Raw genomic sequence first — 102,500 nt, 5'->3', positions numbered from 1 at the left:
AGAAAGAAGAGGAAAGGCTTTTTGTCCTTTACAACAGAAATGCTTTTTACACTTCTATAATCCGCTCATATTTTTTGTGAAGAATTTTGTTTTGCAGCTGACAATTTTTTTGTACACACATCAATTTAAAAATCTTTAAAAATCTGTCGTTCTGCCCCTGAACAAGGCAGTTAACCCACTGTTCCTAGGCTGTCGTTCTGCCCCTGAACAAGGCAGTTAACCCACTGTTCCTAGGCTGTCATTCTGCCCCTGAACAAGGCAGTTAACCCACTGTTCCTAGGCTGTCGTTCTGACCCTGAACAAGGCAGTTAACCCACTGTTCCTAGGCTGTCGTTCTGACCCTGAACAAGGCAGTTAACCCACTGTTCCTAGGCTGTCGTTCTGACCCTGAACAATGCAGTTAACCCACTGTTCCTAGGCTGTCGTTCTGACCCTGAACAAGGCAGTTAACCCACTGTTCCTAGGCTGTCGTTCTGACCCTGAACAAGGCAGTTAACCCACTGTTCCTAGGCTGTCGTTCTGACCCTGAACAAGGCAGTTAACCCACTGTTCCTAGGCTGTCGTTCTGCCCCTGAACAAGGCAGTTAACCCACTGTTCCTAGGCTGTCGTTCTGCCCCTGAACAAGGCAGTTAACCCACTGTTCCTAGGCTGTCGTTCTGACCCTGAACAAGGCAGTTAACCCACTGTTCCTAGGCTGTCATTGAAAATAAGAATGTGTTCTTAACTGACTTGCCTAGTTAAATAAAGGTTAAATAAAAAATTAAAAAATGTTTTAAAAAATATTATGCTTGCTGTCTTGCCTATGTATCCTGGCTTCAACAGTAAACACACACACTGTTACACACTCAGGTTGTTCACCTGGAATGCATTTCAATTAAACGGTGTGCCTTCTTAAAAGTTAATTTGTGGAATGTCTTTCTTTCTTAATGCATTTGAACCAATCAGTTGTGTTGTGACAAGATAGGGGCGGTATACAGAGGATTAGAATCAACTAGAATCAACACTCAGATATAACACTGGTGTTAACCTCACTAGAATCAACACTCAGATATAACACTGGTGTTAACCTCACTAGAATCAACACTCAGATATAACACTGGTGTTAACCTCACTAGAATCAACTCTCAGATATAACACGGGTGTTAACCCCACTAGAATCAACACTCAGATATAAGACTGGTGTTAACCCCACTAGAATCAACACTCAGATATAACACTGGTGTTAACCCCACTAGAACCAACACTCAGATATAACACTGGTTTTAACCCCACTAGATTCAACACTCAGATATAACACTGGTTTTAACCCCACTAGAATCAACACTCAGATATAACACTGGTGTTAACCCCACTAGAATCAACACTCAGATATAACACTGGTTTTAACCCCACTAGAATCAACACTCAGATATAACACTGGTGTTAACCCCACTAGAATCAACACTCAGATATAACACTGGTTTTAACCCCACTAGAATCAACACTCAGATATAACACTGGTATTAACCCCACTAGAATCAACACTCAGATATAACACTGGTTTTAACCCCACTAGAATCAACACTCAGATATAACACTGGTTTTAACCCCACTAGAATCAACACTCAGATATAACACTGGTGTTAACCTCACTAGAATCAACTCTCAGATATAACACGGGTGTTAACCCCACTAGAATCAACACTCAGATATAAGACTGGTGTTAACCCCACTAGAATCAACACTCAGATATAACACTGGTGTTAACCCCACTAGAACCAACACTCAGATATAACACTGGTTTTAACCCCACTAGAATCAACACTCAGATATAACACTGGTTTTAACCCCACTAGAATCAACACTCAGATATAACACTGGTGTTAACCCCACTAGAATCAACACTCAGATATAACACTGGTTTTAACCCCACTAGAATCAACACTCAGATATAACACTGGTGTTAACCCCACTAGAATCAACACTCAGATATAACACTGGTTTTAACCCCACTAGAATCAACACTCAGATATAACACTGGTATTAACCCCACTAGAATCAACACTCAGATATAACACTGGTTTTAACCCCACTAGAATCAACACTCAGATATAACACTGGTGTTAACCCCACTAGAATCAACACTCAGATATAACACTGGTTTTAACCCCACTAGAATCAACACTCAGATATAACACTGGTGTTAACCCCACTAGAATCAACACTCAGATATAACACTGGTGTTAACCCCACTAGAATCAACGCTCAGATATAACACTGGTGTTAACCCCACTAGAACCAACACTCAGATATAACACTGGTGTTAACCTCACTAGAATCAACACTCAGATATAACACTGGTGTTAACCCCACTAGAATCAACACTCAGATATAACACTGGTGTTAACCCCACTAGAATCAACACTCAGATATAACACTGGTGTTAACCCCACTAGAATCAACACTCAGATATAACACTGGTGTTAACCCCACTAGAATCAACACTCAGATATAACACTGGTGTTAACCCCACTAGAATCAACGCTCAGGTATGTAGAACACTCATGACACTTTTCACCTTTACAACAAGATTTTAACACTTGCAAATTTTCTGTGTACATACGCGCATACATATTGTATGTGTGGCATATTGACGCCACACACACACACACACACACGCAGACACACACACACACACACACACACACACACACACAGACATACACACACACACACACACACAGACACAGACACACACACACAGACACACAGACACAGACACACACACACAGACACATAGACACACACACACACACATACTCTGCTGCCTCTCTGTTTATCATCTATCCTGATTGCCTAGTCACTTTCACCCCTACCTACATGTACATATTACCTCAGCTACCTTGTCCCGCTGCACATGGACATAAGCATTTCCCGGTAAAGTTGTTGTATTCGACACGTGACAAATACAATTATATTTCATTTTTATTGAACTGAAATTACAGTACAACATTTTTTGGGGAAAGAATCTGTAATATGTATAAAACATGATATTTCCTTATTGCAATGCAGTCTAAAGAAATCTTGACATTAATTTTTAACGGCCTACGGATCCTATCTTGAACCCAGGCTATCCCTTATCCTGCCACCATTAGATCCTCATGTGTTTATTGTTGTTGTAGTGCGTGTGTGATCGCTGACTGCTGTTGACTGGGAATCCCCATGTCACCACAGACCATGAGTCATAGGACTGCAAAGGAGAAACCAACCCGCTAATCTGTTGTGCACGTGCGTGTGTGAGCTAGGAGAGCTGTTCATGCATGAGGTACCCCTCCCCCTCAACTAGGCCACACTACAGTACAGTACAACACTCGTACTCGGACAGCAAACCCTCTCTGAATTTGCCCATTATCTCTGTTCTTTTGAGACAATATCCTCCCTCCTAGCAAGGACAGTGTATTTGTTCAACCTGCCTGCTATTTACACAGAGAGCACTATTGGCCAGCGGTTCCTGATGCCGTTTACACAGGAAGCTCTATTGGCCAGTGGTTCCTGATGCTGTTTACACAGGAAGCTCTGTGGACCAGTGGTTCCTGATGCCATTTAGACCCAATAAAGACTGCAGAAGTAGTGTGGTGAGGATTTACCATTGTGTAATGTTTGGAAACAATGAACATTTTGGTAACATGAACACGGTTTAAATAATATTTTCACTAGAGCGCAGGAAACGCAGGGAACACAGGAAACGCGGGGAACAAAGGGAATGCGGGAAACGCGGGAAACACAGGGAAACACGGGAAACACGGGAAACACGGGAAACACAGGGAAACACAGGGAAACACGGGACACACGGGAAACACGGGAAACACGGGAAACACGGGAAACACGAGAAACACAGGGAAACACAGGGGAACACGGGACACACGGGACACACGGGAAACACGGGAAAAACAAGGAACACAGGGAAACACAGGAAACACGGGAAACATGGGAAAAACAGGAAACACGGGAAACACAGGGAAACACAGGAAAAACAAGGAACACAGGGAAACACGGGAAACACGGGAAACACGGGAAAAACAAGGAACACAGGGAAACACAGGAAACACGGGAAACACAGGAAACACGGGAAACAATGGAAACACAGGAAACACGGAAAACATGGGCAACACGGGAAACACGGGAAACACGTAAAATACCGAATCTATGATTTAGACTTTCAGCATCAAAATATCAATAATCTTAATTAAATTCAATTAAGACCAGCAGAAGGATTAATCTGTGTGTGGGTAGTTGGTCTGATAATCTGGATTATCTAAATCAATCTATACCGTCTCCTGACGTTATCAGATATCTGGCCACACACAACTGGATCAGAACATTCAGCTGGTGTGCAGACAGTCAAATGAAACATTTACATTGATTTTGGCCTTTTCATCCTTCAAAAAGCACCAGCTGTGAGAGAAGAAGACAGGGAGAGATAGAGAGGAGAGAGGGACAAAAGAGACAGAGAGATAGGAGAGAGAGAGAGAGAGGAGAGAGGGACAAAAGAGACAGAGAGATAGGAGAGAGAGAGAGAGAGAGAGCGAGAGAGAGAGAGAGAGAGGAGAGAGAGGGACAAAAGAGACAGAGAGATAGGAGAGAGAAAGAGAGAGAGAGAAAGGGTGAGAGAGAGAGCGAGCGAGAGAGGGGGGAGAGAGAGAGAGGGGAGAGAGATAGGGAGGAGAAAGAGACAAGAGACGAGGAGAGGAGAGGAGAGGAGAGGAGAGGAGAGGAGAGGAGAGACTGTCTTAACTGGCAGGAGTCTGGATAGAGGTACAGAGTGATGAAGGTAGGAGAGGAGAGACTGTCTTAACTGGCAGGAGTCTGGATGGTACAGAGTGATGAGGGTAGGAGAGGAGAGACTGTCTTAACTGGCAGGAGTCTGGATAGAGGTACAGAGTGATGAAGGTAGGAGAGGAGGGCAGTAAATTACGTGAAATGACATGAGAGACATATAAACAGTTCATGACGGAGGATGGCAGTGGGGGATATGAAAGAGTGACAAAACGGGAAAGGTGGGGGGGGGGCTGCTAAACACAGAGGGAGCAAAGTGTGATGATAGCAATCCCCCAGCCAGCCTGGTGTACTTGTGGATGGAAACAAAGAGCTGAATTGGCAGTGATTATGTGGAGGAGGAGAGTCGTTTCATAGACAGAGAGACAAGGGTAAGGCTACAACCCTCCAGCCCCAAATGAAAACCCTGCAGGGGGTTTCCACAGATCCAGGGTGGGGGGGGGGCGGAAGCTGGAAGGAAGACAAGGATTGTGGAGGAAACCATGTAGCTCAGATTGTAATGCTAGAAGATCAAGTATAGATGGTGAAATGACACCTATAGGTGGAGGAAATTAATTTTCTCCACATTAATGTAAAACCTGAGGGTGACAGAAACAGACTACCATGTTTTGCTCCCACTCCGGCCTCTAGGTCACCAAGCTGCTAGTTAGGGCGCACACCTGTCACCGGCGTTATGCACATAATGACACTATCAGCTCCTTGATTACCTGCCCGTTCGTTATATGTCGAGCCCTTTGGTTTCTTCCCCAGTCGTCATTGTTTCTGTTTCATGTCGGTGAGGCTGTTCGTGATTCTTGTTTTGTTCATTTATTTATTAAATGTTTTGACTCCCTGAATTTAGCGTACATCGTTACACCATGACCATTCTTCTAGTTCCTCTACTTACAGTACCAGTCAAAAGTTTGGACACACCTACTCATTCAAGGGTTTTTCTTTATGTTTAACTATTTTCTAAATTGTAGAAAAATAGTGATGACATCAAAACTATGAAATAACACATATGGAATCATGCTGTAACCAAAAAAGTGTTAAACAAAAAAATATATTTGAGATTTGAGATTCTTCAAAGTAGCAATCGTCTTGATGACAGCGTTGCACACTCTCCAGCTTCATTAGGTAGTCACCTGGAATGCTTTTCCAACAGTCTTGAAGGAGTTCCCACATATGCTGAGCACTTGTTGGCTGCTTTTCCTTCACCCTGCGGTCCAAATCATCCCAAACCTTCTCAATTGGATTGAGGTTGGGTGATTGTGAAGACCAGGTCGTCTGATGCAGCACTCCATCACTCTCCTTCTTGGTCAAATAGCCCTTACACAGCCTGGAGGTGTGTTGGGTCATTGTCCTGTTGAAAAACAATTGATAGTCCCACTAAGGGCAAACCAGAATGTGATTGTGTGATGGTGTATCACTGTAGAATGCTGTGGTAGACATGCTGGTTACGTGTGCCTTGAATTCTAAATAAATCACTGACATTGTCACCAGCAAAGCACCCCCACACCATCACACCTCCTCCTTCATGCTTCACAGTGGGAACCACACATTGTAACGGAATTCCTCTTCTTCAGAGGAGGAGTAGCAAGGATCAGACCAATGTGCAGTGTGGTAAGTGTCCATAATGATATATTTAATAAATCAACAGAACACTGAACAAAATAACAAAAGTACAAACAAACAACCGAAACAGTATGGTGAAAACACTAACACAGGATACAACCACCCACAAAACACAATAGAAAACAGACTACCTAAATATGGCTCCCAATCAGAGACAACGACTGACACCTGACTCTGATTGAGAACCATACTAGGCCAAACACATAGAAATATAACAACAGAACAAAACATAGAAAAACAACATAGAATGCCCCCCCCCAAACTCACGCCCTGACCAACTAAAATAAAGACATAAAAAAGGAACTAAGGTCAGAACGTGACACACATGCCGAGATCATCTGTTCACCTTCTCTGCGTCTCACAAAGACACGGCGGTTGGAACCAAAATTCTCAAATTTGGATTCATCAGACCAAAGGAGAGATTTCCACCGGTCTCATGTTTCTTAGCCCAAGCAAGTCTCTTCTTCTTATTGGTGTCCTTTAGTAGTGGTTTCTTTGCAGCAATTCGACCATGAAGGCCTGATACACACAGTCTTCTCTGAACAGTTGATGTTAAGATGTGTCTGTTACTAGAACTTTGTTAAGCGTTTATTAGGGCTGCAATTTATGAGGCTGGTAACTCTAATGAATTGATCCTCTTCAGCAGAGATTACTCTGGGTCTTCCATTCCTGTGGCGGTCCTCATAAGAGACAGGTAACTCAAATGAATTGATCCTCTTCAGCAGAGATTACTCTGGGTCTTCCATTCCTGTGGCGGTCCTCATAAGAGACAGTTAACTCTAATGAATTGATCCTCTTCAGCAGAGATTACTCTGGGTCTTCCTTTCCTGTGGCGGTCCTCATAAGAGACAGTTTCATCATAGCGCTTGATGGTTTTTGCAACTGCACTTGAAGAAATTTTCAAAGCTCTTGACATTTTCAGAACTGACTGACCTTCATGTCTTCAAGACCTTCAAGTAATGATGGACTGTTGTTTCTCTTTGCTTATTTGAGCTGTTCTTGCCATAATATGGACTTGGTCTTTTACCAAATAGGGCTATCTTCTGTATACCACCCCTACCTTGTCACAACACAATGATTGGCTCAAATGAAGGCTAGGGTCCTTTTTTTTCAGAATTTCTGCCTGACTGTTGTGCCCAAAGTAAACTGCCTGTTACTCAGGCCCAGAAACCAGGATATGCATATCATTGGTATCATTGGATAGCAAATACTTTGGAGTTTGTGGAAATGTTAAAATAATGTATGAGACTATAACACAATTGATATGGTAGGAGAAAATCCAAAGAAAAACCAACCAGAATGGGTTTTTTTTAGATCCCATGCTCTTTCAATGGAAAGCTATGGGTCCTATGTAATTCCAGCTCCCAGATTGCAATTCCTATGGCTTCCAGTAGATGTCAACAGTCTTTGTTCAAGGTTTCAGGCTTGTTTCTTCCAAAATGAGGAAGAATGTTTAGTTTAGGCACCTGGAGTCACAGTTGGAAATCAGTCTGGTCTCGCGAGGAAGAGGAAGAGTGCGCGAGCACTTGCTAATTTTACTTTTCTATTGAACATACTTCTTTCCGTATGAAATATTATAGTTTATTTACATTTTAGGGTACTTGAGGATTAAATAGAAACATAGTTTGACTTGTTTTAACAAAGTTTAGTGGAAGCTTTTTGGATTCCTTTGTCTGCATGTTGAACGAGTGGATTACTGAAATCGATGGCGCCAACTAAACTAACGTTTGGGATATAAAGAAGGATTTTATCTAACAAAACAACCATTCATGTTGTAGCTGGGACAATTGGGACTGCAAACAGAGGAAGATTTTCAAAGAGTAAATTATTATTTAATCGCTATTTGTGATTTTATGAAGCCTCTGCTGGTTGAAAAATCTGTTGATGTGGGGCGCTGATCTCAAACAATCGCATGGTATGCTTTCGCTGTAATGCCTATTGTAAATCGGACAATTAACAATAATTTAAGCTTTTAACCGATATACGATACTTGTATGTTCATAAATGTTTAATATTACGATTATTTATTTCAATTGCGCGCCCTCCAATTTCACTGGATGTTGTTGACAGGTGTCCAGCTAGCGGGATGCTAGGAAAGAAAGAAATTCCACAAATTAACTTTCAGGCACACCTTTTAATTGAAATTAATTCCAGGTGACCACCTCATGAAGCTGGTTGAGAGAATGCCAATAGTGTGCAAATCAAGGCTACTTAAAAATATAAAAAAATTATCCCAATTCCATGGTATCCAATTTGTAGTATTGTCTCATCGCTGCAACTCCTGCACGTACGGACTCGGGAGAGGCCAAGGTTGAGAGCCATGCATCCTCACTGCTTCTTGACACAACACATCACACATCCAACCTGGAAGCCAGCCACACCAATGTGTCAGAGGAAACACCGTACACCAAGTCAGCGTGCACTGTGCCCAGCCCACCACAGGAGTCACTAGTGCACAATGAGACAAGGATATCCCTGCCGGCCAAACCTTCCCTTACACGGGCGACGCTGGGCCATTGTGTATTGCCCCATGGACCTCCCAGTCATGGCTGAGCCTGGGCTTCAACCCAGAATCTCTGGTGGCACAGCTAGCACTGCGATGCACTGCCTTAGACCACTGTGGTGCACTGCCTTAGACCACTGCGATGCACTGCCTTAGACCACTGCGATGCACTGCCTTAGACCACTGCACTGCCTTAGACCACTGCGATGCACTGCCTTAGACCACTGCGATGCACTGCCTTAGACCACTGCACTGCCTTAGACCACTGCGATGCACTGCCTTAGACCACTGCGATGCACTGCCTTAGACCACTGCGATGCACTGCCTTAGACCACTGCGCCACCCGGGAGGGCCACAAAGGGTGGATACTTTGAAGAATTTACAATATATTTTTATTTGTTTTACACTTTTTTGAGAAATCCCGCCGAAAATGGCATCGCAGGGGATGGCTGCCTTTTTGTGGGCTCTTAACCAACCGTGCTGGTTTGATTGTTTTTTTTGCATCGTTTGTAACTTATCTTGTACATAATGTTGCTGCTACCGTCTCTTATGACCAAAAATATCTTCTGGACATCAGAACAGTGATTACTCACCTTTAAAACGTCTTAAGGCCTCCCGGGTGGCGCAGTGGTTAAGGGCGCTGTACTGCAGCGCCAGCTGTGCCATCAGAGTCCCTGGGTTCGCGCCCAGGCTCTGTCGTAACCGGCCGCGACCGGGAGGTCCGTGGGGCGACGCACAATTGGCCTAGCGTCGTTAGGGAGGGCTTGGTCGGTAGGGGTGTCCTTGTCTCATCGCGCACCAGCGACTCCTGTGGCGGGCTGGGCGCAGTGTACGCTAACCAAGGTGGCCAGGTGCACGGTGTTTCCTCCGGCGCATTGGTGCGGCTGGCTTCCGGATTGGATGTGCGCTGTGTTAAAGAAGCAGCGGCTTGGTTGGTTGTGTATCGGAGGACGCATGACTTTCAACCTTCGTCTCTCCCGAGCCCGTAAGGGAGTTGTAGCGATGAGACAAGATAGTAGCTACTTCAACAATTGGATACTACGAAAAAGGGGTAAAATTCAACAACAAAAAAAAATAAATTAAAAAAAATAAAACGTCTTAAGGCTAGGGGGCAGTATTCGGAAGTTCGGATGACTGACGTGCCCAAAGTAAACTGCCTGTTACTCAGGCCCAGAAGCTGGGATATGCATATAAGTGGTAACATTGAATAAAACACACTCTGAAGTTTCTAAAAGTGTTGAAATAATGTCTGTGAGTATAACAGAACTGATATGGCAGGCGACACTCCAAGGACAATCCATCCAGAATTGTTTTTTTGAGGTCACCACCCATTGAAATGCTTGGCAATGGGATATTCAAAGGAAATCTTCCCCGATTGCAGTTCATATGGCTTCCACTAGATGGAAACAGAAAGGGTTTCAAGCTTGTTTTTTGAAAAATGAGTTAGTAATTGTAATTTTTCAAGGTGGCTCTCATTTTGGACTGTAGTCTTGTGCTTCGTGGGTGGATTACTGAATCAAACGCGACTTTTTGGGGATATAAGGACATTATCGAACAAAATGACCATTTGTTGTGTAGCTGGGACCTTTGGGATTGCAAACAGAGGAAGATCTTCAAAGGTACGCAATATATTTTATCGCTATTTCTGACTTTTGCCTCTGCTGGTTTGGAAAATGCTTTTAATGCTTTTGTATGCGGGGCGCTGTCCTCAGATAATCGCATGGTAGGCTTTCGCCGTAAAGCCTTTTTGAAATCTGACAAAGTGGCTTTTGTCAAGAAGTTAAGCTTTTAAATGATGCATGAAACTTGTATTGTCATGAATGTTTAATATTATGATTTTTGCATTTTGAATTTCGCTCTCTGCAATTTCACCAGATGTTGTCGAAATGGGGCGCTAGCGTCCCACCCAGCCCAAATAGGTTTTTAACTGAACAAATCATTTTTATTTTACGAGCCAGGGGCGAGGGATTTACTCCAGACACCCGAATAGGCCCTCATCCCGTCATTCGCAGGAGAAAGAGACAATTTCGCGGAAGGAGATCAGGGTGCCTTGTAAGGATCCGGCGATGAGTGGCTAATCTTCCTTGCCATCGGTACTATTGGCCAACGTACAATCACTCGGTAATAAAGTGGACGAACTACAAGCACATACATCTTACCAACGGGACGTTAAAAACTGTAATATCTTATGTTTCATCGAGTCGTGGCTGAACGTCGACATGAATAACATACAGTTGCCGGGTTTTACACTGTATCGGCAGGATAGAACAGCAGCTTCTGGTAAGACAAGGGGTGGCGGTCTATGTATATTTGTAAACAACAGCTGGTGCCAATATCTAAGGAAGTCTCAAGGTTTGACTCGCCTGAGGTAGAGTATCTCATGATAAGCTGTAGACCACACTATCTACCAAGAGAGTTTTCATCTATATTCTTCGTAGCTGTTTATTTACCACCACAACCTGACGCTGGCACTAAGACTGCACTCAATGAGTTGTACACGGCCATAAGCAAACAAGAAAACGATCATCCAGAGGCGGCTCACCTAGTGGCCGGGGACTTTAATGCAGGGAAACTTAAATCCGTTTTACCTAATATCTACCAGCATGATAAATGTGTAACCACAGGGGAAAAAAACTCTATACCACCTTTACTCCACACACAGAGACGCGTACAAAGTTCTCCCTAGCCCTTCATTTGGCAAATCTGACCACAATTCTATCCTCCTGATTCCTGCTCACAAACAAAAATTCATGCAGGAAGCACCAGTGACTCGGTCAATAAAAAAGTGTCTTCATTGACATTTTCAACCACTCTCTGATTGAATCTGTAATACCAACGTGTTTCAAGCTGACCACCATAGTCCCTGTACCCAAGAACACTAAGGTAACCTGCCTAAATGACTACTGACTTGTAGCACTCACGTCTGTAGGCATGGAGTGCTTTGAAAGGCTGGTCATGGCTCATCCATGATGGCGTAGTGTGTTACTAAAGGTTTTCTTTGAGACTGTGGTCCCAGCTCTCTTCAGGTCATTGACCAGGTCCTGCTGTGTAGTTCTGGGCTGATCCCTCACCTTTCTCATGATCATTGATGCCCCACGAGGTGAGATCTTGCATGGAGCCACAGACCGAGGGTGATTGACCGTCATCTTGAACTTCTTCCATTTTCTAATAATTGCACCAACAGTTGTTGCCTTCTCACCAAGCTGCTTGCCTATTGTCCGGTAGCCCATCCCAGCCTTGTGCAGGTCTACAATTTTACCCTGATGTCCTTACACAGTTCTCTGGTCTTGGCCATTGTGGAGAGGTTGGAGTCTGTTTGATTGAGTGTGTGGACAGGTGTAATTTATACAGGTAACGAGTTCAAACAGGTGCAGTTAATACAGGTAATGAGTGGTGAACAGGAGCCTTCTTAATTAAAGAAAAACTAACAGGTCTGTGAGAGACAGAATTCATACTGGTAGGTGATAAAATACTTATGTCATGCAATAAAATGCAAATTAATTACTTAAAAATCATACAATGTGATTTTCTGGATTTTCTGGATGTTTTAGATTCCATCTCTCACAGTTGAAGTGTACCTATGATAAAAAATTACAGACCTCTACATGCTTTGTAAGTAGGAAAACCTGCAAAATCGTTAGTGTATCAAATACTTGTTCTCCCCACTGTAGGTAGAGACACTAGAGGATATAGGTAGAGGCACTAGAGGATATAGGTAGAGGCACTAGAGGATATAGGTAGAGGACTAAGAGGATATAGGTAGAGTACCAAGAGAATATACAGTGCCTTGCGAAAGTATTCGGCCCCCTTGAACTTTGCGACCTTTTGCCACATTTCAGGCTTCAAACATAAAGATATAAAACTGTATTTTTTTGTGAAGAATCAACAACAAGTGGGACACAATCATGAAGTGGAACGACATTTATTGGATATTTCAAACTTTTTTAACAAATCAAAAACTGAAAAATTGGGCGTGCAAAATTATTCAGCCCCTTTACTTTCAGTGCAGCAAACTCTCTCCAGAAGTTCAGTGAGGATCTCTGAATGATCCAATGTTGACCTAAATGACTAATGATGATAAATACAATCCACCTGTGTGTAATCAAGTCTCCGTATAAATGCACCTGCACTGTGATAGTCTCAGAGGTCCGTTAAAAGCGCAGAGAGCATCATGAAGAACAAGGAACACACCAGGCAGGTGTGCCGAGATACTGTTGTGAAGAAGTTTAAAGCCGGATTTGGATACAAAAATATTTCCCGAGCTTTAAACATCCCAAGGAGCACTGTGCAAGCGATAATATTGAAATGGAAGGAGTATCAGACCACTGCAAATCTACCAAGACCTGGCCGTCCCTCTAAACTTTCAGCTCATACAAGGAGAAGACTGATCAGAGATGCAGCCAAGAGGCCCATGATCACTCTGGATGAACTGCAGAGATCTACAGCTGAGGTGGGAGACTCTGTCCATAGGACAACAATCAGTCGTATATTGCACAAATCTGGCCTTTATGGAAGAGTGGCAAGAAGAAAGCCATTTCTTAAAGATATCCATAAAAAGTGTCGTTTGCCACAAGCCACCTGGGAGACACACCAAACATGTGGAAGAAGGTGCTCTGGTCAGATGAAACCAAAATTGAACTTTTTGGCAACAATGCAAAACGTTATGTTTGGCGTAAAAGCAACACAGCTCATCACTCTGAACACACCATCCCCACTGTCAAACATGGTGGTGGCAGCATCATGGTTTGGGCCTGCTTTTCTTCAGCAGGGACAGGGAAGATGGTTAAAATTGATGGGAAGATGGATGGAGCCAAATACAGGACCATTCTGGAAGAAAACCTGATGGAGTCTGCAAAAGACCTGAGACTGGGACGGAGATTTGTCTTCCAACAAGACAATGATCCAAAACATAAAGCAAAATCTACAATGGAATGGTTCAAAAATAAACATATCCAGGTGTTAGAATGGCCAAGTCAAAGTCCAGACCTGAATCCAATCGAGAATCTGTGGAAAGAACTGAAAACTGCTGTTCACAAATGCTCTCCATCCAACCTCACTGAGCTCGAGCTGTTTTGCAAGGAGGAATGGGAAAAAATTTCAGTCTCTCGATGTGCAAAACTGATAGAGACATACCCCAAGCGACTTACAGCTGTAATCGCAGCAAAAGGTGGCGCTACAAAGTATTAACTTAAGGGGGCTGAATAATTTTGCACACCCAATTTTTCAGTTTTTGATTTGTTAAAAAAGTTTGAAATATCCAATAAATGTCGTTCCACTTCATGATTGTGTCCCACTTGCTGTTGATTCTTCACAAAAAAATACAGTTTTATATCTTTATGTTTGAAGCCTGAAATGTGGCAAAAGGTCGCAAAGTTTAAGGGGGCCGAATACTTTCGCAAGGCACTGTATATCCTCTAGGTACTCTACCTGTATCTCCCTAGTACCACTACCTATTTTGCAGGTTTTCCAACTTACAAAGCATGTAGAGGTCTGTAATTTTTTATCATAGGTACACTTCAATCTGGTTTCAGAGCTGGTCATGGGTGCACCTCAGCCACGCTCAAGGTTCTAAACGACATCATAACCGCCATCGATAAGAGACATTACTGTGCAGCCGTATTCATCGACATGGCCAAGGCTTTCGACTCTGTCAATCACAACATTCTTATTGGCAGACTCAACAGCCTTGGTTTCTCAAATGATTGCCTCGCCTGGTTTATCAACTACTTCTCTGATAGAGTTCAGTGTGTCAAATCGGAGGGCCTGTTGTCTGGACCTCTGACAGTCTCTATGGGTGTGCCACAGGGTTCTCTACAAGTCTCTGCTAGGTAAAGCCCCGCCTTATCTCAGCTCACTGGTCACCATAGCAGCACCCACTCGTAGCACGCGCTCCAGCAGGTATATTTCACTGGTCACCCCCAAAGCCATTCCTCCTTTGGTTGTCTTTCCTTCCAGTTCCCTGCTGCCCATGACTGGAACGAATTGCAAAAATCTCTGAAGCTGGAGACTCACATCTCCCTCACTAGCTTTAAGCACCAGCTGTCATAGCAGTTTACAGATCACTGCACCTGTACAAAGCCCATCTGTAAACAGCCCATCTATCTACCTACCTCATCCCCATACTGGTATTTATTTATTTTTGCTCCTTTGCACCCCAGTATGTCTACTTGCACATTCATCTTCTGCCGATCTACCATTCCAGTGTTTAATTGCTATATTGTAATTACTTCACCACCATGGCCTATTTATTTCCTTAACTTACCTCATTTGCACTCACTGTATATAGACATTTTGTTTTATTTTGTTCTACTGTATTATTGACTATGTTTTGTTATTTCCATGTGTAACTCTGTGTTGTTGTTTGTGTCGAATTGCTACGCTTTATCTTGGCCAGGTCGCAGTTGCAAATGAGAACTTGTTCTCAACTAGCCTACCTGGTTAAATAAAGGTGAAATAAATAAATAACTAAACCTATAACCTTTAGTGCCTCTACCTATATCCTTTAGAGCCTCTTCCTATATCTCCCTAGTGCCTCTAGGTCCTCAAGCTATATATTTTAGTGCCTCTACCTATATCCTCTAGTTCCTCTACCTATATCTCCCTTGTTCCTTTACCTATGTCCTCTAGGTCATCTACCTATAACCTCTATGTCCTCTACCTATATTCTCTAGTACCTCTACCTATATCCTCTAGTTCCTCTACCTATATCTCCCTTGTTCCTTTACCTATGTCATCTAGGTCCTCTACCTATAACCTCTATGTCCTCTACCTATATCCTCTAGTGCCTCTTCCTGTATCCTCTAGTGCCTCTACCTATGTCCTCTTGGTCCTCTACCTATATCCTCTAGTGCCTCTACGTATATCCTCTTGGTCCTCCCCCTTTATCCTCTAGTTTCTCTACCTATGTCATCTAGTGCCTCTTCCTGTATCCTCTAGTGCCTCTAGTTCCTCTACCTATAACCTCTTAGTCCTCTACCTATATCCTCTAGTGCCTCTACCTTTCTCCGCTAGGTCCTCTACCTAAATCCTCTAGTTCCTCTACCTATGTCCTCTTGGTCCTCTACCTATATCCTCTAGTGCCTCTACAAATATCCTCTTGGTCCTCTACCTATATCCTCTAGTGCCTCTACATATTTTCACTTGGTGCTCTACCTATATCCTCTAGGTTCTCTACTTATATCTTCCTAGTGTCTCTTCCTATATCTCCAAAGGTTCTCTACCTATATCCTCTAGGTCCTCTACCTATATCCTCTAGAGCATCTTCCTATATCTCCAAAGTTTCTCTACCTATATCCTCTAGGTCCTCTACCTATATCCTCTAGTGCCTCTACCTATATCCTCTAGTGCCTCTACCTTTCTCCGCTAGGTCCTCTACCTAAATCCTCTAGTTCCTCTACCTATATCCTCTAGTGCCTCTACAAATATCCTCTTGGTCCTCTACCTATATCCTCTAGTGCCTCTACATATTTCCTCTACTGCCTCTACCTATTTCCACTTGGTCCTCTACCTATATCCTCTAGGTCCTCTACCTATATCCTCTAGAGCATCTTCCTATATCTCCAAAGTTTCTCTACCTATATCCTCTAGTGCCTCTACCTACATCCTCTTGGTCCTCTACCTATATCCTCTAGTTCCTCCAGCTATATATTCTAGTTCCTCTACCTATATCTCCCTTGTTCCTCTACCTATATATTCTAGTTCCTCTACCTATATCCTCTAGTTCCTCTAGCTATATTTTCTAGTTCCTCTACCTATATCTTCCTAGTTTCCTCTACCTATATCCTTTCATATCCTCTAGTGCCTCTACCTATATCCTCTTGGTCCTCTACCTATATTCTCTAGTTATTCTACCTATATCCTCTAGTTCCTCTACCTATGTCCCAGGAGCCTCAGTAGAAATTATTGCACACAAACATACTGTGCATCTTTTGTTTGTTATAAATATAATTAATCAGATTTCCAAAAATACAATCCGTCCTAATATTCCTAAATTAAATGTTGCCAAAGTATAACAATGTATCTGCAGTAAATGCAATAAAGTCAATGATTTGTATAAAATGCCTACCTGCACTTCACAGCTAAATAGAAAACAGAAGAATCCACTGCAACATGCCGACCATCCCCCTCCTTCTCTCCTCACATCAGCAGCTAAACTGTATCTGCTGCTCCTTGTCCCTCTGGTGTCTCTTGGATTACCTGAACCAGTCTGAAATGCACCTTGACACTCTGGTGTCTCTTGGATTACCTGAACCAGTCTGAAATGCACCTTGACACTCTGGTGTCTCTTGGATTACCTGAGCCAGTCTGAAATGCACCTTGACACTCTGGTGTCTCTTGGATTACATGAACCAGTCCAAACTAACATTACATGTGTTAAAGGGCTCACCTTTAGCTGTGGCCTCCCATTACATGGGGCCTCCCCTCTGTACCCGGGGCTTCCCATTAGATGGGGCCTCCCCTCCGTACCCGGGAGTGGCAGACGGAGGCTGAGAAGGCCAAAGTACCAGTAGGTCAGGTCCCTGTGCCTACCTTCCTAGTTTGCAGCCCCGCAGACACACAGGCAGCTGCTGCTCGCCAGACCAGACCTGGGTTAAAATAGTAGTTGATATGTTTCAGATACTTGTTAGTGTTTGTTTTAGCATGCCTTGAGCTGCCAGATGAACAGGGTTTGTGGTTTGCACTTTTCAAACTTTTGGCAACAGGTAAACTCAATCAAGGGCAGGTAAAGTATTTGAAATGATTTCAAATAGCATTTGAACCCAAGTCTGGCTGCTAGCGGCTGCATTGCACCCTGGGGCTGTACTTGTGTTCCATTGCCCCGCCACATGAGAGACCATGCTGTTTAAACAGAACAGGAGTGAGATCAGAAAGCAATCAGTGGTGAGCTACGGTGACACAGGGAGGCCCCGGGGTGAGCAGGGAGAGATGGAGGGAGGGGGGGGCATCTGGTATTTATGAAGAAACGGTAGTAGTAGTCCTGCATTGAGGGTTTCTGTCAAATACGAATAGCTACATCATTATATTTAACCAAGCTAATTCAGGGTTTTGTTGTACGTTGTCCTCTGTAGCTCAGAGGAGAGCATGGTGCTTTCAACGGCAGGATAGTGGGTTCGATTCCCGGGACCACCCATAAGTAAAATGTATGACGCGTGATGCGCTTTGGATAAAAGCGTCTGGTAAATGACATACGTAGGCTTCATACAGTAGGATTGGTAGGCTTCATACAGTAGGATTGGTAGGCTTCGTACAGTAGGATTGGTAGGCTTCATACAGTAGGATTGGTAGGCTTCATACAGTAGGATTGGTAGGCTTCGTACAGTAGGATTGGTAGGCTTCATACAGTAGGATTGGTAGGCTTCATACAGTAGGATTTGTAGGCTTCATACATTAGGATTGCTAGGCTTCATACAGTAGGATTGGTAGGCTTCATACAGTAGGATTGGTAGGCTTCATACAGTAGGATTGGTAGGCTTCATACAGTAGGAATTTTTAGGCTTCATACAGTAGGATTGGTAGGCTTCATACAGTAGGATTGGTAGGCTTCATACAGTAGGATTGGTAGGCTTCATACAGTAGGATTGGTAGGCTTCAAACAATATGTTGTTCCTGGAGAGACAAACCAATCCTTGAATATGTGAGTGTGTGTGTGTGTGTGTGTGTGTGTGTGTGTGTGTGTGTGTGTGTGTGTGTGTGTGTCTGACACATCAGTCCAGGAATCAATAGTCGTGTCTGTTCTACTGGGGATGTGTGACTGTGGCTATTACAGTGTGTCTGGTGTCTGATGATAAGAGCTTGAGTTTTACTGAGTGTGATTGTGAAGCCCACAATAGACGTTAATGACATCCAGGAGTGGCTGTGGCTAGCTGGCTGGGGGATGGGGGACGACACACTGGCACACCGACAGAGAGAGAGACACACACTCGCACACCGACAGAGAGAGAGAGACGCACTCGCACACATATATGCTCGCTCGCTCGCACAAATACACCATACATAACACACACCATACATAACACACACACACACACACACACCATACATAACACACACACACATAGCACACACACACGCAGCACACACACACACCATACATAACACACATACACATAGCACACACACACAGCACACACACACACACCATACATAACACACACACACACACCATACATAACACACATACACACACACACACCATACATAGCACACACACCATACATAACACACACACACACAGCAAACACACACACACCATACATGACACACACACACCATACATAACACACACACACACAGCAAACACACACACACCATACATAACACACACACACACACAGCAAACACACACACACCATACATAACACACACACACACAGCAAACACACACACACCATACATGACACACACACACACAATCAAACGTTTTCAAAGTCAAACAGCGTTTTTTACTCATTCAACCTGATCGACTCTTTACTAAGGGTAGGGTAAGCTACAAGCACTCTCCAGTCCAGAGCGCCGCTAGCTTCAATTAAATCGAAGGGTTTCCTGCCTGCATCCATCCAGAGAACATCACAAAGACTGAGCACTGAACAAAAACCTTTTCAGAGTTTCTGAATGTAGTCAATTTGGAGACAAGATGGTGCATTTCAATGAATCATTCATAGTGAGGGTGTCCTAAATGGTATCTATACCCTATATAATGCAGCACTACATATGACCAGAGCCCTATGGGTCCTGGTCTAATGTAGTGCACTATATAGGGAACAGGGTGCTATTTGGAATGCAGACAGTGATGAGAGGAAGGTGAGTGTTATGCTAATAAAAACAGAGCTTATGCTAGGTAGATGCAATGCTGATGTAGCGGCTAATATTAGGCACTAAAATAAGGTATTTAATGGGGGGGGGGGGGGCACTGTTAGGCTAAAAGGTTTGAGTGAAATAATTGCTAAGTGGTTACAGACAGCAATAGCCTGCAATGGGAAACAATACATGTAACATGTACTCATCAACTTACTGCATTATTTCACGTCTGTCCTATGTCAGATTTGGACTTTGCCAGAAACGTTGAATCACGACTTGGAGCGACTTGCCTCTTCAGAATGATTACAGTCATTTTTCTATTTTTTACATGTTTTTATTCCACCTTTATTTAACCAGGTAGGCTAGTAGAGAACACCTTTATTTAACCAGGTAGGCCAGTTGAGAACACCTTTATTTAACCAGGTAGGCCAGTAGAGAACACCTTTATTTAACCAGGTAGGCTAGTTGAGAACACCTTTATTTAACCAGGTAGGCTAGTAGAGAACACCTTTATTTAACCAGGTAGGCCAGTTGAGAACACCTTTATTTAACCAGGTAGGCCAGTAGAGAACACCTTTATTTAACCAGGTAGGCTAGTAGAGAACACCTTTATTTAACCAGGTAGGCTAGTTGAGAACACCTTTATTTAACCAGGTAGGCTAGTAGAGAACACCTTTATTTAACCAGGTAGGCTAGTAGAGAACACCTTTATTTAACCAGGTAGGCTAGTAGAGAACACCTTTATTTAACCAGGTAGGCTAGTTGAGAACACCTTTATTTAACCAGGTAGGCTAGTAGAGAACACCTTTATTTAACCAGGTAGGCTAGTAGAGAACACCTTTATTTAACCAGGTAGGCTAGTAGAGAACACCTTTATTTAACCAGGTAGGCTAGTTGAGAACACCTTTATTTATCCAGGTAGGCTAGTAGAGAACACCTTTATTTAACCAGGTAGGCTAGTTGAGAACACCTTTATTTAACCAGGTAGGCTAGTAGAGAACACCTTTATTTAACCAGGTAGGCTAGTAGAGAACACCTTTATTTAACCAGGTAGGCTAGTTGAGAACACCTTTATTTAACCAGGTAGGCCAGTAGAGAACACCTTTATTTAACCAGGTAGGCTAGTAGAGAACACCTTTATTTAACCAGGTAGGCTAGTAGAGAACACCTTTATTTAACCAGGTAGGCTAGTTGAGAACACCTTTATTTAACCAGGTAGGCTAGTTGAGAACACCTTTATTTATCCAGGTAGGCTAGTAGAGAACACCTTTATTTAACCAGGTAGGCTAGTAGAGAACACCTTTATTTAACCAGGTAGGCTAGTTGAGAACACCTTTATTTAACCAGGTAGGCTAGTTGAGAACACCTTTATTTAACCAGGTAGGCAAGTTGAAAACACCTTTATTTAACCAGGTAGGCTAGTTGAGAACACCTTTATTTAACCAGGTAGGCCAGTTGAGAACACCTTTATTTAACCAGGTAGGCCAGTTGAGAACACCTTTATTTAACCAGGTAGGCAAGTTGAAAACACCTTTATTTAACCAGGTAGGCTAGTTGAAAACACCTTTATTTAACCAGGTAGGCTAGTTGAGAACACCTTTATTTAACCAGGTAGGCAAGTTGAAAACACCTTTATTTAACCAGGTAGGCTAGTTGAGAACACCTTTATTTAACCAGGTAGGCAAGTTGAGAACAAGTTCTCATTTACAACTGCGACCTGGCCAAGATAAAGCAAAGCAATTCGACACATGCAACAACACAGAGTTACACATGGAGTAAAACAAACATACAGTCAATAATACAGTAGAAAAAAAGAAAACAACAAAGTCTATATACAGTGAAATAGATTTAAATATATTGGATGTGAGCCGGCAGGCAGCTACACCTCTCCTAGTTATACACGCCGGGGTTGTGTTCAGTAGGGCTTGCCATAGCATAAATCTGTGTTCTTAGTGGTCAAGTTTCAGGATATACCTCCCTGTTTCACTCTGTTTCAAAACGTTTTCTCTCTACTGAATATGACCCAAGGCAGAAGTGCTTGGGGCCCAGGGAGAGCTGATATGGCGGCGCTTCTCACACACACATTCAAGTTTAATGAGAACAAAACGGTTGTACATGATCTACTGTGTCTGTGACTCGCTGCTGTACTCACTACAAGGAGACATTAGCCATGAGTCACACACACACACACCAGTCACACACACCAGACACACACACACCAGACACATGCCCCAGGCTCTAGAGCTCCACTGCTGGATGAAGTGATGTGTGATATCCATTGATTATTTCCCATTGCCACTAGCATGACGATCAATTGTTTCATGAACAGTTCACAGACTGACTTTTAGTTCAAGTAATCATTGGAGAAGTCCATACTTCCATGCAGATCTAACTATGTTGTGTATTTCAATCATTTGCAGGTTGATTCCTATTATTTACAATTCTAAATGCAAACGTTTCAATCCAGAATATGTCTGAGCCAAGTCAATGTGGAGGCTATATACAGGGGGTACTGGTACAGAGTCAATGTGGAGGCTATATACAGGGGGTACTGGTACAGAGTCAATGTGGAGGCTATATACAGGGGGTACCGGTACAGAGTCAATGTGGAGGCTATATACAGGGGGTACTGGTACAGAGTCAATGTGGAGGCTATATACAGGGTGTTACGGTACCGAGTCAATGTGGAGGCTATATACAGGGGGTACCGGTACCGAGTCAATGTGGAGGCTATATACAGGGGGTACCGGTACAGAGTCAATGTGGAGGCTATATACAGGGGGTACCGGTACAGAGTCAATGTGGAGGCTATATACAGGGGATACCGGTACAAAGTCAATGTAGAGGCTATATACAGGGGGTACCGGTACAGAGTCAATGTAGAGGCTATATACAGTGGGTACCGGTACCGAGTCAACGTGGAGGCTATATACAGGGGGTACCGGTACCGAGTCAACGTTGAGGCTATATACAGGGGTTACCGGAACCGAGTCCGTGTGGAGGCTATATAGGGGGGGGGGGGGGGGGGGGTACCGGTACTGAGCCAATGTGTGGGGGTGCAGGTTAGTCGAGGTAATGTCAATGTAAATAGGCCAGGTGGTCATTTGATTAGTTGTTCAGCAGTCTTATGGCTTGGGGGTAGAAGCTGTTGAGGATCATTTTGGCCCTGGGGGGGGGGGGCTAGACTTGGCATTCAGGTACTGCTCACCGTGTAGTAGAAAAGAGACCAGTCTATGACTTGGGTGACTGTTTTTTGGGCTGACATGCCTAGTATATAGGTCCTGGATGGCAGGAAGCTTGGCCACAGTGATGTACTGAGCTGTACGCACTACCCTCTGTCGCGCCTTTTAGTCAGATGCTGAACAGTTGCCGTACCAGGCGGTGAAGCAACCGGTCAGGATGCTCTCGATGGTGCAGCTGTTTAACTTTTTGAGGATCTGGGTATCCATGCCAGATCTTTTCAGTTTCCTGAGGGGGAATAGGCGTGCCCTTTTCACGACTGTCTTGGTGTGTTTGGACCATGATAGTTTGTTGGTGATGTGGACACCAAGGAACTTGAAACTCTCGCACTTCAGTCCTGTCGATGCCACTTCAGTCCTGTCGATGCCACTTCAGTCCTGTCGATGCCACTTCAGTCCTGTCGATGCCACTTCAGTCCCGTCAATGTTAATGGGAGCCTGTTCCACCTTCATTTTTGTATAGTCCACCACTGAAGGTGGTTGCCTTATGATGGTGGTCCTTTCTCGGCAGCTAGTGTGATAAATCAATGGCATAGCTCATTGTGCCAGCCCCGGGCCATAGCAGCTAGTCCCAACGGACCGGCTGAGTTTATTGTGTTCAAAGCGAGGGCTAAAAGGCAATTACAATGTTAATGTGTCACAGCGGGGAGGTGAAAACCTGGCTAGAGTGAAAAGACGAACGTCAAAGGTGATGGAGTGAGCGGAGTCACTCCAGTTTAACAACAAATGGCGCCTAGGGAGCACGCGGAACCCCGGGAACAACAAAGCCACTTAACCGGGAGGGAAAACAACTGGCACCATGAGACAAGAGACACCACCGACCACACAAGCGCTGACGATGAGAAAATACTGGATGAAAAATGAACAAATTAATAGGCCTAAAATAATATAAATTATGACAATGAAAATGCATTTACAATTATTTACATTGGATTTTCGAAAATGTTATTTGGTTAAAACCACAGTAGGCTAATTTATCCAAAACGGTTTTCTTTTATCTCACCAGAAATGTTATTCCTCGAGTGGCAAAGAGCACACCAGCCCAGCAGGGCTAATATCAACCACCTCGCCCGGTAGCCCTCTCGGGGCCTCATAATAAGCCATTAAACAGGCGCACTAAGACCATAATGAAAAGGCTCTTAGCGATTATCACCGCGCCACCTGGATGCATCTCTGGGGGAGGAGGAGGAATAAGAGGCTATGCTTGGTTTTCCTTACAGAGACACGTGGCAACGTGGAGAAAAGTACACTTTTATCCCTTATTTTTGTATTTATTCTTTATTTAACCTTTATTTAACCTTTATTTAACTAGGCAAGTCAGTTAAGAACAAATTCTTATTTTCAAACATTTGGCCTATTTTTCAATAAGTAGCCTTGTCCTTTTTTTCAGTCTGGTATTCGTTTAGTCAAGATTATATAGCTAACATGTTATATTATTGCATGGAAATCACAAAACGTTCCAGAATGGTCCGAAAATGGCAGCCATTATGTTCAGGGAGAAATCCAAGCAAATCTAATTGGAATGAATGGCAGTAGCGACATAGTGGATGCCATTCCTGCTTTTACTTATGCAGAAAACTAAAAGGCATGTGATAAATCATCATTTGTGTAGGCCTAACATAATTATTGTCAACCTAAAATATTGTCATATAATTATAAATACAGTTTATACGGGTTTTATTCAAGGGTTCTGTACAAATAGCCTCAAAACATGTAAACAGACCATAAATGTATACATTTGAGTTTTCTAGGAAAGCTGTGAATGTTATTATATGATACACTATCAGTACTTACTTTAATTTACATCTTGTCAGTTCTATCATCAATTGATTTCATCCAGTGTTTGGCTGTGGATTGACTGCATTGTTTGAATGGAATATTGGCATATTGGCAGTTAATTAAGAAATATTTATGAATGAATTCCTTTAAAACTGTCTGGCTAGCTAGCTAACACACAAAGCAGATAATCTTTAAATTGAAACAATATTTTATCCCAGTACTGCCTGACCATGGTCGACCAACTCCCTGACCAAAATAGCTGACCTTTATCCCGACATAAGAACGTTCATGTACATTCCAGTATTCTAATTCCGAATTCTATGGTTCTAGGAGGAGGTATATGCATTTAATTGAAGTTGGCAATATAATTTGGCTAAATATTGGCTAATCAGGGCGATAATGCAGTGATTGTGATGCTAATGTTAATGGATTCCGGAAAGAGAAAAGCTCTCTGGATAGGCTAATTCCCCTGCGCCGTGCGCGGTCTCTAGAGAGACGGAGTGTCTTTTCAGGTTTCCTTATTAATTGAAGTGTGTTATGTGTTATTTTCTGCCTCGCTGAGCAGTCTATGACGTGACCGCGTCAGTCAGTCAGCCAGCCAAGGGTTAAATGAAAGGGGATTGGGCTAAAGTAATGCATTATCTTTCACAGGCTCTGGTCTAGTGGACTATGTGCAACGTTTTTCTTACAGGATATGAAAATAGGCCTAGCTTTGAATTAAATACCTGGATCATATTTCTACATCATACTGTTAAACATAAATTGTGTTATTGTTATGGATGTCAGATCATACAAACGTGATGAGACAGGGGTAACCTACATATGTAACATGGGCACAGCTGACATCAAACACAGCCATAGACCTACTGTAACAGTAGCCTATGTTATTAAGTTCGTGTGATTTCTTACATCTGTCACCAATATCAAGTCCCCTGTTCCCTTTAACCAATTATTTTAGGCAAAGCATGAGCGAGCGCATGTTCCAGACTGTACTGCGCATGATCGAAAAAGTCAGAGTTTGTGTGCTATGACTTTCAGCCTCCCTCAAGCGCACAGCACAGTGCAGTGTTCTGAGTGATCTCTCCCCCCATTACCATCATCACGGCTACAGTGACAGTGAGTGTTCTCAATTCTCTCTCTCTTTAAGACTTCTCCCTACTACACTGATTAATGTACCCGCGCGCACAGACACGGGAGGTTCACTTCACACACTCGTTCTTGTATAATCTCTTTCACTCACTCTCTTTCTTTCTCTTTCTCTCTCGCTCTCTCTTTCTCACACACATACACTTGAAATATCTTATTTATGGGCATTATACGATTGCTATTTTATTTTTACTGAATGATTTGTGGCATTGATAGTCTACATAGTCTACATGTTTTGGTCTGGTTGGGTAGAATTTCAACCACATCTCAGAATATTTGACAAACATATTTTCTCTTCAGTGGCTCATATTGTGCTAATTAATCATTTTGTGGTTGGGGGAGGAGGAGGGGACATGTGCCAGCTCAGCCAAGTGTGTAATAGGGAAAATGACAGAGCAGACTGCTTCAGAGCCGGAGGTGGGAGGGGTCTAGAGGCCCACGGGTGAATTGATGTGAGGAGAGGAGTGGAGAGAAGAGACGGGTGAGTTTTCGATTGACTCCACATCATATTAAAACACACGGCCTGTGAATGAATATGTTTCCTCTGCCCCTGTAAGGCCTACCCAATACATGGGTGCCTCAAAAACAATAGAGCCACAAACCGGATTGGCTACATGCATATAAAACAAGCGTTTATTGGCTATCTTCCCTTAATCTGTATTCTCAAGGTGACAACTATTCGTTGAGAATCCTCCTGGGACCCGACATCTTGACCCCTTGTTGCCTTCAATGATAGGTGATAAAGTGAGCATTGACTAGATAAAATCACTATTACCCCCATGCAATTCAATCGCACCCAGACCATGAATTTGTTCACTATAGGCTACAACTCTGGTATTCGAATCAAACATAAAATGGTGAGCAAACCACACACAAGGACAGACACACACAGAATCACATTGACTTGCTGATTATATTTATCAAGATGAAACTAGAATGTATGTACTTGAGAGGTTGTTATAGCTGCAAAATAACTGACCAGGGCCATATCTAAAGACTGGACGGTAGTGAGGACAATCTATCTGACAGATTATATGCACAGTGGAACGAGTCGAACGACGACTCTCTCAGACTCGCTGACTCTCCATTTGAGAATTCCATCAGTTAATGTTTTTTTTTTAAAAGGTTTTGCACCTGCATACGGTCTGTCATCACACAAAACGTCAATAGCACGTTATTAATGTGTTCGTGGAACACAATATCACGCGCACTCGACAAAATATGAATCACGTATGGAAAAGGGAGGGGTGTTGATTGAAAAGACTGACAGCCAGTCAAATAAGCTATTGTTTTTGTGTATAATCAATCTTTTGTGTTTTTCTTTTAGTGCAGATGTAAACATGTGTGTAAACATTTTTTGTTTTGACCATCTAATTTATGTTCTTCATAACAAATAATTAAAACGAGTGTCTGTCTAATTAAAAGAAGTGTGCCTACCTTTAATAAGCAATTGGCTAATAAACAATGCCGATTATTATCTGTAAGCAAGTCTCGCGGTGGGAAACTACCTTAGATTCTGCACTGTAACCCCCTCCTCTGGTGTCATGGCTGTTCTTTTCATTCTACAACACATTCAATCACAGTCCTACACATCAGAGGAGGTCTGGACGAGGCTGATAACGCCGCCTGTGATTAACCCCTTCACTCTCTCTGGGGACCGCTTCTATTGTATTTCTGACTCCGTCTTCTCTCTCAGAAAATACCGTTTATGTTTGGTCGTGCAATGTGTAGGCTAAGCCCCCTTTTCTCAGTTATTTTAGGGAACATTTTCATTGTGGGAATTGAGATATATGCTAAACATTTTAATAGACTAGATATCATTGCCAATCACTGGTGGGATTTTTTTAAATGTGTTTTTCATAGGTATTTTTCCAGCTAATTCCTGGTGATGTTTGATGTTTTACTGTCCCCTAATGTTTTAGGAACCTGGCAGATACACGTGCGTGGTGACTGTAGACTAAAATGCAAATCACCTATTTGAAATGTGAACATACGTAAGCTGCTGCATGAAGCCTTCGGTGGTTGGTATTGAACGTGATATAGCCTAGTCCAACAGAACGACAGCAACAATAGGATAAAACCCATGCTTTTCTTCAGCACTCAAACAAGCCAAGCAGCGACGGCAGGTTGTTTTGTCGCTGTTCTTCTGCACGTGGTGCAGAACCTCAATCAGGAAATAAACAAAGGACCAATTAAGATGATCAATTAATCTCTAATTGATTCATGAATTCCCCATGCCCAGAATAATATGAGTTTAGAAACATCAAAATGTCAATAGTCACTCGTTGAAAATAAAACATGTCTAGTGATTAAAAAAACAGGCATATAGCCTCATCCTATGTTTCCACCGCAGAACGCCAAAAAGAGCTGTCCAAAGAGAACAATAGAATTCTCCTAAATTGTAAGACATTTTTCGAATCAAAGTGTACATTTAATTCAGCACCAAATAGGTTGAATGAAGAATAGTATTAGGCTTAGAAATATAGAACTCATCCCAGGCATTAGTGTCGCGCTCTTACATGACGTCTTTATTTTTGCCTGGCGAAACATTGGAAAGCGGCACACGCAAACAATCGCAAACAATGAGGAAGAAACAGCTGTTGGGGTGACTTGCTGTTGTAAAAAATGTAAACATCTAGCTCACTCCTATTTTCAGGCTTCTGCTGCGTCCTTTGCACACTGCATGGGTTAGCTCGGGCAGAATAATTTCTAATTTAAAAGTTTACAAATAATAATCTTCGAATAATGATTATTTATTGCACGTTGATAGCTAATTATACGTTGTTATTATTATTAAGACTAATACAAACTAGGCCTTCCTATTGGTATCTATTATAATTAAATAGTTGTGTTAGGCTATTTGAGAATTAAATTGTTTTAGTAAAACAATAAACACGTTTTGGACTCGTGCTGCATGCCAGAGTAAATATGTGTATTTAATATTTATAGTCAAAAGGAAAATCTATATCCACGCATAGCAATAAACCTTTTCTGGAGATGATCCCATATATGGGCCTGCAATCACGTCACAATCTTTTTTTTAAACTCGCAACTCATATCGATCTCCAAAAATAGTTTGCTATTAAAAGCTATAGTTCTCTCAATCAATGGTTGAATTAAAAACACATTAAGGTGAAAGCTTCATCCAAAATATTATCTTGATAAGGTTCAATAAAACGACACAATAAAACGTGCTATGTATGGCCAATGCATTTAACCTGAAAATACAGCACTTTTATCCTAATTTCGAATTGAATTATTGGCTGCGTTTTAGAAACAAAACCAAGGATATATTATTTTTCTATTTAGATATCACGTCGGGTTATTAAAAAAAGGGTGTTTTTCTAACAAATAAGATGTTCTGGTTCATAAAACGCAAGCCTTAGATATAAAGCAGCCTTTAAATCAGCAGCAATACACGTTTTTCTTTCTCTATTGGCTACATGGAATTAACGTTCACCTTACCATCGACAGCCTATTTTGATTGACGAAACAAGAAAATAAGCATTTTCTTCACGAATAAACGAAAAAAAAAACACATTTTAAATTCGATCCATTTAATTCCAGTAGGCACATCCAACTATCTTTGCCACTGAAGACACGCGCGTCCTCTTGTCGTTCAAAATGAAACTCAATGGTCCTAACAAAAGGTGGTCCTAACAAAAGGTGGTCATTTTCTAGTCTGAAAGTTACATAACTAGGTCCAACGAGTTGATGGTTTCTCCCTACAGTTCCCGCCTAGCTCCTTTTATAGGCCACACGTAAAGTTATTTAGTCGAAGCCCCCAGAATGCCATTGGATGTTAGAATTAAGTTTTGTAGAATATGGGGGTAGGGATGGGTCGGGGTACCGTAAGCACCTCCCCTAGAAATGCAGCAAATAGCTCCCGTTTTCTTCTATGGGGTGGCTGCGCCCGCTGGGGGCTGGAGACGTGTTTCACGAAGCAGAGTCCTTGCATTGGCAGGCTGATGATGACACGTGCCTCCTCTTTACCACCCCCAGGCTCAAGCGTACCGCATTGGCATCGGTAACGAACAAGGAAAACCAACTGTGGAAGCGCTGCTGCAACCGTTATTATCAATAACCCAACTAAATATTAGAAATTGCAACGCGCAATTTAGAGTAATCCTCTGCGTAATAAATTGTTTCCCTTCAGAAAAATCGTGTATCCAGATCGGACGTTTTCGTCGAGCTAAAGAAGAGAGTGCGTTAACAAGATGCAGAGACGGAGCGCCGACGTCTGAAGGTGACATGAACCTGGGGATGATCAAGAAGTGGAGATAGCAACTGAACAACCATCAGGGCTTTATCAAACCACTGTTTGTACCATAGCCTCGTTTTATTAATGTACAGAAACATATCTGCAAACTAAAGTCGTTGACTATTTATTGTATTTGAATTAGAGAAAAAACCCCGTCACCGACTAGGTAAACCAGACAGAGGAAGCAACAATGGCACATTTAATTCGAAGCAAGTTTCAAAATAAACTGTCAAATGCGGCAACTTCCGTGTCGAATAAATCCACTGCGAAGGTGAGCGGGATGATGGCCAGGATGGGCTTCCAGGCGGCCACAGACGAGGAGGGACTGGGCTTCGCCGCATGCGATGATTTGGATTACGACCACCGGCAAGGACTGCAGATGGACATCATGAAATCGGATGAAATGGGTGGTGGAGACGTTGGAGAAGGGAGTGGAGAGGGTGGCATGGCTGGAGGAGAAGACGGAATGGCGACTGGGGACAGCCACTACCAGAGAGATGGCACCGGACCCCCGCCCTCCGGTTCTAAAGCCTCAGGTCTGGGCGAAGAAGAAAAATCACCAAAAATCACCGCTTGGGAAGCGGGCTGGAACGTCACCAATGCAATCCAGGTAAACACGCATTCAGATAACCAGATGAAACTTCATGGGTTTTGCTTGTGTCCTCTTCCCCTCATTCACTCCTGCATTCATTCATTTTGTCGTGTTACCTGCCACAGCCAAAAGTGAAGAAATATACATAGCTTTTCCTTCAAACTGATTGCAACCACGAAATGAATACTTGAAAACGGCACATGGAGATGGGTTACCGCAGTCGATATAGACAACCAATTAGACTACCAATGGTTCCTTGTGAAAAATAAAGAAGAAGAACGAGCCCATCTGACAGGATATTTCGTTTTGATTTAGGATTTAGAGATGAATTGGGCTATTTGAACACATCGATCATTTATGTGATTTGGATAGGTTCATAATGAGCGGGGGAAACGGAATGACGTGCATGCTGTTAGAATAAGAAGATAACCGCTGGGCGTGAAACGTAATGTTTTGTTGTATTTCATTATATGAAGCCATACACATAGCCTATAGAATAATGATCAAATATACTGAAATAGTCTAATTCCATGGAGGAGACCCATAGACTTTCATTTTACAAAAGAAAATGACGTACTGACCCATTGATGCAGTTTTACGCACGAGCCCTGGCTCTGTCGATCCGGCGCGCATTCAAGTAGCAGCTCTACTTTTGAAAGGATCTCCCCTTCAGATCGACAGGTGACCTTCTAGATAACCATCTCATCAAGGTCATTAAGATATAGCCTAATCTATGCGTCTCTGTGCTTTTCTCGATAGCCTTTCCGATACGTTATAGCCATTTTATAACGCACTTCACCATTACATTACGCGTGTCCATCACCTACAACCATGTAATATATGGTGACCGTTTAAATGTTAACATTTCCTCGACAGTGTATTTCGTATGATGTGTTGCTTTGTTCCTGTTTGGATCCCATAAAGAGCTTACGGTTGATCCTAATAAATACTTAAATGAGGCAAAAAAAGTCCCTAAGCCAAGCTCCGTCCCATCATACGTTATTCAGGCCATAGTCATCATCATGGCAGTCACCGTTACGTCTCCTTTACGTGTCTCCTTTAGAACCCCTTAATGACTTTAACACATTTAGCTGGAATGGGCACGCTCACAGCGAAATGGAATCCCCACCAGAACATATACATTGTATCCCCCATTGAATCATGTTACACATAGGATATATTATAATGCTTATAATGCATGACGTTATGATCAACAAATAAATATATATTCTAATCTGGAATTGGCCAACCCATGTTGTGTTTATTATGTCCATACCCATACTACAAACCCCTAGCTTTAAGCTATACTTTCATGTATATATAGCATATGTTTAGGCTTTATTAAAACGCATTAGTTATTACCAAGCAAAACCCACATTTTATATAGCCTATTGTATTGAATTTCCTATATTGTGGACTGGTTATGCGTTGTTCCCATAGGCCAATCCATCTCCATGTTGTGTATTTTTGTGTTTTCAGGGGATGTTCGTTCTGGGTTTACCATACGCCATTCTCCACGGGGGCTACCTCGGACTGTTTCTCATTATTTTCGCCGCCGTGGTATGTTGCTACACGGGGAAAATCCTCATCGCCTGCCTGTACGAGGAGGACGAAGACGGTCAACTGGTGCGTGTGAGGGACACATACGTGGACATAGCCAACGCGTGTTGTCAGCCGAGGTTTCCATCTTTAGGTGGTCATATCGTGAATGTAGCCCAGATCATTGAGCTGGTAATGACGTGTATCCTGTACGTTGTTGTGAGCGGTAATCTGATGTACAACAGCTTTCCCACGCTTCCTATCTCTCAGAAGTCCTGGGCCATAGTGGCCACCGCCGCCCTGCTACCCTGCGCCTTCCTCAAGAACCTCAAGTCCGTCTCAAAATTCAGCTTGCTGTGCACTATCGCGCACTTCGTCATCAACATCCTGGTAATTGCCTACTGCCTCTCCAGAGCGCGTGACTGGGCCTGGGACAAAGTCAAATTCTACATCGATGTAAAGAAGTTTCCGATTTCTATTGGAATCATTGTGTTCAGTTACACCTCTCAGATTTTCCTTCCGTCGCTCGAGGGGAACATGCAGAAGCCCAGCGAGTTCCATTGCATGATGAACTGGACCCACATCGCCGCGTGTGTCCTCAAAGGCCTGTTCGCCCTCGTGGCCTACCTGACTTGGGCGGATGCCACCAAGGAGGTCATCACAGACAACCTGCCCTCAACCATCAGGGCTGTCGTAAACCTCTTCTTAGTGTCCAAAGCCTTACTGTCATACCCATTACCATTCTTCGCTGCAGTCGAGGTTTTGGAGAAATCCTTTTTTAATGAACAAGAACGCACGTGGTTCCCAAATTGCTACGGGGGCGATGGACGCCTGAAAGCGTGGGGCCTCACTCTCAGATGCAGCCTTGTGGTGTTCACGTTGCTCATGGCCATTTATGTACCGCATTTTGCCCTTCTCATGGGTCTAACCGGCAGCATGACGGGCGCGGGGCTGTGCTTTCTGCTCCCCAGCCTCTTCCACCTCAAGCTGCTATGGAGAAAGCTGCTATGGCACCACGTATTCTTTGATGTCGCTATATTTGTAATAGGAGGCATATGCGCTATCTCCGGTTTCATCCACTCAATGGAGGGACTCATAGAAGCTTATAAATATGGCATAGAAGATTAGCCAAGCAACAGTCTGCTGGATATAGATGTTACTGCACATCCATCTTAAAGTGAATAACTGAAATCACCACTGAGCGCAGTCAGCCCATGCTTACACAATTCATGCGAAATAAATGCGCGCACAGAATGCAGTGCACGCACACATTTTCGCGTGCTCATTACACCCTTGCATTGACACACACGCGTGCGCGCGCGGAGAGTGAGAGACACAAAAGTCACAAAACATGACACACGATATGGACAATTCAACTTGTAATGTATAGCCTAAATATGACTAAATGAATATCAATATGTTTCAGTGGAGTGAAGGTTTACAATAGTTCAATCGACCTAAACAAAATTGCTAAATGAGCAATGCGTCATTTCATCTCTCTATGGAGGTCTCGTGCCACCTGGAGAGCCATTTCATTTGACATTCAAGTTTATATTCTTAGAAAAAAAAGCTTCTGGAGAGAACCAAAAAGGGTCCTATGCTTGCTTCATGTATGGCACAACTTAAGGTTCTATATAGAACCAACGTTGGTCTAGAACCCTATCTGGAACCCAAGGGTTCTATATTGAAAAACGTTTGGTTCTGTGGAGAATAACCCCTTGAGGGTTCTGATCAAAGAACCCTGCAAAATGGTGCTATATAGAACCTTTCGGGGTGCCAAGCAATACAACCCTTGTTGGTTCTTTCCAGAAGCGTTTATTATAGGAGTGCGTGTGGTTGTGGACTTGGACAGTTCGACGGCATAATGTGACTAAACGGTACAAACGGAGCTGTACGTTTTTTTACTTCTTCTTTTCTTCTTCTACGTTATTTGCAATATTTAAAATATTGTAATGTGGACCTATCACGATGACAACTAATATAACGGCAATAAAGTATATCACCAAGACAGAATAAATACAATACTTTTGTTTTATTTCTTTAACAAGCAAGTAGGTTAAGAACAAACTATTATTTACAATGACGGCCTACACCTATACATATCATGGATTATGCCCATATAACGTGTTACTGAATACTAGGAATATCTCAAATATCTTTACAGAGAAGTAATTATTCTCTTCAAGCGCTATAATGGAAACAGTATGATTATGGTGGTCTAATTACATGCACAGCTACTTTAACTATGCATTGAATGTATGATATTGAGACAGATAAGAAAATCATTCTGGAGTTGGAAGGTGGAAAAGAAAACGGTTATAACCAGAGTAAGGAAAGACGTGTTTTGGATATTTGAATGAATAACCATTAGCCTACAACATATCGTTAGGCTTACACTTACCTGTCGCACGTGAAATTGTGAGGGGAAAAAAACGGTAAAATCCCCTTGAAGTCAAAAGCCAAATCGTTAGCGTTCGGAGAACGGCGTTTTAGGACCACAAGTTCCAAAGTTATTTGGCCCTTATTCGCCCTAGACAGAGAACAAATACTGTCGCGTCAGTAAGAACACCCAACCCACGTGGAATTCTGTCACTCTCAATTCGAAGTTATCCCCTTGTTTCACATTATGCATTTTAATTGTAAACTATTCATGCGATATTAATGTGAATAATTCGAGGTCCGGAATCAAGTGTCTGAATAACACAAATATGAAGACATCATACAAAGAAGAACATGTCCATAAAGACATTTTTCATTCTGTGCAATCCAACGGGTCACGTGGAAATGTTATAAAACCGTATGTGTAGTGTTATTGTGGTTTCAAAAAGATGGAATGTAGCCTATATCTCATAAATCGTTATCATATACCGTGAAAATGAATATTAAAGAATAAAGAAATAAGTGAAATTATATTGTATGTGGTTTTATGTGATTAAAACGAAAACCGTGAGAAACATGTATTTTTTTCTCTATAAATAGAATAAAATGTTTAAAAAATGTTGAAGAATACTTAGATTTTTTTTTGCATATATACGATTAATTATAAAAAATACATGCATGGTTTTGTTTAATGATTAACGTTTTATGAGTGCTATTCCTGTGTAATAGCCACTCTGAATTACAGGAATTATGCAATTACATTCAAGCCCAAAAAGGTCATGTTTCAGTTAATTAAACATGTGTTGTTTTTAAGCGCGCGCGCGCGAGAGAGAGGTTCAAGTGAGCACTGCCAACAGTGAATGCAGGTGCACAAGTCACGTGTCATAATTGTTACGGTTTGCTTCGATTAATGGTACATTTTAGCCAGTAATTGTCTATAATGACAGTAGCTTTTGCTATTGCTTGGAATAGCCTAGCCCTATATATCTAAAACGCTATATAGAATAAAGAAAATGGTAGCCTAAAGGTTAATAGTTTAAGGTTATGTGCAGCTTGTAGGCCTAGTCCACTTTGGTTCCTCATGCTTGTATAAATTTAGTGGAATGAAGTTATAACAGACGGTATGTTATTGGCCAGATTTTTGCTGTGGGGCACAAGCAGATAGGCCTGCCTGTTCATTGAACATGTGGATTGCGTGTTTAAAATTTTTTTTGCATCTGGGCCGCAGGCCTATTTGGGAGGACCTGCACACCGTGCACAGTCCATCTCCATAAGGTTAACAATCTGTTGATGTAAATTCATATATGGACATTGACAGAGGTTTACAGTAGCTCTTGATTACCTCAACCCAATCTGCGCACTCTACAGCTGAAAGTAGGCTACTAAAGAGGATGAGATTAGAAAAGGGAAAAGAGGCGTTGCTGTCTGACTACACTACAAAACCAAAAGTATGTGGACACCTGCTCATCGAACATCTCATTCTAATATCATGGGCATTAATATGGAGTTGGTCCCCCCTTTCCTGCTATAACAGCCTCCATTCTTCTGGGAAAGCTTTCTACTAGATGTTGGAACATTGCTGCAGGGACTTTCTTCCATTCAGCCACAAGAGCATTAGTGAGGTCGGGCCCTGATGTTGGGCGATTCGGCCTGGCTCGCAGTCGGTGTCCCAATTCATCCCAAAGGCGTTATATGGGGTTCAGGTCAGGGCTCTCTGCAGGCCGGTCAAGTTCTTCCACACCAATCTCAACTAACCATTTCTGTATGGACCTCACTTAGTGCTTGGGGACATTGGGGAAGGCCCTTTCCCTGTTTCAGCGTGCCAAACTGTTGCCACAAAGTTGGAAGCACAAAATTGTCTAGTGTCTCATTGTATGCTGTAGCCTTAAGATTTCCCTTCACTGGAACAAAGGGACCTGAACCACAGCCCTAGACCAGTATTCCTCGTCCACCAAACTTCAGTTGGCACTATGCTTTCGGGCAGGTAGCGTTCTCCTGGCATCAGTCAAACCCAGATTCGTCCACCAAACTGCCAGACGGTGAAGTGTAATGTATCACTCAGAACGTGTTTCCAGTGCTCCAGAGTCCAATGGCAGCGAGCTTTACACAACTCCAGCTGACACTTGGCAGTGTGATCTTAGGCGTGTGTGCGAATCCTCAGCCATGGAAACCCATTCTGTGAAGCTTCACTTTAACAGCACTGACCGGGGCAGCTCTAGCAGGGCAGAAATCTGACCAAATGAGTTGTTGGAAAGGTTGATAGTCACTAAGCTCTTCAGCAAGGCCATTCTAATGCCAATGTCTATGGAGATTGCAATGGGTGTGTGGCAGGTAGCCTTGTGGTTAGAGCGTTGGACTAGTAACCGAAAGGTTGCAAGATTGAATCCCCGACCTGACACGGTAAAAATGTCGTTCTGCCACTGAACAAGGCAGTTAACCCACTGTTCCTAGGCCATCATTGAAAATAACTCTTAAACGACTTGCCTAGTTAAAGGTATTAAAAAAAAAAAACACATGGTCAGCGATGGGTGTAGCTAAAAATAGCTGAAACCACTCATTTGAAGGGGTGTTACACGAATATATGAAAGTATTTGAGCTGAGAATCGAGATTCACAGAAATGACTAACGGCAATTTTGCTACATTTAACAGACTTCGGCTTAGTTGCCTTTTCAAATTCACATCAGTGGAGGTATGGTTGATCGTCACTAGGTACAATCAAAAATAAATTCTTAACGGCATAACAGGATATAGAATATTGGACAAAGGCCAAACACTAAATTCGTGACGCAAACGCTTAACCAACTGGATTGTTAAAAGCGTTGAATGATCAACCATTTTAACGACACTGACACCTGAACGTAGACGAGGCACAGGGAACGATTGAGGCTATTGCGTCACTTACCGTCGAGCTATAATTGGAATGTATAGCCAACCATGGCATAATTAGCCTGTGATTAAACACAAGGGTTGTGTTGGATAGTATATAGTTAATGTAACGTACAGCCCAAATAGTCACATGAAAATGTGACGTTGAAGCAAGTTCTTAATTTCTCCGGATCTATATGGCTGCTTCATTAGAATGAGTGGTACGCCATCTAGTGGCAATCGAGGGCGTTGCCATTACCAGTGAAAAGCGGTCTGGCTACTGTACTTGAATGATTTGAACAAACGTTAATGTACTGTAGTTGTCCATATAACCTGTGCATTACATTAGGCTACCTCAAAGTATAAAAAAAAAAAATTGCATAATTGAGAAATGCATCACTGCAAGTTTGGCATTGTAACTTCCTATCCCTCATGAACAATGCTACAACATGTCAAGCCAACATATTTATTCAAGTAATGAGTGAATTCCATAATATTCTCATAATTTTACTAACAAAACAGTCAAATATTTACAAAGATAAAATGCCATAGAAAAAGGCAGAAGTTACAGAAGGGCATCAAGATGCCAGACGACGACACAGTCAGAGAAGAAAGCCAAGTTATCCATAGCAGTGAGCAGTATAGTCAAGGCATTAAGCAAACGGCGTGTTCATTAGACAGCAAACTAAATAACAACTGAAGCAGTCCAATAACGATGACTCTTGTTATGTGACCTAAATGAACACGACCGTGGCCACAGTACTGTGTAGGTGCTGGGAATCAGCCAACCAGGATTCATGAAAACACCATGACCAACGGTCCTCATTTGTTTTGCTCTGGGCTGTGAGACATGGCGGTGGGCGTCTTGGTCGATTTCTCCACCACCCAGGGATGGGCCAAAACACCCTGGATAGGGAGCCTGTGGAGGGGGTTGTGCTTCAGCAGTTTGTCTATTAGGTCTCTGCTGCCGGCGCTAACATGGACTGGGTAAGTGAACTCCACCTGCAAGAAGCAGAGGGAGTCAGTTATGTTCTAGGTATATAACATGGTCAGTTTAATCCTAAACACATTTAGTCTGTACATGATCCATGCAGGAAATAAACACTACCTTGATGTTCCCAGTACCACGGTTTAAACTGGGTGAAAGACTCACATTTTGATAAAACTAGAATTAACAGTGTATGCATTAATGGAAGACTCCTGTCAACCAATAGCAAACAGCTAAATAAGAGACCAATTCACAGCCAGCGCTAAGCTCTTACCAACTGAGCACCAGATGAAGTCATCTACACCAGTTGTTTACAAAGCATGTGACAAAAATACAATTTGATCTAAACGTAAACCAATAAGAGCAAAGCTGAATCAACGTGTACAACTGCTGTAAAAATGTTATTTTCTACCTAATTGTAAAGCAACGCCAACAGCTCTACATAAAATAACTTTAGTCGGTTCTGACCCGTGAGATCTTGCGATAGGTGTCCTCGTTGTTCTTCGTCTCAAATGGAGGGCGACCCACCAGGAACTCATAGCAGAGCACCCCCAGGCTCCACAGATCCACCTTCTCATCATGGGTTCTGCCCTCAATCATCTCTGGAGGCAGGTAGTCCAGAGTTCCACACAAAGTTGACCTCCTGGACAGAGGGTGGAAGAAGCACATCAGGGTCTATTCAGTGAGGTGAAACATCATGAATGTAGCAGATGGAAAACTAACATCCCTATTCCACATGACAATGCTTCTGGCTGCAAAAAGCAAACTCATTTCACATCAACGTCCTTACACAATCTCAAGATTGCAACTAAACTGCCAACAAGGGAGACTGACGGATGGAGGGGTTACCTTGAGGAGGGTGTATGCACCGACCAGCCAAAGTCTGCTATCTTCAGCTCCCCGTTGGCCCCCAGCAGCAGGTTCTCAGGCTTGATGTCCCGGTGGATGACTTTCTTAGAGTGGCAGTAGTTCAGTGCATCCGCCAGCTCCATGATGTACTGGAAAAACAGAACGGCTTCGATTTAGAAGGGTGTCCAAACATCTGAGCCACACAAAGATTTAGGAACAGCAGCCTCAGCACGTGATTTTAAGACATTTCATATTTTCTCAGCTAACATGTAACACATTTTTGCTAATATAATCTGAAAATTACTTTTAGGGCATTTAGGACTACAAAGATCTGGCAAATCTAGTAAGGACTCATTTGAATTCAAATGATTGTTGGCTTTGAAGTGATTGAAAAGTGTCAAGGTAATGGAACACTCAGGAAAGCAAAGACACTCAAGTTCATCTTGATATTTAGATCGCTGCAACTCAGTCCTCCCGAGTGTCCTACAGACAAACAGAACAGCTGTGGTTGCAGACCTTAATAACGGCAGAATCATTATTGTGCAGGAAACTGCCCATGTCTAGCCTAAACCGATAAAAAGGTCATAGTTCAGTTATGGCATTACTGGTGCCATGTTCGTGGTTGCCGTTATGCCCATCGCAGGCCACATTTAAAATAATTCCATAAACTATAGTCACAGGCCATGTTAAAACTATTCTCAAAGTTTAAAAAAAATACACAAATTCCTCTTACCGTGGCACTCCTTTGTTCATCAAAGCTTCCGCATCGTTGCAGCTCACTGTACAGTTCCCCTTTAGGAGCAAACTCCAGGATGAGGTAAACACGAGCCGTGTCGTGGAAGTAACCATAAAGACGCAGGATATTGGGGTGCCTGAGAGAGAGAATAGCTGAATTAATATCACGTTTTACAATACAGCTGATGTGTTACTCATCCACACGACTAGCCTGATGGCCAGAAAATATTTGATCCTATTAGCCAACCACTCAGTGCCTTGGGTCTGTAGGACTGATTACTGTAAAGCTCAATTTGAATGTCCTTATGCCCCAACAAAAGTTGGCTAAAGCACTAAACAGACCTGGCAGTGGCAACCACCAGTCAGTCCATCTGAATGTCAGCACCCACCTGAGGTGTGACTGGATCTCCACTTCCCGCCGTAGCTGGTGCTCCACCCCGGCCTTCTCCAGCTGCTTCTTGAAGAGCACCTTGAGGGCCAGGATGAACATGGTCTGGCGCTCCCTGGCCAGGTACACGTTGCCAAACTTACCCTTCCCTAAGGGACGACCAATGTCAAAGTTCTCCAGGGCCCAGCGTTTCCTACAATAGGAAGATGAGCCAAGTCAGTCACACCATTGAAACCATTACCGTCACAGTAACGAGGCAGATGTGTATTGTACCCATTCTACAGCAGTCACATTGGAACAGAGTCATAGCATCTGGTCTGCGGAGGTCAGATTCAACGTTCAGTCAACCACCTGCACTTACTTTGAAGAAGCAGTTGAGGATTCACTCTTGGTAGGTTTATCTGAGAAAAAAAACAAAACAATTGTAAGAGTGGACCAAAGAATAGCTACCAAACCAATCTGACCGTTAGAAAACATTTGTTCTTACTTTGTGGCTTTTCCTGCTTGGAATGTTCAGTGGCTCTGGCTGGCTCAGAACTTGGAGTCGAAGCGTTGGCGTGGTTCTTTGGCTGACTCTGGGTTAGGGTCTGAACCTTTGGCTGGCTGGGGGTCTGGACAGGTTTGGGGGTCTGGGTTTGAGGTGGCCCTTTAACAGATTTGAGGCTCAGTATTTGAGACTGCGGTTTAGGCTGGGGTTGAACAGGATTCACATTCTGATAACCAGCTTGCGGTTGCGTGGTCTTGGTGTGTGGGACTGTGGTCTCCGGCTTCTGGGTCATGGATCGCTGGATACGCTGCGGCCCATTTGAAGGCCCTAGAACACGCTGGGCTGGCGTGGCGTAAGCCACAGGTTTGTGACCACTGGACGACTGGGACACGGGAACACGCTTCGGCCCATCACTGGTAAGCTAAACATATGGGGAGGGAAATCGAGTACTATTAAGGCAGGACAACAGGAAATCACACTGCTTTATGAAACAAAGTAGTTTGTTGCATGCTAGATATTGCAGTCAATGGTTTGGGTCAAGCCATGGCGCCTCCTATTTAGGAGAATGACAGTTTCCTGTTTCTTTGGTTATGGCAGTACTAATGTAGCCTGGCCAATGAGTCCCACAAGGCCATCCACAACACATGTTGCAAGTTCAACTGAGCAGTGAACTACATATTGCATTTTTATTTAACTAGGCAAGTCAGTTAAGAACAAATTCTTATTTACAATGACGGCCTAGGAACAGTGGGTTAACTGCCTGTTCAGGGGCAGAACGACAGATTTGTACCTTGTCAGCTCAGTGACTCGATCTTGCAACCTTTACTAGGCTACCTGCCTCTAACCACTAGGCTACCTGCCTCTAACCTCATTAGCGTGGTGTTATTTGAACTAACTTCAACTCTAGGTAGTGTTTATAGTAGATAGTATACTTACCCTACAGCCCCCTTCAATCATTCATGTGGTTCAATCCATAGATGTTACAGTTGTGTATATTCCTACCAGAGGCCAATGTCAAAGACATCTATATAGCAACAGCTACACTTCCCAGATATTTTCTGTACATTCTCAGACAAGTGATCATAGGTAATGTAAAATGAAGAGACGAATGTTGATATGCACATGATATACTACATATATTGCCTATTGAGGGGCAGCAGGTAACCCTAGTGGTTAGAGCTTTGGGTCAGTAACTGAGGTTGCTGGATTGAATCCCCAGAAATCTGTTCTGTCCCTGAGCAAAGCAGTTGACCCACTGTTCCCCGGGCTCCAAAGACTTGGATGTCGGTTAAGGCAGCCCCTGTTCCGTTGAAGGTATTCAGTTGTACAACTGAGACGGTTCTTCCACATTAACACAAGCCCTCTGAATCAGAGGTGCAGTCTTACGCAACATCAGCGCCCAGGGAACAGTGGGTTAACTGCCTGTTCAGGGGCAGAACGACAGAACGATTCGAACTTGCAACCTTTCGGTTACTAGTCCAACGCTCTAACCACTAGGCTACCCTGCTGTGAATCAGAGGTGCAGGGGGCTGTCTTACGCAACATCAGCGCCCAGGGAACAGTGGGTTAACTGCCTGTTCAGGGGCAGAACGACAGAACGATTCGAACTTGCAACCTTTCGGTTACTAGTCCAACGCTCTAACCACTAGGCTACCCTGCTGTGAATCAGAGGTGCAGGGGGCTGTCTTACGCAACATCAGCGCCCAGGGAACAGTGGGTTAATTGCCTTGCTCAGGGGCATACAGATGTTTTACCTTGTTGCTGGATCAAATTCCTGAGCTGACCTTTCAGTTAGTAGGCCAACACTCTAACCACGAGGCTACAAGGTACCCCCCTTTTCCCATAAGTTAAGCTCACATGTCTTAATACTAAATTGGCATATCGTAGTGTAGTGCATGTTTATAACCCAGCACATTGGTTTCCAAATATTTTGAGTAAATGTCACTTTGTACTTTTCTTCCATAAATCAATTGTTGCCCAGCATGTTCCCATTAAGCCCAGGTTTGCATTGAAACACATTGGGATCGTGTGTTGACATCCCTAACATGCAATGAACCTAAGCAGTCATGCATTTTATTTAGATTTAATTTAAGTAAGATGCTCAAGCTACAGTTATGCCCTTGAGATTACAGTTGAGGGATTGCAAGGATAGAACACCTACAAGTAGAGGACAAATTGAAATCGAGGGACAAGTTGACTATTGGACTACTCATGTGGTTAGGACAGTGTCCTTCATTCAGGTGATTCCCTTTTTTGGTCCAACTACCTTTGCAATACAACAGCAGGCTTAAAAACACATTTTTACTAATTAACAGTACTGCAAATGTGAACCCACTTTCAATATAATTTGTGCATGGTGTCTTAGCCACAGAAGGATAGTGAGGGTGCAGCCAAGGGTGAATCAACCAAGCAGTGCCACACCTGATTCAACTAATCAAGTCTACGGTTAGAAATTAGACACCCCTGTTATGAGTAACTTTACATAACGAAGTAGTAATTTAATAATTGTAGATGTTAAGCTTAGATAAGAAATGTGTCTTCAACATTTGGACATTTAAATTGATTTATGGACGTGGGCTTATTTGGAACACCCACAGGCTTCAACAATACAGTCGGTATCCTTTTAGCCCAGCCCTGAGTAGTCATTTTACCAAACATAAAAAGGTTGTAAGTAACTTCACATGAGATTAAGTTAATTATTTCAAATTCAGACTGTATAAAATTAGAAATGTCTAAACATTGATTGGATCCAATTCAGAGAGGTTGGGTTAAACGCAGAAGACCCATTTCAGTCATACAATTGACTATGTAACCCCCTTTACCTACACTACTTTGCCATATAGCAGTGTTGCTTACTGGATCTACACTACTTCAATGTAAAAATACATTTTAAAAAGTGCAGTATGCAATAATACCCTTTATATTTCATCATCAAACCTGCCTAATTCTCACTTGAAACATTTAGTTTAATAAGCCAAATTACACTTCAAATATGAGTCCAAAGAGACCTGTTCCTTCAATTTGTAGTCTGACATTTCAGATTTCATGAGATTGTTACTGTAGTTTGTTTGGATGTGAACTAGCAACTTATATTTTAGTCAACTAGGCAAGTCAGTTAAACATTCAAAGTAACTTTCGTTAGCTAAGTAACATCGATTTCTTTCAATTGTATATTTAGTGCATCTTACTTCACACTGGAATTAGTTAATTGGTACTTTCTTGGTAAATTGTAGTTGGTTATTTTCAAAGAGTGGTTTACACAACACTGACCATTATTAGTTAGTTGGAATCATGTGATACGAACAACGGGGTTAGGATTGTCTTCATAACTAAGGTCACATCCTGTAGATTTCCATGACAAAAAGAGTTGGAACAGTGTTAACTACAATGCAGAACTGACCTTGTGTTCAGACACAGGCCTTTGAAGCTTCGAGTCCTTTGCCATCTTGAGTCTAGCAGCATCCATATTCTGTAGAAATATATATTTTTAAAATGTGGTTAACACATTTAGCCAAGTTAGCCAAAAGAAAAATTAGCAAGCTAGCTAACATTGATAGCTAACGTTAGCTAGTTAACCTCAGTAACATCCATATTTCATATTTGGTTTATGGGGTCTAAACTTACCGAAATCTTAGCTACGACGGTTCAAAAAACCAGCAGTGACTTCTCTTACGTCGTGTATTGACGAATATTGGACACCGAACCCCAATCTAGCAAACCGACTCTCAGTTCTGCACACTGATGCACGGGTTAGCCAACTCGTTAACGTTAGCTAGCAAGTCAGCCAAACCAAATATTTCGATTCCAAGCGAAAGAAACCTCGTCTAGCAAACGTTAACTCTATATAGTATTTCGATATTTGCTATCAGACCACGAGTTTAGTAGCTATAGTAATAATTAATCTGGATAACTAGCGCTTTAACTAAAAATGCACATTGCACTCTAGTCAATCGCTCGCTAACTGCGTCTTGTTTAATTTCAAACATCCCTCTTTTAAATGCCTTTAAAAACTCTAAGGCCTGTGATTGGTTGACAGGCGACCCTCTTCCAAATAACCATTGGCTAACACAGGTTTGGTCATAACGTGGTACTCGAAATGCAATCTGGGAATTTCAGTGGCAAATGTAATAATGAGATGGATTTCCACTTGTTACCACTAGCGGTGCACGACTCCAGGATTTTTGAAGTCGACTCCGACTCATGTGGTTGGTGTCGTACAGAGTCGACTCTTGCTCGACTCCCAAAATACGCTGAAACGGATGTGCACCCACATACACACCACCTCATTATTGTGGAGTCCTACTCGGGAGATTACGACTGCGTTCTAGAGGACCGACATGAGTTTGATGCCTATTTATTTACTTACATTTATTTAACTAGGCAAGTCAGTTAAGAACTAATTCTTATTTACAATGACTGCCTACCAAACGCAAAAGACATCCTGTGGGGAAGGAGGCTGGGATTAAAATAAATAACATATAAATACCGGACAAAACACACATCACGACAAGAGAGACAACACAACACTACATAAAGAGAGACCTAATACAACAACATAGCATGGTAGCAACACAACGTGGTAAGCTACACAGCCTATAAAATGACTCTTTTATTGGAATATAGAAAGTGACGTTTAGGAACTATAATATTTCATTGATATTTCTGATGTGCGCAGTCTTCACGGATACCATGGGATGATGCGCCGCACTCTAAACTGATAAACCGGTTATTTGCCATGTTCCGTGGCGATTTTAGCTTGTAAATCTTGGTGGGGCAACCAAATTAAATAATATGGGATGCATGCCAGCATAGCCACTACACAACACTAAACAACACATTAATTGCACTATAACGGTGCCCACAAACTGTTAGAGCCTACATACAGATGTCCCAACAGCAGTCCCAACAGCAGTCCCAACACCTTAGCACTGCTACACCTAGCTATCAGAGGAGCCTTGTCTGGCAGCAAAACAGTTCATTCAGCCTCATTTACTGCCTTTAAAAAAATGATATGGCTGACAAATATGGTTTCTACTGACAATTGAGATGTACAAACTATGGCATAAGGGGATGACAAGCGGATAAGAGGCAATCAGTAATTTCAATTAAGACATTAATGAGCGAGCTAGGACAGATGTAGTCAATATAACTATTTGTTCAGCACTTTTGAAATGTACAGCGACAGAATTCAGAACATGGGCTGTTCTTACAGTGTTCTCCCTGTACACCAAGTCAGAACCTTAGGATAAATTAAGGGGGCATAAAAAAAAACAATGAAAGCACTTACAAAATGTGTTTTTTACATTTCTCTAAAACAGGTTACAGGCCACATGTGCACCACCAAGTCAGAACAGTAGGCGAAATTAAGAGGTGAAAATAGACCAAATTATTAGGGTGAGGCACGTGGGCTGGTAACAGCTTACTACACAACATACACTTAGTGTTACTTTGTTAGCTACAGTATAAATATCTCCCTGGCATATTACATCATTTAAGCAGCAGCATACAATACATTTTTGAACTCACCTTGTTGTGCTGTGCTCACTTGAACAGGAAGGTGGCACGGCGGTCCTTCATGGGCAAATTTTGTCATAAAACTTTCATCAAAGACTGACATTCTCTGGATTTGTGGTGCTTTCAAGACAACTGGGAACTCGGAGAAAAAAAAGCTTGAATCATGATGACGTCAGTGATCTTCAGGTCATAGTTCTAGAAAGAGGCCCGTGTTCCCAATTTACAATTCCAAGTTGGATGAAAGTTCAAAACATATTTTCCTAGTCGTAGCTCATTTTCCCCCCAAGTTCCCAGTTGTCTTGAACTCACTAAAGTCTGATTTTGCAGTTCCGAGTTAAGTTGTTTTGAGCGCGGCACAAATCATGCTTCACTGACATCATGGCCAATGTTTAATGTTTATCATTATAAACTCGGAAGAGACCCTTAATCAAAGACTTGAGACCACAAAGCCACTCCACTGAATAGCAGGCTAATGATTGTTTTGCAATGTTTGCAGTTAGCCACGGACTCCTTCCAAACCACTCGTTGAATTTGCGATTTCCAACTTGTGTTAATGTCCAATGGCCGATGAGCACCGATACATTTTATCTATAATTTATCTTCATATGACAAGGATTTAAAAGGATTTGCCAGTAGATTGTCAACTTGATTCATGAGGACTGTTAGCAAAGATTTTGAAAGTATGATGTTGACATGATCAGTCCAATCAAAGCTACTGTAGATATAACATGATTTGACGTCATTTTATCTGTGGCCATTGACCTTGAGCCTTCTTGGAAGGGCGCTTCTAGTGTAACTATGGCAACACCCAAGGGGCTTGAATTTATTCGAGCTCCACCCTTAGACTTGGCGGTTTGCAGCCTTGGAAAGGAAAAGTACATCAATTAACTCAAGGATAGGATTTGGGCGTTGGGTAATCTGATCCTAGAGCTGTGGTAGGGCATCTTCTGCCGCCATCTCAACCCATTTTCCCCCCTAAAAAAAAAAAAATGCAGGCATATTGGCTGCTCAAAATACACAGGTCCCGGAAAAGTGCAGACAGCTTTGCCATAAAACCCTATTCCACAAATCTTTGACAAAGTAGAGAATTAAAATATGTATGTAGCTACAATCATAGACATTTCAATTGCTTATCTGAGTTCAAACAAATGTAAAAGCAAACATATTTTAGAGGACTTTATTTCTTTCATGTAAACCAACATGCCTGGTCTTCATTTCTGTTTGACCATTTGGAACTTGAGTTTACAGAAGCATTCGAATCCATTATGACTTCAGCACCAACTGAGTTTTATTGTTGTGCAGGTGTAGAGTTAAGTTCTTTTATTCTAAATATGGGTAAAAAAAATAAATATATTTTTTAAAAACACCCACAAAATTCCTCCTTACATGTTAGAACGATCAACATGTCCCTTTGTTCGAACATCAGGTCAGAACAGAACATTCATTAACAAACCAGGAATATTTGACATTACCACTTTAAAGCATATTAGAACTGACTCTGGCAACATAACACAATTGTATTGAGAATGCAAACTGGCATGGTTTTTGGAATGCATACATCACACGTACTGACTGTAGCATCTTCCTTTCCTTGACGTATCGCCCTCGACAACACAAGTTGTCACCATAGAAACAAGACAAAACATTCTGGTCAGGTTTGCACAGATTACACCTAGTCCTGGATTAAAAACACAACATATCCAGTGTTAAGCTTGATCTGCGTACAGGAAACCGTCCCTTAGAGTTGGTAGCAGAGGCATTTGATCTCCTCAAGGGTTATGATCTAGAATATATACTGGACATCCCAGGCTGTAAGTACCACTGACAACAAGTGCCATTGTTTACAACCAAATTAAAAAACACATTCATCTCTCTATATACACATCAAATAAATAATATATTCTCTCCATACGTCAAACATAGCAGACATTTCCATTACATACTGGAGGCTATAGCAGTACAGAACATTTAACCAAAACACTTATTTTTTATTATTTAAATACTTAGTTTCACTCTTGGGAGAGAATGCAGAATATTACTGGAGGGCCCGGAGCACGACCCCTCTCTTCTGTACAGTATGTGCGTTAGAAAATGCATTCATTGTTGAGGTCATAACACTCTTGAGAACACAGACATTTTGTGCTGGCAGAGGGTCAGACTTCTGAGGCACCGAAGAACAATCCATTAGTAATATTCCGTGAGGAATCATACGTTCCTTATCCGTTTCTTCTTCCCAAAGTCACAGTTTACTCCCCCCCCTTGTCAGTGACTTCACGCAATAAATATATGTCACGGTCAAGTATGAAAAAACCCCAACCACGCCTTACCATTCTTAATTTAGGTGCAGCTTTACGCAGGGAAGACGGTATTAAAATGCAGCATGTTGAACCTGTTCTTGTTCTGTCTGTTATAGGTGATTGCATCCCCAGGATTTATTCAATAACCTCTGATAACGGTCTTAGCCTGGTCCCAGATCGGTTTGTGCTCTCTTGCCAACTCTGGCACCAGGCTAGCACGGTCCAACAAGATCGGTGCAGAACCAAGTTGTTACTCGCTGAACCGTCCTCTATATTTGACACGGTCCCTGAGGCTATAGTACTACTGCATGCTGATAACATGACCTGCTCTAGTCTCAAACTTGGGCACAGAGCAACTAAGAATATTTAGATTCTACTCCAACAGACACTGCATTTGAGATGCTCCTCGCCTATAAAATGTTTTAAAAATATATATATATACTAGGATTACCGTTGTTCCCTTCATTTCAGTTAGTACTTAAATAATAACAATAAATACAGTACTTGAATTGTAATCAAACTTGTAGATCTGATTCCTGTCCAGTTGATGAGAATCAGTCTAAGTCTAAAGGGAGGTGGAGTCTAAAGGGAGGTGGAGTCTAAAGGGAGGTGGAGTCTAAAGGGAGGTGGAGTCTAAAGGGAGGTGGAGTCTAAAGGGAGGTGGAGTCTGTTCTGACGCAGGAGAAGAACAATGTCCCCAGGCTGGTCGTTGGGAACTTAGAGGTATCATTTCTCTGAAGTCATAGCAGCAGCCATGGGAGGCCTTATGGTGCCGCGGGCGGCAGCTGCCAGCTCTTCGATCTCTGCATTTAGCTTCCTGATCACCCACTCCATCGCCTCACGACCCTGATGGAGGAAGAGGAGAGGAGACAAATTAGAAGTTGCATTTTTTAAATATATTTTTTATAACGATATAAATGATCTCAGATTTCAAAAGGACATAGCCTGGTCCCGGATCTGGTTGTGTTGTATAGCTCCGATGGAAGTTGTCATGCCAAACACAAGCATAGGTGTAGGCTATACAGCACGAAGAGATCGGAGACCAAGCTATCATGGACATCATGAGGTTTTTTTCAAACTACATGAAAATACAAGAGTTCCTCTAACCAGCCATCTGAGTAGGTGAGGTGAAGACAGAGATCACGTACCTTGCCTGCGTTTGCAGAGATGGTGCTAGCCATAACTCCCTCCAGGTAGCTACTCAGACTAACCCCTTTGACTGAGATGAGAGCTTCTTGAGTCAATATCGTCCTGCACAGACAAGAGTGGAGAATTTGTCTAAAAAAAAAAATATATATATATATATTCATGTAATGCATGTATCCTTTATTTAACCAGGGAAGTGACATTGGAGATTGAAATCTCCCATTTTAAGTAGCCCCTGATACACTAAGCATGGAACAGAGTTAGTAAAGCCTTCCTTGGTTTGACTGTACTTACTTCTCTGCGTCATCAGGATGTGGTCTGTATGTAAGCTTCTCATCCACTGACACCATGTTAGTGAATGTGATCTGCAGAGAGAATCATCGAGGCAGACAGCATTAAACACGTTCGGGGGTTTAATGGAATATACACATTCACTCTAAATTACTGTGAACTATACTGAACAAAAAATATAAACGCAAATTGTAAAGTGTTGGTCCCATGTTTCATGAGCTGAAATAAAATATCCCAGAAATGTTCCATACGCACAAAAACCTTATTTCTCTTATTTTTGTGCACACATTTGTTTACCTCCTTGTTAGAGAGTATTTCTCATTTGCCAAGATAATCCATCCACTTGACAGATGTGGTATATCAAGAAGCTGATTAAAAAGCATGATCATTACACAGGTGCACCTTGTGCTGGGGAGAAATAAAAGGCCACTCTAAAAAGTGCAGTTTTGTCACAACACAATGCCACAGATGTTTTGAGGGAGGGTGCAATTGTCATGCTGACTGTCAGAATGTCCACCAGAGCTGTTGCCAGAGAATTGAATGTTAATTTCTCTACCATAAACCGCCTCCAACGTTGTTTTAGAGAATTTGGCAGTACGTCCAACTGGCCTCACAACTGCAGACCACGTGTAACCTTGCCAGCCCAGGACCTCCGAATCAGTCTTCTTCACCTGCGGGATCGTCAGAACAGCATTTCTGTCTGTAATAAAGCCCTTTTGTGGGGAAAAACTCTTTCTGATTAGCTGGGCCTGGCACCCCAGTGGGTGGGTTTGGCTCCCCAGTGGGTGGGGGCCACCCCTGCCCACTCATGTGAAATCCATAGATTAGGGCCTAATGAATTTATTTCAATTGACTAATTTCCTTATATGAACTGTAACTCAGTAAAATCATAGAAATTGTTGTATGATGCGCTTATATTTTTGTTCAGTAGAGAACAAGGTAGACTCTCCATAAATATCAAACCATTTGGCTCATTACATTCAGGGTTCCTGAGTTCTCAGACACACTCATCTGCTATTGGAAATGAGACCAGGACAGCTTCCAGAGTTTCAGTTGACGACTTGTGAGGCATCTAGTTTGAGAAACAGACAGTCTAATATACTTGTCCTCTTGCTCAGTTGTGCACCCAATACTCTTTCTATTCTGGTTAGAGACAGTTTGTGCTGTTCTGTGACGGGAGTAGTACACAGCGTTGTACGAGATCTTCAGTTTCTTGCCAATTTCTCGCATGGAATAGCCTTAATTTCTCAGAACAAGAATAGACTGACGAGTTTCAGAAGAAAGTTCTTTGTTTGTTGCCATTTTGAGCCTGTAATCGAACCCACAAATGCTGATGCTCCAGATACTCAACTAGTCTAAAGAAGGCAAGTTTTATTGCTTCTTTAAATCAGATCAGTTTTAAGCTGTACTAACATAATTGCACAAGGGTTTTCTAATGATCAATTAACCTTTTAAAATGATAAACTTGGATTAGCTAACAAAATGTGCCATTGGAACACAGGAGTGTTGGTTGCTGAGTGGGCCTCTGTACGCCTAAGTAGATATTCCATTAAAAATCAGCATTTTCCAGCTACAATAGTCATTTACAACATTAACAATGTCTACACTGTATTTCTGATCAATTTGATATTTTAATGGACAAAATGTTTTGCTTTTCTTTCAAAAACAAGGACATTTCTCAGTGACCCCAAACTTTTGAACGGTAGTGCACATAGTCACTGAACATTGGTAACTTTAATAATGTTTACATACTGTTTCCCACTTTATATGTATACTGAGTGTACAAAACATTAAGAACACCTTCCTAATATTGAGTTGTGCACCCCCCCTTTGCCTTCCGAACAGCCTCAATTCATCAGGACATGGACTCTACAAGGAGTTGAAAGCGTTCCACAGGGATGCTGGCCCATGTTGACTCCAATGCTTCCCACAGTTGTGTCAAGTTGGCTGGATGTCCATTGGGTGGTGGACCATTCTTGATACAGACGGGAAACTGTTGAGCGTGAAAAACCCAGCAGCGTTGCAGTTCTTGACACAAACCGGTGCGCCTGGCACCTACTGCCATACCCTGTTCAAAGGCACTTCAATATTTTGTCTTGCCCATTCACTCGCTGAATGGCACACATACACAATCCATGTCTCAATTGTCTGAAGGCTTAAAAATCATTTTTTAACCTGTCTCCTCCCCTTCATCTACACTGATTGAAGTGGATTTAACAGGTGACATCAATAAGGGATCATAGCTTTCACCTGGATTCACCTGGTCAGTCTGTATCATAGAATAAGCAGGTGTTCTTAATGTTTTGTATACTCAGTGTGTCTCAATGTCAACAAGTATTATATACAACATTGTGCTGAAACCAGAAAAAGTTTCACAACTCACATTTGAAGATTGAAGCTCAAATGTCTTTTCAATGGGGTCCACTACAGAATGCTCCTGGATGTATGTGCACGTCTGTGTTCTGCCAATGATCTGGAATGAGAGAGAACAGAACCCACACGATCAAAGCACCGGACCCGGCCCTGTTTAGTGTCATTCAAATGTCCTGACAGAGTGTCCATCCTGCACTGATCTCAACGGCCTAGCCAGTAGTAACACATGTATCAGACGGTTTCCTTTGTGCACTAGCTAGGTATAAGGACATGTCTGTGTTCAAGTCAGTGCTGGATCTAACAGATTGGTTAATCTGCTTTCTCAGTAATCTACTGTACACTTGGCCTCCACTCAACAGTCAACTAATTTATAATATTGTTCTTTTCTAAAAGGTCGGTCATATTTACTGTCTCAGTTTATTGGCAGTCTCAGAGATTCTCCGACGATGTCAATGCCCTGTGAGTGATTTTAATATTTGCTATTAATATCATTAATATTACTGCTACCCAGACTTTTTGTGACCATGTGCCCCAATCTACACAAAGTCTGGGTAGTAGAGTTAATCTAGGATCACTTTTACTTTTCAGATCATAATAAATTAGATGTCCTGCCTGTTTGTCACTGTCTGGGGGTATCATCGGACCCCTCTTGTCTCAGCCTCCAGTATTTATGCTGCAATAGTTTATGTCAGGGGGCTAGGGTCTGTCTGTTATATCTGGAGTATTTATCCTGTCCCCTGTGTGAATTTAAGTACGCTCTCTCTAATTCTCTCTCTCGGAGGACCTGAGCACTAGGACCATGCCTCAGGACTACCTGGCCTGATGACTCCTTGCTGTCCCCAGTCCACCTGGTCGTACTGCTGCTCCAGTTTCAACTGTTCTGCCTGCGGCTATGGAACCCTGAACTGTTCACTGAACGTGCTACCTTGTTCCAGACCTGCTGTTATCAACTCTCTAGAGACAGAAGGTGCGGTAGAGATACTCAATGTTCGGCTATGAAAAGCCAACTGACATTTACTCTTGAGGTGCTGATCTGTTGCACCCTCGACAACCACTGTGATTATTATTATTTGACCCTGCTGGTCATTTATGAACATTTGAACATCTTGACCATGTTCTGTTATAATCTCCACCCGGCACAGCCAGAAGAGGACTGGCCACCCCACATAGCCTGGTTCCTCTCTAGGTTTCTTCCTAGGTTTTGGCCTTTCTAGGGAGTTTTTCCTAGCCACCGTGCTTCTACACCTGCATTGCTTGCTGTTTGGGGTTTTAGGCTGGGTTTCTGTACAGCACTTTGTGACATCAGCTGATGTAAGAAGGGCTTTATAAATACATTTGATTGATTGATGGATGTATATGGACATGGGGAATCTGATCCTAGATCAGCACTCCTACTATGAGAGGCTTTTTGAATTAAAGCCCAGGAGACAGTGTCCTGTCAATAATTTGGCCGGTGGAGGAGCAAGACTGTCAAAGGACTCTGTCGACCTTCCCTCCCAGGATCCTTCCAAAAGGCTCTCGTCACAGCACCAGTTTCTGGGGGCTAAGATTAAAGGACCAGGCAAGGGAGGAGCACAGTGATTAATGCTTCCATAGTACTTAGACTATGGGTCAGATCAGAGCTCTGGAGATGACCTAATTTCAAAGGAAAAATAATAGGAATATTTGCCCCCCAAAAAACTGAAGAATAAGATGTGTATGAACTGTCATTTTAAAACTGAAGTTAGTCTACCTGGTCAATAAATGAAGATGAAATTAATCGCCTAATCTTTTACAAATCCTTTGTAGTCATAATAGTCGTAACTGTAATCTTGTGGCAATTTGCATATGCAGCAAAGAGTAAACTAATTACGGACAGTGTTTAATAGCTACACCAGACAAGAACATGGTGATGAGACTGGAAACCATTAAAAGCAGCCCTGAGTAGGCCCCTCCTTCCACCTGTTACAGCAGGCCTGAGTAGGCCCCTCCTTCCACCTGTTACAGCAGGCCTGAGTAGGCCCCTCCTTCCACCTGTTACAGCAGGCCTGAGTAGGCCCCTCCTTCCAACTGTTACAGCAGGCCTGAGTAGGCCCCTCCTTCCACCTGTTACAGCAGGCCTGAGTAGGCCCCTCCTTCCACCTGTTACAGCAGGCCTGAGTAGGCCCCTCCTTCCACCTGTTACAGCAGGCCTGAGTAGGCCCCTCCTTCCACCTGTTACAGCAGCCCTGAGTAGGCCCCTCCTTCCACCTGTTACAGCAGGCCCCTGGCAGCATAGGGCGAGGTCTGCCTGTAGCATCACTGATAAGAGGGTTGTGTTTTATAGGGGTAGCTCTGTACTGAGCAGACAGGATTATGTTTTATAGGGGTAGCTCTGTACTGAGCAGACAGGATTATGTTTTATAGGGGTAGCTCTGTACTGAGCAGACAGGATTATGTTTTATAGGGGTAGCTCTGTACTGAGCAGACAAGATTATGTTTTATAGGGGTAGCTCTGTACTGAGCAGACAGGATTATGTTTTATAGGGGTAGCTCTGTACTGAGCAGACAGGATTATGTTTTATAGGGGTAGCGCTGTACTGAGCAGACAGGATTGTGTTTTATAGGGGTAGCGCTGTACTGCCAGGACAGGATACTAGGAACAGGAATGGTACCAGCTTGTTCAGGACAGCATGTGCCAGACATAGAGCAATGCAGTCTCGTGCCACGGCTAGCGGTGGGCAGCGAGCCTGCTACTCTTACCACCCCCCCCCCCCCCCCCCTCCGTCCAGGAATAGCACCCTACGGCTGGGAGTATTGGGGGCCAAGGTCAACTACTGCATAATGGAAGAGGCATTGCCTGGCCTGACGCAGAGTGTGTGAGAATGTGTAACTGAGATATGGCTGTGAAGCTAGGCTATGAACTCGAGTAACACTGACGCTGGGGGTACTAGGAGCAGTCTACCAGGTAGGAGTCTCAAACCATGACACCCCACATTTTTTTCCGTCACACAGCAGTTGAAAAGGTTTGAAACAGCAGGTCAAAAGTCAAAAGACACCGTCTTGCTGTACTTTCATTTTATGAAGCTTGACATATTTGCGCGATAAACATTTCATTTTCTATTTCTATTGCAGAGAAAATGCTGAACGAAAAGGCTAGTATGACACTCAGACTGCTTACTATTATGTTGCTAAAGTAGAATCTACTGTGATAGATCAGAATGAAAGACAGGATCTATCTAGAGCCTGTATACCTCTACGTGTTTGAATTTCTATAAAAATAACAACAAACACTTACCGACTTGACGATGGAAGGCAGGCCCCACTCAGCGCTCAGCAGCCTGTTGCTGTGCAGGCGTCCCCGTGTGTCCACACTACGGTCCAACACATCCACCCCAAACACACTGGGGTTCATGGGGTTGGGGTACTTCTGCATCGCAGCCTTGGTGACTGTCTCCCAAGGATGGCTGTGGAGGGGAGAAAGAGTTTGCTATCAGCATTCAATTTATATTACGCACGTTTTTACTGATATCCACATGGCAGTCAGACACTGAAATACATGGATAATAAAACACACACACACACACACACACTTTCTTTAACATTGAAGTTGAAATCACAAGTGCAATTCATAACAATATGTATATTTATTTAAACACTTGTGTGGATGAAACAGGTGCCGTTTAGCGCTATGAACATTCGTCTATTTATGTGCCACAGCCTCTACGAGTTGATTATTATTAATCGATGCAGTGAGCAGGACATGGGGTAACATGCTCTGATAACAGATATGAAAGTCTAAAACCTCACTGGTTTAATTCAACTCTGTCTACATAGCAGCTGAGTGTCATCCTTTTTTTAAAAACTGGTGCTTTGACTTGTAAAATAGTCTAAATGTATCCACGGATGGATTCTTTCTCGATGAAGAATCTAGGTTGCATTGGAGGAGGCAGAAGCCATGTGTTTGCGGTGTGACGCATCAACTACTAGGGGCAAGGTCTGGTTACGCAATTCCGCTGCAATCTGACACTGACCGCTAGAAGCTGCTGAGTTAAAATATTCAGATGCTGTTTAACTGATACAAACTGCCAGGGTCAGGATTCTCAGTCATTGAAATAACTAGCTAGTTAACTTTTGCTGACTAAAACCCAAATCCACATGGGATCCAAGTTACAAATCGTGAAGTAGAATTCTTCAGCCAGTTAATTCAAGACAAAATCGGATACTAAGCGAAACAACACGAACAAATCAATGAATAGATAGAAATCTGGCTTCTCACTTGAAAATGTGTTCCGATGTCCAGATCTTCATGGTCGGTGAGATGTGGAGTTTAGGAGTGAATCCGCCGGTGATTGCAGTCACACTGTTGGGAAAACCGCCCACGTTCAGAAAAGACCCAGCGCAAACCCACCCCCCAATAACGACGCGCAGTCATGGGACATATGTTTGTGTGGCGCACTTCCGCCGCATTCCCCTGCGTTGATTGACAGCGGTCGACAACGCACAGACGAAGTGGAAAACAAAACGCACGCGCCTACTAGACATGATGTTCTTCTGGCAGGCACAAGTTTTGGCATGTTGGCGTGTGCATGTTCTTTATATCAAACGCAAATTTGAATAACGTCCTATGAGGTCGACTTACTGTTGAATCCATTTTTATTCATTGAATAAATAAACACATATTAATAGTAATGTTTTTCAACGATGATTTGGAGGACCTAGTGTCTGCAGGTTTTTGGTTTTTCCTTTCAATTAAGACCTAGACAACCAGTGAGTGGAGTTATTTACTCATTAGTGACCTTAATTCATTGATCAAGTACAAGGGAGCAGGGAAAACGCTGCAGACACTCGGCCCACCTTGGGATGTGTTTGACACCTCCTCTAGACTATTCCACTTTCCACATAGGATCACAGTATAGTAAAAACAACTGGACAATGTTTACATTTATCCCCTTCAGTGAGGTTACATAACTAATCACTCAATGTGTGTCCAACCTTGATCCTGAGTAAACATGGTCTTGTGGTGTCCTCTGAGTATAGAGCTACTGCAGAGATGACTGAATGCTAGGTCATTATCCTCTGGTATGGATTATATCATTTCCTTCTAAGCTACATTCCTATCACATGAGGTTGGTTGGTGGCACCTTAATTGGGGAGAACGGGCTCGTGGTAATGGCTGGAGAGGAATAGTTGGAATGTTAGCAAATACATCAACACCATGGTTTCCATGGTTTTCATGGTTTCCATGGTTTTCATGTGTTTGATGCCATTCCGTTTGCTCCATTCCAGCCATTATTATGAGCTGTCCTCCCCTCAGCAGCCTCCACTGAGGCTATATGGCCTTTAGTCCATAGATTAGTCTCTGTCTTCAGCTGTCCTCCCCTCAGCAGCCTCCACTGAGGCTACATGGCCTTTAGTCCATAGATTAGTCTCTGTCTTCAGCTTTCCTCCCCTCAGCAGCCTCCACTGAGGCTACATGGCCTTTAGTCCATAGATTAGTCTCTGTCTTCAGCTTTCCTCCCCTCAGCAGCCTCCACTGAGGCTACATGGCCTTTAGTCCATAGATTAGTCTCTGTCTTCAGCTTTCCTCCCCTCAGCAGCCTCCACTGAGGCTACATGGCCTTTAGTCATGGGTCTTTCAGCCTGATCTGAGCATATTATCACTGTACAAAAAGGGGAATTCCGCTGCCTTGTCAAATGGTCTTATCAAGCTGGACAGAGACAGTCACAAGTAATCTCTCTCTGTCAGATGGGAGGAGTGGGAGGGAATTATGTGCCAACTGTCCTCACTGACTGAGTTCTAGCTACTGTATGTTGTTGTAGCGTTTTTGGGGCTTTAAAACCAGGCCTAGGACATTGTTCCTTGACAATAATGTTTGAACTTAGAAGAACCACACAAAATAAGCACACAGAGAACTGTTGTTATAATGGAGAATTTTAATAATATAATACAAATGGTTCACAATATCACACTGAATACATTGCTAAAATTGCTGAGGCACAAAATAATTAACAAATAGAACATTATACTCCCCTTTTAAATACAGCTTTTAAAAATGTGCATATGATCTCAATCAAGTTTGGGAAATCTGGTAGTCTACATTACAACATTGACAGAATTTGTTATCTATATTTGTCAGACAGATTCTTCCGTGATCTATTCAGTTTCATAAAACACATCAAATAGGCCTACATCAGTATACAAATGCAGACAATTGACACTGCATTGCCGCTCTCTATTACCACACTGAACATTTCATTAAACAGGCAATTATCCTGATATCTCCTTTGGACACTATGACTCAAATACTAGAGTAGGGCCAGAAGATTTCCTTGACCTAATGACCTGACCTGGAAAAACTCTGGGCCCTTGTTATAAACTATCAGGGAAAACTCTTGTTGAAGCTTCCAGAAACTTCCAGCCTTGCTGCTCAGAACCGAGAAGACAGTGACAATATGATTATTCCACACAACATATGATGCCACATCTACTCAGCTATAGTCTCAATGGTTTCAATAGTCTCTGTCACAGTCTCCATCGTCGTAACTTCCGTACTCTGAACTCTCGTTGCAGCCGGTGAAGCCGACTCTTCCTCAGCCACCTCCTCGGGCCCCCAACCCTCCTCGTCAGCCTTGGCATCCTGGTACTGCTGGTACTCGGACACCAGGTCATTCAGATTGTTCTCTGCCTCTGTGAACTCCATCTCGTCCATGCCCTCGCCAGTGTACCAGTGCAGGAAGGCCTTGCGCCTGAACATGAGCGAGAACTGGTCTCCTACGCGACGGAAGATCTCCTGAATGGCCGTGTTGTTGCCAATGAAGGTGGAAGCCATTGTGAGCCCCCGAGGTGGGATGTCACATACGGATACTTTACAGTTGTGAGGGATCCAGTCCACAAAGTAGTTGCTGTTCCTCTGTTGCATCATCAGCATCTGCTCGTCCACTTCCTTGGTGGACATCTTGCCACGGAACATCCCAGCCACGGTCAGATAGCGCCCTCTTCGGGGATCGCAGGCGGTCATCATATTACGGGCATCAAACATCTGCTGGGTGAGCTCGGGCACGGAGAGAGTGCGGTACTTCTGGCTGCCGCGAGCTGTGAGAGGTGCAAAGCCAGACATGAAGAAGTGGAGGCGAGGAAAGGGCACCATGTTGACAGCTAACTTCCTCAGATCGGCGTTGAGCTGGCCTGGGAACCTCAGGGAGGTCGTGACTCCGCTCATGGTCATGCACACCAGGTGGTTCAGGTCACCGTAGGTCGGGTTGGTGAGCTTCAACGTACGGAAGCAGATGTCATAGAGAGCCTCGTTGTCGATGCAGAAGGTCTCATCCGTGTTCTCTAGGAGCTGGTGGATGGACAGCGTGGCATTGTAGGGCTCCACCACAACGTCTGACACCTTGGGCGAGGGCAGGACACTGAAGCTGGTCATGATGCGATCGGGGTACTCCTCACGGATCTTGTTGATGATGAGGGTGCCCATGCCGGACCCCGTCCCGCCACCTAGGGAGTGGACGAACTGGAAGCCCTGAAGGCAGTCGCATCCCTCGCTCTCCTGACGCACCCTGTCAATCACGGTGTCCACAAGCTCTGCTCCCTCTGTGTAGTGGCCCTTGGCCCAGTTGTTCCCAGCACCAGAGTTTCCTATTCCATAGAAACCGGCAGAAAGATAATTGTGCCCATCACGTTAATGCAACTAACTTACATTGTAAATAAGGAAGTTCTCCAGCGATTTCTGAACATTTACTGCGATATCCCAAGAAAAGCGATATATCCCAAATATAAATACAGTAAAATATGCACAACTGCAACCTTCAAGGTGTAGTGCATTCAATGAGTTGGTCTGACAGGAATCTGTGATGTCATCGGCCTCCCCCCTTGAGGAACAATAAAGGGACCTATACTGACCCGGACCACCTATTGAGATGTGCCTTTTGTGAAGTTAATTATGTGTTAAATGAGTTGAAAAGGAGACTGGAGTGCCCCTTTAAATGTAAAAAAGTGAAATATCCCTTTAAGATACAGTATGCATATTACAATAGTGTCAAAAGAGTATCATTATTGAGTTTCCATCATCATCAATAACTTTGATTAGATGTACCGTTTCTGTCATCAATAACTTTGATTAGATCTACCGTTTCTGTCATCAATAACTTTGATTAGATCTACAGTTTCTGTCATCAATAACTTTGATTAGATGTACCGTTTCTGTCATCAATAACTTTGATCAGATGTACCGTTTCTGTCATCAATAACTTTGATTAGATGTACCGTTTCTGTCATCAATAACTTTGATTAGATGTACCGTTTCTGTCATCAATAACTTTGATCAGATGTACAGTTACTCTCACCATGTATAAAGTTATCTGGCCTGAAGAGAGCTCCTATGCGGCTACCCCTGACACTGTCCATGGTCCCTGGTTCTAGGTCAAGGAGCAGGCCCCGGGGAACATATTTACCACCTGAAAGAACACATAAACATGTCATAAATGATTTGCATTTGGTCCAAGATAATATATCATGATAGTCCTGTGGACTGAAGAACGCTCTTCATTTTTCAATAATGTATCCATTTCTCTTACCATTTGCCTCGTTGAAGTAGACATTGAGCCTCTCCAGCTGAAGAGGATCATCCCCCTCATACATTCCTGTAGCACTGATTCCATGCTCCTCGCTGATCACCTCCCAAAACTGTAAAGATATGATGGATAGATGTGAAGACATTGATACAAAAGTAAAGCTAAAACACAGAACCAGGGACAACTCAACAGGTCAAAAGGCCAGGAAAACCTCAGGCCCTTATGATAACTCCCCCAGACCCCAACAGATGCCCCAATACACACATTATGATAACGTGTGAGCCGTCCATAGTGGTGAACTGTAGCTAAAATCTAACACATCATACAGTTGCTCTTGCTTGTCCTCAGCAGCAGCCATGATAAAAATGTCCCACCCTTCAATGTACCAGCCTTCTTCCACTTCCTTCTTATCTCTGAGCAGAGTGCCCTTTGGGGAACTCCCTGTCACTCACACTCAACAACCGCCACAGCAGGCAACGTGCCAGCACCTAATAACTTGCTCAATATACACTATTTCAAACATGAAATATATATATATATATATTATACTAAAGAGAGTGCCAATTGGTTTATATGTATAGGTATGTTGTGCTTTACTACTCTGAATAGTATATGAAAGGCATCAACATTATCATCAAGTAACACCCTACTGTACCAGTTTCTAAGTCTCATTGCATGGAAATAAAATATATATATTGTATTTTCAGTGGAAGTATATATACTGTATTATATATATATATATATACTTCCACTGCAAATACTATATATATATATATATATATATATATATATATATTGTATTGTATTTGCAGTAGAAGTATATATATATATATATATATATTGTATTTGCAGTGGAAGTATATATATATATATATATATTGTATTTGCAGTGGAAGTATATATATATATATATATTGTATTTGCAGTAGAAGTATATCTATTTTATTTCTAGTGGAAGTATCTATACTGCATTTGCCGTTGAAGTATATATATATATATATATATATATATATATATATACATAATATATATACATACAATATGTGTATATATATATATACATATTGTTTTTGCGGTAGTATATATACTGTGATTGGAATCAAGATAAGCATAGAGCTAAAGCATTATAGTGTTTAAGAAACACATTTAATCCATCTGAATATAAAACAGTTCATTTATCAACCCTTCAGTGAGTAAAAAAAACATTTAACCCATTTGAATATACAACATTTAATTTATCAACCCTTCAATGAATAAAAACTACATTTAACACCTTCTTTGAATATTAAACTGTTAATTTATCAACCCTTCAGTGAATAAAAACACATTTAACTCATTTGAATAGTAAACAGTACATTTACCTTAGAGCCTATCTGATTTCCACACTGTCCAATCTGTAGATGTACAATTTCACGCATGATGAGCGAGCTAGAGACTGCTAACACACAAGGGCATCTGACATGACACTGCCTCCTCCCCAGGGTTTTATACTGCAGAGGGCATCTGACATGACACTGCCTCCTCCCCAGGGTTTTATACTGCAGAGGGCATCTGATGTCACTGCTGTCAGGGTGACACCCAAACCACCAGGTCACAGCATGTACCCTGTAATATCTTTTTGACTTTCATTTCATTTGCATTTAACACAGTTAGGGTAGCCTAGTGGTTAGAGTGTTGGACTAGTAACCGGAAGGTTGCAAGTTCAAACCCCCGAGCTGTCATTCTGCCCCTGAACAGGCAGTTAACCCACTGTTCCTAGGCCGTCATTGAAAATAAGAATTTGTTCTTAACTGACTTGCCTAATGAAAAATAAAAGTACGATTGAATGTTGATGTGCTGAACAAGTATAATGCTTCATCAAGTATACAGTGCCTTGCGAAAGTATTCGGCCCCCTTGAACTTTGCGACCTTTTGCCACATTTCAGGCATTTCAGATCCTCACTGAACTTCTGGAGAGAGTTTGCTGCACTGAAAGTAAAGGGGCTGAATAATTTTGCACGGACAATTTTTCAGTTTTTGATTTGTTAAAAAAGTTTGAAATATCCAATAAATGTCGTTCCACTTCATGATTGTGTCCCACTTGTTGTTGATTCTTCACAAAAAAAATACAGTTTTATATCTTTATGTTTGAAGCCTGAAATGTGGCAAAAGGTCGCAAAGTTCAAGGGGGCCGAATACTTTCGCAAGGCACTGTATACAGTGCATTTGACTCTGGGGATGCTCTCAAGCCTAAACGGTCCCCTAAATGGATGTAACTAGTTTTGTGTCTCAGAAATAAATTGGAATCATTTTTTTTTCTTTATAAAAGTTTTAAACCTCTTTCAGAGAAGTTATTGTTTGGCTGTAGATTATCCGCTCCAATAGTTTGCAAAGAAAGGAGGAATCGGATATATATATATATGGTACCCCAACCACAGTTGAGTGATCAAGGAGGGATGGGATATATATATATATATATATATATATATATATATATATATATATATATATATATATATATACACACACACACACACACTACATTGTAGAATAATAGTGAAGACATCAGAACTATGAATGACACATATGGAATCATGTAGTAACCAAAAAAGTGTTAAACAAATCCAAATATATGTTATATTTGAGATTCTTTAAATAGCCAGCCTTTGCCTTGATGACAGCTTTGCACACTCTTGGCATTCTCTCAACCAGCTTCATGAGGTAGTCACCTGGAAAGCATTTAAATTATTAGGTGTGCCGCCTTAAAATTTAATTTGTGGTATTTTTTTCTAATCAGTTGTGTTGTGACAAGGTGTGTGTGTGTGTGTGTGTGTGTGTGGGGGGGGGGGGGGGGGGTAGCCCTATTTGCTAAAAGACCAAGTCCATATTATGGCAAGAACAGTATAAGCAAAGAGAAAATAAGCAAAGAGAAACGACAGTCCATCATTACTTTAAGACATGAAGGTCAGTCAAAACGTAACATTTCAAGAACTTTGAAAGTTTCTTCAAGTGCAGTCGCAAAAACCATGAAGCGCTATGATGAAACTGGCTCTTATGAGGACCGCCACAGGAATGGAAGACCCAGAGTTACCTCTGCTGCAGAGGGTAAGTTCATTAGAGTTACCAGCCTCAGAAATTGCAGACCAAATAAATGCTTCACAGAGTTCAAGTAACAGACACATCTCAACATCAGTGGAGACTGCATGACTGCATGATCATGCCTTCATGGTCAAATTGCTGCAAAGAAACCACTACTAAAGGACACCAATAATAAGAAGAGACTTGCTTGGGCCAAGAAATACGAGCAATGGACATTAGACTGGTGGAAATCTGTCCTTTGGTCTGGAGTCCAAATTGGAGGTTAGAACACTTAACCAGCATGGCTACCACAGCATTCTGCAGCAATACGCCATCCCATCTGGTTTGGGCTTAGTGGGACCATCATTTGTTTTTCAATAGGACATTGACCCAACACACCTCCAGGCAGTGTAAGGGCTATTTGACCAAGAAAGAGAGTGATGGAGTGCTGCATCAAGATGACCTGGCCTCCACAATCACCCGACCTCAACCCAATTGAGATGGTTTGGGTTGAGTCGGACCGCCGAGTGAAGGACAAGCAGCCAACAAGTGCTCAGCATATGTGGGAACTGTCTGATTTGCTTAATACAATGAATTTGATGTATAGTATTTACTTTTACTCAAGTATGACAATTTTGTATTTTTTTTCTACCACTTGTACTTAAGTACATTTAAAACCAGATACGTTTCTCCTTTTACTCAAGTAGATTTTTATTGGGTGACTTTCTCTTTCACTTTTAGTCATTTTTCCTTATTTTTTTCCCCCCTAACCACTCCTTCCTTTAATTGGAGTAAACAAATGTCACTCGGGTCATTTTCTATTAAGGTATCTTAACTTTTACTCAAGTATGACAATTGAGGACTTTCTCCACCACTGCATAGGACCCCAACCAAACTTGAGTTATAGAGTAAAGGAATGCATACAGTGTGTTATACAGTGATTTCGGAAAGTATTCAGATCCCTTCAATTTTCCATATTTTGTTACTTTACAGCCTTATTCTAAAATTGATTAAATCGTTTTTTCCCTCATCAATCTGTACACAATACCCGATGACAAAACAGAAACAGGTTTTTTAGAAATGTTTGCAAATTTATAAAATATAAAACACATATTAAAGGACACCAATAATAAGAAGAGGCTTTATTGGGCCAAGAAACAGGCAAAGGACATTAGATCTGTGGAAATCTGTCCTTTGGTCTGATGAGTCCAAATTTGTCATTTTTTGTTCAACCGCTGTGTCTTTGTGAGAAGCAGTGTGGGTGAACAGATGATCTCCGCATGTGTATATTTCCCATCGTGAAGCATGGAGGAGGAGGTGTTATGATGTGGGGGTGCTTTGCTGGTGACACTGTCAGTGATTTATTTAGTATTCAAGGTAAACTTAACCAGCATGGCTACCACAGCATTCTGCAGCGAAACGCCATCCAATCTGGTTTGGGCTTAGTGGGACAATCATTTGTGTGACCCAACACACCTCCAAGCTGTGTAAGGGCTATTTGACCAAGGAGAGTGATGGTGCTGCATCAGATGACCTGGCCTCCACAATCACCCAACCTCAATCCAATTGAGATGAGTCGGACCGCAGGGTGAAGGAAAAGCAGCCAACAAGTGCTCAGCATATGTGGGAACTCTTTCAAAAGTGGTGGAAAAGCATTCCAGGTGAAGCTGGTTGAGAGAATGCCAAGAGTGTGCAAAGCTGTCAAAGCAATGGGTGGATCCTTTTAAGAATCTCAAACATAAAATATATTTTGATTTGTTTTAACACTTTTTGGTTACTTTTTGTTATTTCATAGTTTTGATATTTCCACTATTATTCTACAATGATGAAAATAGTCCAAATAAAGAAAAACCCTGGAATGTGTATCCAAACTTTTGACTGGTACTGCACATAATCACTCAACTGTGGTTGGGGTCCAAGCAGGAAGTCAAGTTAAGCTGTGAGGCTGCCCGTTTTGTTCTCTCTGCTGCGTCTCTGATAACGCCCACATCAGCTGTACTTACAGCTTGTTGTGTCTATCTACAGCAGTCAGACACTAGTCTGATCTGGGCCCACTACAGTAGGATACATATCATCTCTCTGTATATGACCAGAAGGGAAGAAAAAAAAAAACTAACAACGCCTTGACACATTTTGATGCCAGAAATGTTTCTGGAAAGTCTCATCATTCATCCACACACACGCCCACCAAAGTGTAGAAGAAGACATACTAACATCCAACCCTAACTTTAAATCTTGATTTAACTTTTTATTAATAATTGGGGAAATTGGTAACTTGTTTTTTTTTAGACCAAAACAACAGTTTGGTAGGAGTGTTGTGTACAGACGGGTAAATAGTGGGCCAACTCCACAAAGTGCACTCAGAACACTCATAAGTAAACAACAGTTTGGTAGGAGTGTTGTGTACAGACGGGTAAATAGTGGGCCAACTCCACAAAGTGCACTCAGAACACTCATAAGTATACAACCAAATGTCAAAATCTAACTGCATATATACACATTTCCCTGACCAAGAGAACAATAAACATGTTATTCAATTTAACATCAGTGATTCTCAAAAATTGGCTGCATTTTCCCCATTCAATAACATACACTCAGATATTCACTGTGACTTGTTAAGAGAAGTCCCACAAACAGTTAGCTAACTGGTTCATTGAACCATTCTGAACAGTTAACAGAACAGTAGAAAGTGAGGTTCTGTAGAGGATAGACTCAAACAGAACTCCAGCCTCATTCAAATCAAACAGTTATGTCATTATATCAAGGACACCTCTGAAAGTTCTCCAAATACAGGTAGTTTTGAAAAGTCACCCGTTAATGTTAATTCACTATAATGCAGAGAAGCTGTAGGTGTATAAACATTTCAGTTGGTAAGGAATGCTTTTAGGTGACTATAAATCAATCATTCAGCCACACTTTTCATTCAGATTTCTTTGGCCTAATGTAGCAAGTACTGTAAATATAAGCTTTTATTTGTGTCCGGTTGTCCATGCATCTCAGTACTTAATAAACACACACGGGTGGTTTCTCAGACACAAATCAAGCCTAATGCTGGACTATAAAACAAACTCAATGGAGAATCTCAATTGAAAATGCTTTTAAAGTACAGGTTTAAGGCTGAATCTGTGCCTGAGTCTTATAGGCATCTTTAGTCACATAAGCATTTCGCTTCAAATCACACATTCTACACTCAGGGTGAGGTGGTCATATGTCAAATATTACATTTCAAGTCATAACTCAGAATATTGAGCCAATAATATCGTTGAAAATAAATATCAATATTTTTTTTTACAGAAAATGCACTTGAGCAAGGCATTGCTGGGTAATTCAATCTCGAGGTTGTTTTTTTCCGTATTTTTTTGCAGCTCCACACAATCGTAATGAGTTAATTACATTTTACTAAATGTCTATTAAAGCAGCCTCCATTTTGGTATCTCTTTCATTATTGATGTAGTCCTAAAACATTTAGCATGTCAGCAATCAAGTTGATGTATACATATCCAAATACATAAATAGAGCCGGTATGATGACAAATGGTTCATACTGGCTCTATTATTTAAGTACACCTTGAAAACTTCATTGCTGACATATTTTGGGACTACATTATCAATGGACTAATGAAACAAATAGCAAAATATACATTTTTGGGTGGAGTTTTCAATTAAAACACAATGGTGTGAGCAGAAAGTCAAACTTCTCCCTCCAGATTCTGAGATGGGGACATCTGTGTGGGTTAATAAACCTCAGACCAATAGCTAACATCTTGACAGGTGAGTCTCCAGGTACATGGTCAATCAGATATGAACGATAACATACCTAACAATGACACCAGTTCCACTGTGAGAGGATTTAAGAAACAATGTATCGAGGTCTGTGTCGTTTTCTAATCAATAAAACACAAAAAAACATTTGAGGTTGAGATGATGCATGGTTGAATGTCTAAATTACACATTTTTATATAGTTTAATTTACCTGTACTTTATTGGTCAAAGCATGTAGCAAAAGTTACGTTTTCTCCATATCCCCTTTTGCTATTTTGAGGGAAAATCCTGAAAACGAACAAATCGGATGTCATGTGACTTGAACACTGCACTACTATAGTGGCACGCAGAAAGGTTGATCCAAGTTCGCATGAACCCCTGACCTCTAACCATCACCATCTCAAAGTAACTATGATTTTTAAAAACAAAGACCGCAGAAAACAAATCTATTTCACTCTTTGTACTACATCAGAATTATTGTATTCATTGCAAAACATTCACAAATGATAACTAAAATCTTAAAAGTTTATTTTCCTAATTATGCTGGATTCTCTCCTTGGGATTTCATTCAGGGACTGGGTTAACCAAACATATCTTTATATAAAATGAGAGGGCTTGTTTCCATTCCACCAAAATAACTGCATAAACAAGGAAGATACTGGCAGTAGTAACATTTGATTTGGCATAATTTAAAACATTTTCCATAAGCCATTGCACTCTAAGCCTACCACCATGACAGCATTACAATGCACATATACAAATGAAAAATGTTAGCTAATATTATAAACTTTATTCATTAAGTACAAAGAGTGAAACAGGAATGTTTCAGAGACTTATAAAAACATATTTGAGAGACATTTAACCACATGTAAACATTATAGCTGTGTTTGTGGCTTTGCTCTTCTCTCCAACACTACATTTTTAAAAATGAAAGACACTATAATAAACAGTCCGAGGGGAGGGGTGGGGGGGTCTGGGAGAAGCAGGAAGAGTGGAGGGGGACTAGAGAAGTCATGTGGTTCTGAACTCTTTTCAGCCGGCGATTTTCTCTATCTCATCCAGATCGTCAGTGTCCAGCTTCTCGATCTTCTTATCTGTGGATGATTAGTGAGGATGAGGTCATCGTTAAGACTGTCACAATGCTGGGGATGGTTTTTCGGACATGATTTAGCCTAGTCCTGGACCAAAAAAGCAAGCCCAAAGAAGAATCTCCATGGAAAGTGCTTTTCTAGTCCATACTAGGCTTGATCCTTGTCCGGGAAAACGGACCTCAAAGCTTGAAAATCATTTGGCAGGTAGCAAATTTTATTAAATCATTTATTCAGATATCCTGACTTACTGAAGTGATCCTGGATCTTGTTTAGGACGTTCATGCTGAACCTGCTGTCCACCATGTTGATGGCCAATCCCCGCTTCCCAAAACGACCCGTGCGGCCAATCCGATGCAGGTACGTCTCGTTGTCCGGGTTACCGTCTCTGTCCACTGGCAGGTCAAAGTTTATCACCACGGAAACCTGCTCCACATCAATACCTGGAGGGAGAGTTAAATGGTCAGATTAGAATAGGTGGATGGACAGACCAAACATAAAATGAGCGTACAACATATCCAATAATTACCCAGGTGAAGAACAAATAATTCAATGAAGACGAGTGTATTAATATAATGTCATCAGTCTACGTCCACGTGAAGAAGAGTTGAACAGTTTTTTTTGCATCACGAGGCAAAAAAGGACCCTCTCCTTAACTTGAAACTCCAAGGATCAATAGGTATACCATTAACAAACACGATCAAAACCATGTGGAAACACTACACACTGGGCCTTTAAATAAAAGACCAATAGTTTGATTGGTTACCTCTGGCACAGACGTTGGTGGTGACCAGGACCTTCTCCTTTCCGTCTCGGAAGCGGTCGATGACAGCAGCTCTCTGCTCCACCTGCATCTCCCCACTGAGCAGCGCCACCTGGTGGCCCTCCCGGGACAGCTCACCTGCCAACCACCCCGCCGTTTTCCTGGTCTGAGCGGGAAAGAGAGACAAGAAGGATAAAGTACACAGAGAGAAACACCACATCCCCAATACACCCCCTAGCCACTGGAAACGTCTCCCGTAGCTCCTAGTGTAGATCTGAGATGATTAAATAGGTATCAGGCAACAACTTCTCATCTTGCCATGCTGTTTACATCCATTAACATTATCAGATTTAACTCTTGACAGTTGGGAATTAAACATTTCCTCAACACTTATCTGTGGCTGAGTAACACAATGTGCACTCACCGATCTACAAATCCCCTTTACCAAACAACTTACGACGGGGAATAACTCACATGACAGAAGATCATGGCCTGAGCGATGGTGATGGCTCCGTAGATGTTGCAGAGGGCCATGAACTTCTCCTCTTTGCTGTTACAGAGGACGTAGTACTGCTTGATGGTGTCCAGCGTCTCCTCCTCCCGTTTCAGCTTGATGATGTTGGGGTCTGGGACGATGCGCTGGGCAAAGTTCCACACCGTCTCCTCAAAGGTGGCAGAGAACAGCAGCATCTGGCACTGTTTGGGTAGCATCCTGAGAGGGAGAAAAGGGGGTCATTGTGGTGGGTGGGTTTTTAGAACTGTTAGCCAACTTCCCGAAACACAGAGAGAGAAGACTAAGGGGTCAATGTGTGTACCTCTGAATGCGTATACTCTGGTCCTGATGACCCTGTGTAGCGATCATGACGTCAGCTTCGTCCAGGACAAACACTTTGATCTTCTTGGGGTCGATGAACTTGAACTTCAGACACCAGTCCAGCATGGTGCCTGGCGTCCCTATCACAACCTGCTCCTGGAGCTGGGTACCTCTCTGCACTGGGGAGAGAAGAAGAGAGAACATTCCCCTTTTCACATTGTCCTGTTCACCACAGTTACAACAACTGTGGTGGATGATTAACCTGGTCAGCTCATTGTGATAAAACAGTCATACCCGTGTTTCACACACAGTTTGAAATCCAGTCAAATCAGTTGAGACTTTTAAAAAGGACTCTGTAGTAGACTTACGTTTGTTTCCTCTGATGGCGTAGACTAGTTTGACCTCTGAGTAATGCTTCCCCATCTGCTCAATGACCTTTCCTGTCTGCAGGGCCAGCTCATAGGTAGGAGACACACAGAGAGCCTGGGAGAGGAGAGGAGAGAGAGGAAGGTGTTATATAGCTCATAGGTAGGAGACACACAGAGAGCCTGGGAGAGGAGAGAGGAAGGTGTTATATAGCTCATAGGTAGGTGAGACAGAGCCTGGGAGAGGAGAGAGAGAGGAAGGTGTTATATTGCTCATAGGTAGGAGACAGAGCCTGGGAGAGGAAGGTGTAATATTGCTCATAGGTAGGAGAGACAGAGCCTGGGAGAGGAGAGAGGAAGGTGTTATATTGCTCATAGGTAGGAGACAGAGCCTGGGAGAGGAGAGAGGAAGGTGTAATATTGCTCATAGGTAGGAGAGACAGAGCCTGGGAGAGGAGCGAGAGGAAGGTGTTATATTGCTCATAGGTAGGAGAGACAGAGCCTGGGAGAGGAGAGAGGAAGGTGTTATATTGCTCATAGGTAGGTGAGACAGAGCCTGTGGAGAGGAGAGAGGAAGGTGTTATATAGCTCATAGGTAGGAGAGACAGAGCCTGGGAGAGGAGAGAGGAAGGTGTTATATTGCTCATAGGTAGGAGAGAGAGCCTGGGAGAGGAGAGAGGAAGGTGTTATATTGCTCATAGGTAGGAGAGACAGAGCCTGGGAGAGGAGAGAGGAAGGTGTAATATTGCTCATAGGTAGGTGAGACAGAGCCTGTGGAGAGGAGAGAGGAAGGTGTTATATAGCTCATAGGTAGGAGAGAGAGCCTGGGAGAGGAGAGACAGAGCCTGGGAGAGGAGAGACAGAGCCTGGGAGAGGAGAGGAAGGTGTTATATAGCTCATAGGTAGGAGAGACAGAGCCTGGGAGAGGAGAGACAGAGCCTGGGAGAGGAGAGAGGAAGGTGTTATATAGCTCATAGGTAGGAGAGACAGAGCCTGGGAGAGGAGAGGGGAAGGTGTTATATAGCTCATAGGTAGGAGAGACAGAGCCTGGGAGAGGAGAGACAGAGCCTGGGAGAGGAGAGAGGAAGGTGTTATATAGCTCATAGGTAGGAGAGACAGAGCCTGTGGAGAGGAGAGGAGAGAGGAAGGTGTTATATAGCTCATAGGTAGGAGAGACAGAGCCTGTGGAGAGGAGAGAGGAAGGTGTTATATACCATCTCACCTGCTGATTACCTAAACATGCCATTAGGCACAAAACATGTAAAGGTCCTACCTGGACCCGGTACAAAAAAAGCAAGCAAGCAGACAGTGTACCCTAATGAAATTGACCCTGAGAGGTCAAGGGTCAGGGCTCAACTCACCTGTGGAAACTTGTTGTTGGGATCAACATGACTGAGCATGGCCAGGACAAAGGCAGCAGTCTTCCCTGTCCCTGACTGAGACTGGGCTATCAGGTTCTGTGGGCTGGTAGCCATGAGAGCACGGGTCAGATCAACAGAGAGAAGGAGACAGGAAAGACCAAGCTTGATGATTGTTCTGGTAAAACTGTTTAATGGCCAATCAGATCAATGGAACAGTTTGATATGAGTTTAAATGGAGAAGAGCAAGACCAGACAGAGAGGATGTTGGGTATTAGAGAGGTAAACTCTACACAGCATATCTTAGGTCTATAGGCCTTCTGTCCAAACAAAACTAATCATCTCTAGTCTGTCAACTAGTTTGGGATTCAGGGAATTAATATTAACTTGATACAAAAAGCTGAGAGATGTGTGTGACTGACGAAGAGGTATCAGGCATCTGGAAGTGTCTGAACTGAGCGATTGACTGAAGCTCTCTGTAAACTCACGGTTCAGCGAGCATCATGGGTAATGCGTTCTCTTGGATTTTGGAGGGTCGGTTGAAGCCCATGGCGTACACTCCCTGGAGCAGCTGAGGTTTACTGTGGGGACAGGGAGGGAAACAGGAGTATTAAGGGGACATTTTTTTAATTCAAAACAAAGAAAAGATATGGACACAAAGCCAGGGGCCCAGAGCACATTACATGTGCCAACAGCAAAACAGATCCTGTTCAAAACTTGTCATTTTAGTTCAACAACATTCATACCGCCTTGGGCACTCTTAACAGTTCATAGATAGCTCATAGAATTTATAGACAGGACATAGAACTTACAGCCGTAGTTCCTCGAAGGATTTGACAGAGTAAAGCGGAGAGTTGGGATCCCTCTGTAGAACTTCTACTTGATTGGTTGTGTTCACTAGATTACTGCGTATCAACTTATTCAATAACGACTGTGCCGCCTTGTCATCTGAAAACAGTCACATTTGTATTTATTATGGATCCCCATTCGCCACAGCAGCAGCTATTCTTCCTGGTGTCAAAATTAAGGCAGTTTATACCATTTTAAAACAGTACAATACATTCACAGATTTCACAACACAGTGTGCACCCTCAGGCCCCTACTCCACCACTACCACATATAGTACTAAATCCATGTGTATGTATAGTGCATATGTTATCGTGTGTGTGTGTGTATGCATGCATCTGTGCCAATGTTTGTGTTGCTTCACAGTCCCCGCTGTTCCATAAGGTGTTTTTTTAATCTAATCTTACTGGTTGCGTCAGTTAATTGATGTGGAATAGAGTTCTATGTAGTCATGGCTCTATGTAATGCTTAAGTGTATTTGATCAATTCGATTTACTTTTGATACTTAAGTATATTTAAAAACCAAATACTTTGACTTTTACTCAAGTAGTATTTTACTGGGTGACTTTCACTTCAGTCATTTACTATTAAGATATCTTTACTTTTACTCAAGACAGACAATTTTGTACTGTCTCCATCACTGCCGTCATCCCATGTTGTGTTGTTTGCCTGATAGTAAACACCTTTATCATCCTCCTCCCCTGTTTTGTCTCCCTCTCCTCCTCCTGTCTTTGCAGGCGTTGTAGCGCTGGCGGCTGCTGTGTTTGTCGACGTCGTTGTTGTTGTCGTCGTCGCTGTCGTCGCCAATGCAGCGTTGGCAGTACCTGAGGGTACCATATGGTATTTGTTAGCCTGTGGTATCTCAGAACAAGTTGACACTTTTTTCAATTAAACATTTTGTTTTCACCCAAACTAGTTAACAACAATTGATTCACAAATGTAAGTTGTAATCCTTCAGATCATGTGTTATGCTAAACCACATAGCCTGTTTATAAAATAGGCAACATGGGATAACTTCTCTTACCATTTTCCTCGGGCTTGTCTTTGATTTGTAGGCTACCAATCTAGGAAATATAAACAAGCATAATATGGTTTTTAGGATGTCCAGGAATGTTTTTAAACGGGTCATTTCAGGGTAAGGCATGTGCTGCACAAATTGGAGTGGGTGAACATGTTAGGATCTTCCTCCCTGGACAGATGCCATTTCTTTACCACGTCCAAAGTCGTGACAAGAAATACATTAAATCGGGTTAAAGCTAACGAGATATAATTGTATGTAACAGAGAACGTGCATACAATGCAATGAAAACAATGCAATGAAAACTATTAATAGTTAGCTGATCTAGCTAGCCAAGTTAGCAAAGTAACGTTAACTAACGTTTGATAACTTGACTAGTTAATTAGCTAACTGACGTTAGCCAAACTAGCTAGTTACAGTAGTGATTATGATGTGAACGATAATACGGTCGAGGGGGTCATGCATGTACTGTGGATTGATTGCAATATCGGTCAACTATTTAACTAGTTAATTCATGTCATTTGCTATTTTTGAAGAGAATCCATAGTTAACGTTAACCAGCCGAAGCATAGGCCCAATGACCCGACAAAACACTTCGCCAAAGAGCAGTTCGGCTGGCGCTTAACGTTACCGATTCCGCCGCGGCTTCTTGCTCGTCCACAGCCTGGGCCCAGGAGTCGGTTGACATGATGTCCGCTGTTATTAGGTCAGTCTCGTTCTCTTATCACACCACCTGGTTCCCAGTAGCTTCAACACCAACCTGACAACTGAGCTAGGAACCCCAACAAAGTGTTTCCAAAGTCTGAAAATAAACTAATATTACAATGGCGTGAAGAAATAGGCTATGGAGTTCACCAGTGCGTCCGTAAAAAGGTCCGGGTGTAGAAATTGAGACAAGAGCAAAACAGTTCCTCCCGAATGGCACAACAAAAGTGCATTCAAATATAACGTTACCGTATTGGATTAGCTAATTCTGTATAGTGCATTTAATCCAAAAAATAGCCTGCATGGATGAAATTATTGTTGTTCCGCTAGGGTTTCGCAAATGTTCTCCCTGAGTATTGCAGATGGATAAAATAATTTATTTGCGGTAAAATATCAGTTTATCACAATGTGTATTTAGTACTTTACGCAGCCTCTAGATGGTGCCTTACACATTCTGTCTTCATAACTGAAATAGGGGTTGCATTTAAGACATTTTAGGGAACAGTTTGTGACTACTTGCAGTAAAGTCTACACCAGTATGAATCCATACCTATACCGAGGTAATACAACCCGATATTTCCAAGGGACGGACTGACTGTCTATCTATTGATCAGATTCAGCGTCCATTAAACCTACAGAGACCCAGAGGTCACCTCTCTGAAGCCTGTCTTCACTGATGCTACTGCTGCTGCTTCACTACATGCCGAATTGATTTCACACCTTTGCTGGGTCTAGTTCCGCTGGGATGGATGGATGGATGGAGAGAGAGAGACAGGGAGAGGGAGAAAGAGAGACAGGGAGAGGGAGAAAGAGAGACAGAGAGAGTGAGAGAGAGAGACAGAGAGAGGAGAGGGAGAAAGAGAGAGGAGTGAGAGAGAGACAGAGAGAGGGAGAAAAAGAGAGGAGAGAGACAGAGAGAGTGAGAGAGAGGAGAGACAGCGAGAGAGAGGAGAGAGACAGAGAGAGGGAGAAAGCGAGAGGAGAGGGAGACAGTAAGAGATTAGAAGACTATATTGATCAGTGTTGATGGTGATCATCAGTGTATGTTGAGTTATAGGAAGAGGAGAGGAGGAGAGGCAGGGGGGTCTGGGTCGTTTAGTTTGGAGATACATTTGGCTTAAAAGGGAGTCTGAGTTTATTGTTGCCAAACTGCGGCTGCGCTGGATGAGGTATCCATGGCAACCAAAAGTGTAAAATTAAGGTTTCAGTTCCCCCGAGAATTTTAGGAGGAGGCAAAGAACAAGGGCTACCTGTTATCACACCAATGAGACTCTATGGAACGCATTGAGCACAGATAAGAAGACCGTAGATGTTGTCTGGAATGGATAATGAGAGTAGACTGTGTGTGTGTGTGTGTGTGTGTGTGTGTGTGTGTGTGTGTGTGTGTGTGTGTGTGTGTGTGTGTGTGTGTGTGTGTGCGTGTGTGCGCGTGTGTGCATTTATATTTTGCCAGTGCACCACATCATCTATACTGAGTATACAAAACATTAAGACCACCTAAAGTAGTTGGGGCATGGACTCTACAATGTGTCGTAAGTGTTCCACAGGGGTGTTGACTCCAATGCTTTCCACAGTTGTGTCAAGTTGGCTGGATGTCCTTTGGGTGGTGGACCATTCTTGATACACACGGAAAACTGTTGAGAGTGTAAAATCCAGCAGTGTTGCCATTCTTGACACAAACCAACATGCCTGGCCAGTGTTGTAGGTCGCGAGACCAGGCTACCTACCTGGGGCGTCAGGAAGCCTGGTGGGTAGGGCCAGTAACCCGAAAGGCTGTCATTCTGCTCCCGAGGAAGTCAGTTAACCCACTGTTCCCCGGGCGCCGATGACGGGGATGTGGATTAAGGCAGCCCCCTGCACCTCTCTGATTCAGAGGGGTTGGGTTAAATGAGGAAGACACATTTCTGTTGAATGCATTCAGTTGTACAACTGACTAGGTCCCTTTCTTTCACAGATTTAGTGTCTCGGTGTCTGATACATTTGTACTCGTTCTTGACTCGTCTCGGACAGTGAGTACTCATAAGTTCTTCCCGAGACCAGCGGAGTAAAAGAACTCACAATTATCAGCATCCATTCGGTCAGCAGCATAAAACTGCTTCTCCAGGCCAAATATAGACACTCCTTTCTGGGAACATTCAGTGGTGGAAAAAGTACCATATTGTTATACTTGAGTAAATGTAAAGATACCTTAATAGAAAATGACTCAAGTAAAAGTGAAAGTCACCCAGTAAAATACTACTTGAGTAAAAGTCTACAAGTATTTGGTTTTAAATGTACTTAAGTATCAAAAGTAAATGTAATTGCTAAAATATACTTAAGTATCAAAAGTAAAAGTATAAATAATTTCAAATTCCTTAAATTAAAAAAGCCAGACAGCACCATTTTCTTGTTTTTAGAATTTATGGATAGCCAGGGGCATACTCCAACACTCAGACATATTTTACAAATGAAGCATGTATGTTTAGTGAGTCAGAGGCAGTAGGGATGACCAGGGATGTTCTCTTGATAATGGCATGAATATGACTTTTTATTTTGTCCTGCTAAGCATTCAAAATGTAATGAGTACTTTTGGGTGCCAGGGAAAATGTATGGAGTAAAAAGTTCATTATTTTTGGGGGGAATGTAGTGAAGTAAAAGTCAAAAATATACATAGTAAAGTGAAGTACTCATAGTAGTAGTACTTTCAAGTATTTTTACTTAAGTACTTTACACCACTGGTGACAATATCTTAACAGCCTTTATATCTATTAAAGACATGTTATTACAGTGTTGAACCTATAGACCTTCAGTGGTGAACCTATAGACCTTCAGTGGTGAACCTATAGACCTTCAGTGGTGAACCTATAGACCTTCAGTGGTGAACCTATAGGCCTTCAGAGTGTGACAGTGGTGAACCTATAGGCCTTCAGTGTGTGACAGTGGTGAATCTATAGGCCTTCAGTGTGTGACAGTGGTGAATCTATAGGCCTTCAGTGTGTGACAGTGGTGAACCTATAGGCCTTCAGTGTGTGACAGTGGTGAATCTATAGGCCTTCAGTGTATGACAGTGGTGAACCTATAGACCTTCAGTGGTGAACCTATAGACCTTCAGTGGTGAACCTATAGGCCTTCAGTGTGTGACAGGTTGATGATGCTGAAAGCACAGCAACCGTAATAACAGCACACTAATGTAGGATAGAGCACTAAATGTAGGATAGAGCACTAATGTAGGATAGAGCACTAATGTAGGATAGGGCACTAATGTAGGATAGAGCACTAAATGTAGGATAGAGCACTAATGTAGGATAGAGCACTAATGTAGGATAGAGCACTAATGTAGGATAGAGCACTAAATGTAGGATAGAGCACTAATGTAGGATAGAGCACTAATGTAGAATAGAGCACTAATGTAGGATAGAGCACTAATGTAGGATAGAGCACTAAATGTAGGATAGAGCACTAATGTAGGATAGAGCACTAATGTAGAATAGAGCACTAATGTAGGATAGAGCACTAATGTAGAATAGAGCACTAATGTAGGATAGAGCACTAAATGTAGGATAGAGCACTAATGTAGGATAGAGCACTAATGTAGAATAGAGCACTAATGTAGAATAGAGCACTAATGTAGGATAGAGCACTAAATGTAGGATAGAGCACTAATGTAGAATAGAGCACTAATGTAGAATAGAGCACTAATGTAGGATAGAGCACTAATGTAGGATAGAGCACTAATGTAGGATAGAGCACTAATGTAGGATAGAGCACTTTTTGTAAAAACACAAAGGGCCAGTGGCGACACCTGGAGGGGGGGTGAAGACAATCACAAAGACAGGTGAAACAGATCAGTGTGTGACAAGGAAAGACGTTTCACCTGATGAGATCTAACAGTAAACGCTAACTAAGGCAACAATGGTGTGCAAACCAGGTATTGAAAAAGTTTAGTCCGAACTGTTGGTTGGTAGGCTATTTGCGATGTGCAATTGTCATCATGCTCTGTATGCATCAGGGGCTCAGACATGGATGGGCACGGGCCCACCCTTTCAGGGCCAACCCATTCAGATTGATGTGGTTTAAGCATCTGAAAAATCTATAGGAAAACTCATTAAAATAATATAAGGATTTTTCACACAGGGTGCCTTTCCTTCACTGGGCGGGCCGTTTGGGAACTTTCTGGCAAAACTAGAGTATACCCACTTCTCCAGGCATCACTGCACCACTGCATAGGGCCGCAGAGAGACAGCAGTCTGCAGAGAGACAGCAGTCACACACAGCATGATGTTAAAGGACAAACAGTCCATAAAACTCTGACATAATAAGCCAGTAGGTCCCAATCATCAGAATACAAAAACACAACCATGGAGCATCTCCCAAACAAAATGTACAACTATTACTTCCCATTGCAAAAAAAACACGTTTCACGTTTAGCACATAAAGTAACAGGTGACATAACGTTTAAAGTGGAACTGACTGTGTTTCAGCTACTTTGCAGATATGAAACAAACAGACAATCATAATATCGGTCACAAATTCCCAGTTTATGCTACAAACCAACTTTATAAGAGGTTTTAAAAATAGGTTGTATTTGACTCAACGTTCCATGACGTACACTAAGGCACTGTTGGCAGAATAGATGGATGCAGTTCAATGCATGATTCATATAATTCAACAATACATTTCTTGGTAGTCCAAAACACACTTCTATCAGGTTGTAAATCACAGCTGACCTGGTACATTGTTTACTGCCTCCATTCAAGATGCACTGGTTCAGTTTCAATGACTCAATATTGTGGACAGAAACAAACAAATGTAACTAAAGCTGGGAATGTCAATACAATCAAACTAGCGAGGGGCAATGATCACGAGTCAGTCATAACGTGGCTAATTGACTAGCATATCTATTTATGTAGCAAGCTAAAAACACAGAGCCTAACGATAGCTAGATAGCTAGCTAACTGCTAGGAGGATGTCATGTCATGCCATTGGAGGAGTGGGTGAATGACTGACTTTTCCCCCTCATTTCCGCTCATGCCAGAGTGCAGAACAACTGATGAATTTACAAACAGGAAACACCGGCTGAATACAACTGGTGTCAGTAAATATAGGCACAAAAAAAGAGCTAGTTTGTCAAGAACACTCTAGATAATAAATGTAAACAGCCTAACCAGCTCTGCTATGGTGAGGTAAATGGTCAGTGTGAAGTGTTCTCTCATTTGTGTCTGGAAGTAGCTAGCTAGCAAGCTAGCCAACTTTAGCCAGTTAGCTTGGGTGCTTGGTTGGGACAAGCATGCAAAGGCAGGCAAGCTGCAGAAGGACGAGGAGGCTACAACTCCTCATCGTTTATCAGTGCAATTTTGATAGACAACTAGGAGAAAAAGTTTGCGAGTTTATCTAATGTTCCATCGTTAGATTTTAGCTCATCTTGCTCTGGCTAGCATTAGATGTTGATCTTATTGTTGTTGATGTGCATAACTTCTCCCCGATTGCTCAATTTGGCCAGCTCTAGGAAGAGTCTTGGTGGTTCCAAACTTCTTCCATTTAAGAATGATGGAGGCCACGGGGTTTTTTGCTCTGACATGCACTGTCAACTGTGGGACCTTATATAGACAGGTGTGTGCCTTTCCAATCAATTGAATTTACCACAGGTGGACTCAAATCAACTTGTAGAAACATCTCAAAGACGATCAACAGAAACAGGATGCACCTGAGCTCAATCTTCGAAACTCATAGCAAAGGGTCTGAATACTTAAAAACCTGTTTTCTCTTTGTCATTATGGGTTATTGTGTGTAGATTGACGAGGAACATTTTTTATTTAATCAATTTTAGAAAAAGGCTGTAACGTCACAAAATGTGGAAAAAGTCAAGGGCTCTGAATGCTTTCCGAATGCACTGTATATGTGACAACACATTGTTACATAATTGTTATTGTTACAAATGTTGAGCTCCCTTCCTGCACAACCAGTTCTAGCCTGTTCTGTATCCTTCGATCAGTGGCAGCCAACATTTTTCACCTGAAACCCCATTGTTTCCACAATAATTTCTGGGGACCCCATTTCTTTCCCCGCAAGAATTTTACACGACCCCACCCCACGCCAAATCCAATGGCACAATCTTAAAATTGGTACATTTCGATTTTTACATCAACAAATAGCATTAAATTCATTACATTTTCATCTCTTATCAAAATGAAAAGAAACTAATAAATACATTTACTCAATAAAATTGTATTTTCCAAATTACCTTTCTAAAAAACGTTTGTATTGTCCCATACAATATTCTTTACTCTTCATTTTTAGTTCCTAAAAACTAGGGGTCACGACCTCGACTTTGAATACCACTGCCTTAGATGCATCGTGGCGGTGCATGGCTGTTCTCAGTCTTCTAATGAATGAGAATCAAAGGGAGGCTGATCCTGTAAACTGTGTGCAGGTCCCTGTGGTCAGATAGCAGGGATTAAACAGGATTTTCCTCCTCAAACCTCTGCTGAGTCCCAAATGGTACCATATTCCCTATACAGTGCATTACTTCTTATCTGGGCCAATAGGGCTCCGGTCAGAGGTTGTACGCTATATGGAATAGGGTGCCATTTGGGACCCAACCCTCTACTGCTCTGTTCCTGGAAGACATTAGCATGCAGAGTCCATGGTCTCTCTCTTTATCTGTCTCTGTCTCTGTCTCTTTTCTCTCTCTCTCTCTCTCTCGCTCTCTCTCTCTCTCTCTCTCTCTCCCTCTCTGCCTCCCTCAGAAAACTTGCACACCCACGCCAGAATTAAAATGGTTATGCAGAAGTTGTTTTCTGTCTTAGAGAGAAGACAGAGAGAGAGAGATGGAGAGAGAGAAAGAAATAGAGAAAGAAGTCGTGAGAGAAAGAAAGACGGAGAGAGATGGAGAGAGAGAAATAAAGAGAGAGGGGGGAGGGAGAGAAAGAAAGACATAGAGAGATGGAGAGAGAGAAATAAAGAGAGAGGGGGGAGGGAGAGAAAGAAAGACAGAGAGAGATGGAGAGAGAGAAATAAAGAGAGAGGGGGGAGGGAGAGAAAGAAAGACAGAGAGAGATGGAGAGAGAGAAATAAAGAGAGAGGGGGGAGGGAGAGAAAGAAAGACAGAGAGAGATGGAGAGAGAGAAATAAAGAGAGAGGGGGGAGGGAGAGAAAGAAAGACAGAGAGAGATGGAGAGAGAGAAATAAAGAGAGAGGGGGAGGGAGAGATCAGGGCTGGTTGTTATTCCAGAGGCTTAGTGAGAGAAGCGACCGGTGCATACTGGACATCACCATGGAATTACAATGGCTATACAACATCCCATAATAGATAATGTATTAGCTAGGGTTTTCACCAGTAATCTTCAGTTGGCTACATAGAGCAATGTTGCACACAGAAATGCATTGCATAGACTGGACATGCATCTCTGTACCACATGATAGAGAATTATAATTATTATTATTCCTAATCATCACCTCTCTATTTGCAAGATTCTGAATGATGAATTGTCCCACAGTGAATACTGAGCATGTTCTTGGTTCACCCGACTGACTACTTGAACAGGGGAGAGTTTCCACAGTCCTGCTCGTTTTCACTCCTGCCTTTGGAACAGTGACTGATGTAGACCTGGAAACCAGGGAAACCAGCACAGCAGACCTCCTGGACTGGAATTGGCCACTCCCAGGTTATCAGGTGGGTTAGGTGCTTATAGTAATATCCAGGCAAACAGAGGTTGCAGACTGGAGTATCAGAGGTTAACTGGGCTTTAGTTTGTAAGACGAGTTGTTTCATTCAATAAGATCATTCATCACATAACTCATGGGGGCCAAATAGCTGAAGGTTCTTTGAAAAGATTCAAGGTTCCTTCAACCCAGACGAAGGCCAAGTTGATTCTGTTGAGGCTCCCTGCCTTCTTGTCAGATTCATGGCTCTGCTTCAAGGTCTTCGCGCAACAATTTTCAATTCCCTAATCATTTATTGATACTGTACCAACAATCAAATTGTGCATCAATAATGTAGAGGGTTCAGTGTAGTCGTATAGCTGTGTTGAATCAAAATGCGTTGTGTCTGTTGTGCTCGTCCAGCCATGCCTGCAGACATGCTGGGTCAGTCACAAATGGTATCCTATTCCCTATATAGTGCACTACTTTTGACCAGAGCCCTATTCCCTATATAGTGCACGACTGTTGACCAGGGCCCTATTCCCTATATAGTGTACTACTGTTGACCAGGGCCCTATTCCCTATATAGTGCACTACTGTTGACCAGAACCCTATTCCCTATATAGTGCACTACTGTTGACCAGAACCCTATTCCCTATATAGTGCACTACTGTTAACCAGAACCCTATTCCCTATATAGTGCACTACTGTTAACCAGAACCCTATTCCCTATATAGTGCACGACTGTTGACCAGGGCATGTTGTCTTCTGGTCAACAGTAGTACACTATGTAGGGAATAGGCCGCCATTTGGCACGCAACAATACAGTACAGTGAACTATGTTTAGTTACCCGGGGTCTGTGGAAATATCACATGCATCACTCTTATCTGTTACCCTGAACTGAATGGAAGAGGAGCCTCAGCAGTGACATCACCTAGCAGCTAGAGAACACTGAAAGAGGGCTCTCATGTTTCTCACGATTCTCTCCTGTGATTGTTTTTCTTTCTAGAACGGTTATGCAGAAGTGAATGATTTGTCAGATTGTCAAAAGAGGAAATGGATAAGAAACCACAAACGACAAGCCGGAATACAAACAAGAGATCAAATGGATAAGAAGCTAATTTTAAAAAAGAGCAAACATATACAGAGTTAAAAATTAAAATAAAAAAATTTGTACATAAAAAAATGTTGCATTGTCTCAGTAGATGTACACTTTTCTTGGCTTCATGACTCAATATCCATTTAATGCAATATCCAGCATCTTTTCTTAAGATGTTGTTTTGTAGGTAAATTCACCATTTAATTTCGACTCTCCAAGTCCGAAGAGGGCACCCTGCAACAACAGTTGGCAACGTACTCATTTCATCTACAGGGCCTACATGACCACCTTTAACTCTAGTGACTCCATGGCCACACCTCCTGCACCTCCTGCGTTCGCCAATCACACATGTTGTTGGACAATTAAGTTGACCAATGGCGGATTTCCATCTAGGTCACCATATTTTATTCAGGAAGCTCGGCACGCGTACACAGTTACATGCCATCTCGCCCCAGGGCCCTATCAGGGCCCTATACACAATCCCTGCCTGGATGCGTCCCAAATGGAATTCGTATCACTATATAGTGCACTACTTGTGCCCAGAGCTCCATGCTCCTGGTCAAAAGTAGTGCACTACATAGGAAATAGGGTGCCATTGGTCTTGGTCAAAAGTAGTGCACTACATAGGGAATAGGGTGCCATTGGTCTTGGTCAAAAGTAGTGCACTACATAGGGAATAGGGTGCCATTGGTCCCGGTCTTAATACGCTACTCTGCCACCGAGACACAGGAAATAATTTTGTGTCTTTTTGAAAATGATATCCATGCATGATGTAGCGGAGAGAGAGAGAGAGAGAGAGAGAGAGAGAGAGAGAGAGAGAGAGAGAGAGAGAGAGAGAGAGAGAGAGAGAGAGGCCAAACAGCTTTGCTTTGTTGTTGTGCAGCAAGCAGACTGATTTGGATAATACTGATTGGGGTGGTGATAGGGGTGGTGATAGGGGGGCTGATTGGGGTGGTGATAGGGGTGATGATAGGGGGGCTGATTGGGGTGGTGATTGGGGTGGTGATTGGGAGTGCTAATTGGGGGTGCTGGTTGGGGATGATGTTTGGGGTGGTGATTGGGGGCGCTGACTGGCGGTGCTGATTGGGGGATTGGGGTTGGTGATTGGGGTGGTGATTTGGGATGCTGATTGGGGGATTTGGGTTGGCGATTGGGGGTGCTGATTGGGGTGGTGATTGGGGGTGCTGATTGGGGGTGCTGATTGGGAGTGCTGATTGGGGGTGGTGATTGGGGGTGGTGATTGGGGGAGATGATTGGGAGTGCTGATTGGGGGTGGTGATTGGGGGTGCATGGAGATGGGGAGAGATAAAACGAGATGGAAAGAGATAAAGAGAGATGGGGAGAGATAAAGGGAGATGGGGAGAGATAAAATGAGATGGGGAGAGATAAAGAGAGATGGGGAGAGATAAAATGAGATGGGAGAGATAAAAGAAGATGGGGAGAGATAAAGGGAGATGGGGAGAGGTAAAAGGAGATGGGGAGAGATAAAGAGAGATGGGGAGAGATGAAGGGAGATGGGGAGAGATAAAGAAAGATGGGAAGAGATAAGGGGAGATGGGGAGAGATAAAATGAGATGGGGAGAGATAGAGGGAGATGGGGAGAGATAAAGGGAGATGGGGAGCGATAAAATGAGATGGGAAGAGATAAAGGAAGATGGGGAGTGATAAAACGAAATGGGAAGAGATAAAGGGAGATGGGGATCGATAAAACAAGATGGGAAGAGATAAAGAGATGGGGAGAGATAAAGGGAGATGGGGAGAGATAAAATGAGATGGGGAGAGATAAAGGGAGATGAGGAGAGATAAAGAGAGATGGGGAGAGATAAAGAGAGATGGGGAGAGATAAGGGGAGATGGGGAGAGATAAAGGGAGATGGGGAGAGATAAAGAAAGATGGGAAGAGATAAGGGGAGATGGGGAGAGATAAAGAGAGATGGGGGAGAGATAAAGGGAGATGGGGAGAGATAAAATGAGATGGGGAGAGGTAAAAGAAGAGGGGGAGAGATAAAGGGAGATGGGGAGAGATAAAAGAAGATGGGGAGAGATAAAGGGAGATGAGGAGAGGTAAAAGGAGATGGGGAGAGATAAAGCGAGATGGGGAGAGATGAAGGGAGATGGGGAGAGATAAAGAGAGATGGGGAGAGATGAAGGGAGATGGGGAGAGATAAAGAGAGATGGGGAGAGATAAAGGGAGATGGGGAGAGATAGAATGAGATGGGAAGAGATACAGGGAGATGGGGAGAGATAAAGAAAGATGGGAAGAGATAAAGGGAGATGGGGAGAGATAAAATGAGATGGGGAGAGATAAAGGGAGAGATAAAGAGAGATGGGGAGAGATAAAGAAAGATGGGAAGAGATAAGGGGAGATGGGGAGAGATAAAGAGAGATGGGGAGAGAGAAAACGAGATGGGGAGAGATAAAGTGAGATGAAGAGAGATAAAGGGAGATGGGGAGAGATAAAATGAGATGGGAGAGATAAAAGAAGATGGGAAGAGATAAGGGGAGATGGGGAGAGATAAAGAGAGATGGGGGAGAGATAAAGGGAGATGGGGAGAGATAAAATGAGATGGGGAGAGGTAAAAGAAGAGGGGGAGAGATAAAGGGAGATGGGGAGAGATAAAAGGAGATGGGGAGAGATAAAGGGAGATGGGGAGAGATAAAGGGAGATGGAGAGAGATAAAGGGAGATGGGGAGAGATAAAGAAAGATGGGAAGAAATAAAGGGAGATGGGGAGAGATAAAATGAGATGGGGAGAGATAAAGGGAGATGGGGAGAGATAAAGGGAGATGGGGAGAGATAAAGGGAGATGGGGAGAGATAAAGAAAGATGGTGAACGATAAAGCGAGATGGGGAGAGATAAAGAAAGATGGGAAGAAATAAAGGGAGATGGTGAGAGATAAAATGAGATGGGGAGAGATAAAGGGAGATGGGGAGAGATAAAGAGAGATGGGGAGAGATAATGAGAGATAGGGAGAGATAGAGAAGGAAAGAGAGAGAGGGGAGATGGTGGTGAGAAAGAGAGGAGAGGCAGGCCATGTCGTGATGAGACATGTAAGCACTACACATCATTTTTACTGTGAAATTAACTTGGTTTTATTAACATCTGCTCATTATGATGACGCCACTGCACCAAAAACAGGCTTTCTAAAAAACCCTCTCCTCTCTGTGAGAGTCAGTCGTTTCCCTCCAAAGACTTCACAGAAACAAAGCTACAGCGCCAGAGAGCCTGGTAATGGTTGCCATGGCAATGGATCTGAACGGACCCTTTCTTTCCGGCTGTCTGGTGCAAATTTCAACATGTTGAGCCTCTCCAATCTCTCTGTTTCTCTCTCTACATCTCGCTCTTTCTACCCCATCTTTCTCTCTCCATCTTTCTCTTTTTCTCTTCCCTTTTTTCTCTCTCTGTCTACCTTTCTCTCCCTCTCTTCTTGTGAGCTCTCACAGATTTCTTGGAAAACAGGAAGTTGTTTGATGATAATACACATTGATCTCCGTCTATCTATCTATCTATCTATCTATCTATCTATCTATCTATCTATCTATCTATCTATCTATCTATCTATCTATCTGTCCGTCCGTCCCTCTCTGATTCTCTCTCTCTCTCTCTCTCTCTCCTGTTCTAACGAGATTGTTCAGTTCCAGTTCCATTTGCTACGATAACTGCGTGAGGAGGGGGGGGGGGGGGGGGGGCATCAGGCATGAAGCAGAGACAGAAACGTGTACTGGGTCTGTGGTTTCAGATTGGGAGCAGGTGCAGTAGGCTACCAGAGAATGGAGGAAACATGGAAAGAGAGAATTGCATCGAAGTCAATGTTGAGTCATGTCATTTTTACTTAATGTGACTGTGAAGTTAGCTTTGCAGGTACAAAACAGATCTCAGGTATAGATTTCAAAACAGGTCTCAGGTCATAAACTGAAATCTATTTTGGAATCTACCTGTGACAGAAACATGTAAAAACCCTGAACAAACACAGAAATCTATTCTAAATCATACACTACAGATGAGTATGATGAGACAGGCTACAAGTTACTGTTGACGACAACAACACAACCAACGGAGTTAGAATTCCAACGCTGACCTCATTCAATAATCCACAGAAACATATTGACAAGAACATGATGAAATAATACACAACATTCCAGGTACTCTCCAGGCACTAGATCCTGTTTCCCCCAGTGTTATTCCCTATCTTCCTGCTCATCAGTGGTCTTGTTGTTTCCCCCAGTGTTATTCCCTATCTTCCTGCTCATCAGTGGTCTTGGTGTTTCCCCAGTGTTATTCCCTGTCTTCCTGCTCATCAGTGGTCTTGGTGTTTCCCCCAGTGTTATTCCCTATCTTCCTGCTCATCAGTGGTCTTGGTGTTTCCCCCAGTGTTATTCCCTATCTTCCTGCTCATCAGTGGTCTTGGTGTTCCCCCCAGTGTTATTCCCTGTCTTCCTGCTCATCAGTGGTCTTGGTGTTTCCCCCAGTGTTATTCCCTGTCTTCCTGCTCATCAGTGGTCTTGGTGTTCCCCCCAGTGTTATTCCCTATCTCCTGCTCATCAGTGGTCTTGGTGTTCCCCCCAGTGTTATTCCCTGTCTTCCTGCTCATCAGTGGTCTTGGTGTTTCCCCCAGTGTTATTCCCTATCTTCCTGCTCATCAGTGGTCTTGGTGTTTCCCCCAGTGTTATTCCCTATCTCCTGCTCATCAGTGGTCTTGGTGTTTCCCCCAGTGTTATTCCCTGTCTTCCTGCTCATCAGTGGTCTTGGTGTTCCCCCCAGTGTTATTCCCTGTCTTCCTGCTCATCAGTGGTCTTGGTGTTCCCCCCAGTGTTATTCCCTATCTCCTGCTCATCAGTGGTCTTGGTGTTTCCCCCAGTGTTATTCCCTATCTTCCTGCTCATCAGTGGTCTTGTTGTTTCCCCCAGTGTTATTCCCTATCTTCCTGCTCATCAGTGGTCTTGGTGTTTCCCCCAGTGTTATTCCCTGTCTTCCTGCTCATCAGTGGTCTTGGTGTTTCCCCCAGTGTTATTCCCTATCTTCCTGCTCATCAGTGGTCTTGGTGTTCCCCCCAGTGTTATTCCCTGTCTTCCTGCTCATCAGTGGTCTTGGTGTTTCCCCCAGTGTTATTCCCTATCTTCCTGCTCATCAGTGGTCTTGGTGTTCCCCCCAGTGTTATTCCCTGTCTTCCTGCTCATCAGTGGTCTTGGTGTTTCCCCCAGTGTTATTCCCTGTCTTCCTGCTCATCAGTGGTCTTGGTGTTTCCCCCAGTGTTATTCCCTGTCTTCCTGCTCATCAGTGGTCTTGGTGTTTCCCCAGTGTTATTCCCTATCTTCCTGCTCATCAGTGGTCTTGGTGTTTCCCCCAGTGTTATTCCCTATCTTCCTGCTCATCAGTGGTCTTGGTGTTTCCCCCAGTGTTATTCCCTATCTTCCTGCTCATCAGTGGTCTTGGTGTTTCCCCCAGTGTTATTCCCTATCTTCCTGCTCATCAGTGGTCTTGGTGTTCCCCCCAGTGTTATTCCCTATCTTCCTGCTCATCAGTGGTCTTGGTGTTCCCCCCAGTGTTATTCCCTATCTTCCTGCTCATCAGTGGTCTTGGTGTTTCCCCCAGTGTTATTCCCTATCTTCCTGCTCATCAGTGGTCTTGGTGTTCCCCCCAGTGTTATTCCCCATCTTCCTGCTCATCAGTGGTCTTGGTGTTCCCCCCAGTGTTATTCCCTATCTCCTGCTCATCAGTGGTCTTGGTGTTTCCCCCAGTGTTATTCCCTATCTTCCTGCTCATCAGTGGTCTTGGTGTTTCCCCCAGTGTTATTCCCTATCTTCCTGCTCATCAGTGGTCTTGGTGTTCCCCCCAGTGTTATTCCCTATCTCCTGCTCATCAGTGGTCTTGGTGTTCCCCCCAGTGTTATTCCCTGTCTTCCTGCTCATCAGTGGTCTTGGTGTTCCCCCAGTGTTATTCCCTGTCTTCCTGCTCATCAGTGGTCTTGGTGTTTCCCCCAGTGTTATTCCCTATCTTCCTGCTCATCAGTGGTCTTGGTGTTCCCCCCAGTGTTATTCCCTATCTTCCTGCTCATCAGTGGTCTTGGTGTTCCCCCCAGTGTTATTCCCTGTCTTCCTGCTCATCAGTGGTCTTGGTGTTTCCCCCAGTGTTATTCCCTATCTTCCTGCTCATCAGTGGTCTTGGTGTTCCCCCCAGTGTTATTCCCTGTCTTCCTGCTCATCAGTGGTCTTGGTGTTCCCCCCAGTGTTATTCCCTATCTTCCTGCTCATCAGTGGTCTTGGTGTTCCCCCCAGTGTTATTCCCTATCTCCTGCTCATCAGTGGTCTTGGTGTTTCCCCCAGTGTTATTCCCTATCTTCCTGCTCATCAGTGGTCTTGGTGTTCCCCCCAGTGTTATTCCCTATCTCCTGCTCATCAGTGGTCTTGGTGTTCCCCCCAGTGTTATTCCCTATCTCCTGCTCATCAGTGGTCTTGGTGTTCCCCCCAGTGTTATTCCCTGTCTTCCTGCTCATCAGTGGTCTTGTTGTTTCCCCCAGTGTTATTCCCTATCTTCCTGCTCATCAGTGGTCTTGTTGTTTCCCCCAGTGTTATTCCCTATCTTCCTGCTCATCAGTGGTCTTGTTGTTTCCCCCAGTGTTATTCCCTGTCTTCCTGCTCATCAGTGGTCTTGGTGTTTCCCCCAGTGTTATTCCCTGTCTTCCTGCTCATCAGTGGTCTTGGTGTTTCCCCCAGTGTTATTCCCTGTCTTCCTGCTCATCAGTGGTCTTGGTGTTTCCCCCAGTGTTATTCCCTGTCTTCCTGCTCATCAGTGGTCTTGGTGTTTCCCCAGTGTTATTCCCTGTCTTCCTGCTCATCAGTGGTCTTGGTGTTTCCCCCAGTGTTATTCCCTGTCTTCCTGCTCATCAGTGGTCTTGGTGTTTCCCCCAGTGTTATTCCCTGTCTTCCTGCTCATCAGTGGTCTTGGTGTTTCCCCCAGTGTTATTCCCTGTCTTCCTGCTCATCAGTGGTCTTGGTGTTTCCCCCAGTTTTATTCCCTGTCTTCCTGCTCATCAGTGGTCTTGGTGTTTCCCCCAGTGTTATTCCCTGTCTTCCTGCTCATCAGTGGTCTTGGTGTTTCCCCCAGTGTTATTCCCTGTCTTCCTGCTCATCAGTGGTCTTGTTGTTTTCCCAAGCACTGGCACCATACCTGACGATACGACGGGGGAACCCACCCTGACACACAGACACTAATACACTATATATACAAATGTATGTGGACACGCCTTCAAATGAGTGGATTCTGCTATTTCAGCCACACCCTTTGCTGACAGGTGTTTGAAATCAAGCACACCGCCATGCAATCTCCATAGACAAACATTGGCAGTAGAATGGCCTTACTGAAGAGCTCAGTGACTTTCAATGTGGCACCGTCATAGGACAGGTCAGTTTGTCAAATTTCTGCCCTGCTAGAGTTGCCCAGGTCAACTGTAAGTGCTTTTATTGTGAAGTGGAAATGTCTAGGAGCAACAATGGCTCAGCTTCAAAGTGGTAGGAGTAACAATGGCTCAGCTTCGAAGTGGTAGGAGCAACAATGGCTCAGCTTTGAAGTGGTTGGAGTAACAATGGCTCAGCTTCGAAGTGGTAGGAGTAACAATGGCTCAGCTTCGAAGTGGTAGGAGCAACAATGGCTTAGCTTCGAAGTGGTAGGAGCAACAATGGCTCAGCTTCAAAGTGGTAGGAGCAACAATAGCTCAGCTTCGAAGTGGTTGGACTCTGGAGCAGTGGAAACATGTTCTCTTAAGTGATGAATCATGCTTTATCATCTGGCAGTCCGACGGATGAATCTGGGTTTGGCGGATGCCAGAACAACGCTACCTGTCCCAACGCATAGTGCCAACTGTAAAGTTTGGTGGAGGAGGAATAATGGTCTGGGGCTGTTTTTCATGGTTTGGGCTAGGCCCCTTAGTTCCAGTGAAGGGAAATCTTAACGCTACAGTATACAATGACATTCTGGACGATTCTGTGCCTCCAACTTTGTGGCAACAGTTTGGGGAAGGCCCTTTCAAGTTTCTGCATGACATTGCCCCCATGGACAAAGCAAGGTCCATACATAAATGGTTTGTTGTGGAAGAACTTGACTGGCCTGCACAGAGCACTGACCTCAATCCCATCGAACACCTTTGGGATGAATTGGAACGGCGACTCCGACCTCACTAATGCTCTTGTGGCTGAATGGAAGAAAGTCCCTCCAGCAATGTTCCAGCGATCTAGTAGAAAGCCTTCCCAGAAGAGTGGAGGCTGTTATAGTAGCAAAGTGGGGGGACCAACTCCATATTAATGCCCATGACTTTGGAATGAGATGTTCAACGAGCAGGTGTCCACATACTTTCAGTCATGTAGTGTATAAACATTCAGATTCAGAAAACTTCAATGTCCTCAAAGAGGCAATTCATCTTGCAACAGTCATAAAACATATCACACATAAAAAAATAAAAATAAATAGTACAGGATATTTACAAAACAAATAGGCAGGTTAAGTACAATGTCATAGTGCAAATGCTAAGTGCAATTAGTCCAACCGTTTGTTAAGTTGCAGAATTGCATTCAGAATAAAAGAGTACTTGGCCCTATTTCTTTTAAATCTTAGGTAGTCTGTACCTGCATCCAGAGAATCAAATGCAAATGTACTTCCTGCATCACACCAAACCATTTACATGCTAAGCCCATGACGGAGGATCAGACTGCATCACACCAAACCCATTTACATGCTAAACCCATGACAGAGGATCAGACTGCATCACACCAAACCATTTACATGCTAAACCCATGACAGAGGATCAGACTGCATCACACCAAACCATTTACATGCTAAGCCCATGACAGAGGATCAGACTGCATCACACCAAACCATGTACATGCTAAGCCCATGACAGAGGATCAGACTGCATCACACCAAACCATTTACATGCTAAGCCCATGACAGAGGATCAGACTGCATCACACCAAACCATTTACATGCTAAACCCATGACAGAGGATCAGACTGCATCACACCAAACAATTTACATGCTAAACCCATGATGGAGGATCAGACTGCATCACACCAAGCCCATTTACATGCTAAACCCATGACAGAGGATCAGACTGCATCACACCAAGTTCATTTACATGCTAAACCCATGACAGAGAATCAGACTGAATCACACCAAACCATTTACATGCTAAGCCCATGACAGAGGATCAGACTGCATCACACCAAACCATTTACATGCTAAACCCATGACAGAGGATCAGACTGCATCACATCAAACCATTTACATGCTAAACCAATGACAGAGGATCAGACTGCATCACACCAAGCCCATTTACATGCTAAACCCATGACAGAGAATCAGACTGCATCACATCCAACCATTTACATGCTAAACCCATGACAGAGGATCAGACTGCATCACACCAAACCATTTACATGCTAAACCCATGACAGAGGATCAGACTGCATCACACCAAACCATTTACATGCTAAACCCATGACAGAGGATCAGACTGCATCACACCAAACCATTTACATGCTAAACCAATGACAGAGGATCAGACTGCATCACACCAAACCATTTACATGGCCCAAGCCCATGACAGAGGATCAGACTGCATCACACCAAACCATTTACATGCTAAGCCCATGACAGAGGATCAGACTGCATCACACCAAACCATGTACATGCTAAGCCCATGACAGAGGATCAGACTGCATCACACCAAACCATTTACATGCTAAGCCCATGACAGAGGATCAGACTGCATCACACCAAACCATTTACATGCTAAACCCATGACAGAGGATCAGACTGCATCACACCAAACAATTTACATGCTAAACCCATGATGGAGGATCAGACTGCATCACACCAAGCCCATTTACATGCTAAACCCATGACAGAGGATCAGACTGCATCACACCAAGTTCATTTACATGCTAAACCCATGACAGAGAATCAGACTGAATCACACCAAACCATTTACATGCTAAGCCCATGACAGAGGATCAGACTGCATCACACCAAACCATTTACATGCTAAACCCATGACAGAGAATCAGACTGCATCACATCCAACCATTTACATGCTAAACCCATGACAGAGGATCAGACTGCATCACACCAAACCATTTACATGCTAAACCCATGACAGAGGATCAGACTGCATCACACCAAACTATTTACATGCTAAACCCATGACAGAGGATCAGACTGCATCACACCAAACCATTTACATGCTAAACCAATGACAGAGGATCAGACTGCATCACACCAAACCATTTACATGGCCCAAGCCCATGACAGAGGATCAGACTGCATCACACCAAACCATTTACATGCTAAACCCATGACAGAGGATCAGACTGCATCACACCAAACCATTTACATGGCCCAAGCCCATGACAGAGGATCAGACTGCATCACACCAAACCATTTACATGGCCCAAGCCCATTTACTCTCACTCAGGTTGTACCCAAACCCACTGCTGTACTGGCCTGTCCCTGGGGGCGGTGCAGAGTGGGAAAACCCTGCTGGTGCTTCAGATGGCAATACTACAAAGCAGGATCAATGAGTAAGCCTGCTAACTTGCCTTAATATTCTGAAGTTTTTCAGAAAGATAAGCTTGAAATTGTCATGGTCTAATTGATCCAACAACCAAAAGCACATATCTAAGTTTAGCTTTCTTATTGAACCAGAAAATCAGTAATTATTTCTGGTTGTTTATCAAAGTTAGCTGGCTAACTCAATGATCCTGCTTTGTAGTAAATCCATAAGGGCAGCTTTCAGAGTGTGCTTACACAGAGTTTTCTATCGTGTGGTTATCACTCAGGCTATGCCTAAGCCCATGCTGTTCTTCATGTATGGTCTTTCCTTGGTGTAGGGGATTCTTTGTGGCTCAGGGCTACAGAGGGTTTTACTTTCATCCAGGCTGTACCCACAACCCCACAGCTGTATGTAGTGTGGCCTCTCTTCTTCTGGGGTGGAGGAAACCTATTACCTATACGCTGCAATCAGAGTGTGTTCCCACAGCTCTGCTTACCCCCATAGGACAGAGGCCCACAGTGGACTCCTCCTATTACCTATAAAACCTAGCGGTCAAACACTGGAAATGGTTCCAATCCTGTTTCTTTTCACCATAATTGTTCTCCCATATGGGAAACCCACTTCAAACAAGGTTTGTGTTTCATGCAAGTTTCCCTGGCGTGACGTTGTGATAACCGTGTAAATCTCTCTCGGACAACGTGACTTTTATCAATATATCAAGTTTTCCCTGGCGTGACGTTGTGATAACCGTGTAAATCTCTCTCGGACAACGTGACTTTTATCAATATATCAAGTTTTCCCTGGCGTGACGTTGTGATAACCGTGTAAATCTCTCTCGGACAACGTGACTTTTATCAATATATTTGGCCCTATTTACTCTCGGATTCAAAAATGCTAATTAACATCCAAGTAGGCATCATCCAAAACTACAAATCCCTGCAAGCTCCTAGCAACTAGCTACATGATCCAAAACTACAAATCCCTGCAAGCTCCTAGCAACTAGCTACATGATCCAAAACTACAAATCCCTGCAAGCTCCTAGCAACTAGCTACATGATCCAAAACTACAAATCCCTGCAAGCTCCTAGCAACTAGCTACATGATCCAAAACTACAAATCCCTGCAAGCTCCTAGCAACTAGCTACATCGATCCAAAACTACAAATCCCTGCAAGCTCCTAGCAACTAGCTACATGATCCAAAACTACATATACAGTATATTGAACATTTGCATTTATTGTTCCATATTTTCTTTAACTAATAATAATTTTTGTCTTATTCATGCATTGTGTCTTGTACAGAATACTATCCTAGTAGCAGTCAGACATTTATAATGTGACATGAAAACTAGGCTTGTTTTTTGTTGTTGCAAAGAAGCTATATAGCGAGCTAGCTACCTAGTGGATTATTAGCAACATACCCTTATTTGACCAGATCCTCTCCTCCTTCCGCCGGTGGTCTATATTAAATCCCTTGTCATTTCTGCCAACTATATGAACGAGGTGAATTCTATTTCAATTCATGGTGTCAGAATGCACTGCTGTATTTAAAGCAATTCAGAACAAACTTGTTGACATGTTCTGTCAAACCAGATTAACTCATTGCAGAATGAATTAAGCGTATTTAATTGATAAGAACCCACCTAGTCACCCAACAATCACGTCAAACATCTGAACTCCAACAATGACATTGTTTTAAAGAAATCAAAATACTAAACAATGCATACATATGACTTTTATACATAACATACACTGGGTATACAAAACATTAAGAACACCCGCTCTTTCCATGACATAGACTGACCAGGTGAATCCAGGTGAAAGCTATGATCCCTTATTGATGTCACTTGTTAAATCCACTTCAATGAAGGGGAAGAGACATGTTAAAGAAGGATTTTTAAGCCTTGAGACAATTGAGACATGGATTGTGTACAGTATGTGTGCAATTCAGAGTGTGAATGGGCAAGACAAAAGATTGAAGCACCTTTGAACTTGGCTTGATAGTAGGTGCCAGGTGTACCGGTTTGTGTCAAGAACTGCAACGCTGCTGGGTTTTTCATGCATGTATCAAGAATGGTCCACCACCCAAAGGACATTCAGCCAACTTGACACAAATGTCGGGAGCATTGGAGTCAACATGAGCCAGCATCCCTGTGGAACGCTTTCAACACCTTGTAGAGTGCATGCCCTGATGAATTGAGGCTGTTCTGACACCTTGTAGAGTCCATGCCCTGATGAATTGAGGCTGTTCTGACACCTTGTAGAGTCCACGTCCTGATGAATTGAGGCTGTTTTTACACCTTGTAGAGTCCATGTCCTGATGAATTGAGGCTGTTCTGACACCTTGTAGAGTCCACGTCCTGATGAATTGAGGCTGTTCTGACACCTTGTAGAGTCCATGTCCTGATGAATTGAGGCTGTTCTGACACCTTGTAGAGTCCATGTCCTGATGAATTGAGGCTGTTCTGACACCTTGTAGAGTCCACGTCCTGATGAATTGAGGCTGTTCTGACACCTTGTAGAGTCCACGTCCTGATGAATTGAGGCTGTTCTGACACCTTGTAGAGTCCACGTCCTGATGAATTGAGGCTGTTCTGACACCTTGTAGAGTCCACGTCCTGATGAATTGAGGCTGTTCTGACACCTTGTAGAGTCCACGTCCTGATGAATTGAGGCTGTTCTGACACCTTGTAGAGTCCACGTCCTGATGAATTGAGGCTGTTCTGACACCTTGTAGAGTCCACGTCCTGATGAATTGAGGCTGTTCTGACACCTTGTAGAGTCCATGTCCTGATGAATTGAGGCTGTTCTGACACCTTGTAGAGTCCATGTCCTGATGAATTGAGGCTGTTCTGAGGGCAGAAGAAAGGGGGTGTGCAACTCAGTATTAGAAAGGTGTTCTTAATGTTTTTATGTACTCAGTGTATAAACATCTGACTTTGAAGTAAAGATGTAATGGTTTATTCTCAATGTCACAAACCTGGGACATAAATAAAGTATCATACAAACAATTATTATTTATTATTATTACTATCCGAGAGCGTAGCGATTCTTCTGCTTTTCCATTTTAGGAATTAGAAAACACAACATTTAAAGCAGCGTATTGAGATTTTTGATGTGTGAGTTACAAATGGAGAAACAACTGGATTTGTAAGGTAGGTTTAAAATAAAATACTAGGTTGACTCCTGCAGAATGAGAGGCACACTTAACAGACTCATAACAAGGAAGCCATGCCTAAACAGAGCTATATCAACACCGTTCTGGTCAGATGTATCAGGTCCATGTTGCCATGCCTAAACACAGCTATATCAACACCGTTCTGGTCAGATGTATCAGGTCCATGTTGCCATGCCTAAACACAACTATATCAACACCCTTCTAGTGTATCAGGTCCATGTTGCCATGCCTAAACACAGCTATATCAACACCGTTCAGGTCAGATGTATCAGGTCCATGTTGCCATGCCTAAACACAGCTATATCAACACCGTTCTGGTCAGATGTATCAGGTCCATGTTGCCATGCCTAAACACAGCTATATCAACACCGTTCTGGTGTTGGAATAAACATTAAACAGGGAGCTGGTATGCTGAAATAAACAATAAACAGGGTGCTGGTGTGCTGAAATAAACAATAAACAGGGTGCTAAAGACGATGAGTGACCACAACATTAAAGATGAGTGACCACAACATTAAACACGATGAGTGACCACAACATTAAAGATGAGTGACCACAACATTAAAGATGAGTGACCACAACATTAAAGACGATGAGTGACCACAACATTAAAGATGAGTGACCACAACATTAAAGATGAGTGACCACAACATTAAAGACGATGAGCGACTACAACATTAAAGACAATGAGTGACCACAACATTAAAGATGAGTGACCACAACATTAAAGATGAGTGACCACAACATTAAAGACGAGTGACCACAACATTAAAGACGATGAGTGACCACAACATTAAAGATGATAAGTGACCACAACATTAAAGATGAGTGACCACAACATTAAAGATGATGAGTGACCACAACATTAAAGATGAGTGACCACAACATTAAAGACGATGAGTGACCACAACATTAAAGACAATGAGTGACCACAACATTAAAGACAATGAGTGACCACAATATTAAAGATGATGAGTGACCACAACATTAAAGATGAGTGACCACAACATTAAAGATGAGTAACCACAACATTAAAGATGAGTGACCACAACATTAAAGATGAGTGACCACAACATTAAAAGATGAGTGACCACAACATTAAAGATGATGAGTGACCACACCATTAAAGATGAGTGACCACAACATTAAAGATGATGAGTGACCACAACATTAAAAGATGAGTGACCACAAAATTAAAGATGAGTGACCACAACATTAAAGATGAGTGACCACAACTTTAAAGACGATGAGTGACCACAACATCAAAGACAATGAGTGACCACAACATTAAAGATGATGAGTGACCACAACATTAAAGATGATGAGTGACCACAACATTAAAGATGAGTGACCACAACATTAAAGATGAGTGACCACAACATTAAAGATGAGTGACCACAACATTAAAGATGAGTGACCACAACATTAAAAGATGAGTGGCCACAACATTAAAGATGATGAGTGACCACAACATTAAAGATGATGAGTGACCACAACATTAAAAGATGAGTGACCACAAAATTAAAGATGAGTGACCACAACATTAAAGATGAGTGACCACAACATTAAAGATGAGTGACCACAACATTAAAGATGAGTGACCACAACTTTAAAGACGATGAGTGACCACAACATCAAAGACAATGAGTGACCACAACATTAAAGATGATGAGTGACCACAACATTAAAGATGATGAGTGACCACAACATTAAAGATGAGTGACCACAACATTAAAGATGAGTGACCACAACATTAAAGATGAGTGACCACAACATTAAAGACGATGAGTGACCACAACATTAAAGTTGAGTGACCACAACATTAAAGTTGAGTGACCACAACAGTAAAGATGAGTGACCACAACATTGAAGTCGATGAGTGACCACAACAGTAAAGATGAGTGACCACAACATTAAAGACGATGAGTGACCACAACATTAAAGATGAGTGACCACAACATTAAAGATGAGTGACCACAACATTAAAGATGAGTGACCACAACATTAAAGATGAGTGACCACAACATTAAAGACGATGAGTGACCACAACATTAAAGACGATGAGTGACCACAACATTAAAGACGATGAGTGACCACAACATTAAAGATGAGTGACCACAACATTAAAGATGAGTGACGACTGGATTTCCAAATATTGAGCCATATGCAATACAACTTCAGGATTGAGGGCAGCATTTTGTTGACAACATGGTGGTTTGCTCTATGTCCCCTGTGTGTGAATGATGGAAGAATCTTACCCCAGCTGTAAATCTATTTTTTTAATGTTTTTTAGGTATTTTTCTTAAAACTGCATTGTTGGTTAAGGTCTTGTCAGTAAGCATTTCACTGTAAGGTCTACTACACCTGTTGTAGTCAGCATTTCACAGTAAGGTCTACTACACCTGTTGTAGTCAGCATTTCACAGTAAGGTCTACTACACCTGTTGTAGTCAGCATTTCACAGTAAGGTCTACTACACCTGTTGTAGTCAGCATTTCACAGTAAGGTCTACTACACCTGTTGTATTCAGCATTTCACAGTAAGGTCTACTACACCTGTTGTAGTCAGCATTTCACAGTAAGGTCTACTACACCTGTTGTATTCAGCATTTCACTGTAAGGTCTACTACACCTGTTGTATTCAGCATTTCACTGTAAGGTCTACCTACACCTGTTGTAGTCAGCATTTCACAGTAAGGTCTACTACACCTGTTGTAGTCAGCATTTCACTGTAAGGTCTACTACACCTGTTGTATTCAGCATTTCACTGTAAGGTCTACTACACCTGTTGTATTCAGCATTTCACAGTAAGGTCTACTACACCTGTTGTATTCAGCATTTCACTGTAAGTTCTACTACACCTGTTGTATTCAGCATTTCACTGTAAGGTCTACTACACCTGTTGTATTCAGCATTTCACAGTAAGTTCTACTACACCTGTTGTATTCAGCATTTCACTGTAAGTTCTACTACACCTGTTGTATTCACTATTTCACTGTAAGGTCTACTACACCTGTTGTATTCAGCATTTCACAGTAAGGTCTACTACACCTGTTGTATTCAGCATTTCACTGTAAGTTCTACTACACCTGTTGTATTCAGCATTTCACTGTAAGGTCTACTACACCTGTTGTATTCAGCATTTCACAGTAAGGTCTACTACACCTGTTGTATTCAGCATTTCACTGTAAGTTCTACTACACCTGTTGTATTCAGCATTTCACTGTAAGGTCTACTACACCTGTTGTATTAAGCATTTCACAGTAAGTTCTACTACACCTGTTGCATTCAGCATTTCACTGTAAGGTCTACTACACCTGTTGTATTCACTATTTCACTGTAAGGTCTACTACACCTGTTGTATTCGGCACGTGTGACAAATACATTTTGATTTGATTTGAGTGTGTGTGGTCACTTAGGCCTGCACATCAACCAGTACTGGGACCATTATGTAGACATGAGATGCTTACTCTCAAAATGCAGAAAGTTAACAATCTGTTATTTAGATTGAATTCAAAGTTAACACAAATGATAAAACTAAGCAATACGATGCAATAACCTACACATATGAAAGACCGTAGCACACAGGCCAGTACAATAACCTACACATGGAGAAAAACACATGCAGTACCAACCAATACTACTCACCTGACAGACAGGGCAGGTGTGGACCACTGCTCCCTTGACTGCAGTCTTCTGGTCAGCAGCTATTCATTTCTTGTTCTTAGCAGCCACCGCCTGGGCAGCAGTCAACAAGTTCAACTTCAACTTCAACTTGAGATTGGAACATGCATTATGTAAGGGATAATCAACGAGGGGCTATGGCTGCTATGGAAAATAATCAACAACATGGCAGATGTGTTTCACAACGCACTATTTATGCCACGGCTATAATTTAACACCGCTAGAAATGTGTTCAACATGCACTGAAGTAGCTAGCAATTTTGCTAGACAGCTACAGTAGTTGCCTTGGTAACAAAACAAACAGACTTGCTTGTTTAGCTAATCAATACCCTGTAATCAATGGGTCCTGCATGCTGGGAACAGGGTGGATAGCTCCAGATCTGAATGGCAGGAGTGTGTACAAGCTTTCGTTCCAGCTCATACCGGATTTCAAATCATAGCCTATCGCTGTGATTCGTTATGTTGATTGTTTAAGTCAGGTGTTTGGGCAGGATCGGGACAACTGCTGGTCTTCAGGACTTCCTGCAATGACTGAAAGACCAACGCAGGAGAATAGTGTTCCAGGTTGAAACAGCTTCCCTAGTTGAGAGGTGATGAGACTCAGGCACACCCATTGGTTCTGGAAATAGACAAGGTGCAAATGAGGTTTGCAATTTGGCATCATTAACGTGACAGTAATTTTACCTCAAAAACAAATGTGTGAATCCCAATTAATTTAAAACCCAACATAGCAGGTAGGACAGTTACATAACTAACGATCTGCTGTTCAGAGGGTAACAGCAAAAAAAATATCAATGTCTTCCCGCAGTAAAGTAAAGCACACTGTTGACTCAAGCGAGGAGGCTAATCAGTCCATCTCCGAAACGTCTCAAAACGACAGACTGAAATAATACAGCTAGCAAAGGTTCGCTTCGAAGTCAAGTAGTTACTTGAAGTTTACCCACCCTTCACCCACAGACACAAACAAACTGTAAAAACTATTGTTCGATATATCCGGAGAAATTACGGACCATGTAAAAAAATAAACTGTTAGTCACTAAATCCGTCTAGAAGGACCAGTAAAAATAGTTGGTATGGCCTCACCTGTCTGAGTGGTCGGCTGTGAATGCCCTCACCCGCTATATACAGTTGAAGTGGGAAGTTTACATACACCTTAGCCAAGTACATTTAAACTCAGTTTGTCACAATTCCAGACATTTAATCCTAGTAAAATTATCTGTCTTAGGTCAGTTAGGATCACCACTTTATTTTAAGAATGTGAAATGTCAGAATAATAGTAGAGAGAATTATTTATTTCAGCTTTTATTTATTTCATCACATTGCCAGTGGGTCAGAAGTTTACATACACTCAATTAGTATTTGGTAGCACTGCCTTTAAATTGTTTAACTTGAGTCAAACGTTTGGGGTAGCCTTCCACAAGCTTCCCACAATAAGTTGGGTGAATTTTGGCCCATTCATCCTGACAGAGC

The 102,500-nt window shown here is 42.7% G+C and overlaps 5 protein-coding genes across 5 annotated transcripts; 1 reads left to right on the top strand and 4 right to left on the bottom strand.

Annotated features, from left to right (window-relative positions):
• Nucleotides 1-29,903: 29,903 nt before the first annotated feature.
• On the top strand, nucleotides 29,904-35,193 carry LOC139371417 (vesicular inhibitory amino acid transporter). The gene is made up of 2 exons (XM_071111813.1): nucleotides 29,904-30,765; nucleotides 32,227-35,193. Exons 1-2 carry the CDS (start codon nucleotides 30,346-30,348, stop codon nucleotides 33,412-33,414), a joined length of 1,608 nt encoding a protein of 535 aa, XP_070967914.1. The 5' UTR covers nucleotides 29,904-30,345; the 3' UTR covers nucleotides 33,415-35,193.
• A 2,790-nt stretch (nucleotides 35,194-37,983) lies between these two features.
• LOC139371416 (aurora kinase A) lies at nucleotides 37,984-44,967 on the bottom strand. Its single transcript, XM_071111812.1, has 9 exons — nucleotides 44,603-44,967; nucleotides 44,379-44,447; nucleotides 40,979-41,399; nucleotides 40,853-40,892; nucleotides 40,493-40,684; nucleotides 40,102-40,240; nucleotides 39,369-39,517; nucleotides 38,988-39,162; nucleotides 37,984-38,533 (listed from the first exon to the last, which is right to left on the bottom strand). The coding sequence occupies exons 2-9, from the start codon at nucleotides 44,442-44,444 to the stop codon at nucleotides 38,354-38,356; spliced, it is 1,362 nt and encodes a 453-aa protein (XP_070967913.1). The 5' UTR covers nucleotides 44,445-44,447; nucleotides 44,603-44,967; the 3' UTR covers nucleotides 37,984-38,353.
• A 2,688-nt stretch (nucleotides 44,968-47,655) lies between these two features.
• LOC139371415 (PRELI domain containing protein 3B-like) lies at nucleotides 47,656-57,071 on the bottom strand. The gene is made up of 6 exons (XM_071111811.1): nucleotides 56,837-57,071; nucleotides 55,856-56,024; nucleotides 52,610-52,699; nucleotides 50,230-50,300; nucleotides 49,938-50,040; nucleotides 47,656-49,635 (listed from the first exon to the last, which is right to left on the bottom strand). The coding sequence occupies exons 1-6, from the start codon at nucleotides 56,866-56,868 to the stop codon at nucleotides 49,516-49,518; spliced, it is 585 nt and encodes a 194-aa protein (XP_070967912.1). The 5' UTR covers nucleotides 56,869-57,071; the 3' UTR covers nucleotides 47,656-49,515.
• Nucleotides 57,072-58,476: 1,405 nt separating this feature from the next.
• On the bottom strand, nucleotides 58,477-62,633 carry LOC139371414 (tubulin beta-6 chain-like). Its single transcript, XM_071111810.1, has 4 exons — nucleotides 62,496-62,633; nucleotides 61,138-61,246; nucleotides 60,907-61,017; nucleotides 58,477-60,199 (listed from the first exon to the last, which is right to left on the bottom strand). Exons 1-4 carry the CDS (start codon nucleotides 62,550-62,552, stop codon nucleotides 59,046-59,048), a joined length of 1,431 nt encoding a protein of 476 aa, XP_070967911.1. The 5' UTR covers nucleotides 62,553-62,633; the 3' UTR covers nucleotides 58,477-59,045.
• A 3,791-nt stretch (nucleotides 62,634-66,424) lies between these two features.
• On the bottom strand, nucleotides 66,425-75,335 carry LOC139371413 (DEAD-box helicase 19b). The gene is made up of 12 exons (XM_071111809.1): nucleotides 74,836-75,335; nucleotides 74,211-74,250; nucleotides 73,870-74,010; nucleotides 73,153-73,288; nucleotides 72,829-72,921; nucleotides 72,344-72,446; nucleotides 70,986-71,100; nucleotides 70,619-70,796; nucleotides 70,278-70,515; nucleotides 69,807-69,969; nucleotides 69,292-69,483; nucleotides 66,425-69,046 (listed from the first exon to the last, which is right to left on the bottom strand). The coding sequence occupies exons 1-12, from the start codon at nucleotides 74,890-74,892 to the stop codon at nucleotides 68,985-68,987; spliced, it is 1,518 nt and encodes a 505-aa protein (XP_070967910.1). The 5' UTR covers nucleotides 74,893-75,335; the 3' UTR covers nucleotides 66,425-68,984.
• Between the last annotated feature and the right edge of the window lie 27,165 nt (nucleotides 75,336-102,500).

This window comes from Oncorhynchus clarkii, chromosome 17 (genome assembly GCF_045791955.1).
Source record: "Oncorhynchus clarkii lewisi isolate Uvic-CL-2024 chromosome 17, UVic_Ocla_1.0, whole genome shotgun sequence".
In the NCBI taxonomy this organism is placed as follows: Eukaryota; Metazoa; Chordata; class Actinopteri; order Salmoniformes; family Salmonidae; genus Oncorhynchus; species Oncorhynchus clarkii.
This window is presented reverse-complemented; position numbering and strand designations above follow the sequence as displayed.

Coding starts and splice junctions, on each gene's coding strand:
- LOC139371413 (XM_071111809.1), bottom strand. CDS start 74,892: ATGTCAACCGACTCCTGGGCCCAGGCTGTGGACGAGCAAGAAGCCGCG. Junction 74,251..74,835: donor AAGAAGCCGCGGCGGAATCG/GTAACGTTAAGC, acceptor TATATTTCCTAG/ATTGGTAGCCTACAAATCAA. Junction 70,516..70,618: donor CAGAGTATACGCATTCAGAG/GTACACACATTG, acceptor TCTCCCTCTCAG/GATGCTACCCAAACAGTGCC.
- LOC139371415 (XM_071111811.1), bottom strand. CDS start 56,868: ATGAAGATCTGGACATCGGAACACATTTTCAA. Junction 56,025..56,836: donor ACATCGGAACACATTTTCAA/GTGAGAAGCCAG, acceptor TCCCCTCCACAG/CCATCCTTGGGAGACAGTCA. Junction 52,700..55,855: donor TGCCTTCCATCGTCAAGTCG/GTAAGTGTTTGT, acceptor CTCTCATTCCAG/ATCATTGGCAGAACACAGAC.
- LOC139371416 (XM_071111812.1), bottom strand. CDS start 44,444: ATGGATGCTGCTAGACTCAAGATGGCAAAGGACTCGAAGCTTCAAAGG. Junction 40,685..40,852: donor TCCTCAACTGCTTCTTCAAA/GTAAGTGCAGGT, acceptor TTCCTATTGTAG/GAAACGCTGGGCCCTGGAGA. Junction 39,163..39,368: donor GTGCATACACCCTCCTCAAG/GTAACCCCTCCA, acceptor CCCTCTGTCCAG/GAGGTCAACTTTGTGTGGAA.
- LOC139371414 (XM_071111810.1), bottom strand. CDS start 62,552: ATGCGTGAAATTGTACATCTACAGATTGGACAGTGTGGAAATCAGATA. Junction 61,247..62,495: donor GAAATCAGATAGGCTCTAAG/GTAAATGTACTG, acceptor ATATCTTTACAG/TTTTGGGAGGTGATCAGCGA. Junction 61,018..61,137: donor CTACTTCAACGAGGCAAATG/GTAAGAGAAATG, acceptor GTGTTCTTTCAG/GTGGTAAATATGTTCCCCGG.
- LOC139371417 (XM_071111813.1), top strand. CDS start 30,346: ATGGCACATTTAATTCGAAGCAAGTTTCAAAATAAACTGTCAAATGCG. Junction 30,766..32,226: donor ACGTCACCAATGCAATCCAG/GTAAACACGCAT, acceptor TTGTGTTTTCAG/GGGATGTTCGTTCTGGGTTT.